At 40.1% G+C, this 140,230-nt stretch overlaps 9 protein-coding genes and 2 long non-coding RNA genes across 17 annotated transcripts in view; 4 read left to right on the top strand and 7 right to left on the bottom strand.

Moving 5' to 3' along the window:
- The window catches only part of cdh17 (cadherin 17, LI cadherin (liver-intestine)), an 18,563-nt gene extending 11,770 nt beyond the window's left edge, over positions 1 to 6,793 (bottom strand). The window contains exons 1-13 of the mRNA XM_015007119.2: positions 6,741 to 6,793; positions 6,288 to 6,383; positions 4,458 to 4,592; positions 4,229 to 4,364; positions 3,532 to 3,690; positions 3,063 to 3,215; positions 2,620 to 2,825; positions 2,399 to 2,530; positions 2,176 to 2,326; positions 1,521 to 1,730; positions 1,364 to 1,440; positions 1,097 to 1,285; positions 251 to 495 (exon numbers count right to left, since the gene is read on the bottom strand). Of these exons, the coding sequence (XP_014862605.2) occupies positions 251 to 495; positions 1,097 to 1,285; positions 1,364 to 1,440; positions 1,521 to 1,730; positions 2,176 to 2,326; positions 2,399 to 2,530; positions 2,620 to 2,825; positions 3,063 to 3,215; positions 3,532 to 3,690; positions 4,229 to 4,364; positions 4,458 to 4,592; positions 6,288 to 6,383; positions 6,741 to 6,788 (1,937 nt within the window). The 5' untranslated portion in view covers positions 6,789 to 6,793. The remainder of the gene's footprint in view (positions 1 to 250; positions 496 to 1,096; positions 1,286 to 1,363; positions 1,441 to 1,520; positions 1,731 to 2,175; positions 2,327 to 2,398; positions 2,531 to 2,619; positions 2,826 to 3,062; positions 3,216 to 3,531; positions 3,691 to 4,228; positions 4,365 to 4,457; positions 4,593 to 6,287; positions 6,384 to 6,740) is intronic.
- A 4,149-nt stretch (positions 6,794 to 10,942) lies between these two features.
- gem (GTP binding protein overexpressed in skeletal muscle) lies at positions 10,943 to 14,496 on the bottom strand. Its single transcript, XM_015007118.2, has 4 exons — positions 13,240 to 14,496; positions 13,046 to 13,122; positions 12,569 to 12,773; positions 10,943 to 11,703 (listed from the first exon to the last, which is right to left on the bottom strand). The coding sequence occupies exons 1-4, from the start codon at positions 13,592 to 13,594 to the stop codon at positions 11,420 to 11,422; spliced, it is 921 nt and encodes a 306-aa protein (XP_014862604.2). The 5' UTR covers positions 13,595 to 14,496; the 3' UTR covers positions 10,943 to 11,419.
- Positions 14,497 to 23,017: 8,521 nt separating this feature from the next.
- On the bottom strand, positions 23,018 to 39,239 carry rad54b (RAD54 homolog B). Of its 2 annotated transcripts, none has more exons than XM_015007114.2 (16): positions 38,849 to 39,239; positions 38,173 to 38,320; positions 37,889 to 38,069; positions 30,707 to 30,940; positions 29,958 to 30,257; positions 29,002 to 29,164; positions 28,107 to 28,332; positions 27,374 to 27,460; positions 26,994 to 27,114; positions 26,754 to 26,893; positions 26,359 to 26,649; positions 26,122 to 26,285; positions 25,132 to 25,393; positions 24,733 to 24,799; positions 24,437 to 24,634; positions 23,018 to 23,400 (listed from the first exon to the last, which is right to left on the bottom strand). In XM_015007114.2, exons 2-16 carry the CDS (start codon positions 38,317 to 38,319, stop codon positions 23,171 to 23,173), a joined length of 2,811 nt encoding a protein of 936 aa, XP_014862600.2. In that variant the 5' UTR covers position 38,320; positions 38,849 to 39,239; the 3' UTR covers positions 23,018 to 23,170. The 2 variants fall into 2 exon arrangements, with proteins under 2 accessions (XP_014862600.2, XP_014862599.2); XM_015007113.2 differs by having other exon boundaries at positions 30,707 to 30,943; positions 38,849 to 39,238.
- Positions 31,140 to 36,965, bottom strand: fsbp (fibrinogen silencer binding protein). Its single transcript, XM_015007115.2, has 2 exons — positions 34,516 to 36,965; positions 31,140 to 33,323 (listed from the first exon to the last, which is right to left on the bottom strand). Exons 1-2 carry the CDS (start codon positions 34,920 to 34,922, stop codon positions 32,768 to 32,770), a joined length of 963 nt encoding a protein of 320 aa, XP_014862601.1. The 5' UTR covers positions 34,923 to 36,965; the 3' UTR covers positions 31,140 to 32,767.
- A 34-nt stretch (positions 39,240 to 39,273) lies between the features above and the next one.
- On the top strand, positions 39,274 to 43,836 carry rnf41l (ring finger protein 41, like). Of its 2 annotated transcripts, XM_088013553.1 has the most exons (7): positions 39,274 to 40,004; positions 40,093 to 40,340; positions 40,439 to 40,676; positions 40,769 to 40,908; positions 42,094 to 42,256; positions 42,385 to 42,505; positions 42,740 to 43,836. In XM_088013553.1, exons 3-7 carry the CDS (start codon positions 40,471 to 40,473, stop codon positions 43,145 to 43,147), a joined length of 1,038 nt encoding a protein of 345 aa, XP_087869679.1. In that variant the 5' UTR covers positions 39,274 to 40,004; positions 40,093 to 40,340; positions 40,439 to 40,470; the 3' UTR covers positions 43,148 to 43,836. The 2 variants fall into 2 exon arrangements, with proteins under 2 accessions (XP_087869679.1, XP_087869678.1); XM_088013552.1 differs by having other exon boundaries at positions 40,093 to 40,676.
- On the bottom strand, positions 43,826 to 62,825 carry virma (vir like m6A methyltransferase associated). 2 transcript variants are annotated; one of them, XM_015007095.2, is made up of 27 exons: positions 62,709 to 62,825; positions 62,154 to 62,266; positions 60,548 to 60,634; positions 59,503 to 59,551; positions 59,260 to 59,422; positions 59,001 to 59,123; positions 57,321 to 57,560; positions 56,097 to 56,821; positions 55,545 to 55,682; positions 54,273 to 54,499; positions 53,267 to 53,794; positions 51,815 to 51,969; positions 51,651 to 51,733; positions 50,829 to 50,922; positions 50,323 to 50,711; positions 50,092 to 50,247; positions 49,782 to 50,017; positions 48,854 to 49,103; positions 48,550 to 48,767; positions 48,317 to 48,449; positions 47,450 to 47,590; positions 47,206 to 47,360; positions 47,000 to 47,096; positions 46,072 to 46,238; positions 45,642 to 45,991; positions 45,413 to 45,559; positions 43,826 to 44,726 (listed from the first exon to the last, which is right to left on the bottom strand). In XM_015007095.2, the coding sequence occupies exons 1-27, from the start codon at positions 62,823 to 62,825 to the stop codon at positions 44,509 to 44,511; spliced, it is 5,499 nt and encodes a 1,832-aa protein (XP_014862581.2). In that variant the 3' UTR covers positions 43,826 to 44,508. The 2 variants fall into 2 exon arrangements, with proteins under 2 accessions (XP_014862581.2, XP_014862582.2); XM_015007096.2 differs by having other exon boundaries at positions 57,351 to 57,560; positions 62,709 to 62,798.
- A 1,124-nt stretch (positions 62,826 to 63,949) lies between these two features.
- esrp1 (epithelial splicing regulatory protein 1) lies at positions 63,950 to 82,708 on the top strand. Of its 4 annotated transcripts, none has more exons than XM_015007107.2 (16): positions 63,952 to 64,320; positions 64,729 to 64,890; positions 65,021 to 65,137; positions 65,442 to 65,553; positions 67,047 to 67,181; positions 68,352 to 68,406; positions 68,515 to 68,625; positions 68,718 to 68,850; positions 68,962 to 69,004; positions 70,558 to 70,877; positions 71,571 to 71,795; positions 73,368 to 73,620; positions 75,147 to 75,345; positions 77,052 to 77,193; positions 78,029 to 78,118; positions 80,310 to 82,708. In XM_015007107.2, exons 1-16 carry the CDS (start codon positions 64,189 to 64,191, stop codon positions 80,442 to 80,444), a joined length of 2,364 nt encoding a protein of 787 aa, XP_014862593.2. In that variant the 5' UTR covers positions 63,952 to 64,188; the 3' UTR covers positions 80,445 to 82,708. The 4 variants fall into 4 exon arrangements, with proteins under 4 accessions (XP_014862596.2, XP_014862593.2, XP_014862597.2 ...); XM_015007111.2 differs by having other exon boundaries at positions 63,954 to 64,320; positions 78,029 to 78,151; positions 80,310 to 80,446; XM_015007108.2 differs by having other exon boundaries at positions 63,959 to 64,320; positions 73,368 to 73,608.
- Positions 82,709 to 85,065: 2,357 nt separating this feature from the next.
- Positions 85,066 to 112,045, bottom strand: epb41l4b (erythrocyte membrane protein band 4.1 like 4B). The gene is made up of 23 exons (XM_015007089.2): positions 111,742 to 112,045; positions 105,856 to 105,960; positions 105,731 to 105,773; positions 105,193 to 105,271; positions 104,952 to 104,996; positions 102,046 to 102,098; positions 101,356 to 101,476; positions 100,546 to 100,633; positions 99,443 to 99,531; positions 98,821 to 98,890; positions 98,574 to 98,743; positions 97,020 to 97,129; positions 95,548 to 95,581; positions 95,236 to 95,269; positions 94,150 to 94,274; positions 90,255 to 90,394; positions 89,253 to 89,374; positions 88,363 to 88,476; positions 88,220 to 88,275; positions 87,980 to 88,132; positions 87,753 to 87,873; positions 87,008 to 87,141; positions 85,066 to 85,902 (listed from the first exon to the last, which is right to left on the bottom strand). The coding sequence occupies exons 1-23, from the start codon at positions 111,988 to 111,990 to the stop codon at positions 85,839 to 85,841; spliced, it is 2,319 nt and encodes a 772-aa protein (XP_014862575.1). The 5' UTR covers positions 111,991 to 112,045; the 3' UTR covers positions 85,066 to 85,838.
- LOC148155038 (uncharacterized) lies at positions 88,230 to 90,492 on the top strand. Its single transcript, XR_015765599.1, has 3 exons — positions 88,230 to 88,513; positions 89,277 to 89,388; positions 90,278 to 90,492. It is a non-coding gene; the product is annotated as an uncharacterized LOC148155038 (long non-coding RNA).
- A 37-nt stretch (positions 112,046 to 112,082) lies between the features above and the next one.
- On the top strand, positions 112,083 to 114,490 carry LOC148155037 (uncharacterized). The gene is made up of 2 exons (XR_015765598.1): positions 112,083 to 112,718; positions 114,191 to 114,490. It is a non-coding gene; the product is annotated as an uncharacterized LOC148155037 (long non-coding RNA).
- Positions 113,759 to 137,904, bottom strand: ptpn3 (protein tyrosine phosphatase non-receptor type 3). The gene is made up of 27 exons (XM_088013798.1): positions 137,750 to 137,904; positions 137,029 to 137,081; positions 136,422 to 136,564; positions 131,120 to 131,254; positions 130,918 to 130,960; positions 130,731 to 130,812; positions 128,446 to 128,490; positions 128,254 to 128,306; positions 127,928 to 128,045; positions 127,755 to 127,842; positions 127,416 to 127,504; positions 127,278 to 127,341; positions 126,163 to 126,365; positions 125,953 to 126,078; positions 125,694 to 125,855; positions 124,261 to 124,354; positions 124,100 to 124,177; positions 123,960 to 124,016; positions 122,263 to 122,419; positions 121,996 to 122,174; positions 120,808 to 120,898; positions 120,599 to 120,660; positions 120,342 to 120,488; positions 118,736 to 118,864; positions 117,580 to 117,725; positions 117,356 to 117,491; positions 113,759 to 114,421 (listed from the first exon to the last, which is right to left on the bottom strand). The coding sequence occupies exons 3-27, from the start codon at positions 136,488 to 136,490 to the stop codon at positions 114,347 to 114,349; spliced, it is 2,628 nt and encodes an 875-aa protein (XP_087869924.1). The 5' UTR covers positions 136,491 to 136,564; positions 137,029 to 137,081; positions 137,750 to 137,904; the 3' UTR covers positions 113,759 to 114,346.
- Positions 137,905 to 140,230: the final 2,326 nt, after the last annotated feature.

Genomic DNA, 140,230 nt, shown 5'->3' with positions numbered 1-140,230 from the left:
TTGAGGTGAAGAAAATTTCAGAATTAAGTTAGAAAATAAAACAATGAATGATGTGTGTTTGTGAAATTGCCTCTTGAGACACAGTTTAGGGTAAAAAGAAACTATAAAAGCATCTCAAGATTAAAGCAACCTTTCCTTCCTGCATCTTGTGTTCCTCTTTAAACGTTCATCTCTTCTTTGATGGACTGCCGAAAATGAAACATTATGACATCTAAAGCAGTTTTGAGAGAAACAGCTGAGCCCTCTTTACCCGATCTCTTCCCCTTCTGGGTCTTGTGCGTTTACTTTCAACAGCACTGAACCCTTTGTGAAGTTTTCTGGTACGGCGACATCCACAGAGTCCATCGTGATCTCTGGGGCCTCGTCCACATTGTTGACGGTCACGGTCAGGGTGGTGGTGGATTTGCTGGTGTACTCCACACCACGTTTCAGCGGCTCTGTGTTACGAGCATCGATCTGGAGGTCAAAGGTGGAATGGGACTCGAAGTCCAGAGGCTATGGAGGCAGAAAACAAACTGCTTAGAGGGGCTGGATCAAACAGGTGGACATTGATTTTTAATTCACAATAAGTCATTTGTATTTCGACATTAAAAAAAACAATGCAGCAAAAACATTTGTTAATAAGTGTTCAACTATTTTGTGTTGTTTTGTTTCTCTTCTGCTTTTCTTCTGCTTTTTTGTTTTGTGTTTGTATTTCCTCTAATTCATGTTAAGCACTTTGAAAATGTGGTTTATAAATTAAATAAAATTACCTTTACCTTTACCTTACCATAGGGCCCCAAAGTGTCCTTAGCAACATAATTTTAGGAAGAAATACCAGAAAACAATTATTTTCCTGTCCTACCATCACAAACGTAAACAGATTTTTTGCTATACTCTACTGGGATCACATGTTTTGGTCAGATAAAGCTAAGATTGAGCTTTTTAGCAGCAAACAGTTCACACTGGGTTTGCCATGAAACAAATGGACATGAACACATGCACATGTACGATGGAGGATCCATGAGGCTGCGGGCCTCTTTATCCCCTCAAAGTTCTGCTAACCTTGCTGGAGAGCTTTGCTTTAAGATTCCTAATGAACCAAAAGACATTTCACCTTTGCAATGACGACATATCCGATTCCTTTGCCGTCAGATTCCACAGTGAAGACGTCTCCTTCGTTTCCGCTGGAGATCTCGAACCTGATGTAGGAGCTGCCCGTGTCGGGCTCGTCTGTGTCCGCGGCTGTGATGGTCAGCACCGTGACGCCCACCTCAGTGTCCTCCGGCAGACTGTGGTTCCCGTACTTCAGACAGAAAGCACCCTCAGTGAGAACATCATCCAAACAACTCCACGAAAACTAAACAATGATCGCTGCACTCACGTAGCTCTCCTCAAACACGGGCTCCTCCTTGTTAACGCCGATAACCTTGATGATCACCTTGCAGATGGTGCTGAAATCTGGGTGCAGGAATTCATTAAAAGATGAAACTCTTCTAAAGTTCACCTTAAGATGTGTTTGTAAACGGTCTGAGCGTTACCTGAGTCGCTGACTTTGACATCTAGGTTGTAAATATTCTGTTCTTTCCGCTGAAGCGAACGCACCGCCTGGATTCTTCCATTGGTTTGGTCAATAGAGAAGCTCTCAGGTGAGCTGGGTGGATCTTGTGAGCTGATGGTGTAAGTCAGTAAAGATCTTATAGTTCCTGGTTGGTCGTCGTCATGGGCCTTAATCTGTCCCACTTCACTGCCTGAAACAAAAAAAATAACAACAATCAGAGTAATTCAGAAACTTGGTGTTAAAGGGCTCCAAAGATGCTCCAAATTAGATATATTGACCAATTAAAGCTGCTTTATGTAACTTTTATATGTAAAAAGGGCTTTTACATATTTGTTAAAATCATCACTATGCCTTCAAACAATCTATGAAAAAAATCAAGCTCCTCTGCATTCTTCATATGGATCTGCTGTCATCTGAACAAATGCACCTCTCCATCACTACCGGTCAGAACCAGGAGGAGGGTCTTACCGCTGTCAATCACCCTTGAGTATGTACTAATACATACACAAGGGTGTGTGATATTCTAGTTTTAGTTTGAACATCACAAAAACTTGGCTGGAGCAATAGCGAGATGAATAAAATCTTTTGCAGCTGCCCCATTCTTGGTGTTTTGTTATGTAATAATCACAGCTTACCCATTGGCTCGTTCTCCTGGATCTCCATTTCAGTTTCCTCTTTTTCACACACAGGCTCGTTGTCATTCACGTCCGCCACCAGAACCTGAATCTCCATGGGTGGGTCCACCTCATTGTCATTGGCGTCTTTTGCAAATACAACTAAAATGTACTGAAACAAGAGCAGAGTGATGAATGATGGAGCTTTGTTGTTAAGGAGTATTTTCATGGCTGTGTTTTCTACCATGTCTTTGTCCTCTCTGTCCAGCTCTTCTGTCAGAAGTATTTCTCCATTTTCTTTAATCTGGAAAGGGAACCTGAGCTCTCGCTCCTTCTGCACTAACGAGTAGGCCGCATCAGGGACATTAGACTGGACCTGGATGCAGAAACAAAGCAGAGTATGAGAGTCAGGGTCTGCCTTTAGAGTTGAATTAGTGAGATCATTTTATATTTTTGTGTTCTGACCTTAGCAATAACACGAGGATAATCTCCTTTTAAGTTCTCCTCAATAGTTAACGGCCCAGGGTTGACCCACAGGTTGGGCTGCACAATAATGTAAACTCTGGCATATGCACTCAGGGCCGTCTCTTCAGCTCCTTCCAGGTCCTGAACACGGACGAACAGGACGTAGTCGGGATCCTTCAGAGGGTCCAAGTTACTCCTCTTCATCTCTAACCAGCAGGAAGAAAACTAAGATTAGAACCGCTGTATATCCAGGGTACAAAAACCCCCTCAAAACATTTAATTTGGTGATATTACTGTAACTTGTCTCCCTGACTGAGCTCAGATTAACACCCAATTATCCACATTTTGGTAAACTTGAACCAAAGTGTATCAAAGTAAAAGATGTTAGCAGATGATTTTTAGGCCCAGACTGATTCGAGCATCTGGGATTTCAGGGAACCAACCTTGTGTCGCTACGCAGCTGAAGAATGGATTTTGTTCATACGGGATTTTCTCTCCTGGACAGTAGTCGTCAAACTTTGTTTTCAGGGAATCGATGCTCCGCTCTTCTCCCCTGGAAAACTGGACTCCTGGTTTGGCCTTCAGCATTTCTTCTCCTGTTGAAAGAGACACTGATTAAATATTGATTAGCAATATTTAATCTGAGATGCTCAAATTTAAAACTGTACAGTTTCTGGCACATTTAAATTAGTAAGAGTCAAAATCACACGACAGATTCAGGAAATCTGCCTCCAATCAGCATTAATCTTGGCTGGACAGGATGATCTGTGTAATCTGGATTTACAATGCCGCTATTCTGATGGATTACAGGCAGAGAGGACAGATTACAGACTCTCCCACAGACGGTGAACCTTGCTCAGCTTTGCCCAGCCTCGGGTCTGTGCTCATGTGTGAGGGTGAATTTTATTTTACCCTCTTCAGTGGTGGAGATCTCTCCGGTTTCGGGGTCAATCTGGAACAGGAAGATGTTGTCATTGTTGGGGACCTGGCTGTCCAAGCTGTAGCGCAGACGAGCGTTCGGAGTCGTGGGGTCGTCCTGGTCGGTTGCAGACACTTGGACAAATGGGTCGTCTAAGGAGACAAACAGAACCAGAGTTATGCTTATTTTACAGAGAAACATCGACAAGAGTCATTTAAAACAGGCCCTGGATCAAAGGTGGGCCTACAAAAATGATCATAGATTCTTAAATAAATAAAGAACTGGTATGTTTGACTCCTTACTGGTTTCATAATCTCAAAATAAAACAAAATAAGTAAAAATAAGAGAGATTCACAGCTAAAGTGAGCAAATCTGTGGACAGGATAATTATTAGTCCTTAACTCCACAAATCTGGCCTTAATAAAAGACTGTAAAGAAGAAAATCAATGTTAAAGTAAATTTTCTTACGTTTAGAATTTGTATAATATTAGATATTTATGGATTACAATAGGCTTTATTTAGGCGAGTTGATCAATCTACTGAAGTAAAACAAAAGCCTGCATTTTAAGATATATAAAATTGTTGGTATATTTTGAAACGTATTAAATGTCTCAAATATGCATAAAAATAACAACTCTTCAACAGCAGAAGAAATTCAAGATCCTATGATGAAGACTGATGAAAATTCACCTGGTTTTCTCCTTTCCCGAATCGTAGCTGTGTAGCTTTCCGAATTGAACCGTGGAGGGTTGTTGTTTACATCCAAAACATTTATCTTCACAGTTATTGGGCCGGCCACTACATCCTCATCTCCCATTCCCTCCACCTGGATGTAAACACACACCATGCTGCTCATGAGCTGCGTCTCCACCACAAATCATGAGTTTTTAATGCTTGAATAAAAGACAGAGTTTATTACGGTGAACTCGTGGCGGGTCGTCTGAGACCAATCGAGAGGTTTGTCCAGGTAAAGCCAGCCGTCCTTGGACATTTTAAAGATGTCCGTGCCGTCTCCGTTCACGCTGAAACTAGTAACACCTTCAGGGACCTCAAACTAAACAGTGGAAAACGGGAAAGACAGGAGAACAAAGATTAGACTCAATACGAAGATATATTTCTCTCTTTGTTCTTAAATTTATAAAACGTACCACAGAGACCTGACAGAGTGACTTTTTCAGCTTATTCAAAAGGTTACAAGAAAACTTAAATTAATTTTATCACCAGCTGTAATTTTCCTCTCAGTTAAGGTCTTACACTTTCTGTGTTGGATTTGTGCTATTAGCTTGTGATTTTAGAGCTTTACAGTTTAGAAACGTTGGTTTCTTTTCGCTCCCCGTCACATTTTATTCACTACTTTTTATTACAGCGACAAATTAATCAAAAAAAACTTTCTAAACCTAACCTGTAATGTGAGTACGTTTATTTAGTGGGATAAAAATAAAAATCTATGTTAAAGGAAATAATTTTTTAAATAAAATCATCAGTGACACAATAAATGGTACAGTCAACAATTCAACAATAATCAGAGGTTATAGGAAAACCTTTCATTAATAATACACAACTTTCTTATTCTGGGGTATAATTATGAGGTGAAGCAGAGGCCCACTTCTCTTAGGAACACTTAAAAAATGGAAAAGATGTGTAAACATAACAGAAAGTTAAGGTAAATGTGTGCTGAATTTGGCAAGTCGGAAAATGACAATAAAAATAGCTATTTGGACAATTATCACAACAAACAGAGATGATAAATAACGTAAAAACAAATCTCTAAAGCTTCATGTTAGTCGTCTAAAACATTTTTACCATGGGTGCGATTAAATCTGTTTTCCCTGTAAAATCCATAATGGAGCAAAAAAATTACACTTTGGACATCTGAAAATCTATTTCTAACATGGAATACATTAAAAAACAGAAAAAACATGTTTGCTTTCACTTTCTAAGTTTATCACATGTCTTCTAAGAAGCAGGTTTAAGAAAAAAAAGCAAAAAAGCTCAACCCAAAGAGCTTCCACTGACAAAGTGCTTTGAATGCAGCATGTGTACAAGTTGAAAGTGGTTGGAGATAAATTGGGGAAGGACTAAATATAGAGGAAATAAAAAATACAAACATGGTGATCAGTAGAAAATGGGCATGACTCAATGCTAAGTTGGCCCTCAACTGCAAAAACAACCCAAATAGAGTTCATTCACCAGAATAACTCAAGGACTCCTGGTACTCTGGCTTCTCTTCATGTTGAAGAAACAAACTTGTAGAGAGATTTTTTTGCACATAGTCAGAAAAATTACTTAAGAAAGGATTTTGTTTCACTGGATTTGGCCGTTTTTCAGTGTAAAGAAGTCTTCATACAAATGCACATCACGCTTTGCAGATTTTGTTTGTCTGAATTAAAAAAACATGGATTGTTTTCCTTCCACTTCAAAATTATTTGCAGCTATCTCTGTGGGTCTGTCACACACTGTTCCACTGAAATACATCAAAGCTTGTAGTTAAGATGTGAAAAAGTTCAAGGGGTGTGAATACATTTCCAATGCATGTTGCTGTTTATCAATTAACCACATCTTTACGTGTCCTAACTACTTAAAAAGAAAAGCAATTTGAGACTTTTGTAAATAATAATTACAATAACAAAAACTCCCAGTTTCAGGATTTGGTATTTTGTCTTTTTTTTTTTCAAGTTTATTTAACTCCGGTTTCCTAGACGTTTTGGACGATCCAAACTTCCCTGATCTTTTCCCTCGTGTGTTTTACCTGATGCACCGGATAGGGCACTGGCGTTGCCTCCTTCACATCTAATGTAACGTCCACAAACGGGCCCTTCAGCTCCTCCAGGTCCATCCCTGCAGCCTGTCGAGGCATGAAGAGACGGGTCAATCATTCTCAAGTACAGCAGAGCTGAAAGTACAACTAAAAGTCACACAGAAGCGACGTTAATCTGGTCAAACATTGAGGGCAGTTATTTATTGAGCCAAAAATGCTTTCTACATTCCTGTTGAGCGCAGAAGAGCAAAGTCTGAAGACAAACTGCAGATTAAAGCTTCCTTTAAAGGCGTATCATCTCACAGAGAATAGCCGCGGTACATTAAAACGCTCCTCTGACGCTCCAGATGTAAGCACTAACACACATCATTAACAGCTTCATGGTTGAGATGAATATGTATCAAGGGCCGGCAGAGGCAGCAGTTGGCGGTGCTATGTACTCACAATGCTGAGCAGGAACGGGAGCAACAACAGATGCACCATGGGTGTCATTACCACAGGCTGCGAAGGAGGAGGAAGAGGAGGCGAGGTGGGAGAAGGGAGCAAGAAAAACAAAAGTGACAAAATCAGAACGGATTTCAAGCAACCAAAAGCATCTAATCTCTTTTACCTCGGCACCTTACCAGGTGTCTGCATGCTTGTTGTGTAAAAATGCTTTAATCTGTGTAAAATGGCTCACTTAAATCACTTATTTAAACTCAGAAACAAGCTACACATGACTTTAATACGAATGAATTTGCTGTTTTCAGCTCTGGGGATTTTATACCAAGGTTGCCAAAGTTCAGCATCTTCTACATGTTTATAGGAAACTTCATTATAGCTACTGATGGTTCATTTAAGGCCTGAAATCCAAGTCTAAGAGTCAAACCTTTTCGAATAAAGGGTTTCCATGACACAGGAGATAATCTGGGTTTATAATAAGAACACTTTGATTTAAATTACCTAGAGAAACTAAATGAATCAACTTTATAGGGACAAAATATTCTTAGGTGTAAACATGAGGTTTGTTGTGCTGCATCACGGGTCTTGCAGTTTTGTCTATTTCCTCATTCACAGCAACAAGTTACTGAGTGAATAAATACCATTGTATGCTTTTATATCTACAAATGTTGACAGAAGGAGGAGAGAAAAAGCATCTAAATGTATCATATTACTGCTATGCCTGGCCATATTTAAGCATTTAAGGTTACTTAAGACTCTGAAGAAACGCATTTTTATCTTCTATCTTCAGCACAATGAGTCACTGATTCACAAAGACATCGGCTACACCAAAAGGAAATTTGTCCTTGAGTCTGCACGTGTGCACACTCGGAGCTGAATGGGAGCTTTAAGTTCACAGAGACTCCACCTTCCTGGTGAATCAGCGACCTGCCCTGCAGGACAAACTGAAAGCCAGCTGGTTTTCTGTCCTGTAAATCAGATCCTGCAGGGTTGAACTGTGACAGGCCGTTTAAAGATCCCTGCAGGGTCATATTTTAATACTGCTTGAATGGCAACAATAAAGTTTAAATGTGTATATATATGGACCAGTGTGATCCATGTGGGATTCGTTTTATTAAAAACAACCCAGCCTGACATGAACTTTGGCAGATTTACAGCATAAAAGCTCAGTTGAGATCACATATTGTGGTAGATTACTGTTTGAATAAATGTAAACAGAAATACATATCACTACAGAAACACAAATAATAAGAAACCTGAAAAAAATTAAAACAATGTAATTACTAGAATGGTTTTTCTTTCATATGAATATGATGGTAAAGCCCCTGGTTTGGGACTTGCAGGCGAAGGAGTCGAGTGAAGTCGACCCATTTAGTGAAGGTGACATTGACTCTTGGCTGATGACCTTTTCTGATGACAACACACTTAGTATCAGCACAATCACCAGAGACTCCTAAGTTAAAAAAAACCTTGTTCTTTGAACATTGTTCTGCTATTGAACATCAGATTTAATAAAATAATCAGTCTGTTTATTGGTTCAATTTCACCTCACTGGTTACACCCTATCTATCTATCTATCTATCCATATATATATCTGGGTCAGTTTCATAAAAATCAAATAAGGAAGTGATTTGCTGTGAAGATTTAACTCTGAAACTGAAACTTAGAATGGCAGCACAATACAAGGATTTCAGATTATCTCTTAAACCTTCAGCACAATGACTAAACAGTCAAAATTCACCATTTATTATGATAAATACCACATTTTTATGCATTTAGTAGCACATATAAGAAGCAACCTCAAAAGCAAATCAGCAGGAGTTCATATATGCCAACACCTTGTTCTCGGCCTCGCCAAAGTCAAGTCAAGATCAGAGTAATCTGGCAATAATCTGAAAACGCTTGACAAATGTACCAAATAATCTACCAAAGTCAATTCGAGCAGCTCTGTTTCCCTCTATTTTACACCCTAAAGAAGTTCAGCTTCAGCAGGCCGAGCCCTGACACAGAGAGCGAGACAGAGGAGACAGAAGTGACTTACCTTACAGCGGCGACCAAGTGAGCCAAACCTCAGAGCGATCTGAACAGCTTCATCCCTCTGGTCAAACGTTAACCCGGGTGTTAACCATCGTGTTTTATTGGACCTAATGATTGTCTAATCAGCCTGCCTGTATACGCAGCCGGCCAATGAGGGGGGAGCTCACCTGCTTGACAGAGACAGGAAGAGCAGGACATACAGAAGACAAGCCCATTATCACCTGATATTAGCTGTGAGCTTCACAGTTTGACTCAAACACAGGAAGAGTTCTTCTTCTTTTTAATCAACGGGAAACAAAAGCAACCGATTCGCAGGCTAATCCTTTGAAGGATTAGCAATTTTTAATCATCACATAGTGTGATTGTGAACAAAAGTTTAAAACAGGACAAAACAATGTATGAAATACAGGAATTTCCTAAGCAGCTCAGAGATCTAACTTTCTAATTTCCCCTCAGACTTTGCCCTCTGGACCTCGGCCCTTTTTCTTGGGAGATTTTCCATTGGAGGCACAGCTGATAAGGAGCCGTGCGCTGAGACCAAGGGACGGACAGATTACTCAGACAGTCTGTTCCTTCATAAGACTCTAAGAAGTCATCTGCAAGGTGCAGAAGGTCACGGCACGCATGAAACTATTAGAAAGTTTGACCTCAAGCTCTCAACATCAGCTGCTTCCTGCGTACCGGAAGCATCAAATGTCAGAAACTTCCTGCAGCTGGGTGGAAATCTTTGTTTTTGTGTCTTGCAGCTCCAGTGGGAGGTTTGACTTTAATCATCATGGGAATGAAAGCTTCACTTTTTTCATCGCAACAGAAAGATTCATCTGAACTGTTGGTGGGATGAAATTTTAACAAAATTGTCTTTCTGCAAATTCACAGTAAGAAAATGACTGGACAATGTTGCTGCGGATTTTCTCAAGTCGTATTTACAGAAACTGTCAAAAATTTGGGGAAATACCCCGATAAATATTTGGTGAAATAGCCCACTTTTAGTTAGACTCATCTGAAAAAACTGACTCACCAAAGCGAATTATTTTAAAAATTAAGATATGTACTATCTTTAACAATGAAGCATCTATTAAAAAGTCTGGAAATATTGTTTTTTCATACTCTATTTTCTTTTTTATTTAACTTATCCAGACCTCAAATTACTTTCTTTTAAACCCAGCAAAACAAACACCTGAAGGCTTGATAAAAATGTGCAGCTACTCTTGCGAACGAATCATTTCTCCTCTGGAGTCATCTTCAGGGTCACACATGAAAACACTGAGCTGCTTGGAGAACTCAAGCTTAGACTCCATCACCTAAAACACGAGGCGAACCGTCAAGCACAGCAGTGGCAGCATCATGCTCTGACGCTTGAGAATCGAATAATGAAAAAAGGAATAAGCACTCGGCCTCAGCGGCTAAATAGTTCAACTTTGACACAGTCTTGCTTTACATGATGCTAAACACTCAAAATTTGATCTAGGACAGACGAAGCGGGCTCACATCAATTTACCAAAGCTCAAATCTAATGGGAATGATGCGGCCTCTGGTTAAAATCTGGAAACCGTTTTGCCAAGCAGAGAGGACGTAGTTATGCTGCATGAAGCCTGATCCCATCCTGAGCCGAGAGCTTTGCAAGCTAAGCTAAGAAAACGGTGCGGATCCACTGAATCAGGCTGTGAGCGAATCCCCTGTTTGATTGGCTCAATATTCAAACCGCAGTGTTGAAGGTTCAGCAGATGAAGCCATGAATTCAGATGGAAGTGACTCTGTTATGTAAAGGATTGGACTGCATGAACGCCAGCATGCTCACAGCCATCTGCTTGCTTTCCCTGAAATCCTCGTACGGATCGCACAGCAAATGCTGCCTTGGCAACAGACTTCCAATTATTTTCCACCTTTGAGACAAAGTTCAAGTTTAGAATCTGAGCTTGAAGTTCAGCGTCGCTCTGTGACCCGAATCCCGGCCGGTTGTTGAATTTTTTCCTTCCTTGAAATGACACGCAACGAGGGGACAGTTTCTGTTTCTCAGCCTTACCGCCACCGCCTGACTCATCCTTTATCAGCTCAGTTGTGTCGCGGTTAAATCCTACTAGTGTGAATCCTTTGTGTGCTAAAGATGAGTCATCCATTTTGATTTCTCATCAACGACGTTGAAAAGACACACAAAAGGCGGGCCCTGCTGCGCTTTCTTCCAAGCAGAAACGTCACTTTATTTCTTCAAACAGTGATTCAAAGTTGCAAAAGACAACACAGCATCAACTTGCTCTTACAGTTAGCGCATAAAACACTGCAGCATAAATAAAAACTAAACGTTTAAGTATCACACAGGTCTTAAAAAACACATGTAAGGGAATTTTTAGTGATTTACGCACTTGTAAATGAAAAAAGTAAGAAGAAAACAATAAAAATAACTTTGTTTTCTTAGTTTCTTCTAAATGTCCCATAACTTATGACATCACTGTGAAATGCAGTCCATTCAGACTGTCAACAGCTTGGCGCAGACCTCCACCTGAACGGAGGGCGGAAGGTGAACGCCAACTCCGAGCTCGTCGGGAGGCAGGAAATGTCCCCTCCAGCTCCGTCCACGGCTGCTTTTCTGCAGCCTTCAACCCGTCTCATCTGCTCAGGTGTTTCCCCCACCTGCATTCAGGTTTGGTCTACAGCACTGACAGATTGTGGCAGGACTTGGATTTGAGCCAGAACGCCATGCTGGGATTGTTCTTCGCCACCACCCTGTCGAGGAAACGCTTGGCCCTGACCGGAAGGCTCTCTCTGCGTTTGTCGCAGTGGATGCGCCTGCGGCGTCTGCTGTCGTCTTTGGAGTCTCGCCGCAGGCGCAGCTGTCTCACGATGCCGTAGAAAGCCTCCCAGACGTTGTGCTGCATGGCGGCCGAGGTCTCGATGAACTTGCAGTCAAACACTGCGGCGGAAGCGCGGGCCTCTGGAAAAAGAACAAAATGATTTGCTCAAAAAAAAAACCTTCAGATGTCTTTGAACTTGGAAAAACCACAACCACACAAATGTTGACGTGCTTTATGTGATGGATGAGCAAAAACCTTCAAGTGTAATAATTGCAACTCTGGATGAATGTTTGGCTCTGACCCAGTCTCCTGCCTTTTGGTGCCTTCAACATGTTTTCTGACAGATTTGCCCCATAATCAGCTCAACCAACTCACCACACATCACATCCGACAAGTAAAGAACGATCTGGTACGCACCTTTTCCCAAGAAGTTTTAACTCCACAGCTTGAGGGAAACGACAAAGGGACGCAACTTTGCTGTATGACATTAGGCCCTTTTATAGGCCCAAATGAATTGTATTAAAGTTTGGGGATTGTTACAAATATAATCAATACTCAAGTATATGAAAATTAAGAAATTATATTAATTATTTTGGGAACAACATAGAGATGCTGCTCTGGGGATGAATTAAACCTACCAGGCATCAATTAATGTATAGAACTATCTGTTATTACCCATTATATTGTAATTTGAATTGGTAGAATTATTTTTGTGGTGGTTTGGGTACCAAACTGTCTCCAGCCCAGGGGCCCCACATCCTTGTAAATCCGGCCCTGCACACAGGTCTCCTCATGGCTTTCTTACTTCCTTATCTTTCATTAAGGCCAGATTTGTAGAGTGAATGACTAATTGTCAACATTTGGAAATAATTTCCATTCACTTCACACTTATGTGCAATGTTTTGCCAGCCCATCACGTAAAATTAATTAAAAAATGCTTAGAAATGTGCGACAGATACAAAAAAATGTTCAAGAGTTAAGATCATTTCTCCAGTGTCTTCTTACCGCTTGTCGACACTTCTCTCCGCCTCACCAGGTCACACTTGTTCCCCACCAGGATTATGGGTGTGTGGCGGGCAGGACGAAAGCGACGTAGGGTTATCCGGAGCTCTGAAGCTCGCAGGAAGGATGCCCGGTCAGTGATGGAGTACAACAGCAGGTAGGCGTCGCCTATCTGCATGAAGCGCTCCTGGGTCCACTCATCACCTTTCTGCAAAGATTACAAAGAGTTGAAATCTGAAACACTGCAAGTCCATCTGATAGAGTCGCCTCTAGGCTATAATCAATGGAACATTGACCTACACGTATATTTCTGTTTTTGATGATGGAACTCAATAAATTGCAATATTTGTTCTCAAACTGGTAACTGTGTGATGTTTTTAAAGCACTTTGAACTGCCTTGTTGCTGATGTGTGCTGTACAAATAAACTTGACTGATGAAATAAAGTGCATCCAGGCTGAAATGTGGCCAACATTTCTCACCTCTGCATCCCAGGTATCCAACAGGAGTATAGTTGCAGCCTCTCCATCAACTTCAATTTCCCTCTCAGCCACTTCATCTGGAAATAAACATGAATTTTAAGTTTTATTCTAATAAAAAAGATACCCTATTAGTAATTCAATTATTAATATATTTTACAAGTTTGAATTGTTGTAGTAATTTAAACATGTCATACCTCCACACAGCTCGCAGTCGTCGCTGTCCATGCTGTCCGCTGCGCCGGCGAAGATGCTGGCGAACGCCGTCTTCCCGACGCCGCTGGCCCCCAGCAGCACCACCCTGTACGGGCTCCCGGGCTCCACCGAGCCCCCGGCGGAGTCAACGGAGATAACCGAGTCCGACGACGACCAGCTCCCGCGGCTTCCGTCCGACTCGCCAGCGGAACTGGCGCAGGACTTGGAGCGGGAGATGCACGCAGGGACCCGCGCGAGGAGGCCGTCCGGGAGGAGGTGGCTGCCCGGGTCGCAGATGCTCCAGCGGTGGAGCTCCGTCTGGAGGCGGAGGCTGTGCCGCCGCACACTGGAGAGCATGGTGGTGGTGGTTTAGGGTGAAGCGGTGAGACCTCTGAATGGTGTTTAAACTAATTTTTTCGGGGAAAACACACCCAAAAGTAAGTCTTTTTTTGAAGAAATCTGCTTTACTGGGTGTGACATTAGCAGTGTTTCTTCATCAGGTTTCTTTGGCCGAGGTGAAGTAAGTTGTGCATCGCCAAAGATTGGTAAATCCCGGAGCGACTTGTCCAGCTGGTGTGTCGTTTCTGTGTCCTCTGCCTCCTGTCTCGGTAATCTGCTGCTCTGTGCTCTGCTGGGGTTTCCCTGCAGGCTTTATATAGGGGGCGTACTGTTTTGATTCACGTCCACATGAGAGAGGCGCTTCATCTGTGTTAGCTTTCCTCCCCAAAAAGAGACTGAGGGATCTAAGCTTTCAACAATCCAGTTCTGCAAAGATTACAACTATTTCACGTTTAAAGATTATTCAAGTGTAAGCGCAGATTGGCGTGTTAAACTTTTTACTGTTAAAATTTACTTTTCTACATACAGATGGAACTTTTTTTTTTGTTTATTTGGCTGTTATACAATGTTAACAACTAAAAGGTAATACTAATGTATTAGATCACAACCTCTGCATCCACATCAGGAAAAATTAAGCTGTTACTTCACAGAGTCACTAAATTTCTACTTATGGAAATATCTCTACTTGGTCAGGTTTTAGATATGGAAACCATTTGGATGGAAAAAGAATAAAGGAGGGATGGAGGGATGATAAACAAGCAGAAAGATGAACAAAGAGATGGATTTTTGGATGTATGGATGGTTTGTTAGAGGGCCAAACACGGATAGATTGATGAACGATGGATGGACGGATGGATTGCTGGAATGATGGATGCATGAGTTAATACACAAACGGATGGATGGATACAAGGCAATATTGACTGGACGTATAAATTCACAGACATCATAACACTGTATGGTTTACTCACCATTAACTCTGATAAAACAATCAGCTCTATATTAAGAATGCAATTTCCATTTTGGGTTTACACCTTCTGAAATGTCAAATTTTATCAGATATAAGGCATAAATACAGGTCCTTCTCAAATAATTAGCATATTGTGATAAAGTTAATTATTTTCCATAATGTAATGATTAAAATTAAACTGTCATATATTTTAGATTCATTGCACACCAACTGAAACATTTCAGGTCTTTTATTGTTTTAATGCTGATGATTTTGGCATACAGCTCATGAAAACCCAAAATCCCTGTTTCAAAAAATTTGCATATTTCATCCGATCAATAAAAGAAATCTGTTTTAATACCAAAAAAGTCAACCTTCAAATATTTATGTTCAGTTATGCATTAAATACTTGGTCATGAATCCTTTTGCAGAAATGACTGCTTCAATGCAGCGTGGAGGCAATCAGCCTGTGGCACTGCTGAGGTGTTATGAAGGCCCAGGATGTTTCGATAGCGGCTTTAAGCTCATTCAGAGTGTTGGGTCTCTCAACTTTCTCTTCACAGTATCCCACAGATTCTCTATGGGGTTCAGGTCAGGAGAGTTGGCAGGCCAACTGAGCACAGTAATACCATGGTCAGTAATTCCAGTGGTTTTGGCACTGTGAGCAGGTGCCAGGTTGTGCTGAAAAATGAAATCTTCATCTCCATAAAGTTTTTCAGCAGATGAAAGCATGAAGTGCTCCAAAATCTCCTGATAAGCTGCTGCATTGACCTGCCCTTGATAAAACCCAGTGGACCAACACCAGCAGCTGACATGGCTCCTCAGACCATCACTGACTGTGGGTACTTGACACTGGACTTATGGCCTTTTGGCATTTCCTTCTCCCCAGTCTTCCTCCAGAGTCTGGCACCTTGATTTCCGAATGACATGCAAAATTTTCTTTCATCCGAAAAAAGTACTTTGGACCACTGAACAACAGTGGTCCAAAGTGCTGCTTCTCTGTAGCCCAGGTCAGGCGCTTCTGTCGCTGTTTCTGGTTCAAAAGTGGCTTGACCTTTGACCTGGTGAATGAGGGACCTGTAGCCTATTTCCTGCACACGCCTGTGCACGGTGGCTCTGGATGTTTCTACTCCAGACTCAGTCCACTGCTTCCACAGGTCCCCCAAGGTCTGGAATCGGCCCTACTCCACAATCTTCCTCAGGGTCCGGTCACCTCTTCTTGTTGTGCAGCGTTTTCTGCCACACTTTTTCCTGTTTGTTTATGGGAGGTTGCTAGAGGACTAGACCTTTTAAAGAGTTTTTAATTTCCTATTCTGACCCTGGAGAAACAATCTTTCATCTTTCTACATTACGACTGTATGCACAGCAGATTAGCAATGAAGCTTGATTTTATTTTATAAAAAAAAAACCTCTGTCGTCACAGGGTTGTGACTGTGTTAGTAGGCCACAGTTTCACTTGAATTATCACAAAAAAATGTGCTTTTACCACATTGTTACGACTGAAATCATACTATACAGATGATCGTGAAAAATGTTTTACTGGATGCCATGTACATTACAAAAATAAGCTGTAAATTAGTTCATTTTTTTTACACATATTGAGTCTTTCTCGCTTAAATACAGGCTGGCTATAGAAAGTTGTGCAGCACAAATTAAGTTATTTTCTCCACTGCTGTGATTTGTATGAATGTCCTTGTTAAGAGCAGAAAGGAGGCAGACAAAGAAAAGTCCTCGCGTTACTCATCTGTTCTCCTCTTTTCTGAAAAACAGTCGACATCTTGTCAAACACGGCTATTATAAATTGTCTCCTTTCTCTGCGTGATTGAATAAAAACGTCAAACAAACAAACAAAAAAAAAAACATTAGGCTGTTCTCTTCTAGTCGTTTCCTACACTTTGTTTACCCTGCAGACATTTTTGACAGCTACTGTGACAGAAAATGAAAGAATATTCTCCGAGCATCTGTGAGGCAGACAGAGGTGGGCAGTAAAACCGTGAGCTCTGTTCTGTGCAGCAGCTCAGCGGCCATCTGACCGCGGGCGGCACGTGTCGGGAAGAGGACGGCAAGCAGAGGATTACCTGACTTGGAGGGGAAAAATAAGTAAATAAAGCAAAGTGGATGAACAGATTATCGATCATTAAAAATTTGAGCACAAAAAAAATCCATGCGCTGAACAACTCAGAGATGTTAGAGAAGTAAATAAGTGTCTGAAATTAAGAGCAATAAAAATTTTATTTTCAGGATTTCCACTTGTTTTTGGAAGGGGAAACGTCAAGCATATTTTTTAGCAAGCCCACCATGTTGCTGTTAAGTAATTTTTCTAACTAAATTCACTCATTCACATGTAATGCAGCTAAGAATTATAAATGAAGCTGTCTTTACATTAAAATAATGCAATTATTTTGATTTGGATTAATTCACCAGCTTAAAAAAAAAAAGAAAATGAGCCCAGAGAATCTTAATATCTGAATCTCCTGCTGCTTTTTTAACAGATAAAACTAATGAACCTCAATTAGCCACTAATGCTGATATCTTCTGAAATGCTTGGAGCGCTTGTGCTGAGATAACTCTTAATACGTATCGGATCAGAAAGTGCACATCGCTGCTCTGATCTGCTGTAAAGTTCGACGTAGGAGTTCATGATCGCTGCTCAGCCTCCAACACCTGGCAGATAATTAACAGACGTTACAACACAAGAAACAACAAATTATTTGCAAATCCTACTTTTTCCTCAGCGTTCTCTGTACTCAAGCATAAAGCTGAGATATTTTACAATTTTGGAAAGTTCCTTTTCAGAATCAAGTGGTTTTTTTTTTAACAAATCTGCAGGAGAATTAACATTTAACACTTTTTAAAGGTTTTTTTCTTATTATTACTGAAATGCAATAATTATTATAATAGAATCAGAATATATGCAAACTCAACATCACAGATCAGCTCCCAGTTGAAGACGATTTTTCCGCCTGAGCTGCACCGGTTCCCCGGTGAGGAACGATAAGGCTCGATGGTGAAAGACATGAGGTGCGGCTCGAAACTGATAACAGAGTTTGATATCAAAGAATCAGGCTTCAAACACAGCAGCTCATTTATTATGTGGGGAACCATTCGCTGCAGCTTATCTTCGTTCGACACTATCTTTGCAGAGTGAACATTTAACTCAGATCTACCGGCTGTCACATTATTGGAACAACAATAAGCTGCGTTTGAATCAACCAGTCGGATCCTCGTTTTCAAAAACGCACGAGAAAAGCAGCAGAAATCTGTTGAAGGGGAGGGTTGTTACAGAAATTGTGGGATTATTATTATCTTTTTTCCCCCCCCCACTGTTGTTTTGCTGAGACTTATGGACGGGGCTGCGGCCTCGTCTGTGTGACCTGCTGCTGTGTATTACAGCTCTGATCTGATCTGCCTGACAGATGACCAGACTACATTAAAATCCCCGTTAAGTGCTGGAGGGGAACCAGGGGCGGCGGGAGGGAGGGAGGGAGGGCGGGACGCTCAGGCCAGCTGCAGACTGCAGGGGGATGTTCATGGACGCATGCTGAGAGAGAGCTGACCTCTTTCTTTCTACTCTTCCAGAAACGCACGAGGCCACAGTCACCACCACGAGCAAACAGCCTGGTCCTCACCTCTCTCTAAACTTTATACATTTAAATAGATGTAACTCACACATATAACGACCACACCAACGCTTTGTTTTAAAGTGTTACAGTTTGCTGATCTAGTAAAATTTAAAACTGGAAAAGAATTAAATGACTGAAGGCTAAACAGGGACATGAATATTTTGAAATCTGACTGAAACCTTCATAATGGTGATCATTTCTTGTTTCTCTTGGTTGGATTTAATTGTTGATTCTCTGTAATCTGTTAATCTATGTAACACTAAAGCTACGAAGAGATTATTTATTTGTAATAAACATGTAACGGTGAGCATGTGTAAAGCTTCAGCTTATACCTTTACGATCTGTACAACACTTATTAATTTTTCTTTTGAGTTATTTTGTGCGTCTGTGTGTTTTACATAGAATAAACTAAAAAAAAATGCTCGTCTTTTTAATTGTGACGTCATTTTCTTCATCCAGACTTAAAGGTGAATAAGTGCTTCATTGAAATTTGACTTTTCCTTCTGTCACACGACTGTGTTTCTCAGAACTGGTTAATTTATGATCAACCAATAGTCCGCCTCCTGCTGCCAAAGTTACAAACCTCTGGTTCAGTCTGAAGGCAGGTGCACTTCCTGATTAGTAAGGTCATGTTTTTGCCTCTAGTTTGACCCTAAAAGGCTATTTTTTCTACTTTTTTTCACATTGCTCTCTGTTCAGGTGCAAACTGTGGTGATTATTCAACCAAAACGTTTTTTTGTCTATATTGATCCAAAAATGGAAAATAATGCAATCAAAGCCTATATTTTTCTAAAATTAGCTGGAATACTTCCTTATTTTGCTGAAAATTATCTTTTCAAATCAAACCTCTAATGAATGTTATTCATTCATTTCACATTTCAGTAGCAGCACATCACAATATTTTCTCTCCTCTTGTTAGAAACAAGAAGAAACAGGATCGTCTAATTTAAGAACATTTAAGTTCTAAATGCTACTTTAACTTCAGATTTTATTACTTCTCTCTTCAAAGCTCTAAACTATCTAGGTTCAGATCGGCGGAGAAGAGCAAATAATTACTAAAGGGTGAGAGAAGGGTAATCAGTATCTATTGGATTCCAATTTCAATCACAGAGGACAGTCTGCTTTTATTACCAGGGTGAAATATTAGATATTAATCCCAGTGGACAGTCCAGGAAAAACTGGGTTCTCGGTCAACAATCTACAAATTATTCCCCATCAGCTGCAGTGCGTCTCGTTTAAAAGCCAGTTTATATTCACGCTGCCTGTTCCTAGATTAATAATCAGTACCAAGTACAACAGTGGTGTCCAATATTTTTTCTAATTATAGCAAAAACTATTTTTTCTTACTTTTACCTGCTAAAAAAAATAAAAATGAATACAAAATATTTTAAAGCACAGCAGTCAGATTTCTATAGATTTCTAGATTTAAAACAAAAATGGATCTGTCACGATAAATATGTGCTGGACGATAAATTGTCCCAGTAAAACGATAATATTGTTGTTTTGAGACAATTTTCATTTTGACAATGGAATTACAAATTAAAAGACCTCTCATCGACCAATAAACTTTCATTTTCATAAAAGAACATCCAAAATAAAACACAATGACCAAAGATAACATATAAAATAAAAATGTAAATTAAAATCACACAACAAAATTACCCTTCAAGAAACATTAATCATCAGAATGGAAACTATGGAGCCAATTTTAATTTATTATGCGATTACTTGCTTATTGCGACAGGCTTAGTTGCAGGTTTGCCAGATAAAAAAAAAAACAGCAAACCATATCCTAAATTTTTCATCATTTTTTTTGTCTTTTTAGCAACAAGTGAAGGATATACTCGCTTTATTTTGACAAGTTAAAAGACTGTGCCCAAGTCTGCATTTTAGTAAAACCGATAATTAATCCAATTAAATTTAAAGTAAAAACCTGGACGAACACATTTTAAGATTTTAATTGTCTGTATCTTTTTAGAATAACCTGGCATCAGTGAAAATTTCACCCCTCTTCACAGATCACACATGGAGTAAACTTCCAGTCTGTCTCCATCAGCGGCTGTGAGCCTCCCAGATGTAAGACATTCATTCGTTCACTCCATGCTGCCGCTCTATGATCCGTCGAGCTGCAGTCTGGATTACGGGGGGGATTGGCAGCACAACAACGCGGGGCTTTACACGGATACATGCACCCAGCAGAATATGACCTCTGTGCCCGTCAGGGACGCAGATGCAGATCAATATCCTGCTTCAGCGAGGGCCGATCATCTATCGGGCACGTGTCCGATAACAATGCCGCCCAAAAGCAGCCGTCCTCCGGCAGCAAGCGGCGTCTTGTGCTAGTAAAGCCGAGCAAGGCCAGCAGCTTAGAGGAAGTTGCTTGGCGATGGTTGCTAGGCCACCAAACATTTCTGTCTCAAGTAGATGTTTTGATCCGAAAGCCTTGAATTTGATCAATAAGAAACTTTTATTCAGATTTATATGGAAACTTGGAGAAAAACGTGAATCCTTTTGAGATTTCATGCGGCAGCAGAACGTGCTTCACATTTACACTTCTAACCGCTTTAATGACGAGACGTTTTAGATTTAAACCTCATTCATTTGAGCGCTGAGGGCTAACCATCACAGCTGAAATATAATCCATTTAAACAATTTTAATGATGAACTGAAACCACAAAGCCCTGAGACGCTAAAGCTAATTGTGAATGCAGTTCTTGAGTCTACGCTGACATTTTAAAATCTTTTCAACAGTTATTTTTTTTTATACGTTTTACACCACTTCTCTCAGTTTTGTTCACTACAAAAGCTACCACTTTAAAAATAAAATATAAAATAGTTTAAAAAAAAAAACATCATAACGTGCTTGTTTATTTATTTCTAATACATTAGTTTAGTTAACATGTCATTTTGCCATGTTTCTGTTTTTTCCCGTTATAGTTAAAGGTGTTTATTTCAGCTGTGTTTAATTTTAACAACTGTCAACTGCTCATTGGGAGGCATTTTCTCTGTAGTTTGTTTAGGTTTATTTATTGTATTTTATTTAATGTATAAGACCAGAAGCTGATTATTTGTCTTGATAGGATAAATACAGCGAGTGTGGCTGTTGTGAAGTCAACTCATTAGACTTGAGACGAACAAAAAAGCGTTACATTTATACATTTATGTGTGTTTAGAAACAAATTATTTGTCATCAGTTGGTAAATAATGCTAAATAGTTTCTTGCATAATGCTTTAGCAGGTCCAGAGGACCCCAAAGTGCTTTAAACTACATTTAGTCATTCACACATTGCTGGTGGGAAGCTACATTGTAGCCAGAGCTAGCATTGAAGCTAGACTGACAGAAGCGTAATGAGGGTTGTTATTTCACTATCAGTAAAATAATATCAGTATCGAAACATCAGTAAATGTCAGCTCCTAAATGATCCTGAATGATATTGGGGACAATTAGAGATGAGACAGGAAATCTGCCAGTTTTTCCCACGTTGGTTTAGTTCAGTGATCAGTATGTCAAATATAAATAAAAAAAAAACACCTTTTTATTTGTTCAATTTGACAAAATTAAAACCAAGAACTCCCATCAATTTATGGCTAATAAACAAAGATTAGATAAAGTTTAAGGACAGATACGTTGATGCATGAATGGGGATCATTTTTTAAGTCCTTAAGGTTTAGCATCTCTCATATTATTTATCGTAATAAATTGTCATAAGAATTTAGATTTATCGTTAAATTCCAATTAATGAAGCTTAAAACCCCATAAACAGTCCGTCTCCTCGCGATTGCTGGTTTTGCTATTTTCTTCATCGTTTGTTCAAGAGATTTGAATAAGCAGTTTAGTGATACAAATCACATTTCTGTAAGTGACTGGTGTCCTACAGAAACCCACTGCTGTTTGTAAGAGCAGTATTTGTGTTTGTTGGGCTATGATTGCTGTTTCATCTAGTCACAGCGATCCAGTTACCCAAAATAAAATAAAATAGTTATCTTTTATCTTCATCAGAATACCACGAAATATCGTAACAAAACGTTCAGGCCACTCCTAGAGCAGGCTTGTCAGACTTATTGCATATAATTGGTGAATCTCTGATAACAACCCTCATCTTTACTGCTTTTGCACAGGAAACAATAAAATGTAGTCATGTGTAACGTCAAAGTGACAGAGTAAATTTCTCGCCAGCTTGCCATAAAGAAGAAGAGAAAACATCAACAAGTCCCTAACAGGTCACACATAAAGTGTCATATCCATGAAGGAAAAGTGTAACATCCCAGAGACCCATTTATTATAAAACCTGTTGCCTAACTAAACACACACAGAGTCGACCGTCATGTAAACGATAACTAGCACCTTTGCATGGACACTTTTATTGTCTGGCAGGTAGTTCAATTTGCCATACCCCGATATACATAATGGTCCGCGTCTCCGGGGTGCGTGCACACACACCGACACACTGCGTGCTGTAACTCCCACGCAGCGTCTTTGTGTTGAAGGGCAAGAACAGAGCAGTGTTATCCAAAATAACAGACTGAACAGAATGCATGATGGCACACATTTAAAGCACAGCAGATTCACTCCACGCTAATGTGTGTGATCGTTGCATAACGAGGAGAAAAACAATTCAAGTGGAGTTCACTGCCCTTAGTTTCCAGATGACACACTTCAGAACTATAAACTAGCTCTCCATACCACCTGCAGATATGTAAACCATAAACCTCAGCAGAGACGCTGTAAATATTCCTCCAGATGGAGAGAAGGAAATGTTGCTTGCACCTTATCTCAAGACGTGATATAAAACTCGCCTTGCATACAAACCCTGCTGCAGACACACCCTTTTATTATTCTTTGTCCTAAGAAAGAAATGTTCTCTCATGAACTATTTTTATGGAATTTCATTTATTTTATAAATTATTACAGTCAGTTAAGGTCATTTAAGACACATTAGAAGTTTATAGAGTAAATATAAAACACTGCTTGGAAGCTGCAATACAGATGGATACAGTGTGTGTGTAAATGTGTGTGTGGGCAGGTCACTGTTCGCTGGGTGTGTGGGAGATGGTGGTCTGGAAGGCGAAGGTGATGTGGCTTCGTGCGTGATCGAGGTAAGGGTCTGAGAAGGTGTGTGTGTCACCGGAGAAGTGTCTCCACTGCATGAGCTCCGACATGCTGAGATGCTTCTGCGCCGCCCCCCTGCGGTCGCCCTGACGACCGAGCTGGCACGGCCTGTCGGGAACAAGCTCCGCCTCCTCCACCTCCACGTCTGAGAGATAAGTGAGAGAATGCGTTGAGAAAGCTGGGAGCCTATTCATACGCCTCGAACGATTCCACATTTTTGTTATAATCACAAAGTTAAAGGGGTTTCATTTGGACTCTTTGGTATAAACCAACACAATGTAGTAAAGGATGGGGAGTCAAGACTTTTTGCAGATAAAGATCTTAAAAGTGTGGCATGCATTTCGGTCTAAGTCTAAACTTTGACTGGGTCATTCTGACGTTCGAATATGCTGCAGGTTTGCAGACTCCCTCTGCAAACCTGCAGACAATGCTACAAAATGTTTACAGAAACATAAATATTAGGATGTTTTTTCCTAACTTTTAGTCACTATTCAATAATTCTTACTTTGCCTCACATGCTCTGACTTTAGTTGGTGATGAGCAGGGCGGCTGGACGGTTCTTTTGTCCATTTTCTTTTCAGAAACTTGTCCGTTTTCCATTCGCTACGCTAGCTCTAGGAGCCCAGCAACTTGAATTTGACTGGCAGACATTTAGAAAGATGAGCATGCCACATAGCATCTCAATAAATTAATATAACTTCTATTTTATAACAATGATTAGAAAACAGGTTAGATTTTGTGTTTAATTTTTTTTAAAATTATAATTAAAAACGTATTAAATTCAACTTTTTTTCTCATCTTCCCTCCAGCTTTCTGAGGCCTCTCTAGCGACATTATATTTTTTTATTTAAGAAAAAGACAGGCAGCTAAGCAAACCTAATACTGGAAATTTATGAAAAACCTATTTTTGTTTAAATATGAACTGATAGAATTGATCTTATAATAAATAAATATTTTATTTGCTTCTCTTTCTCTCATCAGTCACATATGTTAAACAGAATCTTCAGATCGTTTGAACAGCAAAATCGGTTTCTAGATTAAAAGCCACATTTTTTCCTTTCACCTCTTAATTACGAGCTACTCTGCATCAAATCTGAATGAAATGCTTGGAATTTCATAGCTGCGACATTAAAAGTTTAGGACTGTAACTGCTGTCATAAATGGCTTTAAGCTGGGCATACCGTTGGCCGAGCCATCCATGCTGCAGCTGCAGCTCAGCAGGTCATGGGTCAAACACGGCGTGTCCGTCAGGCTGAAAAGATCTCGCAGCTCGCTGGAAGAGAAGCTTGTGTGTTCGGCTGCTTTCCCCAAGTCAACCACCGTCCCCGACAGCCCCTGTTTGGACACCTGTCTCTGAAATATACGCTCCTCGATGGTGCCTGGGAGGAAATAAGACGGACTTGCATGTGAAACTTCACACCAGTGAGGATTTTGACAAATATTTCTGCCTGATTAGAGCCATTTTTATTTTCCTTGCCTGCAGTGAGGAGACGGTAAATGTGCACCGTCTTTTTCTGTCCATCTCTCCATACCCGAGCCATGGCCTACAGAGAGAAAAGTTACAGAGGATACAGAGCAGAGCGCCACCTGGTGGATATAAATATGCTTCACTGTTAACTGTGAATTATTGGTTCAGATCATCTCCTCGTTATTAAGAAATCCTGAAACTAAGATCACAAAACCAAGCAGACTAACAAGTGATTCACTAGCTACACACTCATGCATAAGAGAGAATTTAAATTAAGGTAAAAGTTTATCTGTGCTCTGACTTCGAAGGTGTTAGAAGCAAAGTGTATTTAAACCATACAAAACATTAAAATCAGAGTTAAACTGTTGGATTTTTTTTTTTCTTTGCGCATCTATGACTGAATCTCACCTGAATGTCGTTGGCGGGGTTCCAGTCGATGTCGTACAGCACCAGGTGCGACGCTCCGATCAGATTCAGCCCCACCCCGCCTGCTTTGGAGCTCAGCAGGAACAGGAAGCTCTGAGAGTAGGGGCTGTTGAAGGCGTCGACCAGCCGCTGCCTCTGGCTCGTGGGCGTCTGACCGTCGAGCCGGCAGAACGCGTAGCCGGAACGAGCGCACAGGTCCTGAAGCAAGTCCAAAGTCTGAGTGTAGTTTGACACCAGGACCACCCTGCAGGAACAAGCTGCTTCAGTAAACGGTGCAGATGTTCAGGTAACAGATAAACTACGGCTGGGCGATACGACCTAAAAATAAAATGGGGGGGGGGTTCTAACGGATTAGATTTTTCTCACTTTTCTCCCTTAAAAAAAATACAAATGATAGAAAAATATATTCAAAAAGTGGTTTTGTTTCAACCATTCCTTCTGCACTGTTGCACAACAGAGTATTAGGGCCAGGCTATGAGATATTTTATATTAGTCATAATATTATCAGAAAAAGATTAAATTTTAACAGAACATGTTAAAATTATTATATATATGTGAAAATAAATTGTTTTTAATGAGAAAATGCTTCTGTCATTTGCATCATTTCATGATCATGCATTAAAACATTGAGTGTTTCCTGATCTGTTAAACTTATGCAAAAGCATAACTCCACAAGATCCTCAACATTTCTCATTTTAATTTTTGGTTTGGTGAAGTGGCTCTCATAACATTACTACTTAATTTTATGACTTTTTTACTCAAATTATTTTGACTCTATTGTTGTACGACTTTATTCTTGTAATACTATGACCCTACACCAGTAATTTATAAAAACAGAAACTTGACTTTAATTCAAAGTAAAAAAAGAAAAAGAAAAAAAAGCTGTTAGGAAATGCTTGTCAAACCATTTGACATTTCTCTGAACCGTGGAAATTAATTTGTCGCCCAGCCAAAAGATAAACCTACACGCACCGGTCTGAAGGGCTGAGCTGTCTGATGGCACTCAGCAGGTCGGACAGAACTAAGAGTTTCCCAGAGTCAGCGGCGTCGAATCCTGCTGAACAATAGGATTCTGGGAAGAGATCTGCAAGTCCCTCGTACAAAGAGCTCTCCACAGATCCGCGCTCTGTTCTCTTCTGCAAGAACAGCAACACTATTCAGCCAAATTTCCTGACGCGAAACACACAGAGCTGAGAGTTGAAACGTAACCTTGACGGTGTCGTGGAGCAGGCCAGGATGGTTGCAGAGCTTCTTCAGCGCAGTGATGCAGGCCAGGTGTGCGCTGCCCTGTGTGAAGCCCTGCAGGCAGGCTCTGAAGATGCGGTGGCAGAGCAGGTGTTTGTACAGCTTCTGCTGCAGCGGCGACGGCGTGCAGAACAAGGTCCAGTCCAGACGAGGCGGCAAGTAGCGGTTGATGATCTCCTGCGTCCGACGCAGGATGAACATGCCGGTGAGACGAGAAAGTTCAGCAGCGCGCTCTTCCCCCAAAACTCTCTCGTCCTGCAGAGGCGGACAGAAGATGCAGCTTAAAGCTTTTCAAGATTTCAGAAACCTGCAGACCTGATGTGGTGACCGGTAAAGTCAGAAAGGACTTTCTGCATTACCTCAGAGCAGGACGGCTGTCTGGAGTGTAGAATTGGTTCTTCATAAACTTTTCTGTACGCAGTGGTCGAACCAAGAATTCCCGGGTTCACAAACTCTATGATGGCGTAGAACTCCTGCAGGTCGTTTTGGACTGGGGTCCCTTAAAAATGACAAAAAAAAAAAAAAAAAAAAAAAACATAATTCAGATCACTAACCCAGAAGTTTGTCTATTTATTAAGACGACTCAAGCAGGTGTGCACCTGTGAGTATGACTCTGCGATTACAGCTGAGGCTGCTGAGGGCGGAGGACGTTTTGATGCTGCTGTTCTTCAGTCTGTGACCCTCATCGCAAATTATGAGACCAAACTCCACTTTCTGGATCTGAAAAAATATAAAAGGTGAACCTCAGACAGCTGTCAGCATGTGAGAAAATATACAAATTAAATTAGAAAAACACGATCTGATCCTTCTTTGTGCTTAAAAGGCACCAGAAAGTTAACAATTAAAGAAAACCATTCCGACTTATTTCAGAGGGTTGCATTTCTGTTGTTTATGACGCAACAGAACCAACAAATTTGTTAAGGTTATGTGTTTATAGGACGCATGTTTAGCAGTGTGACATGAGATGAATGAACTGTACCGGCTCCAGGCAGCGCAGCAGCATCTCATAGCTGATCACCAGAACGCTGTGGAGAGGCGAGGATAAAAACTCTTCTATCCTGTGGTCCTGAAAAGAAAACATCACCGCTAAATGTTAGTGGTTTAGTCCATGAAACCAAGAACAAACAATTGATCATTACCGAGTAAATTCTATCAAATTCAGCTCAATCTGCTCTTCAATCCATTACCAAACGTGGAACTTTTTAAATCAAAGCTGTCATTCCAGCAGGATTTTATTATGTAAATGTATGGTGACATTTCTGCTTTTATTTAGCTTGTTCTGTGTGCCTTTCTTGTATTTACTTGTTGCTGTCTTTTATGTTCCTTCTGATGTAGTAAAGCCTTTTGGTTTTCTAAACTGTGGTTATGTAAAGTGCTATGTAAATAAATTATTGATTTGATTTGATTGATTGGAACTGATTGAAGCAGCACTTCTGGGTTGAATAAAAGGCAGAATAAAGTCTGTTTACTTTGTAATCCAGTATTACTGCCTTGAGAAACTTTCTTTTTATAAACATCTAGGTTTTTCTAGGAGAGCCAAGCAGTTTCTAAAACCATTTAATACATTTATATGGCACAGTGTGCACTTCAAATGTAAGAGAGTGAGCTCACATGTATGACAATATGGTCATATGAAAACTAATCAAAGTAAAGTATCATCGCAGTCACTTTGCTGTCGTGTTGTGTGAATTATGAAACTAAAGTAAATGCACCTGATCCACAGTGAAGACACTGATCCGTTCCCGGCCGAGCCATTTGGTGAACTCTGCTTTCCAGTTCTGCACGAGGCTGCCAGGAGTGACCACGAGGACACGCTTTGCGACTGGTTTCCCGCCGTAAGGTCCTTGCTTAAGCAACGTCCAGCAGAGCGCCACGCTCTGCAGCGTCTTCCCAAGGCCCATCTCATCCGCCAGGATGGCGCCGTGACGACCTGCAGCTCTGAAGCACATGACCGTTTTAAAGGTGACCTATCATGTTTCCTTGAGTAGGTCAGGACAGGTTAATGAGCGACTTGTATAAAAAGATTTTAGTCCAGTCAATTCTGCGTCTTTTGAGCTCCTTTAAGAACAAGCTCTTTCAGGGCCTTTTGTCACTTTAAGTCCACATAAACTGCTGCTGGTCACACACCCCAACTCAACGTTTACACTTTCACACCAAAATGGCTGCAAACAGATGCACAATTATACATCTTTGAAAAGCAGAAGTAGAGCCTGCTGCACAACCAACAAGGATTCAGCAAGTGGTTTTTGGATGGTAAGTCAACAACAAAACACTTGACTTTTCCAGTAGCCATTGTACAGCAGTAGAACCAGCTGACCGTGCTGGAGTTGCTAGGTGAGGGGCGGAGCTCCACAGGAAGTTGCTAAGTAACGGCACAGTGACTTAGCAATCTGAAGCTTTTTGAAACGGCTCGTTTCCTAGACACCAAAACATCATGAACTTATTGCCAAAAAACCAGCTGGGTGGGTTTTTAAACAACTAGAAGCAGTCAAAACCCAAAATGGAAACATAAAAAATGTGCAAAATATACATTTTGTAAAATAGGTCCCTTCTCCAGATTTCAGGAAGAGATTTCTTAGGTATTGACACGAGGAACATTACTCCTACCTCATGCCCATAACACACTCGTAGAGGAAGAGGATGCCCTCCCTCTGGTGGGGTCGCAGGTGCGTGGTCAGGTGTGGGTCAACGACGACGTCGACCACAGGAAAGCCTGACTTGTTATGAAGCCACTGGTGGTTGGAAGAGGGGCGAGGCATCACTAAGGCACCTATGAAAACAGGTTTTTAAAATGAGAACCCCACAGACTAAAGACCCCCATCATAACATTACACATCCGTCTAACATTTCAGAAGCACATGAAGAAAAACTTAAGTAAATAATAGTCCAAATGTGTAAAATGAGCCATTTTCAATTTGTATGTAGAGTGTACATATTGAGACAAATAGAAAAGAAGTTTCATGCAGAAAAAGTACTTCCAACTATTTTTAAAACATTTTTAAACTTTAAAACGGGTCATTTTGACCCACAACATAACAGGAGGGTTAACATCGAATTTGATCTCCACCATTTTGAACGAGTCAAAAACTTTCATAGCATTAGCATCTTCACTTTGAAATGCTAATGAACCACCTAAATATGCAACTGCAAAAAAAAAAAATAAAAACTGTTACACAAATGTAGAAATGACCAGACATTAATGGTGCTAAATCCCATGCCAGACTATGCAGACGCTCAGTCAACACTGATGAATAATTGTTGCTGATGCAGCAGCAAATCAATTATCTGATTAATTCAGTCGATAATTATATCAGCACTTTAATTCACAGACTGTGGGTCAAGCATTAAGCATGTTGGCGGAATGTAAAGCATAAAAATGCAAATACATCATCAATGTTCTACACAAATGTTTTAATCAGCAGGTCGCAACATAAATTATGAACATTATGAACATACTTCCTATCTGTGACAAGACATGGTGTCTCACAAAATTCCCTTACGATCTGTGGACCAACAAAACCATCTTTACGTGGCATTATGAAAGTTAAATTTGTCCTACATGCCTGGAGCTAGCGGGTCATGACGAGGTTTGCTGGTTTGCTCCGCTTGTGGTTTATTTTCTGGATGTCCTGCTCTGCCCAACATTGTTGGGGGGCAGAAAGGTTTGGGGTTGAAGCGGCGAGGAAGAGGCACAGCAGCCTTAGCGTGCAGCTCCTCTTGATCAGTTTGAACCTCCTGGAAACAACGACCTTTGGCAAAGTCCTCAGCAGAGACGATGCCCATCACCTCTATCTCCTTCCCTCCAATCATCAGCGTCTCTCCCTCAGACAGTGAGGCCAGCTCTGACACCTTGTAGCCACTACCTGTGACACAAACATCCTGAGAAGATCAAATCGTTTCCTGCAAAACTACATGATCGTGTTACAACACATGAAATCAATACTTCTATTTTACAGTTATGAAGCAGAAGTAAAACTTTACATCGACTGAATAATCCATTTTATTCATGGTTTTGACTGTGTGTGGATTTTAATGGTTTTTTTATTCATCGTTTTTGGCTGTTGGGCTATATTTTAGATGCTTAAAATTTCCAACAAAACAATTGTTACAGTCCTATGCGCATGTATATTTTTACAAGGAAACTTAGTTCCCATAAGATCCTGAAAGTAGTGAGAGGTATTTTTAAATAAGTAGTCTTCTGCTGTTAAATTCAAATGAACCACAAGTTTTTTTTGAACAATATATCAAATTACATCACACACTTTAATTTGCGTTCTCTCTACTGAATACAGTAAATGTTCTTAAGGCTCACCCTTTCCAATATCCTTCCCCTCCATGTCTTTGAGTACGACTGTTCGCCCTCTGGCAACCAGCACGGCGTCTCCCTCCCAGCGCTTGTGTTTCTTCTTGCTGGCTTTACACCAAACCACACTGAAGTATCGGACTCCGTCTGGGCCTGCGGCTCCAGAGACATGAGGTGAATCTGCAGGAGGCTGAGGGGTTTGAGGAGACGCGTGGGTCCACTGGAGGCCTCCATCTACTCCTCCTGCTAGAGAAAGAAAAAGCAAGAGGCTGGAAAATCCTTGGAGATGCAAACAAACAAGCCACCAATAGAGGGCGCATCAAGCCTTGACTTGGAGCAGTGATCCCCTGCTCTCAGCAGCAATTCATTAAAAACATGTTTTTGACGTTTTAGGAATAAAAATGTGTAGAAAATGTTTAAGAATAAAAGGAGAGACCGGCGATTTAATCAATGCGCTTTAATAGAAACCAGTGAACATGAGGACAAACTGGTAAACAAACATAACAGAACAACCAGCAACAAATTCACATTGAATAGGAACATATATACATGTATATATGCATAAAAAAATCCCTCTTCTTCCTTCATAAATAAGAGGGCCATCAACTCAGCCAGAGATTCCCCGACTGTCGCATATTTTTACCTCGCATCACTTCATCAGATCATAAGGCTTTTCAAAATGTTTTTGTATCACAATTATGATTTAGAAACATTTTTAGACATGTTCTTTTATGGTGACCTATTTTTTTTAAGCTGATATATAAAAACATCGTCCAGTTTTCCAAGAACCTAAAAAATAATCGCCTTTAATGTTTATTACTTCTTAATACCTCAAATGCCACAGAAAGGGGAGGGATTCATTTCAGACTGACAAGATTTGTCCAAACTGTCCAACTACTTACACTTACATTGCAACAGCAATCCTAATAATCTTGGTTAATAAAGAATATTAACGCTATCCTGACAAACCCACAGCTACCACCCAGTTGCAGATGAAGAAATTGTTTTTCACTTCGCACAATCACAGTGTCTTGTCGCCACTTCTATGAATAATGAAGACAACGTTCAACACCGATCAGCAGAAACGGTAACCGACTGCAGCGTATCCCCTAAAAACAGGAGGATAATCACATGCGGTCGGTACGGATGAGGCACTACGTTTCCAAAAGTAATTCAGATCCTAAAAATGCCGTCAAGCATGAATCGATTCATCAGAAGCACTTGTGTCACATCCACCATCACACACAAACGCACGCACGCACACATACACACACTCGCAGAGTCTTGCAAAGATGGTCAGAACCGGGAAACTTTTCCATATTTAGTGACGTCACATCCTCGAGCTTCAGTGTATTTTATTGTGATTTTAAGGGACAGATCAAAGTCTGCAAACTTTACAGCCTAAAGAGCCATTTTGGCGTCAGGACATCCGATTAAAACTCGTTTAGAGTCATTTTGAACTTTTTAGACAAATATCTACTTTAGGAAATTTCTTGTCAAATTACAGAACCAGGGTATTATTTACATTTTTAGGATTTAATAATAACTTAAACATAAAACAGGATTGATTTTTTTTAAATCACACATTCTAAACTAATGTTAAGAAAACAGATATAAAAACATATTACTGGTATTTTTATCAATGAAGGTCATTTTATAGCACAGTTCAGGAACAAGGCAGGTCAAAGTTCTTTACAGCACTTTTTGTCTTTGTGAAAATTTAGTGCAAATATTGCAGAAATTGTTTTTGAAAAAAGGCTAAAAACCTGCATTTGATATCAAATCTGCATTTAAAAATATTAACTGTCTGGTTCTTTGTAATTTTTAGTCAAAGTTGTTGTGGAAGAGCCACTTATGGCTCCAGAGCCAAGGTCACAGACTAACAAAAATTAAAAACTGAATAGACCGTTTTCATAAAGCGGAGTCAATATAAATATACAGTTGTAATTTTTTGAACTACTTTTTACGACATAAAGTCACAATACAATACACTGAAGTTTATGGAAGTGGGAAAAAGCTACAGGGATGTGAGCACATTTGCGACCCAGAGTATGTGCACGCTGCTTGTTGCTAGAGAGGAATAGGCAGTCCGTGTCTCAGTCGGGCAGCTTTTAGTTTCTCCACTTTGATTTTGGCTCTCAGCAGCTCCTCCTCCAGCTCCTGCTTCCTCTTCAGGCCCTCTCTCTTCTCCTCCAGGTACAGGGAAACCTTCCTGTGATTGGCCAACACCAGATCGTGCTCCTCCTTGGCAAGGTGCAGAGGACGAAACCTGTCCGCCTCGTGGCGAGGGTAGACGTCGTTTGGGTAGAATTCGTGGCTCAAGGGCAGCGGCGAGGCAGAGAGGGCGATGTTAACCGAGGAAGAAGCGGGAGACAAGGACGCCTGGTAATTGTGGGAGCTGGCCAAGTCCTGCTCCCCGTCTGGCTCTTGAAACCCGTCCAGCACTGGAACGGCGTGCGAGGTGACGACGGGGAGGTCTGGCGGTGGTTTCACGTCCTCTTCGGGGTCCAGGTTGTCCACCTCGGGCGCGATGCTTGGTACAGGTGCTGCATAATCCTGGAGTCCAGCCAGAGAGGAGCTGCTGCCAGGATGCTCAATGGGGGACGTGTGCTTGTTGTATATTAACCTGCGAACAGCAAAGAGGCGCAAACCAGTTTTAAAAGATGGTTAAAAAACTGTTTATGTTTATCTTTAGTATTAAATTCTGCTCAGAAGGATAATAAAGCATTTATATATTTAATTGCTATATGTTCTTTATTGCTACACTGGAAGTCTGATAAATGTCCATCAATGTCGCTGTGGGTTAAAGACATGATGTGTTTTTTAATTTGAGAGAATTTAACACATTTTACGAGAATATATACAAAGGATTTACAAAAAATGGCAATCTTGACTGATCAGTCACATTATCTTTTGCCTCTGTTACGTATATGTAGACTTGTTGTAATAAGCAATAAATTAAGTAATATCATGATACATTAAAACAAGTTCAATGATTTTCATTTGCATGATATATTGTTTTCCTCTTTCTACCACAGACTCTGTGACAAGTCTTCAGTTTGGTGCTTTAGTCTGAGCTATCTGGAGATTTTTTTATTTTTTAAAGCTAACTGTTTACAGAGAATTTATAATTCATGTAATTTGTCATTTCTGTTGTTTTGTTTGCTTATTTTGAATGTTTAAATAGTTTTCCAGTTCCAGTGTTAAATTTGAATTAGAAATTTAAGTTTATTGATCTTTGAGCATTTTGCTCTTGCATTGTTTTGCCATTAAAATTATATTACTTGAGAATCTGGAACAATTTATCATTTTGGATCATTTATTATCATGGCAGGCCCAGGTGTGTATATCTGATGTTTTCTGTGCTGACATAAAACATAAGAACTAATATTGGAGTAATTAAACCTAACTATGATTATTATGGAGTAACCCTAATTACTCAGAATTACTCCATAATCCTGAGTAATTTCTTGGATTGCTACTTTTTACATTTACTTGAGTAAAAACATGTTGAAATAGTGCTACTCTTACTTCTGCACAATGTTTGGACACTCTGCCCAGCTCTGCTCACAGGTGATGAAGTTTATTTTTAAATGACTGAGCGTTTCTCCAAATTGTAAAGCTAAGGATTTTTCCCATGTCACATGGGATCAAATAATAACGTTTCATGTTTTGCTAACGAAATCATTAACTGAGAAAATTATGGAACTAAAAAGCCAATTAGTTTTACTGTTTTAAAGTATTTTTTAATGGGTATGCCATCGTGATGGATGGGAGGATGAAGTGTTTGCAGGGCTCAGGTGTAAGCTGGACCGTACCTGCGCAGCGCCTGGTCCTTCTCGTGGATGGGCACGTGTTGGAACAAGTGAGGGATCATCTCCATAATCCTCCTGGTCGGCTCAGAGATGCTCCCTCTGTACTCGGGCTGGGCGTGTCTCCGCTGCATCACTTCCTGCTTGGCCGACTCCTTCAGCCTCTTGTAGAGGGTTCTGAGGCCCTGGGCGGTGCGGTGGGGTCTGTCCCCTCCCAGAGCGTTGTACTGCTCCGCCACCGTGTCCCAGCACTTGTTCTTGTCCACGATGACGGCGTGCTTGTTGGTGTGCTCCTCCAGGATGCGGATGTGAGGACGGACCAGCTTCAGCAGGTCCAGCTTCTCGGAGAGGGTGAAGTTGGAAGAGCGCGCTTTACCCACCATGCTGGACATGAACACAGTGTTGGAGGCCATCTTATGGCATAGCAGACTGAGGCGGACCAAACCAGGCCTAAAACTGCTCCCAATCTCAGAGTTGTGGCTCCCCACTCTGCTCTGCCGTCCTCTCTCTTGGTCCCCGGTCACACACTGGCCTAACACTCATTTATGCCTCATTTCCCTTCTCTTCTCCAGATCAGCCCTTCTTGGGCTTTGACTAAGAAGTGCATGGATTCACACTCTGGTCCTGGGTTCTCTCACGGCTATGTTGCACAATAAAAACTGGCCGTGCTGCACACAATAAGAATCAGGCTTAACTAGGCCAGCCTCATTTAGGCCCCCGCCTACCAGCGGAAGGCTTTGGACGAATTCCTCTCAGCTTAGGCTGACGTAGTTAAGCCGCTTAAGCCCAGCCCGACCTACTTACAGCTCGGTCTGTGTAAACCCCAAACCAAGCGCAGCAGCAGCAGCACAGCCACGCTGTCTGGACTGCTTTAAATAAAAATGACAGCAGCTGCGGCTTTCCACGGAGACATGGGGGACGTGTTTTTAAACGCAACATTGGAGGCTGCAGCGGGGTTAGGGCTCTGTTTTTCTAAAGAGAGGGGAGATTTGGAGTAGCGCTGGCTTAACTACAGGAGCGGGGGGAGGGGAGTGGGCCGACTGCGCATGCTCGAACAAGCCGCGCTTCTGTTCTGCTCAAAGCAGCCTCGCTCCGAAAACACACCAAAACTCACACTTGTTCCACGGATCAAAGCACGTGCTCGGAGCGCGTGTAACAGCCCGTGCTGACCTGGCGGAAGCGCGCGTGTCCGCGGCGTGTTTTTACGAGAGGAGATGCTGGAAACGGTCCTAATCTGACCGCTGTCCCCCCTCCCATCCATCCATCCATCCATCCACGGTGAAAAGCGCTTTTGTTGTGACTGCTGAGGGCATCCACGGTGAAACAGAAGCAAACAGGCAAAAATAAGGCAGAGCTTTGCGCTGGAGTCGTTAGTGTATGTGCAGCCAGATGCTACAAAAGCAATAAAATAAAATTAAAAAAAAAACGCAACAATATCCAACATTTAACAGCGTATGTGACCGGCATGTGAATGTGTAGATGTGCAGGCACAAATATTCTATTAAAGCTCCAAAGTTATATCCAATAACGCGGATAAACTTTTACTTCGTCACCTTCTTAAAAATAAAATAATGGCCAATGTTTTTATTTTTATTTATTTATTTGCAAAAAGTGATTTTGGCAATATATTTTTGGCAAAAAATGACAAAGGAAATTATTTCAGGAAGGTGGCCATGATTTTTCTATTTGTGCACAAAAATATTCATAGTTAATATTTTTTATTCAATATTTTTGAAAATGACGGCACTCGGCTGAACAATCTGCTCTATCAGATCATCTCTGTCTGAATCCAAGATGTCAGTAAAGTTTAATTTTAAAGGTTCAAAGGTCAGGCTTGTATAATAAACTGCATTTCCACTGCATTCATCAACATCATATTGTATATATTATTCTCTTCATTGAGAATGCAGTCATTTCTGAAAAGACTGTCCAGCATGTTGCTGCCAAAATGACATTGCAAGTTCTTTCATGAAATTCCAGCCTTGAATTATAATATGAATATTAGTTTTTTTTTATCAGTTTGTTGGATCAGAACCAACAGTCTCACAAAGAGTTTACAATTATTCATTTCAGAAACTGTGAAAATCATGTCTTTAAAGTACTAACACATAAATTCAATATGAAGTCATGACAGATTTTTGGATGGATTGATATTTTAGAAAATAGTAAAGGGAATCAAATCTAAAAAAAAGCAATATTTTTCCCACAATCCGTTTTCTTTTCACATACTTGTCCAGATCTGAAAAATACTTATGCAGACTCCATAGGAACTTTATAATCTACCACCTAGTAGGAACAACATTTATATGACAGATTTGCACCTTTTATGTAATAATAATAATTCATGTAAAGCACTTTGAATTGCCTTGTTGCTGAAAATGTGCTATATAAATAAAATTACCTTACCTTATCCTGCACCAATATGGATTTAATAACATGTAATATTAGTGATCAAATGTCCACACACAACATAGAGCGTTGTAACAGTGAACTTTCTACATCAGGGTTTATCATGTTGCCATTCTTCACTATGCAAAAGTGGGTGGGTAGAAAGGACCCAACTAAGGAGAGAAAAGGTAAAACACTTTCAAGCAGAAATGAAGACTGACATTTAGGTTGTTTTTTTTTTTAAAGGATTATTTTCCAAAAGAACCTTCTTTTTCAAGTGTTCCTGTCTAAATCTGTATTTGTTTGTTCTGCTCTTTTAGTTAGCCATTATTACCTGAGTAAAAACCTTTAAAAAACTCTGTTGTTTTGCTATCGCACACATTAATCACAGAGCTGTAATTTTAGCAGGTATTCATACCCCAGCTCTTTCTAGTTACCTCCTCCTGCTGCTCCTGGGGATTCTGGGGAACCCCACAGGCTGGAAAGAAGATAATCTCTCCAGAAAATCCTCTGTTGCCTCATTGCCTCCACCTGGTGGGTCAAATCTGAAACGCCATCCTAAATCAAGAGGGTATCTACCAGATATCCAAACTAATTTGCTGCACTCTGTTGCAAATGTGTAAATTCTAAATTTCCATACCTTTTTTCTTTGCACATAGTGAAACATGCTGGTGATATGAGGGCAGCAACCAATTACTTAAAATGTTTAGATCTGTCTCCTGGTGCAACTCTTAACGGCAGCTGGTCAGAAACAATTACAAATGTATAACTTTTTACCTGTATAAGCCTTTCTATTTCGAATCACTGCATTTAATTAAGCTTTCAAAGAGCATCTTCTTTTAGTTCAGTTTATTTTTGCAGTGTCAATTCCCTGCACACGTCATTCTAGGGCAATTTCCAAGCTAAATATGTTTCTGCTGTTTTCAACATACAAAAGAATTTTAAAAAATGAAGAAAACAAACAAAACCAGATCAATAAGAGTTTCCTCACCAGAAACATTCATGTCCTCTGCACAGACTTCATTTTTTGTCTCGTCCTCATTTTCTTTACTCTCTGTTGCAGTGAGAACACGGGCCAGCACTTTGGACAAACCTGAAGCAGCCTGACCTGTTTGACCCTGAACACTGCAGGTTGATTTATTCACAACCACTGCTGAAAGACTTCTCTGGACCTGCAAGATATGAATTAGAGAGCAAAAATACATAATGCACCAATATTTGAAAATGTGTTTTCCATCATAGCATCTCAGGAACAAAATGTTAGGACAAACTTACTTTATCCAGAGCATTTCCCAAGCCAAGCTTAGGGGCTAGAGGCTTTGATTCTGCTACAGGGCATGAAGCAGATCCTCCTAGTGGCACAAAGCGAGGTTTTTTCACAGCATTACCCAAAAGCTGACTGGGAGCTCCTGAGCGTCGCATCCTTCAAGCATAAACACAAAGACTGTAATATAGGCAAACTTACAAAATCATTACATGATCAAGTAGTTATCTAATTTTCTGTGCCTGCTCTTGTAAACTAAAACTAAATACACCTTAGTGTAATTTTGCAAGCGGAAGGCTGTGGGATGAATAATCTTATAGCTTTCACCACCTTTACCATGCTGTTAGTATTCAACTAATGCAGAACAGTCTGTTTATAATACATTTCATTCCACCAAGCTAACAACCTGAAACAAACATCTGATGGTGTTTAGCATTTCCCCATGATGTAACCGAGCTAACAGTTTTTTTTTTGTTTTTGTTTTTTTTACATATTCTGCAGTTTGTCTTAAATAAGTGCCATAACTCTCTTAACCCATCTATCAGGAGAAGGTAAAGGCGTCAACCTGTTTAATCGGCGCGACAGGTTAGTAAACTAGCCAAAAAGCTATAGAATAGCAGTTACTGAAAGAGTTAAAAGAGTTTAAACTCGGGCATAAAACAATCTTAGTCGACGCCTTGTACATACCTTGATGAGATTAAAGTTATATTACAGCATATAAAAGCCGAAACTCAACCAACTACAAGTTACAACTCTGGACTCGTTTCTGTTGTTTCTCCCGCTGAACAGCGGAAAGAATCTGATTGGTTTAACGCTTCCGGAAGGCGTGGCCAAAATGAAAAAGGTGTGTTTGGTTTTAACGTCACCACAGTGGCAGAGGCACACAAAGGTGGGGTCGGAACCCCGTTGACGGGGTTTTATGATTATCTTCTGTTTAAAACGATATTTTTAAATGCTTAATATGTTTAAAAGCTTTCGATTAGATCCGTGTTTACATCACACCACTATTTATTAGACTTCCGTGGGCAACAAAGTAAGTGTTTACATATAAATATGTGAATATTCTTTAGTTTTCTCCATCTGCGTATGTGTGTCTGTGGACTAGTGACGTACACAGGAATTATAACAAAGTTTTATTTGTTTATTTATTTATTGCTGGTGGTTCTTTCTGAACTTTAATTGCCTGAGGGACCAATGCTTAATTTAGAATAAAATTCACATCCAAATCCATAGACACATTTACTCAAAAGGCTTAATGGACAACTAGTTCCACTGTTGATTTTTGATTAGTTTCTTTCTTTCTTTCTTTCTTTTTTTTTTGCTCACTTTCTCATTATTTAGTGAAACCCTGCAATGAGCATTTATACATTTTGAATAATAATTATACAGTTGTTTATAAGGAAATTAACCTTTTACTGTAAAAGTAAACAGTCTGTTTAAGGACCACCACAATTAAGCCCAGTTCTGTAGCTGTTAACTATTTTCTATCATTGATAGATGCATTTTGTGTTCTCTCAAAACATCTAGGTTCTTTAAAACTTCAGATACATTTAAGTAAGAAACGGCTCATTTCACAGTTTTTGCTCTGTAGCTCTTTCTCTGCTTAGCCTAACCTATAAGAGGGGGGATGACCTCTGACCCCTGTCCTGGTGTGTTTTGTGTCATCTGATGTTGTGTGCTCTTTAATCCAATCAGGGAGGGAGAGAGTGTAATCCATGTTAATCCCACATCCAGAGACGGACAGAAAGAGAGAAACCTCGGGACGCGGCAGGTCATTAAAGAGAGACAGAACCGGCAATGATCTCTAATGGCTATGTCCCAACACGGCTTTAATTCTTAGGCAGTAAGTGAGACGTCCTGCATCCGTTTCTCTCTTCTTGACTGAGTTTTTCTGTTGCTGTAATTCTGCCTCATCTGATCTCATCTAACAGCTGTCTGGCCGTTGTCGGGGTTACCTCCCCGCAGAGACGCACGCTCACAAAAGGCAGGGGAGGGCTTTGCAGGAGAGGAGACCCTCACCTGGATCTGGATGGAGTGAAGAGAAGGGATGAAGGAGGAAAGCATGCAGCAACAAGAGAAGAGGGAAGGTTACCTGTGCAGGTGCATGTGAAGTCAAACACCAAAGAAGAGAAGAAGAAGAAGAAGGAAGAGTTGGATGAAGTTAAGATTAACCTTTCAGGTAGGATAATGTTTTAGTGAGAGGAGAAACATGAATGGATTTCCTTCCCAGCTTTTTTTTTTTCTTTTTTTCTTTTTTTGTTGTTGTTCTTGTTGCAGTGCATGACCTGTGTGACCTCTGAAGCTGCAGGATGGGCTTTGATCTGGAGAGGTTTGTGGGCTACGTCAACGACGGTCTGCTCTGCTGCGTGTGTCGAGACGTGCTAGAGCGCCCCCTCCAGGCGCCATGTGAACATGCTTACTGCAGCGCCTGCATCAGCAGCTGGCTGCTCCATCACCACTCCTGTCCTGAAGACAGGCTGCCCCTGGATGTGAGCAGTCTCAGACCGCTGTACAGGTGGGTCCCTGCAGCCCACCCATCACTCCAAATGACTCACTGCTTATAGGGGCGTGCATATCTGGGAGGTTCTGCTTGTTGTTTAATGGCAGGTACATGCGCAACGACCTGAACCGGCTGCAGATCCGCTGTGTGAACGCAGGGCAGGGGTGCGAGGTGGTCTGCTCCCTGGAGAGCCTCCACTCACATGAGGATGAGTGCGAGTTTGCCTTCATAGCCTGCTCCAACACAGGTAAGAAAAAACACTTCCTAGCTGAGGCCAGGCATATGTGAGGTGATTTTTTTTTTTCATTGTTTCAATTTATATCACCTACTGTAAAGTTAAGTGGTTATCGCCATGGAAGTGTAGGCAACAAAGGTAACGTGAAACCACAAGCTGAACAACAGGTGGCTCGTCTGTTGTCATGGCGCTGAACCCCCCCAGAGACCGCACACAAAATTTTTCTGGGATCTATATTTATTTGATAAGCCGTAATGCATATAAAATATGTACTTTTTAACCCATGTTGATGTCACTGTGAACATGTCATTGTCAGGTGGAGAGTACATTTGCTACCGATGTGGTAGGTACAGTGATAAAGTGTGAACATGCAGTGTGATTTATTTTTTTTTTTTTTTTGCAGTGCTATGAAAATTGCATCCGTTATTTCTTCTGCTGTCTAATTGCTATGGAGTTTGCAGATTTTAAAAATAACTAGGTGCTTATCACAAGCATTCTACTATTTAAGTGGTTGAAACTGAGAAATTTTGCATTAATCATTTTCTTCTACATCCAGTAAAGTGTTACTCCTGATCTTGTTACAAGATGTTAGAAGTTCTACCATATTTAGTTTGCATTCTTTTTTTGTCAACGCTCACCACGTTTCACAAATTGGCAAATCTTTCTTCAAAGTAGTGTTAAGTGGATCTCTGAAAGATGAAACATGTTTTGGTTGCTCTATTTCTTCTCATTTAAATTTTGCAAATGAACAAGTCTTGTTTTGAGCTTTAAAATATTTGCTTTATTCAAAATTTTAATCACTTATTCCCAACTTCACCATGAGGCTATAGTTTTAAAATTTGTTGATGTTATGTTGATAGTTTGATAAATTCACATGTTGATCATCTATTTGGCTCAAATGGGTCATTAAGAATCCAAAATAAAGGTATAAATGCCCATTATGAATATGTGCACTTAAGATCGAAACTGATCACACAAAAAAGGAAGCACATTTTTGATTTTCCAGTAAATATTACAAAATGATCATTAAATACAGATAAGTAAAGCAGAGATAGACTGACAAAGGGATCAATATTAGACAGCCTCACACTTTCTTCCAACTCTTGTCTGCAAACAAAACTCAACCCTTAAAAAGCAGCAAAACTTCTTCATGTAGCTGGGGATTTACCAGGGATTTCAGTGGCGTTCTCCTCTCAGGTTGCCCGGTGCAGGTGGAGAGGCGAGGGTTGGAGGCCCACCTGTCCGAATGCAACTTCCGCAGCAGAGAGTGTCCCAACGGCTGTGGTCACACTCTCCACTCCATCGATCAGTCGCAGCACAACTGTGTGGCAGAGCTGCGCTTGGAGGTGGACATGATGAGGTTTGTGTCCTCACCCCAGAACTTTCCCACATTTTGTCACATCACAACTATGCTTCAGCGCCCCTTCTGATCTTGTCACTTTGTTGTTGTTTTGTTTGTTTGTTTGTTTGTTTGTTTGTTTTTGGCAGGGCTGAGATGCTGTGCAAGGTGGAGGAGGTGAGACGAGAGATGGAGTCTCGGCTGGACTCCCAGAGGAGACACATGGTGCAGAAAGAGTCGCAGCTGAAGAGTGAAGTGGAGGAGCTCAAGGTGAAATACCGAAGTGCACAAGACTTAAGGATTCAAGTTATCGATTAATGAGTTAATCTAAAGTTGATTGATCTTATCGATATCGAATTGTTTGCATCCCTAACATTAACTAAAGTACATAGAGATTTCTCTCTTATTTCTCTAGAGGGTTCAGGTTGAAACAGTTCTTATTGAAGCAGTGATTTATTCACAGATGTGTCTGATGGGATGATTTTTTTATTTTTCGTCCTGCAGGGTCAGTTGTCCCGTGTGGTGTGCGACATGCGTGCCCTGCTGGGAGCAGAGCGTCTGAGGAGGCAGGAACTGGCAGAGGCAGAGCTGGAGAAGAGAGAGCTGCTGGAGCTCCTCAGAGACATCCAGCCAACCAGGAGTCAGCCTCCCGCCGAACAGGCAGGCGGGGATCATCAGCCTGCAGAAGACCAGCAGACATCCAGCTGGGAAGCTCACGCAGATCCACCTCGACACCAGCAGAGGGAGGCCTCGTTGCACGCCTCCTGCCTGTCTCTGCACTCAGCTCAGGCTCCCTGTGCTGCAGGCCCTCCCGCTTCACCTCAGCTTGGGGAAGGAGTCCGTAAGGGCGGCACCCGGAGTCTGACCCTGGACTGCATCAAGAAGAAGAGCCGCGAGGTGACAGTCATCTGAACCCACTGGAACTGACGATGGCTCCATCTGTAATTTATCTGTTTTTTATTTGCAAGTTCCAGCAGAAATCAAAATTACACTGCTTTTGTACTGTGCACTAGTTTTGATAAATTATTGGTTAAAATAACAAAACGATTTACTTTTGACATATCGTTACTTCGTCTTCATACCTCTATTCCTACAGGGACTGGAAGCGGAGCATCCATATTGGGACAATTTATTCAGTTTATTAATCATGAATCATGTTGAAATGTAAAGATTTGCTAAATAAAAGTTTCAAATGTGATGAATTAATCACATTACAGCAGATGTATGATTCGGTTTGAGTAAAACTACAATATTTGGATGATGTAGAAAATCATTGGCTAGTCATTTTAAGAAAACGATTATAAACTTATGGAACAATATTGAGAATGATTCATTGTTTTGGGCTTGGTTTATAAATTACCTAGGAATGTTCATTAGTATTTATTTAGCTGTACTATGAGAGTCATTTCAGGAAGGGAGTGAGCTTAATCCATGTTAATCCAACATCCAGACAGACATTTGAGTTTGTAGCCAATGCTTTTACGAGCATTTTGAGAGGAAATTAGTCAAATAAAGCTGAATGAAATGCAACCTACATGCGCATACCTGTTTGTATGTTTCAAGATCTCTTATGAAATAAAAGGAATACAATTATCTTCCCACTTTTATTGTCCAAAGCAGTTTATTCATCTTCAAATATCCATCAATTCATGATTTCTCTTTAGTCCACAATAATCTTGTATTCTCATATTTAGGGTTTAATTTGGCCATTTGCATACAAAAGCTTCCTTCCTGTCAGCTGCAATCGGAATCTTTGTTTTGTTTTTGTGCCAAAGCAGAATGGAAACAAACTTTTTGCCAGATTTCTGTTGACTAACAAATGAGGATTTTAAAAATGACTTATAATTTAAATGAAACAATTGTGTTTGATCTATATTTCTTGTAGAAAAATGAAACAGAGTAACATCCATGATTTTTGTTTTATATTGAAATCCAAAAAGGATGGATTTCAATACAATCTTTTCATCTTTGATTTCTAATTCTCCTTCAGTGTTAAGTCATTTTTATCTCTTTGTTTTTCACATTACAAGCTTGAACTGGATGAAATTACGAATAAGTGCTTCTGAACATTTAACTTTGTTCAGTCTCAGCCAGTTTTTATTTTTAATAAAACACAGATTCAGTCACTGCCAACTTTATTCAGTAACAAAACAAAAAACATCTCAACGAAGTCGTGACACCATAGCCAAGACGTTTCCATGGAGACGGCAAACATGAGTCCTGATTGGTCCGTTTGTAGCCCATGAGAGGCTGAAGTCACTGCCCAGGTGGATTTACCTGGTGAAAGAGCGCACATGTCTCCCCCTCCCACCTCCACTGCCTCCCGCGCCACTGAACTTGCTCCCCTGAGACCCCCGTCCTCCTCCTCCTCCTCCTCCTCCTCCACCTCCTCCTCCTGCGGCGCCGGCGCCTCCCCCTGCACCGAGCCACGACAGTCCCGTACCTCCCCGGCCCCGCGGGGCTCGATCCCGAATGGTCAGCCGATAAGCACCTGTAGGGCGAAACATAAAAAAACAACAAATGGGTCTTAGAGCAATGCGGTGAATGAGCGCTACTGACGTGAAACTTAAGGAGCTTCACCAGAGTTTATATTTCAAAGCAAACATTTTGCCTCCCAAAGCGGACGCCGTTTGAACCATGAACATGAGTACGTTTATCTTCCCCGTTTTTTTGTATGGCCGCCATTTTTAATTCCTGTATCAAGTTCAACTTGATAAAGATGACTAGCGGCGCCCTCTTCTGGATGGCGGTCAAACTACAACACTGAAATGTCAATTAATCGAATGGAACTAATTTTAATCTTATAAACTCCTTATTGAATGACTTTACAAACATATCAGTCTGTTGGTGTGGGTTCCCTAATTAAGATATGCATGTGTTACTTTTTAACTTTGGTCAAATAAATAATGAAATGAATTAAAACTTTAATTTTTTTTAATTTCATTCACGCATTAAATATAAATAGTTCATGTGACAACTAAACAAAATCATGAAAGAAAAAGAGCAGAAGGAAGTATAAACTTATAATATCTCCCTCCTAAACCTATTTTAGAAGTATAGTATTTCAGTTTGTTAAACCTACACAACAAATGAGTTTTACTGTTAAAAATAACTTCTTAATTGTGTTTTAATTAGCTAAGATGCTTGTGTAGGAATGTGTTTTTGCAGTGAACGTACTCGCAGGCAGCTGTCGGGAGGGCAGAGGTCCTCGGGCGAAGTTGCTCTGGCCTCCGCGGGGTTCACTGTAGGTTCCTCTGTGGGTCACAGCAGGAACCTGGCCGCTCCATGACGACCCCCGGCCTCCCTCTCTCCGAGCGTAGTTACCTGCAGCACCAGAAACGGGCGTTCGTTACCCTCTACTGTTTCAGCTAAAGAAGTTCGGAGTTCAAACAGATAAACACGTCACCTGATAGCAGAACACCTTTAGGCTGCGGTGGGGTGAAAAAGCGAGTTTGGCTGTGAAAAGCCGCTCTGCCTCTGTTGCCAGTAAACAGCCCTCTGGTGGGGGGCTTGGGAGCGCTTTTTGGCAGACGTTTGGGAGGCAGAATCCCAAGTGGGTTAGCAATGTCTTTAAACTCCGCTGCCACAAAGTCGTCCACATGCATACTGGGAGGGCGGGAAGTGTTCTGTTTGCGCAGCCGGAAGATATCATGGGGCCGGGCGACGTTCTGACCAAACCCTCCTCGGCCTCCACGGCCGCGCGGCGCCGGCAGGATGTGGGCTCTTTTAGCAGGTTCGATGTAGTCGGATTTACCGCTGCAGAGAGAAAGCGTTGATTTAAAACTTTCTGTAAAGTTACCCAATCAACCACTCCTGGAGCTACGCCGGCGCTGCACCTGGATGTGATGAACGTCTCGTGTTTGTGTTTGCCCAGTCGGAAACCTTTGGCGACCTTCGTGTGACCGGGAGAGGACGGCTCAGAGAGGAAGGAGCGCTCCAGCTCGGCCTTCAGGTCCAGCTCCGGACAGCACTCCTGAGCCAACCCCACCAGATCCACCTTCACCTGAAGCAAGGTTCAGAAACAAAACCAGATGGGAGACGTGTTTCTGTCACTTAAGATTAAAAAGAAAAACTGCACAAAAAAATAAATATACATGCTGAATTCTTTAATAATTATGTCCCTGAGAGAGTACAGTCACCTAAATACTTGTGCAAAATTGTTGCAATGGCTGATATTAGTCGGATTAATCCATTATTGAAATAATCATCAATTCAGTAATTGATTACTCGCTAACTAGAGAACATAGACTCAAAGAGGCCAATTGCTGAAAACCCCCCCAACAGTTATTAAGCCAAAACTTTACAAAATATTCATACATTTTTGTCTGTAAACATGTCTTAGTCAAAATTCCTCAAGTGGTATAGTTTCAGCTTCACCGGGTTCAAATTCACTAAAGAAAGGCTGTTATTGCATTTAAGGAAATATAACATTTATTTTTTTATTCAGGAAAGGAACCAAATTATTTGTTTATTTGGTCAACAATGCATTTTTAGTATTGTATAAAAAAGGCTTAAATGAAAAATCTGGAAAATATGTCAATTTTTTTTTAAATCTAATTATCAGAATAATTGATTCCTAAAATAATTGTTAGTTACAGTCCTAATTGTTTCTCATCAATAAAAAAAGAGGAATGTAACAAAATATTAAGCAGAATAAGGAGAAAAAACCTTAAAAATCCACCATTGGTTCACATGTTAGATTTGAATCATTTGAACCAATGATTCAAATCTAACCTTCAAATCTTGAACCAATTTCAAACTCACCATGTCCAGATCTGTTTCTATGTCATCAGTTTGGAAAGGAGAGAACCAGAGAGCTTTGAGCTGCTCATCCAGAGCTTCTGACAGAATAAACACCGTCCTGCAGGGGAAATCAAACCATAGCACCTTTACTGCTAAGCAAGATTATTTTCTTAATCATTCTGTGAGCCAGTTTTTTCATGCTTACGAACACAGTTCAAGAGACCGACCTGTGGTTGAACTGGGCTGCCAGCGTTTCGGGTGCGGGCAGAACGGGTTCGGTTTCTGACGGCGGAGGACTTTCTGTGGCCGTCTCCAGCGTCTGCTTCAGGACGATCACGTTCTCCATCATGGTTTCCAGAGAATCGTCTTCTTTACATAATTTCTGAACACAAACGAGCAAGAAAGCTTGCACATCAAGTCCAGGCCGAGCTTTATAAAGACACGCCTGCACAGTGGCAGCATCACGCGTACCGTGATTAGCTTCTCTAAGGCCGTTAGTGGATGCGACTCTGAGTCTTCAAACTGCAGCAGAGATTTCATCTCTGAGCTCGACAGCAAGCGTGGAGCAACGCAGGCAGGCTCCTCACTGGAGCCCTGGCCTTCCTCTGCACACTGGAAACAAATTGAAGTTCACAATTCAGACTGATTACTGCAAATATGTCTGAATTTCAAGATGTTTTGTTTTGTTTCTTCTCCCCTAAAATAATTTGTTTTTAATAGGAAAGTTAAGTCACCAAAGCATCAACAGCCTGTAAAAATCAGCAGATACAGAGAACGCCTTGTTTGTAGCATTAAGTGCACTTCAATAAAGCAACGAATCAATTAATTGCATGATAAATTAAAAATATTTCCATTCCGATTACTATTTTCTTAAGCACAATTCTGCTTAGTGAGGCATCACAATTGATTTTATTTATGGTTTTGGTTCAAAGTGTTTTTTATTTCTGTTTTATGTATTGATTTGCTTGCTTTGCTTATTTATTTTTGGATATTTGAAATATTATCTAATTTATAACACTGGAAAATGTCTTGTTATGAGTGAAATAATCTGCCAGTGGAACCATTATTATTTTTTCAACAATATTAAGAATTTTTTTTTAATTCAAAACAATGACAGTTACTTGTAACTTCGTTGTTTTTTTTTTGTCTTTTTTTTTAACGTAGAACAATATTTGCATGATACTTTGTAAGATTTTATGTTTTTGCAGTGTACGACATTCGGTTACCAGATGATTCACTTGAGTGACTTAATGTCTGCTCTAGAAAAATCAGCTCTTTGTACCCAGAGTGGTTACATTTTCATCACTGGTCTCATTCTGTCATTTAAGGTGAATTTACCGTTGTTTCCGTGTTTAGGATTTGCCTCAGAAAGTCAAGCAGAGCTGAAATCAGATCCGTCGAGTCCTTGTTGAAGGAAACCACCAGCCTTTTCAGCAGCGAACACACCTCTGAACCATGTTTCCTCAAAGTGCTGAAGGGAATTAAGGGAGAAAACATGAATCTAAGACGATGCCAAAGCCTGAAGAATGGACTAAACGTGGAAAAAACCAGAGGAAAACTTTGACATTTACACTTTGAGGTGGTAGATTCCGTAGTCGTGCTCTGTGAGGAAAGTCAACGTCCTGATGCAGGTGAGGAGCAGAGGGATGCTGGCCTCTTTATTCCCTAAAACCTCTAACAGGGAATTACACACCGAGGACATCATGTCTCGGCCTGGAAGTGCATTAGCCAGCTGCTCAGCCTCCGACACGCAGCCCTCACCAGGTGGCGGCACCACCAGAGAAATGTCCTGGTAAAAACAACAAGCGATGGACATTTGAAGGGAGTTTAACTTAAAGAAAACTATGTCTTTTTCTCCAGAGGAGCTCCTCCTACCTGGTCACACAGTGACTGCAGTATTGTCCCCACTAACACACTGCACTGCTGCTGTTGCAGCGAGTGACCAGCTGGGGGCACCAGCAGAGACAGAAGCAGAGGAAACAGGTCCGCCACCTGCTCGTCTCCAGAGACGGAGCCGGACAGCAGGTGAAGGGTGGAGCTCTTGCAAGCCCTCTGGGACACCAGAGCGTCCAGCAGCGAAAGCAGACGCAGGACTTGACCCCAGCAAACACTTTTCCCCTCGGCGCTGTAGGTAGTAAATCGCAGGTATTGACATACGTTTACAGTATTAATCAAAAACATCTCTGGAGGCCCAGCGAAACATTGAAAATGTCTTAAACCTTTTCACTACGTCACATTTCTGTCCTAGATTAACACAAACTAGAGCGTAATTGGGAAGTAGAAGGAAAACAGTGCAATGTTTTCAAAAGATTTTTCAAATAGAAATCTGAAAAGTGTGGCTTGAATTTGTATTCAGCTCCTCCCAAGTCAAAACTCTGTAGTTTTTGCTGCAATTACAGCTGCAAGTATGTTGAAGTATTTCCTCACCTACAGACAAAACACTAATTTAACAAAAACAAATCCTCCAACTTAAATAACATTACTTAAAGCATAAAAACTGGGCAGATTAAATATCAGCCACTTTCAAAACCTTGAAAACATCCAATTGGAACTGAAGTATTTTTAAGGATTTCATGAACCCCCAAATGGGTGACTTCTACTTCTGAATGGAACTGGTTACACCGGATTTTCATCGAAGTTCCTCCGAGCAACTGAGGCTGAATACAAATACATGCCACACTTTTCAGATAACAATTTGGGAAGACTTTTGAAAAAAAAAACACCTCACTCCTTCCACTTTACATTTACATCTTACTTGGTCTTTATCTAAAACGAACGTAAGCCGAACATAAACGTCACTCACGGCTGCAGCTCCTCGGACAGCAGCTCCAACACCGTCTTCATGACCAGCGTTGTGGTGGGCGAGGACAGGTCAGCCAGCTGGACGCACACCCTCCTCAGCATGGTCAGGAGAGGCGGGCAGCTGGTGGAGCACACACACCTCAGTACCTCCGACAGGACCTTCCACTGGACACGGATGTGCATGCTCCACAGCTTCCTGGTGTTTAAGGCGATTGCAACGTCTTGGACTGATAACGCCTGTGGAGGGAGACATGGGGACGTCAGCAGGCGTGTGATGAAAGCAGCGGGCGACGAAGAGGTCAGCGAGTCACCTGAGTGCTCTGCATCGGCAGAGGAAGAGGCAGGAGTTCGGACAGCAGCGTCAGGCCGGAGAACAAACCTTCAGGAGCTTTCAAAAGGGAATTCAAGACTTCCTTGAGCATCAGAGACCAGGTGTTGCTGGCCAGAGTCTCCTCTGTGTGAGTGACCTGCAGACACGAACGCTCGTCTCAACAAACTGACCGACAGGAGCTTCTCGCTTCCTGTGCGAATCCCGCGCTCACCTCTTCGCTGACGCCCTGCGTGAAGGTGAGCAGCACGTCCACAATGAGCGCCTGCACTCTCGTCTCCTCCCCGTCCAGGCGCCCAGACGCCGGAATGGAGCACACCATCATGTGTAGCGTCACCAGAACGTTGGCCACGCGCGTGTCTCTGAACTGGAAGGCCCCGCCGCGGAGCAGCTCCGTCAGCATGGTGCGCAGCAGCCTGAGCGTGCTGATGCACACGCTCAGGATCATGCAGCGCTGCGGCGTCGGACCCATGTGGCCGTGAACGCGCCACGGCTGCAGCAGCACGCCGCACAGCTTCTGGAGGACGCGCACGCACGTGTCCAGACCCTCGCCGGAGAACAGCTGGACGCCGGCGAGGCTCCACTTCAGATCCCTCTGCTGACCTGCAGGACGGAGGCGACAAGTGAGGTCACTCTGCTGACAAACGACACGGACGAAACATAAAAGTAGATTAACCTGCATGCGACCTTTACTCCTTTAAAACATTCCTAGTTTTCTACCTTCAACAGCAGGAGGCGGACAGGCGATGTGATAGAGAACTCTCAGAGCGGTGACCAGCCCGGTTCCCTCGGCGTTCAACACATTTTCCACATTCTGACATCAAACAAACGGGATATTTATGAGAATTCACACTTCTTTAGCCAATATGCATTTTCTGAATCGTTTCATTCAGTTATTGCAAATGAAAGAGTAAACTAACAAAAACTGTTCCGGTTTGACATAAGCGAGTTAATGATTGTGCAACAGTTCTGTCTTTAGGTGCATTGGATTTTATTTGGGAGTGTCAGAAAAAATGTTGTCTGCATATATAAATGGTTCCCACACTTTTAGATTTTATTTGCAGAAAAATAAAAAAAATTAAAAAATTGAAAATCATGTTTTTCTTTGTCTTCAAATATATAGTTTTGCTCTACTTTGTATTTTTTTTCAGCCACATAAAATCCCAACTAAATGCACTGCAATCTGAAAACAGATGTCTTGTTTGAATGCTTTCACTGCAAAAACACAAAATCTTACTAATTTTGTATTTTTGGTCAAGTTTCTAGTGTAAATATCTTAGCATATTTGAAACAAGACAAACTTACAAATAACTTTCCAGCAAGATACTGGACTTGTTTTAAGTCAGTAATTCCTTAATGATGATTAAATGAGGTACTGGAAGATTATTTGACTTTCAACAAGACATTTTCCCGATTTTGTAAGTGAAATTATGTACTTTTACACTTTGTGGCAAGATAAACCACAACATAAAAATCTTTCAAAACAAATCAAAACAACAAAAACATCTTCAGTTAAAGTTGCACTGATGTGAAAACCTTTACCTGCTTGATGTAGTTGATGAGAGTCGGAATGCTGCTGATCTCAAAGCGAAGTTTCTCCAGAGGCTCCAACCACTTACTAAGCTCTACAGAACATAAAAACGCAGATAATCAGATACTAAAAACCTTCTCTAACACTAGATTACTGTAACTGTGGTGATATTTACCCTGCAGCTTGGCATTCGTGTCATCCGCCTTGGCGACGGTGAGCAGCGGAGCAGCATACTGCTCCATCATCCGCAGCTCATTGGACGTCTGCACCAACATTAACACCAACATGCAAGCATAGTTGTACGTCACCGCTTTGCGAGATTTGGCCTCACTAAAAGGAAAAAAAGACAAAAAAAAGTTAAACCTAAAAGGACTCAAAGGAGCAAGGAAAAAGTAAAGCAGAGATGCACCAATCAGGCTGGTTTCTTTACAGTCTGACCCCAGGATTCCAATTGTGACCCATTTTGAGTTTTGCTTTTCTGAGAACTCAAACACAGAAACGGTGCTGCAGGGTTTTTTTTTTTGTTGTTTTTTTTTTGTTGACATCTTATTTTCAAATCCAATAAAACACAAAGGTATTACAACATCACCCTGATTTATGTCTTAACTTTCGTTTTATTTGTTTGTTAAACACAAATAATCACATCAGAGTGGATGATGTTGGTTGATGTGTTTAAGGCCAAAATCTGAGAGAGTTTTAATATTTAATATATTTAACAAAATCGCGTATTGCAGTATTTGATCAGCTGTAGAGATGAAACGGTTATTTGGATTAATTATGATTGATGACTGAAATAATTGTCAACTAAGTTAGTAATGAAATAATCCTTAGCTGTAGTATACAGACTTAAAAAAAATGTAATGTACTGAAAACAACACAGACAGGGCAGTAATTAATTCAAAATTGAACCAAAAGGATGTATATTTTGCACTTAAAATTTTAGAAAACCTCATTTGTCTGCAAATATGTTCTAACCAGAACTATTCGAGAGTCCAGTTTTGACTGCACACATCTTATTACACTTGAAATAAGACAAACTGGGTTAAAAGTGACTTTTCTGCAAGATATAAAAGCTTGTTTAAAGTAAATAATTCCTTAACATTGATGAAAAAGTTATTGTTGTATTGCCAGACAAGTTAACTTATAATGTGGGAAGAACGTCTTGTTATAAGTTAAATAATCTGCCAACAGAACAAGAACTTTTTCATCAATGTTAAGGAATTATTTCCTTAAAAGAAGTTTCCATATCTTACTAAAAAAGTTACTTGTCAGGTAGTTTTGTCTTATTTCAAGTTTGCTAGCAACGAGACAAAAATACTTGTTAAGGTTTTGTTATTTTATTATCTAAAAAAATGCTTATTTGAATTTTTCAAATATCTAAAACACACACAGAATTCCTACAATATTTTCTACAAAAATTGTAGAAAATAAGCTCCAGTGGCTAAATGAAAGATCTGCAAGATGTACCAATTAACTGATGAATCGTCAGAATAACTGATTAATCGATTACTGAAATAATCATCAGTTGCAGCCCTAATCAGCTGGTCACTGATCTGAGTCTAATTAAGGATGACCTGGTGGATCCTGACGCCTGATTGGTGCCTCTCTGAGGCGAACGCAGCCATACCCCTGCGCCTCCTTGCTGTGGTGCTGCAGCAGGGTGACCAGGCAGGACAGGTTGCTCTCCAGGCTCAGAACATGAGCCACGGCGCTGCGGCCCGTCTGCGTGAACGTCATCAGGTACAGCGCGTGGAGCGTGGCCAGGACCTCAGAGTTGTCCCCTTCCTCCAGGCCCGCCCCTCCTTCGCCCCCTGCAGCCACGTGGCTCATGAGTTCGGACACGCCCTGCAGCGCGTGGAGAGCCTGCATCAGCCACACGCAAAACCCTTCTTCGCCGAAGCCCGGCCCCGTGAGGGCCCCCTCCCCTGCCGCCGGCGGGCTCTCGTCACCCTCAGACTCTGCAACAGACGCCAGCAGACGCAGCAGGAGATTTGTGGGCGCGGCCTGGGCCAGGAGGTAGAGCAGACCGGGCTGCGTGAGCGACAGGAAACGGAGGAGCTCTTTGATGGCCTGAGTGACCCCGACGTGTCCGGCTGCAGCGGCCGCTGACAGAACCACGATCGTGCTCTCCAGGAAATGACACGCGTGCATGTACCTGAAGACGATGCAAATAAATATCACAGATTACCCAAAGATCATCTTGAAGCTAACCTCAGAGTTTATGCACATTTCCCCTGGTAGAATTAAAGCACTTTTCAAGGTAAGTTCTCAACTTCTCCAGCATCACTCTTTGGACATAAAAACAATGCAAATGAACTAAAAATGTTTATGTTCATTATTATATTATATATAAATTGTTACTGTTATTAATAACAATCATTAATAACAGTACATTCTACAGCAATGACAACATAAAAACTAAAATATAACAAGATTTTATGTTTTCAAATGTCCCTCTCACACAAACACCTTCATACGCCTGACTGCTTCAACAACAAAACAGCAATTTAACAACAAAAAAAGTTGTTTAACAAATAAAATATAAAAAACAGATCAATAAGTCATTGAGCCATTAGGAATTATAAATATTTATCATATTGAAACAATCCAATTTTGGCAGCTGGTGTCTGTACCTGTACAGGGTCGGGTAAGGGTTGTCCCTCTCTGGCGGTCCAGTTATCCTGGCCGTAGTTGGGAACGCTTTCCCAGGGGGCTGCACCATGCAGTGAGGGGCCGTCTCCAGCAGGTGATGAAGCTCTTCCAAAACCCCAGCAAGCCTTTCGAGCTCTGCCTCGCTAACGGGGGCGGAGCTCAGTGATGGCTCCTCCTCCATGGGACTCTCAGCATCCTCAATTTCCTCCTGAGGTTCAGAGTCAGTTATATGCGATCAATTTTAACCAAATTCTGACGTTTTAGGTTCAGAATTTGTGGTTATGAGTTTAATCTGATTAGCATCGCTACAGTCTACATGACGACTCTAAAATAACACGGGTGTCTTTAAACCAAAGATGGGAAGGTCTACATATAGTGTAGTTGAACCATGAAAACAATTATTGCAAAGTGTAAAAAAAACCCTAGAGAAATTGCATTTCTGATGTGAATTTCTTGTGTGAATGATTTAAGCTGAAGGGAACAAAAAATCCTCACTTGGTTTAATTGCAAAAATGCTAAAATTGTTCAAACTTTACTAGAAACTTGGCAAAGAAACTAAAATCTGGACAAAAACATGCTTGTTAGAAGAGAAGAAAAAAATCTGATCATGGACGACGTCTAAGCTAATAAAAGATTAAATAAAGGACCAACGCTTGATGAACTTTGAAAACAAACTGAATCTTAAATAAAACTGATGAAACTGTGAAAGAAAACATGAACTACAAATATTTTCAGTGAATCTTGAGCCGAGCACGCTGATCTTTTTTCTGTTTAAAATATTATTGTAGTTATTATGAACTTTGACTCCACCTACTGGCGGACCAGGGGTACTACAGCATTTCTGGTGATAATTCCACCAAAGGAAAAAATATCTATAAGTATCGAAGCTGGGGCCAAAAACTGCGATTTAGAAAAAAAAGCAAAATATATGGAAAGATTTAGTTTTAAAATAAGTTCAATATTTAAAAAAAATAAATATATATATATATATATATATATATATATATATATATATATATATATATATATATATATATATATACACAGAATTATTCCCACTAGTGATTTCCTGACAAAGATGAACAGCTACCACATATTACACTCTTTATATTACACAACTTCTTTAATAATTGACTTTTCCATATCGATTCAGCTGGAAGCATAAAGACACATTTAAAGGACAAATTCATTTCTACATGTCCACGAAGTTCAAATCTGTTTCTCTCAGACTGGGACAGAGTGTGTGCCGTCACCTGCTGTGGTTCGCTCCACGCTGCGGCTGCATGTTGGAGGCTGACAAGCACCTCGTACATGTGGCTCTTCTGTAAAATGGCGTTTCCTGCATTTATCACCCGGACGGTTTCTTCACGCAGGAACAGCTGCACCAGACGCTGCGAAGCAAGCAAATCAACATTAACATCAAAAACACATTTTGTTCCAGAATCAGAAATTTAAACATGTCATCAGCAATTTCTGAAAAGGGTTTGTATATTTTACCCACAAACATTTTAAGGTGAGACAAAGCAATACAGATAAACTAAAAAAAGGCAACTCCAATCAATTATTATATAATTTATTACTATTCTTAATATCTTGTGATGTGTCTACAGCGGGGACAAGTCAATTAAAATAAAACTAAATGTCATGTTTTTAAATGTTTCTCTCATACACACCTTATACACCTGACTTGGAAATTTGTAAAGAAAAATGTTGCACTTTTAGCTTTTACTTATCCATGTGTTCATCAGTAACAAAGAAAAATGGTTTCAAAAAGTCAGAGAAGCTACTTTAGAGACCACGCTAACCTGATAGCCGCTCTTCTCTGAATTGCCAGCCTGCAGGAACGCCTCGACTCCTGCGGGGGCGCTGATGAGAGCGTCCAGAGCTCTGAGGATGCTGAGCTTCAGGGTGGAGGAGACGTGGTCAGCATGCAGCAGTTCCAGCAGCACGTTCAGGGCGCCTTCGCGCAGCAGCTCCGCCAGGCCCTGCGGACACTCGGCCAGGCAGGACGCCAGCTTTGCGCCGGCTTTTAATTGTCTGAGGTTCAGCGCGATTGGCTGCGTGAGCGCGATCTCCATGCTCAGAGCCTGGAGAGTCCACAGGACTAAAACACGGACAGGCTCCTCGGCTTCTCCTTGTTTGATTAGATGAGCTAAACCTTTGTTGAGGAGTCCAGGAGCTTCCTCCAGAGCGGTGACCCATCGAGCGTCTCTGTCCTCACCGCTACCGGCCAGCAGCTCCTTTAGTTGAGCGATGGCCTCGGCCTCCTCTCCGCCAGCCGCTCCTTCTGTCCCACCGGCATCTCTGGGCTCCTCTACGCTGGTTTTCTCCAGCTGGGTGTCGAAGCGAGTCTTGTAAGGCGGCGTGAAGTAGACGAGCGGTTTGAGTTCTCGTTCGTATGGATCGTACTGGACGGGAGGGACAGAGGCGAGGTCTTCGGGCGTGTAGTCGATGTCGAAGGTGGGCAGCTTGAAGCTACCATTGTCCAAGTCATCTTCATCACTGGAAATCTGCTCATAGCCGTCATCACCTGGGCAAAAAGACGGGCAAAAAGTTTAGCAATAATCTATTAAACGTTTGTATAAACATGAGCGCGGTCAACAAAAAACGGCTTGGCCCCTCTATCAAACACAGCTGCATACGCTCACGAAGCTACTTCCTGATGGCAGCATCTCCCCAGCATGCAGGGTTAGTTTCGGCATGCATGATGCGACTGAAGCACATGCGCAGCCCCGACTGAGAGGAAGCATCAGGAAAACTTCCATGCGGCCGCAACTCAAGGTCAACCTACAAGCCTTCCCGAAAGGAGCTCGACGCTCCATCCAGCGGTTGCAGATGGACGCAGCATGCCTGAGCAAACAGTCAAGTTGTTGCTCAGTCCCAAACGGAACCTTTCCCCGCAGAGCCACCGCCGCCGCCGAAGCGGCGTCTGACAAAACGGACGCAGAGCCCAAAGGCTGGCAGAGCGGGGTTCCGGGTGTCCATTTGGGAGGGTGGATTATCCCACTCCCACGCAAGAACTCCCCTACCTTCCTCCATCTCCTCCTCCTCGTCCTCACCCTCATCCTCCTCCTCTTCTTCCTCCTCCTCTGGGACGCTCCCCTCGGTCCGTGCTTCTTCCTCCTCCTGCTCCTCCTCCTCCTCCTCTTCCCCTTCCTCCTCTTGTTCGGCGTCGGAGAAAGGCTCGTCGGCGGGCAGCGAACGCTCAGGCGACACGGGTTCTAGGTAGTCGTCACGGCCCTGGCTCGTTTCGTCTTTGACCACGCCCACTGAAAAACAGACGGCACAAAATATAGTTTGGCTAAAGCCAAGGATGCAAAAAAAATAATCAACTTACGATGAATAGTTGATTAATGTAGGGGTGCACCGATTGCAGTTTTCTGGCCGATGGCTGATTACCGATCATCTTTTAAATAGCCTAACTTACCGATTCCGATTTTGGCAAATACCATTTTTTTGTCTGAAATGTTGCTCAGTATATCAAGAAAGTTGCTGAGTGGCAACAATTAACTATTCTTAACTGTAAATGTGCAGACATGACCTGGTCGGCCGGTTAATCAGTCAAACTTTTCTCATGGGAGAAAAGAAAAGCACAGTGGTTGATTTTTAGACCTTTGCCGAGGTTGATAACATCGGTGGATAAGATCGGCTTCACATGTAAAAATTGGCTGATCACCGATCTCCCAAAATTAAGGAAATCGGTACAGATAAATCGGTGCACCCCCAGATAAATGGCTTATTAAATTAAAATTAGTGTTGCAGTTTGGCCACCATCCACAAGACGGCGCCACTGGTCATCCATAAAAAGAGCCAGTTGATACAGAAATAAAGATGGCGGTCTGAATGAGAAAGAGAAACGATCCAAACAGAGTCCAGTGTTTGATGCAAAATGCACTTTAAGCAGTTCTGTTTGACATATAAATGCAGAATATTATGAAAAATGTAGGCCTTTATGTTATGGAAAGACAATCAGCGAGTCTGACAGAAGAGAAAACTCAGGTTCTTAAGAAAATGGCCACTTATCAATTGATCGTTAGTTGCTCGATGAGATCAATCAACTTCAGATTAACTGATAACTTGCTTCCCTAGCTAAAACACGTAACTGTGCCATCATATTTATGTCAAAAACCCTCATAAATATGTGCCATCATATTTATGTCAAAAACATACTAAGCAATCACAGCAACACATATATTAATCAACAAAATATGTAGTTCTGATCATAGCCAGATTCCCCTTTATTTTTAGGCTCATGAACGCAGCATGACAAGCAGTAAAACACACCCTCCTCTTCCTCTTCTTCTTTTCCTATTAGCCAAATTGTGACTGTCACTGGATTTGAGCTGAAAAATCTGATCAGTCAGAAAAATTACACCCCAACTTAATTACATCCAATAAAAAGAGCGAGCATCATTCCAGATGAGTAGAGGGAGTGTTTTTCTGTTCACCATGCTGCGTTCAAGGACAGCAAATAAACAGTTTTAATAAATATGCTGTTGTGGTTGTTTAACCAGCTCCTCTGGTTTTTAGCAGGAATGTTTAGCAGGAGTATTAATCCAATAATTATTGTGCAATTGTACTAATGTGATAAAATGCAAAAAAAGCTTCAACGAAAGCAATAAGGTGTATATTTTTATAATAAACTTCTGCAAAAGTATTCATTTGTATACTTTAAATGAACATGTATAAAACAGCAGCTCAGATCTGACCTGCCATTGGGACTTGCTGCTCCTCCTCATCGTCATCTGGGGGTGGAGGTCCAGGCGGAGTACGAGGCCCCCGGGGTGCTGGTCTGGGCGGGCTGCCGTTATACTGGTCATCTTTTTCCCATTCTTTAAAAACAAAAACATAAACACAGAAACATTTAGCATGCGAAAAAAAAAAATACAAGTCTATGAGAACAGAAATATAAATTCTTTCATGAAACAGATGCAAAGACCAGACTAGTTGGAGGCTTAGAGGCTCCACCTTGTTTGATAATCCGCTTGAGCCCAGTTGGCTGTTGCGGGGGAGGCGGCGGCGGTGGAGGAGGCGAACCGTGGTCGTGTCCGTGAGGACGCTCGGCGGTGCCGTAGACCGCCAAGGTCAGGCTGGTGTACCATCCACGAAGCACCAGCCCGTCTGTGTTCACCTGCATGCAGAGCATCAAATCATTATTCACAAATCAACCACAGAGAAGAGAAATCATGTGGTTCATAACTGATCTGTCACCTTTCCGCTGGGCCTAAAGACTATGGACTTGTTTTCATCATATTCCAAACTGTGGATAAAACCAGAAACATGAATGATTAAAACAAAATGACGAAAAGAAAACACAGAAACACATTTTAATTTGCCTAATTGATAATACACCTCTGCCAACAAAAGGGAAAAAAACATACCGACTTCATACAGAAAGCTCAGGTAAATGCTAAAGAGGGTTATATAAATCACCTCAGTCAGACAGACTGGAGCAGGGAAACATTTTTAACTGGCACCTTTAAAGACCAGAGCCGAAGAGCTTTACCTTTAGGGAGATTTTTGTGTAAACAGTATGAAATCATGGTAATTTCACTCAAGGTTGTCATATCATGACACCTAACACACTTCCTGAGAAGTGAAGAAAAGAAGAGATAGTTTTTGGACGAACTGATGACAACAGAACTACATTCCGAGAAGAAAAATCTTGTATGTGAATATAACGATAATGTGAAGTATGAGCAGCTAACTGAGTCACAGTCCAAGAAATGTTGATTTAAAAACATCCCAGTTGTATCTGCTCAAGATACCGAGGCAATATTTCTACAGTAGTCATCGAGGTTAGTCAAACCTGTCCTGCTGACGTTCCCAGGACATATAATAACGCGGGCGTGTCTCAGTAAGCCTCACAAAAAGGCAACGCTACATGAATGTTTACGCTCCGGAGCCGCTGTGCGCACCTTGGTTATTACGCGGCCAGAATAAAACGGCGAGACAAAAAAACATTCCTTTTCACCTCTCGCTTCAATGAGACCATCACATTTTTGTGTCACTTTCAGACACAGTGTAGGTGGGGTTGGGTTTCTGGACGGACCGGTTAGCCAACGGAGCAAACAAAGATGCAGCACTAAGAATGGCTGAACAACAGTCCTAAGAAAACCAGTCCCACACGCTGCGGTGACTGGTTCTACAGGTGGGACAGACTCTTCCATCTAAAGCGATCGGGAAATGCAGATAATGAGTCCGAGACGGTTTAAGATGACAAAATGAGAGAAGGGAGAGTGGAAATAATCCTAACCTGCCCAGCCTGTGGAAGGTGGGGCTGTTGGGTTTGGTGACATTGTTGAAGAACAGCTCCAACTGAAAAGCATGAGGAGACGTCTCCCTGCAAATACAGTAACCACACAGTTAGGACCTCTGAACTTATTGCCCTGACAGCTAACGCTAATCCTTAAACATCCTGACATTTTACTTAATGGCTTATCTGTTTTTATTACTATAGACTACAGACATAAATCATGTACAGTAACATTTTCACTGAGAGCCTCTGTAATCAGAACTGTGACATAATAATAATAACAACAATAATAATGGAGGAAGTTGGGTTGCGGTCTGAGAGAGGAATTCAAATGATTATAAAAATAAAAAATGATGGGGTGCAATTTATGGCAAAGGTACTGGCCAAAATAGAAAATCTCCAAAACTACTTTCTGAAAATATCAAGAAAAACAAGTGGCTACATATATCCATACCAGAGTTTAACTAAAAGCTGACAAACCCCATTTGTTAAAGTTTCCACATTCTTAAGAACGTAGTCATTACATTTGGTTATAAAAGATCACAAACAGCTCAACATTCCTACCAGAAATCAGCACCAACTCACATGTTCTCTTGCATACAAACACACCCCAAACATGTCAATTATCTTCAAACTTTCCCACAGTGAATATTTAATAGTGAAGCTACATCTGCAGTGGGCCGGCGGCCTACTCACAACCCTTTAACGTTTTCACATTTTGTAATTTAATACAGCAGAAAGCTACATTAGGACCTTTAGGATTCTCATTTCACACATCTGCATATGTACATATGTTCATGTCCTTATGCTATACATCTCTTGTGCCATGTCTCTTCCAACTTTTCATATATAGAGACCGAAAGTTTTACCAGTTCTTCTCTGCAATGTCTGGACTTTGACTGAACCATTTTAAAGTGAATCTGCTTTGATCTGAACCGACTGTTGCAGCTCTGACTTTATGCTGAGGGTCCTCCTGCTAAAAGCTGAGCCTCAATTTCAAGGCTTTCACAGTCTCAAATGCATTTCCCTCCAGGATTGCATCTTATGTAGCTTCATCTATATTTCTATCAACTTTAACCAAACGTCTCAGTTTCTGATTGGAAAAAGAATCTCCACGGCATTATACTGCCAACTTCATGTAGAGGTTTGCAGGTTGCCCTCTTAAAACCGGACTTGACCTAGCTTTATTCCTGAGCTGGCCAGAGTGCTGATCCTGTTTTTTCACTGCTGTTCTAAAATAAACCTCTGAGGCATTTATAGCACAACTGGATTTATACTCAGATTAAATTAAACAAAGGTGAGCTATTATTGGCAGCAAGAGGACCTTAAAAGGCAAGTGGTTGAATGCAAATGCATGACACACTTCACAGACTTTTATTTGAAAGACTTTAAAAGACAATTTTTTTATTATTTTTCTTCAAGTTCAGTTATTCATCTCATAAAATCCTATTGAAATACATGAACATTTTTGGTTGCAAACTGAAAAAGGGAAAACGTTAGACGAATACTTCTGCAAGGTACTGTATATCTGATTAGACCATACACATTTAAAACAGGAAACAAGTAATTGTTCAGCCGGTGGCTATTGTGAAGGAGCAGCTCTTACCCAAATGCTCTGTTGTCAGGTAAGTTACTGTGAGCTTTGATCCCTGGAGGAATCACCCGAACCTCTGTGATCAAAACCCCGCAGGGAAACCGCACTACATCCACGTTGGTTAGCTGCAGAACACAGGACAGCAGTCATCCACTGCATCACAAAAACCAGACATCTAATGCATCATCTAGTGTTAACACGATTAGCTCTTTATTGTACTGTAGCATTAGCATGTTAGGTAACCAGCAAACAAACTACAGGCTATATGGACGAAAAATAAATGTACTACCTGAAGTTAAAAGACTATTTTGTTCATGTTACATATAAGGAAAGTGTTGACACAACAGTTTATTAGATATTTTGAGAATCGCGACTTAAAAGCAGCCACTGCGACCGGTAGATGTGCAAAAACACACAACTGCTAATGTTAGCCAAGTTAGCATCGTTAGCTTCAAACTTGAGCACCATTCCACAAAAAGTCCTAAATGAGACCGATATGAGTTTTGCATGCGTGCTTTTCTGGAGGAAATACAGAGGACGAAACTGAGATGCAAAGGTCAGAATTACCTCAGCGCTTTGATGCTTAAATGTATCGAGAAAAAGAAGCTCCGTTGAGGTGTCCCCCGCCATGGCTTCCTCACTTTGGGAGGGGAGAAGAAAAACTTCCGGTGCAAGTAAATACATCCGGTGCAAATCAACAAACAACGACTCAAAACAAACAAAAACTGTAATTAATTAACTATCGAATGTAACTAAATGTAAAATATAAATAAATAAGCCAAATTATTATTATTATTATTATTATTATTATTATTATTATTATTATTATTATTATTATTATTATTATTATTATTATTATTATTATTATTATTATTATATTAATAACAATACTACTACTACTACTAATAATAATAATAATAATAATAATAATAATTTCTATTATTATTATTTATTTATTTATTTTTAATAATAATAATAATAATAATAATCCTCAGCATTATTATGATAATAAATAATGATTAATGTTATATATTATTTATATATAATAATTAATGGTACCCCTAGTAGTAGTATAATAGTAGTATTGCTACTCTAAAATAATATTTCTCACCAGTAATAACAACAACAAGAACAACAACAACAACAACAACAATAATAATAATAATAATAATAATAATAATAATAATAATAATAATAATAATAATAATAATAATAATAGTAAAATTATTGTTGCTGCTGTTGTTATCAATAGTACTTCTGCTTAGAAATGTATATTCTCCTTCTTATTATTATCATTGGTATTATAATTAGCAGTAGTTGCAGAATTAAGTTTACATATCTCAAATGACTGAGGAGAGATTTTATTTGGGGCAAGGGAGTTTATCTCATCATAAGATTCTTATTTTTACCTTCTTATTCGGTGTATTTTGACATTAATTTGTTGTGGCTTTTATGCCTTTTCTGTTTCTTCCTTTTTGTCTCTCTGTGGATGTTTCACAGATAAAATACATTTTCATGGAAATACTTTGTTGTTTAAATTCTCTAATATTGTTATTATAAAATAGAAATAACTGTCTTTTTCGTGATTTCTTTTCTTTCTTTTTTTTTAGAAGTGATATAAATAATTTTGCTGTTGCTACTGATACAAAAAGCCAATTTTCCCCTTTAGGCCGCAGAACTTGAGGGCTGGATTATAGTGTAGAGAATGACAGGAACACATTTCAGCCCTCCGCTCTCTGCCACGTCCTAATCTCTCCTGCACCTGAAAGTAGGCGGGGGCACCAGGTATGCAGTCACGTGGTCACACAGGTAAGAATCGCTACAAAAGCGTTGAACGTTCAGCCATTACTCCGCGATGGTGACTGCGGCAGGTTCTAGGAGGGATCAAACTTTCTGGATTTACCAAGCTCACCTTTGCGCTCAGGTGTCAAAGTAAAAGTCGCTCCTATTCCTCTTTCGCGTTTCAACCTCATCTCACCCTTCGTGCTGTCCTTCGGCTCAGTGTAGTATTACCTTAGGTTTTTATTTTAGGGTCGTGTTCGTTCAGATGACGGCGCAGGTAGACTACCTGGTGGTGGTTTTCACCGCCACATCTGGAGCGAGCGGAGAGCTGCTGGGTTCTGACGAGAAGGACCTGGTCCAGTTGGTCTGGCAGCTGGTCAATGTGAACACCAAAACGGTAAAAAACAAACAAAAAAAAACGCCTTCTTACTCTTTAGCTATGGCTGTGGTTCAAGGAGGAAATCTAGTGAGTAGAATGGACAGGGAAACTATTAACTAAAACTACACCATGTTAAGAGTTGGAACGACTTTTTAATAAAATGTCTGTGTTGTTCTTTTCTTTAAACGTCTGTTTGATTTACATATATAGAAGCAAAGACACTTTTGTGGTAATATGTCAGGATGTTAAACATCTATTATGCTTAAGGTCATAAACTAAACGGCTCCTGCTCATGAGAGTTTTAATATCTACTTTTGATGTAATAAAAGAGCACAGTCATTTAGATGGGCGCTATTATTCCATGCCGTATTGGTTCCTCGGTAAGCTACTGTTTCAGGACTGACTTGTTTTCTGTCTCTGAACCAGTTGGGCAGGGTGAATGAGATCCTCATTAGGCCTGACCTCTCAGACTCCACAGAGGAAAAATCAGACGAAGATGTGGTGGTTGAGGGTAAGGAGGAGGATGAGTCTTCCTCCGGAGCAGACTGCATGTACACTGCAACAAGCCTTGACAGTGGTTTAAATATGGTAAAGATGTCCTTTGAGTCTTCAACGTCAACTATCTTCTGGCCTGAAATCTTGGTGATAATCAAGTTTTCGTCCAGTAAGTGCCTCATGCTTTTTTTTTTTTTCCTCTTTTCTCTATCTTATATTTTAGTTCAATCTGCAGCTGACAAATGAGGTGAACAGTGCGGGCGCGGGCACGTCGTTGTGTTTGTGTACAGACGGGCAGCTCCATATCCGTCAAGTGATTCACCCAGAAGCCGCCAGCAAGGTGAGCAAAATGGGTTGGGCTGAACGCCTCCCTGCTGCAGGAACCTCCAGCGTCGCTCTCAGCCGAATTACTCTGAACCTGTCCAATGACACACGCCCCTTGAACATACCGTGCTACACCTGTGCACAGGCAGAGAGGCCGGCTGCATTCTCCCACATCTGTTACACAAATAAGAGTAGCAAGGAAGGCGGTGTGTGCCATGCTGGCTTGAGCAAACATGAATGTGATGAATGTAATAAAGCAGCAGCTGCTAATGGGCTGCTTGTTCACATCCTTTTCTCTGAATGTTCTCCCCTCTTACTAGAACATCCCGGTCCCAGACTGTTTCTACTCTTTCTTTGACCTGCGGAAAGAGTTCAAGAACCACTTCGCCACCTCTGACCTCAAGGCTTTGAACGCACACGTCATGGCTGAGTGTATCCTTTGTTGACATGTTTAATATGGAGTCATAAAAATGTCTGGTGTGATTGATTTTAAATCACACCTAAATGTTTTAAAAGAAAAAAAACAAACGTTAACAACAAAGATCACAGGAGCTAGATTTCCTATATGTAGGGGGAAAAAAACTATCTGAATCACTGCGACCCTATGTGAAAATATAAAATATAAATCTTACGCTGCATGTGACTGATCACATTTTTACGCTTCGTTTGTTAGCCACACCCAGACCTGACGACTGCTAAGGTTGTAGAATCAAGAAAGCGGCAAAGCATGACCGGTCTGACGGCATAAAGTGGGTCAAAAGGTCTCAAAAAGCTAACCATCAGGCCCCGATCTAAAGAGTGTCCAAACCGGATGGCTGCTGTTGAAGTCGTACAGCGTTGAGAGAGTTACAACATCTTTAAGGCTTCAGTGAACATCAATAGGAGCCATTATCCACAAAGAGACAAAATATGGAACGGTTGCCAGAAGTGACTGGCTGACAAAACTGCCTCATAAGTCCCTACAGTTTTCCAGGAGATCACAAAAAAATCTAAATAAAAGCGATACACTGCAGGCCTCAGATACGTCTATTAGGATCAGTGTTAATGATTCAATAATAACAATGAGACTAAAACCAAGACCAAAGCTATCGCTGGTTATAAATGACACAAAGACTTTTATCACATTCGGCAAAAATAATCCCCAAGACATTTGAAAAAATATTCTGATGAGACGAGAGTGGAACCTTTTTTCTCAGGTGTGAGTCTGGTGTGAAGTTAGCGCAGCGTTTCAGAAAGTACAGATTGGACTAAACAATTAAGTTACATTCTGAAGTGATGGAGATGCTGTGGCGTGACCTCAAAGAGGATATCCAGGCGCCAAACCGTCTCCAATTTGAGTGGTTTTAAAATATTTCGGCAACTGAAAGTGGGCTAAAATTTTTTCACAAAATCATAATTGCCATTTTTCATTATTACGTGGTATTATTTTTCCACATAGGCTAAAAATAATAACCTGTGTTATTTTTTATTTTTTTCCTAAGGGAATTCAGCATTTGAAAACTGCATTTCATATTTCCTCAGGTTCTTTTTGATATTAACATCTGTTTGATCTGAAAGTAACAAAAAAGTCCCAGGTGAAATCTGAGAGGGTGCAGATGATTTTCATTGCGCTGTTAAGTGTTTTTTATTTCTTCGTTCTGGTTTAATCTGGTGTGAACATCTTACACTCAGTAATAACTCATTACAGGTTTAAAGCCAGGGTGTTGGCTGCAGAGTAAGAGGTTTTGAAATGCAAATAAGGAAAGAATGGAGCACTTTGCTAAGCCCTAAGAGAAAGAGTGTGTGTTTAGCCAGTAGGCTAACTTCACACACCCAGTGGTACAGAAAACCTGACAAGTCACCCATCCAGACGCGCTCCTTTCCATTTTTCATTAAACACACCTGTCTGTCTAGATAAGTACTTTCCTTAACTGGATCCTCTTCAGCTCTTAGCCTACCTGTCGATGTGTCCTCCATGTGGGATCCCTCAGCCAATCAGGATCCTCTGCCTGCAGAAGTAGCCGTGCAGCAGGTCCGGCTTATGACCAGCATTGTTCTCTCTCTGCTCTCTGAGCCATACTGTGAGTATCTCACACATGAGGCTAAGAGAAAACTGTACTGTCAACGAGACAGATTTGCTATTATTGTAGTAGGAGAAGAGAGCTACTGCTGCTAACTACGGTATCCAGTAACTTCAACTTTGGTGGATTTTATGTGATGGATGAACACAAAGTAGCACATGCTTGTAACGTAGAAATACATGGTACATAATGCCCTTTTCAGAATCCGCCCAGAAAAATTATACACGAGTTAAAATGTTTTAGAAAAGAAAAATCTGAAAAGTGTGGTCTGGACTTTGACTGGGCCATGCCAGCAGGTGAATATAGAGCAAACTATGTTCTGTAGATGTTCAGGGTCGTAGTTCTTCTATCAAATCTGAAGTCTTCTGCAGCCTCTGACATGTTTCCTCAGTATTTGGCTCCATCTACCTTCTCAACAGCTTTGCCCAGATTCCCTGTTGCTTCTGAAGAAAACCATTTCCACACCACATTGCTGCCACCACCACATGTCACATGCGACGTGCCCAGCATGATATACACTTTGGGTTTTCCTCCCCACATTATGTTTTGCATGTACTCTATTAAGTTAAACTTTGGTCTCATCTGACCAGGGTGCCTTCGCCTACATGTTTACTGCGTCTGTGCAAAACTGCAACATATTCTCTCAAAAACTGCTGTTTTTCTTGTTGCTGTTCTTCCATGAAGGTCAGATTTGTTGTAATGATGGATTGAACGGAGCTCTGTGGATAATATTTTATAGCACTATCCATGTAAAATTTTCTCCCTGACCTTTCTTATGTGTTCCCTGATCTTCATTATGTTTCTTCACTAATGTGCTCTGGCAAATCTGTGAGTCCTTCATGGAGCAGCTGCATTTATGTTGAGATTAAAGTACAAAACCAAGGACTCTATTTATTAACAAAGGGACATTTTGTAAGAATTTGAATTGGTTAATCTAACTCATAAAATCCAATTAAGTGAATTCAAGTTTTTAAACAGGACAGAATGTGGAAAAACTCACTTTTGTGAGGCGCCGTATCCTCAAAATGTGAAGGTCCAATCCATGTTTAAGTGTAAACAAACAAAATAAAAGATTAAAGTGGGTGATTTTAAAATAGAAAGCAAGAAAAGCACAAGCTGCACCATCACCATACTGACAGTGATTGATCATTCTTTGCTTTTTCATTCCAGGTCACAGTTTTTCCAACCCAGAGAGAATAAATGAGAGATTTGAAAGTGGCACTTGGTAAGTGAATTATTTTTTGTTTATAAGCTTTCTAACATTAAAATCAACCCAGGCTGTTTCCTACCAGGTTTTCCCTGAGACTGTATTTGTATGTATGCGTGTCTGCAGCAGTAAGATGGAGAAAGTGTGCGACAACACGGTGATCAGAGCCAGAGGGTTGCCATGGCAGTCTTCTGACCAGGACATCGCTCGGTTCTTTAAAGGCCTCAACATTGCCAAGTATGTTGAAGAGGAAATGGAGTGCAGCCATGCAAGCTTTTATTTAGGATAATCTTTCACTGCTTATGTATGTTCAATGTTGTATTTTACAGAGGGGGGGCCGCTCTGTGTCTCAACGCTCAGGGGAGGAGGAATGGAGAAGCACTTGTTCGTTTTGTAAGTGAAGAGCACAGAGACTTGGCCTTGCAGAGGCACAAGCACCATATGGGCAACAGATACATTGAGGTAACGGGTCTGCAGGCACCGCTTGAAAACCCCTTATTCTGTCATGATACAACGATTTTACACTTTCATCTGAAGCCACTAAACAGACAACATGTTCGTTTTTAACGACAGGTTTACAAGGCAACGGGAGAAGACTTCCTGAAGATAGCAGGAGGTGAGACACTCATGAATTCATATAATGTATATTTTCTCAATTCTCAGAAGGATGATATGTATCGAGAACAAAAAGCGCCACAAGTGAATAAATACATAATTCCCTGAATAAATATTTATGGACAGGATAGTTGAAAACACAAACATTAAATGCATGAAGTTATAGCAATTTAAAAGGTTGAGTACTTCATAAAATACAAAATAAATAAAAATAAATGGATAAATTATTACATAAAATTAAAATATCCTATTTGCTGAAATTATATGTTATTATTTTAGTATTTATTTAGTTATTGGGAATGTATGTTTTTTGAATTTACAGATTTTTTCAAATGCTGACGCATCCTTTTTATTTATTTAAGATATTTAATAGTGTGTAATTAAATATATTTAATTATATATATAAATTTGTATTTGATAAATAATTTTTTCGTAGTATAGTGGCACAATTAACACTTGGTGGTGAATAAAAAATAAAATAATTTAATCCATTTAGAAAAAATATATGAATGCATTTTAGTGAGTAAAGTAAATATTTTAAGGAACAATTTAATATATTCACCATGCACACTTTTCCAGTTTAATTAATTTGGTACCTTGCACTGATCAAACAGTTTTCCATGCATAATATTTTTCATGCAGATCAATTAGAAACAGATGAGAATGAGCTTCATCTATTAACAAAAGGTCTTTTTTAAAATAATAGTTCCACCTTTGTTTTATTGCTGTTGTTGTTTTGGGCGCCACTTTGGAATATCTGTCTGCTTCTTTAATTATTACAGCAACATAATAAACTTTAATTGTGACAGCAACACAATCAATCTTATTCATTTTTGTTTTAGTTTTTGGTTCCCATGCAGCCACCCTTCTGGCTGCACCTCTGCAAAGAGGAAATAATATTTTTGAAAAAAATTGCACCATTTGTTTGCTATATTTAAATATGATATTGCATTCCTGAATTTTTCTATTCACGTCGCAATAAAAGACTGGATTAGTTGAAGTCCTGATGACATTTGGTGGTGCTGCTGCTTCTGCAGATTCCTGAATGTAATAGTTGTCATAATTCAAATTTTAGAAAAACATAAAGGTGAAATTATGCCCACATTTTAAAATGTCATGCACTTTGGTAAACTGTAGCCCATTAATTAATGTTTCCATTAGGTGTGTTTTGTTCCATTTATTTTAGAGAAAACTTATAATTTGCAGATTGAATTGTCAGCTATGACTCAGCTGTGGCATTTAGTTATTAATGTTGATAACATCTTTTACGAAAGCAACAGAATGGACCTCACAATAAAATCCTAGAAGAAATTTAGAATAATGAAGACGATAAAGTCAAGTTTAACGTGCTCCTGGTTTGACTTCCACAAAAATGCATTTTAATTCCCGACCTCGTGTTGTTTCTGCGTCTTTCACTTTTTCTCTCAGCACTTTTTCCTGTCCAGCAACTGATGAATTTAAGCCACAAAACTTTTAAGAAAAACTCGCACTGCGGTCCATAAAGGAGAACATAATGTGTTGTGAGTTTGGCTAAATCTTCTTGTGCCACATCAGGTACCTCAAACGAGGTGGCAATGTTCCTGTCCCGTGAGGACCAGATCATAGTGAGGATGCGAGGGCTCCCCTTCAACGCCACGCACGACGACGTCCTCAGATTTTTCTTACCAGAGGACGGCTCTAAAGAGACGTGTCCCATCAGCGGCGGGAAGGATGGCATCCTCTTCGTCCGCTACCCGGACGGACGGCCGACGGGAGACGCTTTCGTGTTATTTGCCTGTGAGGAGCACGCTCAGTGCGCTCTGAAGAAACACAAGGAGCTCCTGGGGAAGAGATACATCGAGCTGTTCAAAAGCACGGCAGCGGAGGTGCAGCAGGTATGTCGGGGTGTGACCAAGTTTTGATTCTCCTAGCAGTTTAACAGAGTGGCGGGTCTTGGTTGCCTTGTTGAGTCAGTGGAAGGTTTGAGAAAAATACAGGAAAAATAAGACGTTACATGCATATTAGACTTGTATTGTCTAATGTATTTTTAAAGGTGCAGAAGATAACTTTTATAAAAGTTATTATTCTTGCATATTAGTTAAAACTGTCTCCAAGTCATGACAACATGAGACAGATAATCTGAAGAGATCGATCTCGTCCCTGTCATTCCTTTTCTGCATCCTGCACTGCCTCACTCTGTCTCATCAGGTTCTAATGTTCAATTTCCTATCTCTCATGACTTCTGCACCTACAGCCCAGATCTATGCAGAGACCTTTCCTGTTGTATATGAGCCTGTGGGGCCTTTATCTGTCTTCTCCAGAAATGCAAACATGCTGGTGTCCTGTTGGCTGCAGGCCAGCTCCTGTTTGACAGCGCGACATATTTAAACACAGCATTGCCTCGGCTTTCTTTGCCTCCTCAGTTCTGCCGCGTAGGTGTTTCATTGTTGGGTTTGAACTGATAACACCGGGTCTGAGTTGTCATTTGACTGTTTTATCTAAAAGCATCTCAGGTAAACAAGGAAATCCTAATCCAGACTGAACACTTCAAGTTGAGTAGCTCATGTCAAACCTTGTGTGTACTTCAGGTGTTGAACCGGTACTCCTCCGCCCCGCTGATTCCCGTTGCCCCGGCCCCCCTGGTGTCAGTGCTGCCCGCGGTTTCTCTCCTGCCTCCTCCTGGCGGTGTGAGGGACTGCCTGAGGCTGAGGGGACTACCGTACACGGCCACCATCGAGGATATCCTCACCTTCCTGGGCGAGTTTACGCAAGATGTCAGACAACACGGTGTGCACATGGTGCTCAACCAGCAGGTACATGCAGCAGCCACCTCGACACACCCTGCACTCGCACACTTTCTGGCACAAATTTACAAAATTATACATTCAACATAAACTTTATTGTCACTGCGTCACTGTTTCTTTTGAGATGACGGTTTGTTTCTGTCTCTCAAAAGTGTCTGTCTCTCCAAATAATAAGCAATTAAGTAGAATATGTAGTTTTAAAAGATTAATGTAAAACACAATAATAAATTTGAACTGCAAGGTGTTTCAGAAGTGCAAACCGTCCATATTGAGCCATGCAAATGTTCTTCCCAGCACACATATCTTTATCTCTCTAATTTCAATTTAATGCATCATTTTGCATTTTAGAGCATCAATTTTAAGAAATACTTGGTAGCAATGAAGGTAAATAAAATGTGATGACCATTGTCTAAGATGAAGTTTTGCATTAATGATCCCCTTGTGTTCAGCCTATGCTGATCTTTTTCAATGTCCTTTTAACAAAAATATGTTAAAGTTCAAGCTAGTGGAAATCCATGGAGTCAACATGGACATAAAGTTTCTCCATCCGTTTCTTTCATCTACCGTCAAAATGTAGTCGAGTTTTGAAAAAGTGAAGAACTTGAAGATGAATGTGAAGTTTCACATTAATTTAATAAATATGTCTTGAAAATATGAGTTTCATTAAAACTGATGGTCTCTTTTAAGTTCAGATTTATGCTTTCATTCAAAAGCCACGCCCACTTAAATCATTCATCATAATTTTTGAGGCGTTGTCTGATTGCCTGAGGCTGCAGGTGATGTGAAAATACTCTCAGTCTTTGCAAAATGATCCCCTCAACACTGTCGGTTCTCCCTGCTGCAGATCAGAGTCCAGATCCTGTTTGTAGTCTGAGACATAAATTTAATCTGCTACAACGTCTGAGGTTAGCCATACTACCCTTAGCTGTAACTTTTGTGTAAGTAGTGTTCCCAGTTTTAGAAATTATTTTTCTTTTTTATGTTTGGTTTCATCTCTAGGTAAGAGATGTACATTTCTAGGCCTTTCAGGCTTAAGACTACACTGAGATTTTACTTGTTTTACATTTTTGTTTTTACATAAATAACAGTGCCAGGTTTTCTTTATCCTGAATTAAAAAGGGCTTTTTTAAATTTGCAACTAAATAAACAGGATTTTGTGGATCATTAAGTGAATCTGAAGTTTGTGTGCCACTGTACTGAATAGTGTGTGTGTACTGTGATCCAGAGTGTGTAATTCACAGTGTTCAGCTGCATCTGGACCATGAATGTTACTGCTGCTCTGCATCTTTGATACTTTGATACAACAGCCCAGCTGGGAATGAATTTTAAATTCACTCTGAGTGGCCTCAAGTGGGCAAATAATTATTAGCCAAATTACTTGGAAAGTAGGTCGAGCGTCAGTTTCACTTTCAGTTTCAGGTTTCTGGCATGCCGAGGTGAGTGAGCTATCATCAGTAGAGTCTTTATCGGATCATTTCTATGATTTCTGTCCCTCTGTTTTGACTAACCAATGAAGTATCAAGGGTGCCTTTTGATGTGACACATTTCCTGACATATTTCCTGTCTCCTCTGTTTTTGCAGAGCCGTCCGTCAGGCGACTGCTTCATCCAGATGACCTCAGCAGAGCGGGCACTGCAGGCCTCGCAGCGGCTCCACAAACAGGTGATGTCCAGCCAGCGCGGGGCGAACAGCCGCTACGTGGAAGTGTTTCCCTGCAGCACTGACGAGATGGGCCTGGTGCTGATGGGAGGCTCGCTCTCACACACGCACACACACACACACAACCGGAGCAGGAGTGGGACAGGGCTCAGCCCGCCGCCATGTAAGTCCAGACGTAAGTGCTGCTGGGAGCTGGGGGTGCTTCGGGACTGCAGGGTAGGTGGGCTCCTGCCGGGGTGGCAGAGTTGCTGGTTTTTCCTCCAATCTAGATCTGTGGGAGGATGTGGGAAGGATGCATACTCTGAGTGTGTGTGTGTGTGCGGGGGTGTGTGTGTGTGTGTGTGTGTGTGTGTGTGTGTGTGTGTGTGTGTGTGTGTCAACGTGAGACTGAGTCTTCTTGTTTTAATTTAGTATGATCACTACACCCATTTGCATGTAATGATGATACTGTTTTTAATACATTCCTTCCCTTTTCACTCTGATTGGATACTGTAGTGTAATTTTCCATCGGCATGTTTGTTACTCGTTTCTGACTCCTTTACTTTACCACTGCTGAACTGATTCACAAAGATCTGAGAGGCTCCGAAAAGTGTAAGCAGAGCAATTCCTGAACAAGCTCAGAATACGGCAACGCGGCTTACAGTTTTCGGACCCCGTCAGATCATTAGTGGTGGTCCTGGGATTTAGCCTCAACAGACAAGCACACGTTAGGTGTGTGTGTGTGTGCGCCTCATGTGCTTGTCCAATCAGGATCTGTGCGAGGGGTGAGCAGAGCTGCTGCGTAGATGTGCTTTGGTCTCAGTGTCTGTTCACAATTAAAACTGGTTTGGCAGCTGATGAATGTCTGATTTATGTTGCAAATGATTATATCAGTGGAAGCAGTATTACATGCTTTAGTTGGAATGAGTTCAGCTTATTCTGAGATGCGTTTTTTGTAGATGTTTCTGTAAATAAGAAAATATTTAGTGTAATTAGATTATATACATTTACACAGTGTGATATATTCCAAATATTTCTTATGTTCATTTTGATTATTGTTATTTTTAGCTAGCGATAATACTTTTTTTTTTTTTCAGAAATTGTTAATATTACATTAAAAGACGTATAAGGCCAAAGTAATCATATTTCCACATGGAGGATAAGCCACACAAATATAATTTCTAAGTAAGCTGGCTGTTGGCAGAACGATGAAACAAAGCATCTAAATGGAAAGTTAAGTGGAAGGAAAAAGTCTGATAGATTAATGTCCCATAAGAAACAGGGCTAACTAAAGCCTTTTGAGGTTTATAAAGCATTCAAAAGGTTCAGAGGTTAAAAAAAATTAACTTCTGAATTTTATTTTAAATATTGGAATATGTACATCTAAAATAGCTTTTTAAGACATGCTAATTTTAATAGCTTCTTTCTGCCGGGATTGTTCAGTGTTGGTCTATGAGGAATTAGGAAAAGAGTAAAAGAGTCTGATTTCTAATCAGTCAGCTAAATTGTAATGTAATAAAAATATATTTTTGAAGGTTTAAACTGTGATTTCTTTAAATATTTTACATTACACAGAAAAATGCATGAATCACATGCACAATAAAGACATCAGTGGTTATTGGATGAGCTCCTCTCTCAACATCACCACCATGACTCCCCCTTCCTCCAGGGTTTGACGGATTTTATATTTCTGTTTCTGTCCTTGTCCTTCCATTATTTTAGGTTTATCTCCTCCATCGTACTCTTTCACTCCAGTTCAACAAATCCTCCCCACGGACGCTGCTGCTGCAGCTGCAGCCGCTGCTGCCCTTTACCCTCCCATGGGGCATATGTTGCTAGCTCCTCGCCCCCTGCACCCCGGACATCCTTACTACCCCGCATCAGCTCAGCTGTACATGAACTACAATGCTTACTACCCCAGGTAAAAAAAACACTTAGAGGTTCAAAATAAACAAAAACATCGCTAAATCTTGGAAACAATTGTTTGTGGTCATAATTTTCAGCCATATTCCTTCAAAATGTGTGTATATATATGAACAGAATATATTATTTTATTACTGTAAGCTGCTTCTGAGTTCATGAACAGGGTAGGCAAACATAAACCTTGGCTTGTATCAAGGTTTATGGTTTTGGGTTTCTAAAGTGGCATTTTGTTTTTGTTTTCTGTGTGTAATGTTGGAAATTTACCAAACTAAAGTGAAACTGAACTGAAAATGCAGTCAAATTTATGAAATAAATAGGGCACCTTATTAAATATTCACATATTGATGTCAAATATTTTTTTATTTATCTCTTGAAAAGAAAGTGATTTAAATATAGTTAAACCCCACAAATTAAACTTTAATTTACTAATTAACAAAAAATATCAACGTGTGTTTTCTACCTGAGGCAAAAGTTCTTCTTGTCCCGATCCAGCAGCTTCTGAGGAAAGTTTGCTTCACTCTGTGCAATACCGAAACATTTTTATGTTATCTATCTCTCTAGTGAACACCAGTCCAGAAGTTTTTGTCTTTTTCAATATTCTCAAACTTCAGTCTGGTCTTCATGCTTTTTGTCTGGAAAAGGAACCATTTCTAAAACCTCCCAGTTGTTAAGTCACATTTCATAGCCACTACGCTGTTACCTAGCAACCCCCTGTGGAGCTCCGCCCATCACCTAGTAACTGAAGAGGAGCTCCAGGACGTTTGATCAGCTGGTTTTACCGCTTTACGCACTGTACAATGGCTGCTGGAAAAGACATGTGCTTTGTTGTTGATTTACTGTCTAGAAACTCCTTCCTAGAGTTTCTTGTACAACATAGTTGGTTGTACAAAAGGCCCTACTTCTGCTTTTCAAAGATGTGTGGTATAATTGCGCATCTCATTGGGGTGTAAATGTTGAGTTGGGGGCGTGGCCAGCAGCAGCTCATTTGAATTTAAAGTGACAAGACGCCCTAAAACAATCTCATTCTGAAAGGAGCTCAAAATGGACAGAAGTGACTAGACAAAAATTGTAGTGAATATGTATAGCCCAGAAGGAAGCATAAATGGTCTTTTAATAATTTCATGAAAATTTGACTGAAAATGTATCTTTTTCAGTTTTTTATGTGTTTATATTACTTAAACCTTTCACTATTGTTATTAAGTATAGAAATGTGTTGGAAAAGCATCTGTTTTTCCCTATGACTGAATGGGAAAAACTATCACTGCACCTCATCTGGTCACAGTTAATCTGGACGACAGATGAAGCTAAATGCAGAGCGATCGCGTATCAGAGACTTTAGACTGGAGCGGCGCTCATGTTGTTAGATCTGCTCTAGTCAGAAATAGCTCTAGAAATAAAAGATGTTAATTGCAGAGAAATGTGAACATTTAGTCTGGGGTTGAAATGTTTCTTGTCAAGGAGAAAGACTGGGCCAAGGGTGGTTAATAACTGCAGACTGTGTTATCAGGGAGCTTGGTAAACATGAGGTGACCTCTGTTTCTGCCTGGACGGTCATTATGAAAACATTTAAAGACAACACCCACAGTCCCTCCCAGTTTTATGCTTTTCTTCCCGCTGCTTAGTTAGTGTGTGTTTTAGTTTCTGAGAATAAGCAGTTTTTTTTCTCTTTTTTATAAGATTAATTTCACTTTTTCATTTTCCCAGTCCTCCTGGCTCCCCTACAACTCTGGGTTTCTACCCAGCCCATTCCTCCATGTCTTCCCCCGGAGGGTTGGTGCGGATGCCCGGCCTGCCCTACAATGGCAGCGGCGTTAAAGACCTCATCAACGCTGTGCAGGGATATCAGGTAAGAACCAGCTCCCTGAAAGCCTCACATTCATTCACATTGCACATTTATATATATATGCATATAATCGCTACCTTCAGTGTTCACACACCTACCTGTAGGCACCAAGTGTTTTATTCAAATCTTCTGGTGTTATGGGTGTGGACTGTTAGGCATCCAGTGCGGTTGCCTAGAGGCTATCAAACTAGTTTATCCTGTCTCCTCTCCCTGCTCTGTCACACATGCACTGCTGCTTGCTTTGACTTGAACTGAAGTGAGTCAAGTTGTTGTTTAAAGCAGGAGCAGAGTCAAGAAACTTGTGGGGAAAGATATAAAAGAATAATTGTATCATTTAGTGCAGGGATGTTGCAAAGGTAGAGTGGGTGAACTGCTTGACGCTAAAAAGAAAATAAACCTCAGAATACCATCCATCCCGTCACTTGATTGACATACAGGTCAGATGGTAATGTTTCCTTTAGCTGTTTGCCAGCAGCCATTGTAATAAAGAAGAAGAAGTAGAGAATTTTTTCTGATGCTTACGTCGCTGTGCATCAAAACTATCTAGGCAGCGAGTTACATCCAATTTTTAACCTCGCTTTTTTTCTTAATCGTCAGAAAGGGAATAAAAATGTTTGGAGGATAAAACTTATCACTTTCATATGGAAATGAACCTATATAGTCTTCACAATATACTTATGAATTAATAAATGTTTTACGTTTTTGTAGCAGGTTTATCACTGTTAGCATCCCTGATTTAGAGTTCAAACTAGACATTTTTCCTGCTTAATTTTAGACCCTTGTTGAGTTGAATGGCTAAATGTGTCTATGTTATACCCCTCCTCCCATCATGTCGCAGTATGCTCCAGAGGATGCTCTCATCCACGCTCACGCGGCCGTGCACTCTCACGACCCGGCTAGGACGTTGCTTACGCAGCCCAAAGAATGGGTGTGTATTTAAGGTGTCTGAGGCAGGTGGCAGGTAAGGATTGGCTGAGGGCTTAGTTAGGGGGAATTACTTTAGACTCAGCCTTTAGAGATGGCTTGACTTTTCACTAAGGGTTTCTGGGCTCAACACGACAACACTGGAGGATTTGTAGGAGATTTCTTGGATTTTATTTAACCTTTTTGGATGGTTTTAATATTTCCTCTTTGTTTAATATTGAGTGGTGTGTTTCTGTCCTACTGAATGTGTGTGTTTTTTTTTGTTGTTTTTTTTTACTCAGTGCAGGGATAGTAAAACGAGAGAACTGACTGTTCACTTACACCCCCTCTCAACACTGGAACACGAAGCTTTATGCAACAAAACCAAAGCCGTCAACGGATGAAGTGTGTTTGTCTGGAGAAAAGCTCGTTATTATCTCATCTCATTTTAAATCTGCTACAATTTCACACAGAGGAGTTCAAACAAATATTTCTCAACCAATATGCTGTGTGTTGGGTGTTGTGAATCAGCACTGAGTGAATGGTTGAGTCAGGAGCTCTCAGCAGCTCAGCCGTGATTCACACCTACACTCTCATTAAAAACACCTTGGAAGCCTTAGAACAAAAATCTGATCTCTCAGTTGGAAATAATGGCGCGCTGAGCTATTAGCATAATGATGGCGCATTTTCATGTGGAAATGACTCACGGAGACTCTGAGCTCCAGGAAGGTTTATTGGAGAAATCTGAGCTTTTTTTTTTACATTATAAGAAGAGACAGCCCAAGAATGAGGGGGCTATTAGGCTATTTAACACTGGAGAATTGCCCCGTAGAATGATGCACGTCCTCCTGTGAGTGGCAAGTGCAGAAGAGCTTTAGTAATTATTTATTACATCCCACAAAATATGTTCGTTTTATTATTAGCTCTGTGATTACAGAGACCAAAAAAACGGCAATAAATTCTAAGAATAATCACCGTTATGAAACACGGCGTACTTGAAGTGCACAAACCTCAACATCAGTATTTTTATTTTAAATATCTGAAGTGCTGCCAAACTGGTGGCGTGACATTTCCTGTTTTATCCACAGTTTTCCACTTCAAGCTGTTGCTAGGAAACCGCAAGTTACTCGACAAGCTGTTGCTAGGTAACCAAAGAGTCAGTTAGTTGATGCCACCAGTCTGGTTTAGCTGGCTGTGAGAGTTTGAGCTGCCTTTCCTCTGCCTTCATCTCCCAGAATGCAGTGCGGATCTGAATCAGAGTTCAGTTAATATTCTACATATTGGATATTCTATCAGAATATTTTATCTTTTGATATTGATCATGTGTCTATCCCAGATTACCATGTAAAACGCAGCCTCATCCCTCCACACAGGACACAGCTTTGGTCTAAAACCCTTTGAACACACACAATCTGCATTGTATTTGCATGTATTGCAATAAAAATGCGCCACAGCAACAATTCTGGTAGCCATTTTGGCATAAAGCTGGATCTACTCTTGTTTGTGTTCGACGCCTGTGTTTTATGGTCCAGCCAAACAATTAAATCAACGTTACATCACCAAACATATTTGGCTTAATTCTCACAAAAGCAACTTCAAGTTATTTAATAAACAAATGGCAGTGTATATGAAAGTTTATGTCTCTAACTTACTCATTGAGTCTGAATTCAATTCAATACAAACTCTGATTTCAAATGATTGCGTTTAAACGCAGCCAAAGGAAACCGCTTATTTAGATTCACTTTCAGGAATTATTAAAATAGGGAAATCATTGTATTGTTCTCAAACTATGAAGATTCAAATGCAAGTGTGATATTCAGGAAATATATTTCACAGTAATGACAAACGTAGCCATAGATCTGAAGTTCCCACATCTTTGTAACAAAACTAAGCCGCCTTAAGCAGCCGCTTAGTTTGCTTATGCCTTGGACTGGCTTTGATTGGCAGTTAGTATAAACTGAATTAAGTCTAATCCTCTGCACTCTAAAGTCTGACCTGCATATCAACGCCGAGGGTTTAATGAACAGTCAGTTGACGGCGTAGTAGCGCTCTAGGCTAATGATGTGGCCCTCAGGCAGTTGAGGAGGTGGCGGGTAACATCTGGCTCTGGTGGAAGGGCTTCTTTTTTTTTTTTTATACTTTTGTTACTTTTTTTTTCTCTAACTCTTATTTATCTTTCTGCGTCCCATTTTCTCCCCCTCCTGCCCTCCTTCCAGGGTCCTGTGGAGTCTGTTTCTCTGCTGAACAGCAGCCTCATGGGTCAGACCGGCGCAGGAGAAACTCCTCTTATGTCCCTTCCTCTCATCACAAAACCCGGGGGCCACCAGTACCTGGATCTGACCCTGCTGTAGCCTCGCACAAAGTCATGCGTATGAGACAATGACTTGTTAGATTGTCTGTTTTTTTTTTTAATAGTCTTAGAAATCTTATTTATATTATTAGGTTCAAAAATTAATGTATTTTATACCAAATTTACTGCAGCCTTAGCCAAAATTAGCATTTTTTATATATATATTGCACATTATCTGTACGTTTAAAAGCTTTATAGAGACTTTTTTAAACCTGTTAAGTTACTGTAATCATTTTACTTGCCAGCCAAACTAGAGGAGTAATAATCTAGTAGCAACTGAGCTCAATCTTTTCTCCAAGCTTTTCTGTGAAGAGTGAAAGTGGCTGTGTGAAAGAGATGTGAATGTGAACATTATGCATGAATATTGTGTTTATATGCATATGGAGACAAGTATGCAGTGATTGTATTGGAAGCTGTAGTGCATGAAGAAGTACTGTAGTAAAACTTAAGATGTTTACATAACGCTAAATACCAATGCACTGCTAACGATTAGAAATGTAAAGAGAAATAAAAATGCAGTATCTTCTGACGGCAAACGTTTGCTAAGGGTGGTTCAGATCCACTAAACAACAAAAGTGCCAGATTAACGGTGGGATTTTCAGATAACGATTGAAGTGAAGCTTGCAAAACAAAATCAAACAAACCCGGACGGCTCTCTGGTTGCAGCATCCAGGAAACCTGCGAGTTTAAATGCGAGACATGCAAATACAGATCCATCTCAATAAATATGAATATTATTTAAAAGGTCATTTTTATCAGCAGTTTTGTTCAAAACTTTAACAACGTATGGATTCATTGTAAAAAGTAACATTTTTAAGTGCTTAAAGCCAATGAAAACACAAAATGCTTTTACAAAAAGTACAGAAATATTTTTATGTCCTGCAGTTGATAGTTTTCCATCAGTAGCTGAGAGCCTCCACAAAGCGGATTAGCCACAAACAATCACTGCCAACAAGAGGTCTTGTATCAAGGCTTCTTAAGTTAAAGCTAAGTGGAAGAAAAAAGTGTGGTAAAAAGGGGTACACAACCAACAGAGCCAACTTTCCCTCTTTTTGAAAATTATGAAGAAAAATTAATTAAAGAGATTTTGGTGGGATTCACAATTCATGGGCGAAACGCAGAAACATGCAGGATGCGGACGACAGCTGCCACATTCATTGTGTTTAGCCTGATTTGTCAGGAACATGTTACCTGGGAGGAGGAGAAACGAGCAAGTTATTTTCCTTAAATGAAAGGTGAAGAAGCTGATTGTTCATTCAAAATGAAGGAAAGCTTAGTGGAGGGAAAAACTGAGATGGACAAGCAAGCGGAGTGACATTTCTCTATTTAAAACTTTGTTATATTTGGTCTAAATTTTGGGTTGTCATTAAGCCATCGTCAAATTGATCAGAAAAAGACACTTGAAATATGAAGTACGAGTTTCACCGTTTGACTGAAGTCACTGAATTTAATTTCCATTGGCGTTTTGTTTTATTGAGATGCACCTGTATTGTTCTTACTCACTTCAGCAGAGTTCAATCTTCTGGACAACACATCCTATCCTGTTTCTGGACACTGTAGCATCACTGTGGTTTATTTTGTTTCATGGACATCCGAACCTTTAATTTATGCAGAAATTATTCTATCTTGTTAAAACTCAAAACACCAGTGTCTTTATTAAATCTGCCATTGTTTTACCCACAACACATCCTCCCTGTTAGAGATCTGGACCAACAACATTGTGAGTGTATCTGACTCCAGCATCAGACTCACAGAAATGTGACGTCTCTCCTCCTTTTCACTGTTTCTATTTTTGTAGGTTAATGCCAAACATTGCTTTAGCCTCTTGGTTTCTGCTCCTTCAACATTTGATTCTGAGCGCTTTAACCCCAAAGTTTGCTTTCCTCCAGATTAACTGGCTCAAACGAATGAATCTCAGGAGTTCAAGGAGGTCCCTGTTCGATTTCATTACCTCTTGTTCTTATGATCCAACGTGTCTCGTCTTTTCTCCGCCATCTGCAGTGACGCTGTGGAATATGATTGAAAAAAACCTGTTCCCCGTTCTCTCTTTTTAAATCGTTTGTATATTTTTTAGAAACATTGCTGAACGAAGGACATGTTTGACATGTGTCTTATAAGTTTTGTCATGTGTGCCATGCAGAGTTAATGTTTAGAATCAATATTTTCTGTATACAATGTGTCCAAAAGCAGGAAGTCCTGCTGCAGACAAGCTGACAAAAAAACAAAAACAACAAACAAACAAAACAATAAACATAATGTTGTGAATTTTCCAGCCTCCTTCTGCTTGATTTGAGCTGTTCTGTGTTTAAAGTGGAGGAGCAAAAACACTCAGATGGAGCCGTTCGGTGACAGAATGTGACTCAAGGCGAAACTGTGGGAACTCCCTCACACTGTCCTCAGTGATTATCTCTGAGTTTACACACACACACACACACACACACACACGCACACACACACACACACACACACACACACACACCCCCCCACACACACACACACACACACACACACACACCCACACACACACACACACAGAGGCTTCAGCCAAAACAAAAAAAGGCCATTGTCACTTAGACACACTGAACACATTGTAGTGAGAGGATGGTCTTTCTTCCTCTGGGTGGAAAGGTGGAGAATGGAGAGATCAGGAAGTGAGAAGAGAGAAGGAAGACGGAGGAAAACAAGATCTCAGACCCCCTCAGGGCAGATTTGGTATTGTGTAATTTAATCCCGGGTGCCCCACCCTGCCTGATCCCTTTAAAAAAAAAACACACACACACACACATTACTACTCAGAGAACAGCAGCACGTCTAAACTACCTTTACAATATTATATCTGCAACAAACTTCAAACTATCTGCTTTTAAAAGATCAACTTTCAATATTTCTATCAGCAGATAGTCGGACTGAGAAACATGTAAACTACGAGACACTAATCAGAGCTCAGGTTTCACACAATGTAATTTACTTTTAAGTCAATCACATTTTTTTACTACTAGTTTAAGTCCTCAGTAAGGATTAATAGTTAATTTATGCTAATTTATTTATAGTTTCTATTGACTATATGTGGCTCAAGATTGATTTTGATTTTGATGCACTGCAAAAAAAAAGTTGGTTTTCAAGAGAAATGTGACAGTATGTTTCTAGTTACTTCTATAAACAATCTTGAAGCCATTCTAACTTTATGGTGTATTCACAGACCTTTAACTTTTACAAACTTTGACGCATTAAATCCACCAACTTCAATTAATTTAATTGGGATTTTATGTTACAGTGTGCCTTTGTATTCAGTGGCCTTTTAATTTGTAAATTTGCTGCAACCAGTTGCCGTCAGAAGCAACCAAGTTAGTAAATAGACTCCAGATGTGTGTATTTCGGAATAGGTAATATCTCATAGGTTTGTTAGAGAATATTAGTGAATAAAAAGCATCTGGAAAGCAAAAAAAAAAGCAGACAGGTCAGAGAGAGGGAGAGTATTAATCACAGAAGCAGATAAGAGGTCACCTGACTTTAATATGACTTTGACTAACTATGGAGGAGCTGCAGAGATTCATACCTCAGGTTTAAGTAACGACTTGAATCTGCTTCTTTCTTTTTTTATTTATTTTGTCAGACTTTTAGAGGTGACCTGGTTGATGGTGTCCAGATCAATATCTGCTGCACAACCAAACTGTACTTGAGTTTAAATCCAGTCGAGAGCTATTATGCTGCAACCTTTGGATGTATGTAATCAATTAATCAGGGTTCCATCAACTATGGCAAGTCGGCCAGATTCTGAAAAAGAGAAGCGCCTCTGAACCATCATAAAACTCCCATGGTTTTTCTGTTTCTGGGTTATTTAAATCTGCATTTCCTCAGATTATGTTCTGGGCTTTTTTAACACCACCTGCTTGAGTTTGAAGCATCTTTGGAGTGATATTTGTTGCCATGTTTTCTTGACTTTGTAACTCTTGTTAATATCTTGTCTTCTCTTTTTTTAAAACATTGTGGCACAATGTGTTGCTTCTGCAGTTTTTAAATCTAATTTATGTTGTCAAACCGGTTCTGTCTAAGAGATTTATTTATTCCATAGGTCAGGCAGGGTGTGGATAACGAAACTGTACCAGTGCATGTGGTTAATCCAGGTTAATAATTTAAGCAGGGCTATTATGTTTATTTATTTACACTGGGCTTTTATGGTTCAGTCTGTTAAAGTTTATTCAATGATCTGAAGGCACTGAGGTATGACAAAAACAACAAAAGCAGGAAATCTGTAAGAAAGGGAATACATGTTTTTGCAGAGCTGTAAGTAGTTCACTTCAGATCCAAACACAGGTACAATTACCTGGATGACTCATCCTACTTGCACCTGAGCGGCGAAGCGGCAGATAAATCAGTTTTTTCTCCTTTAACATAACATTCCCTCGCTGGGAGGGTGAGAGCTACACAAAAACGAAGGCCCAGGCATGCAGGGTGAGGCTGACCTGAATTCCCATGTCAGAGCAGAGGCCAGAGACGTTGAATCAAAGGTTATCAAACTGATGATGGGAATATGTCAGGATCCGGCCGACGGCAGCCGTTCAACACAAGGCAGCAAACAATCCACTGAATTGCTCTGACAAATCAGACTGGAAACAAAGTAGTGGAGCGACAAGGTTATCTTTATTTCCAAGAACATGCTCTCTTAGATCAGATTTGCATTTGAGCTGCGATGGAAATTGCATGTAAAAAAATAGGAGTGAGTCCTCTTCCTTCTGAAAACAAGAAAAACAGGAGCAGAGTGGCAGCGACGCGCCGGATTTGTCTCCTTCTAGTGGGCAGTCTGCGAACGCTGCTGCACATTTTCAACATCTGAGTCACTTTAAACACATTCTCTTCAATAGCTTCTAACCATAAATACTGCAAATGTTTTAGCATGTAAAAATGGATATTTCACTATTTCACATAATAAATACAGTACAGAAGTAAGCATTTACAGACCCTCCTTCTGTCATAAGCACGATAATTGCAATGTCTATTTACAGTGGGAATAGCCTGATTTGAACGTGGCTTCACTTTAACAGTACTTGTATGAGGAGATCAGTGCTTTGACAATTGTTTAAAGCTTTAGCGCGAGCTCAGAGATGGTTAAATAAACATAAAAACCTAGACATAACCCCAAAACAAACAATATAATCACAGAAAGAAGAAAAAATAAATAAATGTCTCATGCAGGCAGCACCAGCAGATGTGTAGTTTGTCCATTTATAGTTCAATAGATATAACCAAAACATCGTTCTAAAACAGTTAAGCAAATATAACAATTTACAGTTATGCAAATATATTTTAAAATCTGTTACATTTTCTTGCAAATGTACAAATGGCGACTAATGTCTGACAACTTTGAGGTTTGTTGGTAAAAAAAAGAAAAACTGTCTCAAAGTTCTGTCATCAGCAGGGCTCTCAGGATCTTCTCTCGGTCCAGTTTAATTTCCTCTCCGCTACAGACACACAAACACAAGAAATTAACATTACAGGACGTAATAAACATTGTTGGAAATAAAGCCCGTTTCGATTTTTGTGGGTTTTACAACAGAAAGTGTCCAAGTTTAGGATCAAGAAACAAGAAATATATGCATAATTTATGATTAAATGTAGTTAAAGAGCATAAAAGCGAGTGTGACACCAGGAGGATAGCATAAGATTCAGCCACGTTCACATGCGACGGGACGTTTTACTAAACGGGCATAAAACTTGAAAGCATATAGGAGAGAAAGTGATGACACTTACACCTAAGTATGACCAAAGAAAGCAAAAAAATAATCAATGTTTCAGATCATAAGACCAATTTTAATAGAAGGCAAATATAACCTGAGTAAATACAAAAGAAGTTCTTAAATTATTTCATTTATTAGGAGGAAAAACCCAGGAACTGTTTGTGCAACGCTTGGCCAAAATGGCTGCCATCACCAGTTTTACAGTAACCAGCGATGAGTTGCCATGGAGGAATTTCGATCCCCAGTATAATTTTATGCCACAAAGTTTCAGTCAGATAAACCTGGTATTTAACCATATCCAAAACTTTGAATAATCTTGTTTTTTATTTTGAAGCCATTCAGAGATCTATTTGCTGGAGGGTTTTGGATCATTATGCTGCTGCAGAAATATTTATGAAGTCCCCCAAAAAAAGACTTTCATTTAACAACCAAAAACCAGCCAAAGTTTTTGATCCCTTTTCTCCAAAACAACTTGGTTACTTTATTTGCTTAATCAAAAATAATTATTGCTTGGTTTATTGTGAGTACTTTTGAGTTTAAAGACTGATAGATTTCCACGAACTTTAAACAAACAAACAAAAAAAAACTTGGCTAACTCATGATTTAGCAATATAATTGGCTTAGATAACTTATTGTTGCTATTTTGTATTTACTAGGGTTACTTTTGATTATTTTTGATGATCTGAAAGACTTAAATATGAAAGAGAACATTAATGAGGGGCAAGCGCTTGTTCAAAACAATGGACATTTAACAAAAGGCATGAAAATGGCTGCAGGTCTTACTTGTGCACTGTACTGGTTTAACGCTGCTGAGGTGCAGTTGTGTTACCTGTTGTTATGGGCAGTGAGGTAAGGGGCCAGGTGGGGCATGGAGCTACGGTAGTAAGAAGGGGAAAGATGAGGGGAAGGCGAAGGAGAGGTACAACACGGACTACCCAGCTCCAGTGCTGGCATATTATCCACCTGGAATACACATCAATGTATGCACAGGTACAAACGTTCATCTGTTCACTCAAATACAGTCAGACAGAGAGTCATCCCCCATAGCAGCGAAAGGATTCTTTTTACGTTTTTAAAGCTGCATTATATGTAACTTTTATGTTTTTTACTTATTTGTTGAAATTATCATGATGGTATAAGACAAATAATCTGTGAAAATTTCAACCTCTTCCCAGTGCTCCCAGTACTAACTACAGAAATACACCACTCAGTCAGAAACAACCAATCAGAGCCAGGAGGAGAATCTTGGCGCTGTCAATCACTCTTGTGCTCCATGCTAAAGCTAGTTACCAATGACAGCGGATAAATTACTTTTCTCAAACTGTGACTTGTTTCTCCCTATTAGCACATTGAGCAGCATTGATTGACAGCGCTAAGACCCGCCTCCTGGCTCTGATTGGTTGTTGTTGGTGGAATAGCATCTCAGGGAGGATGAGATTGATCTTTTCACAGATTTTCTGTCTCATACTGTCACGACACGGTGATAGTTTTAACAAATGTAAAAAACATTTTTTTTTGTAAACGTCACATACTGCAGCTCTAAGGGGTCCGTACGCTGTTATACGCTGAGTTACCTGCGGGTAGATAGATGGTTGAATCTGTTTGTCCAGGGAACTGCTGGACCCTGACTTTCCTGCGCTCTGGGAGGAAATGGCTGCAAGCGCTTCAGGGAGATTATCTTCGTCTTCGTGGTTGCTGTTGAGGATCAGACAGGATGATTTACATGCATTAAAGAGAGGAGTTTTTGCTTCAAGTACCATTCATCTGAGAAAACGTTGCTAGCTGGGTGAAGTTTGCTCACAAGCTGAACTGTCGGACCAGACGTTTCCTCCGGTTGGAGCTCGGGTTGCCCTTGGCCTGCAGCTTCTCTGGGGTTAAACTACGATCCTGCCTGCGGGGCGTCTTCTCAGCTGTCACGCTGGAAGCTGCTGAGTCTTGGGATGAACTCTGATACCTGGAGAGCAGTGCGATGGGACAGGAAATTAAATCACAACCTGCAGAACGACGTGCAAACACAGGAAGCAATGGGCAAGACCCCAACCTGTCACTGCTGGTGTCATTTGAGCTTCTCCCTCTGGGTGTCAGTGGAGCATCCTTCTTCATTGTGCATGAGAGAAGAAGTAATACGCTGAGTTACGCTGCCAAAGTTGAGGCTAGATGTTTAATCTGTGTTAGATCTGATACCCTGAAAGCTGCCTCCATCTGGGCTTTGAGGATGTTGCATTTGAGATGATCTGGGAGCATCACTGGGGAAGCAGGAGGGTGCAGAGACTTTTCCGAGAGTTGTTTCTCTTCTCCCTGCCAGCAGAAGGAGAAACATGAGGAGTCCTCAGAGGTAACAAGCAGAACTGGAGCAAATACTCCAAAAATGCAAAATATTACCAAGTATTTATCTGTGTTTCCAGAGTAAATATCTTATTACAGTTGAAATAAGGCAAAACTGACTTAAAAGTAACTTTACAGCAAAATATAAAATATAGGAGCTTCTTTTAAGTCAATAATTACTTCACTTAAGACATGAGAAAAACATCTTTTCAGAAGTGAAATGATTTGTTTGTGGAACTACAGGGTGGGCCATGAGTTTTCATACATAGGAGAATGTAAAATGTATATTTATTTTATATTTCAGATACCCAAGAAGATACGTTTGACAAAAGATCAAAGAAATTAAATTATACTGATGGCTGGATCTGGAAGCAGTCGCACGGTTGCACGAAACTTTAACAGAAAAACATGGAACGGGCGTCACACACACGACACGGCGGCAAAACTTATTTGCAAGTTTCAGAAAACTGGAAACGTTGCAGATCAACCACGGAGTGGTCCCTGCAGCGATTACACAGAGTCCCACAAAAATAAAAACAGTTGTCCAATATATTTTTTCTATGTATGGAAACTTGTGGCCCACCCTGTATTATTTTTTCACCGGTATTAAGAAGCTCCTATATCTTACTGAAAAGTTACTTGTGAGTTAATTGTGTGTTATTTGAGATATTTGCATTAAAAACTAAACAAAACATTTGGTCAGATTTTGTGCTTTTGCACTGCGTTGTGTGAAAATGTGTCTTGCTCACCTTGTTGTCGATGTTTATGTGCAGCGAAGGCCAGGGAGGAGAATCACTGTCCGTCTCCAGAGCTTTGAGCAGTGACTGAGAGATGTCCATCCCATCTGCAGGGCAGGGCGGAGCTCGGCGTTCTGAAACATACAAGGTTTGCTTGGAACCTGGCAGTACACATTTACTGACTTAAACAGCACTGTTAAATATATTTCAAGAAACAAAGCCAAAGATTTTAATCATCTCATTGCATTTGCACAAAAGAGCTTAGTCGTCGAGTCTCCAGCATTTTTTTTCTTCGTGCACTCAATAGGTGAAGATAAAACCTTAAATGGGCAATATTTTCTTTATTTCATAAACGTTTCATTCAATAGGAGTTTATTCCTATTTAAAACAGAACACAGTGAGTGAATGTGCATCTCAGTCTCCTGCAAAGTGTTCATTACAACCATGAACTTCAATGTAATTTATTGAGATGCTGTGTGACTGACCAACAAAAATCAGCTCAAATCAGTGAGGAAAAATGATTATTTATATGATTAATAAATTAATAAAACATGTATTTGGTGCCTTTTACTTTCCTAAATAGAATCTAATGTTTTCACCTGCCTTCTGAGTGGCCTAGTCAAAGTCCTCAGACCTAAATCCAATTGAGATTTTGCAGCATGATTTGACAATAATCCAGTCTAGTTACAACTATTTTGCAAAGAATAGCCGTCACAATATTCTCATTAAATCTGGAAGAGACAAACAGCAACCAACTATTTACAAGTACCTTCTTGCTTATGTACTACTCTGTATTGATGTATCAAATAAAATGATTAAAATATATAAACATTAAAGTTAGTAACTCAGCAAAAACTCATACATACATGAAATAAATACATTTTTAATCCATTACATGAACAGAAATATGCATGTAGAGTAACATGTTGAAAAGCAGCACTTATAAAAACCAACAAAGCCAACATCAAGCCGAGTCTTTTGACAGATTTATCTTTACAGGCGGAGGGTACTCACTGTTCTTGGTGTGTGTGTGGCAGAGTGTGTCTTGGCTGTGTGTGTGGCGGCGGTGACGATGGTGGGTCTTGCCAGAATACGAATTTTCATTCTCTGATGAGCTGTACTGATGGTCTGAAGCAGAACTGCTCAGTGGGAAGCTGAGGATGACACACGCAGTCACAACTCCCTAAACAACAAGCCTCCTGATCACTTTAATCTGGAAAAGTGGAAATAAATCTTCATCGTTTTGACCGCAGTCATTCTCATGTCTTTGTTCAGTGGCTTTAGAGCAACATTTCCAATAAAGCAGATAAAAAATAAAAAAAAAACAATTATGCTACGTGGCTAAACCATGACACAGTGGTGAACAGTAATAATCCAAAAAAATATATACGTGAGGTTATTTAAAGATGCTAAATTGCCTAAAGTTGGGAGCCATCACAACCCTGCACAAAAATGGACAAATTCACATTAAACAAATGTTATGATGCTTCATTATACACAGTTTTGAGGCTACACAAAAATATTAAATTTGCTTCCAATTATCTAGACCACGTGTCAAACTCAAGGCAGCTTTTTATGTGGCCCTCTAAATCATAGACTAAACACTAAGTGTGCATCAATATAATGTTATCAATCAAATCAGTGCAGTTTTTATCTGTTTACTGCAAAATTATATCAATTAGTCCCTCCAGTTTCTTGAGAATTATTGTTGAAATTCACACATCAATAAATTCCCGTATTATTGTATTATTATTGTATTTCTTATACAATAATACATAATTACTAGTTATTGCAGATTTTTTTTCAAAAATTGTCAAAAACTTTCTTATTTGTAGTAAACAGCTGCCTCACCTTTAATTGATGTCAGATTATAGTCCATAATTTAAACAGTGACTAAAAACGTCGCATTTACCGTCGTAAATAAGCGCAACTATTGCAAAAATGTCCAAATTAGTACCACAAACTCTTTGCTTTTCATTGCAAAAAATAAAAAATAAAAAAATAACATAAAATCACAAAAAGAATCACAAAATCCTGCAGGGACTGAAAAGATGATCAATAATATAATTTAGTTTTAAGAATTCATTGATATTGTAACAGTTTGTGAACAGGTTTTATTAATAAATTGTGGCACAACTGGCCCTTTAAGAGCATTCATGATCTTTATTTGGCCCAAAACGAAAATGAACTTGACACTCCTGGTCCAGACTTTCCTGGGATCTTCTAAAAACCTGTCAGTCAAAGACAAGTTTTCAAAAAAACACAAAATATATTGATGAAGATCATTTTTAGAAATTGAAAGTAAGTCTGGCTATTTGGAAGCTAAATGTAAAAAAAAAGGGATGTGGACTATCAGTAGTCCTGCATATAAAATGTAAGTATAACAACATATGTTTCAATAAAACTTCTATTTTCCCCACTTTATCAACATATGATCCTGTTGTAACATCCATGTTGTGTTTCTAGCTTTTACTACATAAAGAAATATATATAATATTCAATTTAGATCAGTTCAAACATTTTGACATTATGCTATTTCGTACGTTTTTATGCGAAGCTGTTGTCCATAACATAAAGCACCAAACAAAGGGTCTTTGTTAACTTGTTATAACTTGTTTATTTGTCTTAGAAGCAATATGGCAACATTCCTAAAGGTCAAAGGTGATTCAAGTAAACATGAAGGAAAAAACAACAACAAAGAAACAAACACAAACAAACAAACAAACAGCACAACACTTATTGTAAACATTCGGTTGATTTCACAAATCCATGACCTGAAGTAACATTAATATAATGTTTATTTAAACATTGTATGTTTAAATAAACATATAATGTTTATTTAAGTTCTCATATGCAGAGGCCCACTTCTATTTCACACGATACATTCAGCAGCTCAACCTCTAAAGCAGCAAATACTACAGGCTCCCTTTCACCTGCTCCCAATTACCTCCACTCATCACTGACATCATTTTACTTCTGATTAATTTAGGCAATTATAAATAGCTGTCACAATTTTTTATAAGACTAGGAACAAAAGACAGTGATTAAAGCATATTTAATATTCTGAAGTAAACATGCCAGAGACTAAAACCTTGATTGGAAGTAAGGTATTTACACACACTGCAATAAAAACACCCCAATCTAAGCTACGTTCAAGTGAAAAATCTGGTCTCTCCTCTACTGTATCTTTAAATAAATGGACAGAGACACAAGTTGAAAGGTTATTCTGAGTCAGAAAGTCAAAATAAACGATTTGAAATCAGTTGGAGGCCGTTATATCTAACGGCTCTGATACCTTTGGATGTACTTTATCCCTGCTAACCATTAAAAGTATTTTAAAATCAGCCACAAACTGTTAGTTAAGTGTTTTGACTGTATATTCCCATTTACCGTTTTTCTACAGACATTAAAGATGAGCTATCTGAGTAAAATTAAATTCACGCAAAAAGCACACAGCGTCAGCACGAAGTTTACATGAACGCATGGACATAAATTATTGTTTATGACTTTGTTTTAAACTGTTATTTTTTCAGGGTGAAATTATTTTACATTAAATATCTTTAATGTTAAAAAAAATAAATAATTGGTTTAGACAAAGTTTATTTTACATGGATTTTTTTTTCCTGATCCACACAGGGCTAACGTTAGCGGCTACAGCTAAGGCTGTATTCATACTCTTTTTAATAATCGGTGGACATGTTTTTAATTAACTTTACGGTAGTCAAACTCACTTTATAATTGCTGACCAGTTTTGAATGTTTTACTGATTTTTAGACGGTGTATCCAAACACCTCCTTGCCATCACCCTAATCTTTAGCTCCTCCGCAGATTCGTCCAATTAAATTTAAGGCTTTGTCTGGACGACTTCAAAATATTAATATTCCTTGCAGTCGGAAAATTTATTTTGGTAAAATTAAAAACTTACTTTACACCTGCCAGGAGAGGTATGAATAATTTTAGGGTCAGCTGCAGTCGTTTCTTTTTATTAGCATGAAATGATTAGTTTGCCACAATTAGTCGAACTAACCACTCATCAGATCCAAAGATTTCAGGAATCTTTAAATGTGAGATGTAGATTTACACAAGCTGAAGTTTTTCGGAGCAAATAAAACTCACAGAATCCAAGATCATCAGCTTGAACTATTTAACAATTAACCACACATTAGTGGGGGTGTTATTTCTAAATGATTGGAGCTTTCCTGCAACCATTTCACCCGGGAAGAACAATGTTTCAAATAAGTCCGTAAAGACTGAATGAGTGTATGTAAACTTCTGACCTAAACTGCGTCTAAAATGTCTTCAGTGAGTGAATGTTTACGTTGCATTATGAGCATCAGAACGAGTCAAATACAGGTGTTGCAAAACGATTAATGATGTTGACAAGTCAGAAATATCGGCAGGAAAAACGACAAGAACTAAAATCCCTGAACAAGTTCTGGTCCATTTCACCTAGCACGATACTTTGGCCTCTATTCTGCCCTCCTCGGGTGTTTAAAACCCCACAGTTGTGCAATAAGGATCTTTATGGCACACAGTGGCAGAAAGACGTCGACACTGGAGTTGGAGTGACAGATGAAGACGGGACTGGTGATGAAAATGAAGATGGAATCAAGGTCATCAGCAGAGCTTCCTTCCTTTGGGGCGACAGTCTGTGTCTGAAACCGACTCCGGGGTTTGAGAAAGGTCAAAGGGCAGTCATGACCTTGTCCCTGTGAACCACACTGAGGGATCCTTTGAGGACATAGCCGGTTCTTTCAGGGGCAGGAGGTTGACTGTACAATGGACTCGCAGCCTCAAAGGAAGGCCTGAGCACAACAGATGGTGGAGACCACGATCAAGACAAGTGGAGGCGTGTGAATGACATGGAAAACAAATACGATGGAGCAACGGTGCATGCAGTTTGACTTACCTGTGTGGCGGCGTGTGACCGGAGGGCTGCAGGTAAACCGGGGGCGTGAGAGCCGGGTGGGGCGGATGCCAAGGCTCGTGACTGATAGGAATGTTGTGTTGGTACTGAAGAGGGTCATGGAGAAGCTGAAATTAAAGATCTCTGTAAGCCAGGCTGGTTGCTGATGCATTTCTGTGTCTGTGTGTGAGATCAGCTGCATTCCCATTAACCACAAAGTTGAGCAAACTGAATTTATGAAAATAAATTTACTTAATAGAAATGTGATGTGATGGTTTGTTTTGCGTTTTTCTTTCGGACAATGTACAGCTACCTCCACCAGAGCTCTCGCAGCTTCGCACAGTTCATAAAAAGCTGTGTGTCATTCTAAAGTGTTGAAAAGCTCTTCTGTAAAATCACCAACTACAATTTCCACAAAATGCCGCATATGTAGCCTCTCAAAAGTATAAAGGGAGTGTCGATCCAATGCCCAAATAAGACACCAATGTCCCCTCCGATGGCTGGTAGATGACGAGCTCTAGCGCCATGGCTAAATTAGAATATAACTCATTTCACTAACATGTTTTTTAATGATTTATTGTGAACAAGGTTATTCATATGTGGTTTTATTTTAACCCTTCCAGACCGAACGGAGCAGCGACGATCCAGCCAAATTTGTAGTACCGTAATTCTGCCACACTATGCGCTATCTGAAAAAACCCAACGGTTTCTGAATAGGGAGACATTGCGCCGATATCCAGCAAATATCGGTTTATTACAGTAATTTCACCCCCGCCGTAGCAAAAAGTGAAATTAATCAAAGGATAACTCTTTTAATGGACAGTAAATTGCGAAAATAACTTGCTAGATATTGAAAGTTCCAGTTGTTATGGATAAATGGACAAATATATTTAATCACAGGACATTTAAAGAACTGCGTACAATTAAAATAAGCAAAAATATCCAAGTGAAGATTTAAAACTTAACCACCGAAGGGTTAATTTTCTTATTTAATGGAAAAACAGCAATTGCAAGATTGTGTTTTGGAAGAAGATTTGTTTACATTTGTAATGGAAACGCAGCTAATGAATTTTGTCTACAGTCACTCACCGCATGTGGACTGGGATTGGGGCTGGCTTGTGAGCTGGAAAAGAATGTCAACAATTAGTGGAACTAAATAATACATTTAAAGTGAACCAAAAAAAAACAACTACAATTTCAATGTTTGGAATGGAGAACAAAAACAGTGATAAAAATGGGAGTAAATGCCTCCACATCTTTGATTCCTTTTACACAAGTGTCTAATCTTTGGTGCTTTTGTTAAGATTGACCAGGCATTTATGTGGGTTAAGGTCAAGAGTGACTGATAAGACAGTGACGTGATTTGTGCACTGCATATGTGTGCTTTTCAGTGAGTTTTACCTGATATGTAGAGGCTTTGCAGGGGAAATAGCAACTGAAAAAGAAATATAGCATGTATAAGAAATATAAACATATTAAGGAAAAAGCAGAAATTAAGGTTTGTTATTTAGTCTTTATATCCATGTTCTTGTTTTTGGAGTCAGTTCAGCCTCTTGAGTCTGATCAGTCACAGGTGTTCAGGGTGATGATGCAGTGTTGATTTTCTGCCAGGTATGCAGACCAAAAAGTTTCATTTTTCTCACTTTCTGTGTCCCCAACATGGCTTGTTACTTTAAATGTTACTTTCTTTCAAAAGTGGCTTTCTCTCCCGCAGAAACGCCAGATTTGTGGAATGTATGAGTCACAGTTGCTACGTTGACAGATCTCTGCAGCTCCTCCAGAGTTACCATGGCCTTCTTTTCATTATCGGATGACATATTGAACAGCTCAATTGATCAGATCAACCTGTTATAGGGCCTCTTGTCACTTTAAATCCAAATAAGCTGCTGGCCATGCCCCCCAACTCAACGTTTACACTTTCACGAGAAAATGGCCGCAAACATATTCACAATTATTAAACCGTACATCTTTGAAACAAAGCAACAAGAATGCAGCAAGTTGTTTAAGAATGGTAACAACCACTTTTTTTTTCCCCAGCAGCCATTGTACAGCTAATACAGTGGTAAAACCAGCTGATCCAACATGCTGGAGTTTCCCTTGGAACTCCAAGTTGCTAGGTGACGAGCTGGGGTTGCTAGGTAACAGCGTAGTCAGTGGCCATTGATTGCGACTTGAAGTTCAGGAGGTTTTTTTGAAACGGCACATTTTCCAGACACCAAAACACTTTAACTTATTGTCAAAAAACGTGTAGGTGTTTTCTTTTATTTTTTTTATGTACTTGGGCTGTTTCTAGAAGCAGCTAAAACCCAAATGGAAGCACAAAAACATGCAAAATGTGAATTTTGTGTAATAAGTCCACTTTAATAAAATGTACAGAAGTTTGTGGTTGTATGACATCAGTTACGATTAGTAAATCTAAATCTCTCAGATGTTTGGATGCTGATATATGTAGTTATGAATGAGCTCACCAGCATATAAGTGATTATTATTTTAGGCTTTTGGGCTTGTTAGGCCACCGCAGCTCACAGAAGGTGGGAATTATGGGGGCGTTAAGAGCACAGAGAAGAAAGACGATAATAACCTATAGCCTTGAATTTTGCAGCACTTTATGTAAAATAGATTGGCGCTGTACTTAAATCTGCTGAACCTGTCATAGCAAAATATAATATTAGTCATTCTTAAAGAGAAAGCCTTGAAGAGACCCCGCTGCCTCCCAGGCTGGAGCTTTTTTCCTTCTCTCAGGGCTCTCTATGCTGCAGATTTCAGCCATTTAGACAAAATGGTGTGTGACCTTTTTGATAACGCATGAGGGTGCAGAGGACAAAACAGGTGCGGTTAGTCATCCATGTTTCCTATGTGCTGATAAGGCTCACCTTTGCCCAGTGACTGTGTGCGGGAGGGGTATCGTTTGCTCGGCCTCCTCTCAAACGTGCTGGCTCTCCTCAGTCTGCCTCCATGAGTGGCCTGATACTCCGTCTTTCCACTGAGACAAGCACAAAGACAAGTTTAGAAGATGAAAATGGTAATTACCAATTTGTATTACTGATTTCTGTGGAAGTACTTTAAAACATCTGACTGGAGTTCAGCAACAGGATCCTAAAAGCATTAGCATGTGACTCCAGATATCCTTAGTGGAGACTGATGGGTAAAGCTACATTTTTTTATAAGAGCGGATGCCCACAGAAACAGTCATCACTGCAGCTGTTACAAAAGAGGATAGAAACAAAAACAAGTCTGAAACAATTTCAATATGCTTCCCATTTACTAAGAAAACTAGCATTACAGCCAAGCTAAATAGTACACGAAGTTAGAAAAATATGGATTTTAAAACATCACTGTGGAATTGTTTTAAAGGTTGTGGGGCTTTTTATGTGCTGATTATTTCTTTTCTACAATGTGGCACCTTTTAAACAGACAAATATTGTTTAGTAGTTAGCTGTAGTTAGCTACAGAGAGCTTTGTGCTAATATTACCAATGGCTAAACAAAATCAACAGCACATTTCTTTATAAATGAAGATGCTAATAAAATGCTGTTCACTGAAGTCGTGTTACAGGTGACATAAACAAAATTAGCACAGCAGAATCTGTAATTATTGGTCCTGTTTATGTTAGCATTAGCACCTCTGTCCAGCTAAATGCTACTGGGAGTTAGTTTATTCTCAACTGAGCCATGTCTGCAAATACATGTACAAACTGTTTCTTTATCCTTAAATATTTTAACTTATGTATCCATGCTGTTAGTGCTTAAAACCTCAACTCATATTCCTCATTTGTGTACATAATCTTGGCCAATAATGCTGTTTTTGATTCTGCTATAATAAAAATGTAGGTAACCCCTGGTAAAGTGATTATCCCGTGTGCCTGAATAAATATGAGCATTTCTTTGGCTTTGTGAATTAAATATGGCTCAAGTCAAAGTAAGGCAAACATAGCTCCAGAAAAAACAAAGTAGAAGAGGAATTTATTTCCTCTTAGACCAGTTTAGGAGGATACAAAAGAGTCAGAAGGTGACCCAGGTGTGCCTATTAGCTCTCGTAGCGCAGTATTCAAGTGCTTGTTTGCACTTCCACCATCTGTAACATTAGTATTTGTGCACAAACCACAACAGAGCGCTATCACGCTGCTTTGATCTGCCCGCTCCAACAAATGACAGGAAGTGCCCTTCAAGTGTGAGAATTTGTCTGGTAATAATCACAAGAAAACAAACAATTCAAGGAGAACGTCTCAGTTGCCATAGGAACAGATGCACGTAACCATAGCTACTCGGTAACCATAGATACACAGGATCTGTTTAATGTGACACGTAATTTCCCCCATATGCCGGCAGCAAGTGTTGACCACAACAACCCCGGCGGGCCTGAGCGCGTTGTCCGGCCGCGGGACGGCTCCGCCGGGAGGAACCGCCGGGAGCGAATCTGTGCTCTACCTGAATCTGAAGCGGGAGCCGAGGCGGGTGAAGTCGCTGCGGCTCGCCTTGCCGGCGGTCGGCTGACGCAGGCGGAAGAAGGCATGGCTCTCCACCGCGCACTTCCACAGGTGTTTGCAGCTCTTGGAGCTGGCCAGCTGGAACACGAAGGTGTGCTCCTGTTCGCGACCCTTCAGGGAAAAGGTTACTTTAGTCGTCTTCTTTTTATTTAAACTGGTTTGTTTTAGGAGTAGTAAAGGAGACCAACTTGATCATCGTCCTCCACCACCATCAACGTCAGGCCACTCTTTTTGAAATCCAGCCTGGTGATTTTGGGCCTATGTGTGCAGATAAAAGCAAAAGTGAACACTCATTTAAATCCACTTATATTATCTAATTCATTATCAATTATACTTGACAGTTCAACTCACAAACACTAATAATCAGTTATATGAAGACCCAATTTTTAATGCTTATTTGCTTTCACTGACAATCACTGAGAGTCAAGTCAAAAGTCTTTCTCCTGTATTTTTGGATTTAGTTATCAAACTTGAAGTAAAGTTTGACTTTATTTCCATTTGAAGGAAATTCATTTCAATGACAACAAGAAGAACTCAGCCAAATGAATGCTTTTGTCTTTACATAAATTACACAACAGATTTCAAAAATAGCTCATTTTTCTTTAAGTAACTTTATCTCCACATAGTTTCAGCTCCAGTTTACCAAACTAGTCGGTGTATTGAAACAGAGTTAGTGCGGATAATGTGATGAAGCCTGATTGCTTCACTACAGCTGTAAACTTTGTTAAAAAGTGTTTGATGCTGCAGGTATTGTACATAATGCCTTTTTATTGTTATTTGAACCATAAAACGCTGTGTGTGTGTGCTTACCAAAAGAAAAGCCCAATTTTGTTGGAGCCTTCAAAAACTAAGATGCCAGTCGGGGTGAGACCTAGTGCATATTCTCCTCCATCTCTGCCCTGAAGAAACAAAACTGAACACATTTAGTTCCTTATCTCCACAATGATGTGAAGGTAATAATTTGGTTCCAGTCAAAGGTTTACATTCAATTATATTTATTATTTTTGACACGTTTATGATTAATCTGAACCATGCTTGTACGAGGATGCAATAAGACAACAAACATCCTCAACATTTTTTAAAACCAAGAACTTGATGCACAACTTTCCGCTGACATTACGCTAATGGAAATGCCTTCCATAAGTTTAATCCTTTTGAAAATGGGAAATGGGTGGGCAGTGCTTAAAGGCAGAGTATTTTCCAGGAAGCCAACTAATTTAATTAAACTTTTTTACTTTCTACCAAGAGAGTCAAACATGCAACAAGTCCTACACTGCAAAAACACAAAACCTTATCTTGTAATTTCTTTCTAGACTCTAGAGAAAATATCTTAGTACACTTGAAGTGAGATAAAACTAACTTACAAGTAACTTTTCAGCAAGATATAGGAGCTTGTTTTAAGTCAGTAATTCCTTAATATTGGTGAAAAAGTACTGGCAGATTATTTAATTTATTACAAGACATTTTTCCCATGTTATAGTGGAAAAATCTGCCAATGGAACAAGTATTTTTTGTCAATATTAAGGAATTATTTACCTGAAATAACCTTTTATATCTTGTCAAAAACTTAATTATGAGTTAGTTTTGTCTCATTTCAAGTGTAATAAAATATTTTCACAACTTCTTGGTAATATTTTTTGTTTTTGAAGTATAAAAACAAGCGGATTGCTTCGGATTGCTGATGTTATTAGTATTGGTGTGTCCGTTTATTTGAAGATTTGGGTGTATTTTTGGCCTTATTTGAATTACATAATAATAAACAAAAAATTGTGCACCTAATTCTTGTTTTTAACATAAATTTCAGTTTTTTCTTGCATTATACAACACCAGGGAGAAAGAAAACAGCTGCATGACGAGTGTATGTAAACTTTTGACTGGAACTGTACCTGTGGAGGTGAAGTAAACTCACACACCTTGACAAAGTGCATATCTACGCCATAAAGTTCCAGCCACTTGCATTTGTTGAGAAAAGAAATCTCTGCTTGAGACGGGCTCTGTCCCCTGAATGAAAAAACACAAGATTAGTTTTCACAGTAAAAATAATACAGTCACAGTCCCAATGCGCTCTCAAAAAGAAATGTATCAGGTACGCAGTCTGTAACTTTCCGTTTTGATCTCACTCTAAGCATAGCCTGCCCCTCGTTTGTGGCTGGATTGACCCTGTGAGCCACAGCATACAGCATATATATGCAATCTAATCTGAAAGGGGAGCAATCAGAGCAGAGCTGGGTTAAACACTCCGTAGAATCAATCAAGACCCTTCAGAGATTAATCCCATAATCCTTTACACAGACCAGTGATAGAGAGGCCGAAGCAGAGGGAGCAAGCAAAGAGGGATGGTGAAATTGGAAACCTTCGGATGTGAAAATAATTTTTAAAAAAAAGCTGGTGTTGACAGGTGGCAGCAGAATAACTTCCTTTTCTGCTCCAGATTCTGCTCCGCTTGTTAGAACCTCACAGGAGAGAAGCAAGCCTGGGTCAAGTTGCCGGTGGCTGGACGCCCTGCAGTAAGCTGCTTTGACACAGCACAAGGTTTTGGCGACCAGTTAGCCTGGGCACTGCCTTCCTGTGCAACTCCACTCGGAAAAAAATATCTAATTTACAGCAATCTGGACTTTCTCCCTTTGACTCAGATTATCTCCAGTAGATTTTTGACCCGGCCAATCAGCGAACAGTTTTAGAACAAGGAAAAACAATTAGCTGCTTCGTTTCTTCATCCCCACCTGAGATCCAGCCACCTGCTGAAGATGTCCGCCTCCATGGCCTCGCTCTGCTTGGGAGTGAAACGAAACTCCGACACCAGCTCCGGGGAGTGCTCCAAGGGGTCGCAGTCGCCCAGCTCACCTGTGAGTGGACGAACAAAAAACATAAGCATCTCCCAAAGATCTGGTCATTTCAAGTTAAATCGCTCATCTTCTACAAATGGGAACATGAGTTAAAAAGCAATAAAACTGCTGCCCTTCTTCTACCTCACGCCATTTTTTATTCTTCTGCAAAAATTACATTGCAGCAACTTCCTGCAAGCTGGATAACAGTAAATTAGATTGTCTTTGTAAACAAAATAATTACTTTTTGAGATGGCTAAGCTGCTCTGAATTTATCACTCTTGATGCTCCTTGTCGGTGCATCTGAGGAAATCTTTGTAAAACAAGATTAGAGGAAATCTGCAGAGGGACAACATCAATAATGCAAGAAAGCTGTTTAAAATCATAAATTGAGCCTTTTTTTTAGCAGATATTACTCCAAACATGAATGCCCAGGAGAGGATTTTACAGTATAATCAACAATTAAAATAAAAAATAAAAAAACCCCTGTGAGTGACTTAGGAGGTGTTGAAATGAATTTAATAAATATTAGAAATGGACATTTGGGACGAGAAGCTAAATTTGCACATTTGGAACAACCTTACTTACTTTGTAAACAATATGCCGCCAGCTCCACTGACACATCATACGGACATTTTAATCTGAAATTAAAGGAAAAATGCACAAATTAAAACAAATGCACAGCCCCTGCTGATATTGACAATATGGCTCTCTCCCCAGAGTGGCAGCATGGCTCACGTCGCCTACATAGGGGAAGTTTCTAATGAGGAAATTTTGAGAAAAACTTTAGCTCAGAGGTGTCAAACCACTTTTTATTTCAGGCCACGTCAAGATCATAAATGTGGCAAAATATATAATTAAAGCTACCCATTAAACTGTTAAAGTATGAATAAATACAACATTTGACTTTTTTCACATTAATGTAATTTGGCAGAACACAGATAAAAACTGCTTTGAGTTGGATGATAAATTAATATTTAGACCAAAACTGTTTTCTTGAAGGCTATATTTATGTGTCAAATAGTTATGGTGGTCAGATTTGGACCCTGGACCTTGAGTTTGACACATAGGGTTATATTCATGTCCGTTATGTAATCATTAAAATATTCGTTGTACTTATCAGTGCACCAGTTGAAGCTGGATTGATTTTGATATGATGTCTGAGAAACTTTTAATCTGTTTATTAAAAACAAACAAAAAAATAATGGTGGAGAGGATTTCTTCTGTACGTATTGGTGGGTGTTGGGGGCCCAGAACGAGGGGTTTGCCCAGGACGCCATTCAAGCAAGAACCAGCACTGCCCCGGAGTGATGTCATGTGCTGGAGAGACATAAAGTGGCTGGATGCCCTACACAGTGCGAGTGTGTCAAGGAGGAGAGGAGCAACCCTTTTCCTAAAATAAGCAGCCCTCTGCTGTTCTTGATCTTGAGCTTTTATAATGGAGCTGGACTCTGGGGACGAGTGGCCCAGATAGGAGCACTGACACACTGAAGTGAGTGTTTGCACAGTCAGGTCGGGCTTGTGTGTGTGTGTGTGTGTGTGTGTGTGTGTGTGTGTGTGAAACAGATGTTGGTGTTCTGACTCCACCACTACTGAGAAAACTGTAGTGGAGATGACCTGTGGGCTAGAGGTGGGACATCCCCGCAGTGGGGAGGGAAGTAGCTCAAAGTGACTTATGAGGACGTTGGCTTTCAGCTGTTTCAGGCTTTATGCTTAGCTAACCGAATTATCAAATTAAGAAACAAAAGTAGCAAATCAGAATATGCAAAAATATAGCACATAGTACATTTTAGATGTAACCACACCCCTTGAACGTTTTCACATTTTGCTTTGCTACAAACTTCAACTCCAACTTCAGTGAATGTAATTTGAATTTTATGAGCTACACCAACGCAAAGTATCAAAGGACTGTTGTAATGTGAAGGGAAAACGTTTCAAGTTTTTCTTATAAAGTAAAAATCAAAAACGTGTGGCATGCATACATATTCCAACACATCAACCCCTCTATTCTGACACCCGTAAAATACGTTTCAAGGAAATAAATTGTCGTTAGAATTTTCTCAATAGTGAATGAAGTCAATCTATGTGTAATTTATGTATCCAAATAATATTGTCCAAGTGGGATCCGTTTTCATCCACACTAAGCATTGTTTTAAACATGCCAGACCCACAGGGGGCAACGTAGAGCAAAGCTGAAACCTATGTCAGCCAATCAGATTGCTTCAAAACAACCATGACTTCCTGTTAGAAATTAAACATGGCACCAGGAGGTACATTTGTCTTGACAGGTATATAGTTTGAACTACTTTTAAGTAGCGTTTTAGAATATAAAGTTAATAAAACACAAGTCCAAATTGGAAATCATGTCAAAGCAAGTATATGGATATGTTGTCGCATTATTGGTCGTAGACTGTAATGCACAGGACCCTAAATCTCTGTTTTCCAGTTTACACAAATACGGAGTTTTTATAGATAATCGTTTGTAGTGATTTTATATGGAGTTTTCATGTGGATGAAAGACTAAAACGCATAAAAAATACATTCATTTTCTCTGATAATGACTACGACTACATTTGGACTAATCACAGTGAAGATCCAGCTGTTCTGTGAAGACCTCAGAGGTTTGTTCATCATGAAGACCAACGAACACATCACACAGATTATTAGAGAACTGGGTTAGTTCAAAGCAGGATTAGGTTATTAAACTCTCCCCAATAAGATGTTTGGGTAGATGACACCAAGATTTGACTTTTTGACCTACATGCAAGCTAAACAGGTCAATAGTGGCAGAAAACCTGCTAGAAGCTGAGTCACTACAAAGTACTGACTCAGAAGTGCTGAATACAAATGAACACACACCTTTCAGATTATTAAGGATAAAAAAATTCATTCTACTTCACAGTGTTCCTAATGAATCTCCCACAAACAATAAAATCCTTATGGCTTATGCACCTTCCTGCCCCTTTTTCCTTCCACTAAACTTTCCATTGATATGCTCCCATGCAGCACGATGTGAACAGTCAGCTTCTTAAGCAGTGACACTTTGTGCCTCTGCTGAATAATTATCAAGTCAGCAGTCGTCACTATTAATGTGTCGGCAATAATTTAACATTTCTGTATCAAAAACCCTTTTTATGTGTTCTATGTAATGAGAAACCGCATTTGGGTTATTATTAGATGTAATGAAAAGCAGCAGTAATAAACACTAGATATGTGTATATTGTAGATCAGATTCACTTTTTGGCTTGAATTACTGAAATAAATTCATTTTTATTTTATATTCTAATTTACAGAGCTGCGCTTCTATTGTGTTTATGGCATAAAAACAATCAGCTGTGGCTGCTCTATTTCAGCCAGTATTATTCACCTCAATGCAAGGATTTATTAGGATTTACTTTAGTTGTTGGCGCTTTAAAAATCAAAGCTCACAGTTCTAAATAATGCATCACGGATCTTTATTCTTCTTCTTCTCGGTGTTGGAAAAAGAAACTTACTTGCCAGACAAAATGTCCTGTCGAAGCTGCAGCACAAAAAGATACCTGTTGGTGCAAAAAGAAGATGAATCAATCGAGTTTTTTTTCCCCTCCACTCTGACACATAATTTGCTTTAACAAGTCTCTGTCCATTTGGCCCTGATTTGTATCTACCCACAGCAGCAAACTAATTAGCCCTACATCCTCTTTGGACCTCTACGGCTGGCTCCGGAGAGCTCCGTCAGTGCGTGTGAATTTTTACCGTGTGAATTCCTCTCGCAGGTTATTTGGCTCCGAAGAGTAAAATTTCACTCTGAAGAAGAGTCGGTAAGGCGGTCCTTCTAGAAGAAATAAAGAGAGACGGGGAAAAGGGCAGAGACAGATGAAGCAGTGATTCATGCAACATTAATCTAATCGAATTGAATCGTCTTGTACTTTATCTCATCATTTAATCTCATCCTTCCTCTTAAGTCTTCCCATCTCGTCCATCCATCACCGTCCCAAGACCAGATCTCTGTACTCCCTCTCTTTTCTCTGCAGCCTTACTTTTATTCCTGCCACCATTTTTATGTTAACAACCATCAGATTGTGTCAGGGTGCAGACCCGCCCTCCTCCACCCCATTTATTCCCCCCCACACCTCCTCTCGTTAGGAGCCAGAGAGCAAACAAGGTACGGCTTCCAAATGCATGCGCTAATCAGCGAGTCAACATTAGATAATGCTCCACCTGCTCCCCACTCAGCGCGCTGCACATTTTCCAGCACAAACCAGATCGACGTTCAGAGCCACTGACAACTTACCGGGGATCTGTTTCTTCAGAAGCTTGGACATGTCCAGCCAGTGCTGGTGGGGGAAGGAAAGGAGGTGAGAGTGAGTCACATCAGCACGCGCTCCCCACTAATCGAGAGGAAAGCTCGTTACTCACCGAAACTTGATCTGTGTCCATGAACTGCAGTCCGAAGTAATCCATCTCGACCAGATCTATGTGGTACATGATCTGATCAAAAAGGTCCTGGCCTTTGGATTTGCTCTGCAGCAGGAGAATAAAGGAACTGAATTAGTGTCTTTGAGGGTTCCTTTGAAGGAGCCAGACTTTGTGTTGTCTTTAAAGAGATTTTGATGTGCAGCTTTTTGATCTTTCTTTAGACTTTAACTCATTTTCTGCTCAGTGCCTGACCATTTCCAAATCAGGCGAATGTTTTGTTGTGTTTGTGTCTACACACACAAACAATCCTAGGAGACTTTATTGCCGGCAATCTGGACAAAATGAAATGCATTGTGTTCATGTTTAGGTGAATAATTAAAAAGAAACTAAGCTAACAATGTTTAACAGGCAGGAGTTGCACTTTATTGCCCACAGGTGGTAAAACCTGGCACACAGTAGATGATCAACAGGGACGACACATATCTCAAGTCAGAACTTTGCTGTGCTTCTTCTATTATTTCTCATGTTTCCTGTTTTTTTTTTCCACATCAAATTACATTTTATTCTGACTCAAAATGTAATTTTGAGTTTGACTCAGTAAAATGACTCAAAAGTTTTGAGTTATCTGCCCATTTTGCCCCAGTTTTCAGATACAAATGTAAAAGTTTACCAGGGATGTATGAGAAATATTTCAACTGTGGTTTGACTTTAAATATGGAACCTGAAAAAAACCCCACAGAGTCTGGTAGGAAGCAAGGAAGAAACAGAGACAGCATAGATAATGGACGGAGATAGATACAAGAACACTAAATAAAATGTTGAATATTTCTCTCTTATATTGCTTCTCCCATAAATCCAAACTTTTCATGTGGAAATAGATGAAAAAGAAACTCCAGAAGAACTACTGATCAACAACGCAAAGCAGCTGGTTTCTTTGTGGCAGCGTACAAAGACATTAGGGTTGAAATAAAGCTTTTGCACAGCGGACTCGATCTCCTCTGATGAATGAGCTCCGTCTTTTATTAAACCGAGTGCAAACATCCAGCTGGTAACGGCAGGAATTACCCATGAATCCACCTTTTGTCGGCTTGAGAGTGAAAGCTGATGTGAGGGTGTGCTCTGATGGGACGGGCAACTCCCCGGAGGGAGAGGCCCGCATTCATGCAGCTTTTGTCATAAAACACGACCAAGGATATGGACGAAGCACAAACTGCAGCAATTCCTCCTGAACTTTATGGGAGCAGTTTACAGGCAGATGAGCCTCATCGGCCCACATTAAAGCCTGACCCGAGAATGGCCCACATAAAACTCCCAGGGTGTGTAAAACATGACAGCCTTGTACTTTCAGTGTTGATAACGGGTCCAAACTTCTTGGCAGCAGGTGTATGAATGAGTGAGAAAACACAAATACTGAAGGCAGCATGCAGTGTGTATTACAAAAGCATTCACAATCCTTGAACTTTTCCACATTTTGTCCAATAACAACCACACGCCGCTGGATTTTGATTTTATCTGATACACCAAGAGCAGGGTGTACCTTAATCGTAAAGAAACTATTTTACAAACAAAAACTTGTGGCTTTCATAAATCAACCCCTTTCGCGTGAATACCCCAAATAAAATCCACTCAGCCTCAGCCTGTACGTAATGTGGTTTCAGTATTAAAGCCTCGACACGAAGGAGACAGTTTAGAGATAAAGTTGGGGGGATGTTTAATTGAGCAAAGTGTTTATTTCTTCCAACTCTTTTTCAAACAGAAAAGTAGCAATAAGCTAATTATTTTGTTCTTGGTTTATGTATGCACATGTTTTTTCTTGTCCTTGTACTGATTCCTTGTTTTCTTGTTTCTAAAACCCTGTTTGAAATAAACAAATAACTCAATAAATAAAAATAAACGTCAGATGATAAAACAATAACTCAAGCATTGAACATCTGACGTAGCTCTGAACATAGAAAGAGATGAAACCACTGCAAACCAAACAAGAGATGAACGTCAACCTCAACAGCTGCTCCTAAAAGCTTTTGATAAAAACTGGTATGGAGCTAAATAGTGCTTTTAAATCTAGAGGTTAATTCAGTAGGTTTTCTAACACATATTAATTTATCACTAATGATATACTCAGATCTGCATTCATTACTGAAAAATGCAAAGCAATGGTTTTATGAACTCTCTGTAGGATCGTAGTTTGATTGGCTGGCTTGGCTTCAGTAAGATGTGAATAATTAATTATTGGACATGTAATTAATTATCATACTGGTATTTTATTATTATCAACCTACAGAGGGAATACATGTGGAAATTTGGATTTTTGCTGTAACTTGGCACCATGAATCTCTTCTTTCAAAAGGTTAATGAATTATTGCACATTGTCTTTGTATATAATAAATAAACATCCAGGAGGAATCAACCAAGTTATTCCTTTATTATGAGTCCATAAACAATATGCTCTTTTTCAAAAATATGGAACATCCATAAACTGTTTCCTTCCTCTGTAAAAGTTTGATCATTTTCCTTGTAGTAAAATCCAAATATCTAAATCACAAAATATACATTGAATGTATGACACTTAATAAGCTTTGTTTTTCAAAATTATCTATTTGTTATGGTTCTGAGGAAAAAAATTACTCTTGAGAAATAAGGTGAAAAGTTTTGTGTTGCGCAGAGAAGCAGCCAACAGGCCTGCGGTGACTCTGGAGGAGCTGAAAAGAGACGCAACCCAGGTGGGAAAATCTGTTGACATAATTATTAGTCATAAAAATCTACAAGTTGGAAAACTGACAAAGAGAAAACCATTGTTGGAAGAAGACAATAAGTAGTCCCTGTTAATGTTTTCTGCATATTGAAGAAGGTGCTCTAAAAGCAACATGCTTATGCAGAGCAGGAAACCTAATACACTATCCACATGAGGAAACACAGAGGTGGTAGCATCATGATATGGGGTCAGCTTTTCTTAAAGGGGACAGGCAAGGTGCTTAATGCTGATTGTTGGAGCTAAATAATCCTAAAACAAAACCTGCTAGCACCAGCAAAACACAAGGGTTTCCTACAATTCTCAACATGTGGAGTTACAGTGGAATGATTTAGACTAGACTATGGTGGTAGAATGGTCTAGTCAAAGTTCACGTCTAAATACAACAGAAAATCTTCAGTAAGATGTGATATTTGGTTTCCACCATCCAGTCTGACTGAGTTTGGCAAAAAAGAGTCTTTAAATGGATGTTTATCAAAGCGATAAATCAACTAACTGCATGACAAATTAAGAAGAGAGCAATAATTTCCATTTGCTTGTTCATGTAGTTAGCCGCCATTTTGAAAAATGCTAGTTTGCACTTTTCTATTTCACAAAAGTCCTAAGTGGCAGTTTTGCCTGTTTCCCCAGTCTGAGCCTAATAATTAATATGTTTTGAAGGACAATTTTGTTTTATTGAGAGTTCATAATCCATTTCACTTATTCCTTCGGTTATTGTGTTTATTTAATTGCGATATTTAAAGTCTCTTGCAGTTCCAGTGTTAAACGTTCATTGGAAATGAAAGTCTATTGATTTGTGATAGGATGTCCTTGCATTATTATGCCATGATTATTACATCAGTTGAAATGGTGTCAAAACACTGAGATTTCTGGGTCAATTTATCACCCAGCAAAACTAGTTATCACAACAAGCTTGCTCTTACCAGTCCGTTTCTTCCACTACATGAACATGCACCTCTTTGTGCTGATGTAAAAACTAAACAGTAATGAAATTTGTGGTTGTAACAAAGTTTAAGCGGTATGAATGATTTCACTAGGTGCTTTTACAAGAATACTTTTTCCTGTTTTCCTTCACACTGCTAAGCTTTAAAAAGGCTTCAGCTGGAAACGGCGCACCTGTATCTGTTCCCCGAGGGAGAACAGGAGCACATGAACAAACCTGTTCCAAAACACCTGTGACTAAGCCTCCACCTTGACGAGCCACGTTTCACTTCGAACGGCAATAGTTCAGGAGAAGCTGCCGTGGCTTTGCTTTGTTACCATAACCTCGCTGCAGCAGGACAGCAGGATAAAAAAACTCCTCAGTGTACCGGCTGCGTGTTTTTCACAGGTGACGCACGCAACAGCTTCGGTGACACACACACACAACCTTTAAAATAATAATAATAAAAAAAAGGAAAAAGCATCTAATGAGGAGTCACTTACGCACACATGCCCACACACACTTCGCTCATCATCCCACCTACCCACCATCCCTCTACACACGCTCGTATTTGTGGCACAGAGTCCCCAATTGTGGTAAATCAGATCAGGGAGTCAGGGAATACAGGCAGACTGAGGAGAGAGACGGGAGGGAGAGGGAGGGGGAACACGCACGAGAAACAGGGTGGGAAGGAGGGAGGAGGAGGAGAGCGATGATGAGCGAAGGGAGATGGGCCACAGAGGGAGTGTAAAAGGAGATTATGAGAGGAGAGAAGCTAGAACGGAGATTGCTCGAGGAAGATCAGATGCAAGGATGCGGAAGAAAAAAAAGGTGGAAGGAGAAGCTGCAAAAGAGCAAACAGCAGGGGAGACACTTCTAGCTGCCTTAGTTAGACTTCCCTGCAGCCAGACAGAACGAGATGCGTTAAAGTGTCTCATCAGAGCACCGCCTGAAGCCAACTGTACTGTAAGCATTAGGAACTTCAGCAACGTTGGACAGATTTAAGTGAAAAACACAACAAAACATCCAAAAGTTGAGTCTAAATTGAGCCGTTTGTTTGCTCTACAGTTCAAATATGATAGGAAAAGCTACAAACAGGAAGTTTGCTCTATAAATCCACCAATCAGAATTTAGTGGCCAATGGCCAATCTCTGATTTTTGTCAAGCTTAAACAGATTTATTCAGATTTTTAGCCAATTCCATTTTCACTTTAAGAAGACATGAAAACAGCACTTACATATTTTTTTAGCCTTCCTGCCATAGGCAATCATTAATTATTCAAAGTAGAAGTAGAGGTGACATATCCATAAGGACAGTCGCTGCAAATAAGCAATTTACTAATATTTTCATTTAAAAATTTGATTTTTTTTTCAGCATCCCATGTTAGCAATTAGCACATTTATTCTGGCTAGCATTACAAAAACACTGGCTACTGTGTATATTTTGAAAGAACAAAAAGGCTGCCAACATTTTCCAAACCATCATATCTCATGACAAATGAAAAACTTAAGAGGGTAAAATTATAACATCTTTCTTTACATTTTTATCTTTTGTACAACCTGCTTAAGTATTGCTCTCTCTCGCTATGTCACAGCCTTAATTAACCACAGGCATCTGTGTATATCTGGACATGCGCTTGATATTAGTTTCCTGTCAAACAACCTCTAATATTTACATTTTTAGAAGAACAGATATTTTGGGAAAAATAAAACATGTGGTCCATGTTTTAAAGTAGAAGGTGGTGCTAATGCACCTTAAGTTGTTTGCTAACCGCAATAAAAATTGAAGGAGGAGGAAGTCCATGAGAGGGCGAGTGGTTGGTGTTCAATCTTAGAGTGAACAAACAATATGACATCGCAAAGTACAACTTTCTTGTGTTGTTTTTATATTTAAGGCTCTGGAGTTGTGAAGATAATTAATTATCTGCTCTGGAGTAGCAGATAATTAAAGTGGGTCATATTTAAGGTTTGTTTAGGAATGGCACCCTTACTGACATCACATGATTTATTGGTAGCTTGTGCTCAAAGTTAATGAATCTCTGTTTACTGTCTAATAAATTAATCAAAATTATTTTAAGCCTAACTTTCTCCATGTAATAAAAAAAAACAATAATCCATTAAGGAGACCATCAAGAAGACCTTAAAGGACCCTAAAGTGTCCCCGGACCCCACGTTGACACACACTGATCGAGCTTTGCCTCTCGGTAAACACTCACAGGTAAATCCACGCTGACATCCGTGCCGTCCAGCAGCAGGACGCGGCAGGTGATGGTGCTCCTCGCCGTTCCCCCCGCCGGGATGTGGACCGTGGCTCCCCCGCTGACCACGGCAGGAGCGTGGACGACCTGCTGCTGGTGGGGCAGCAGCAGGGGGTTCCCTGTCACCCCTCCTCCATCCCGCTCGTCCCTCTCTATCGTCTGGAAGCGGGAGCGGCGGCTGAACGTCCGGCGCAGAAAGCCCATCATCTTCCTGATCCAGAGGGCGACTGGGTCCGTGGTGTGTCCGTGAAATCTGCCCCTCGCAGCGGCCGCTGCGGTCCGCCTCCTTCCCCACGTCCTCCCCGGGGCGAAGAGTCACTTAGCAGGCTTGGAGGAGACTTCAGGGCTGCCGATCAGCAGTAGGGGGACTCCAGCCGCATACTAATAAAACTGAACCAGATTAAACCAACCAGTTGATTTCCACTCGCTGGGTCCGGAGTGAACGGCTCGGCTCCTCTTCCTCCTCTTTCTCCTCCTCCTCCTCCTTCTCTTCACCCCCGTCCTGTCCTGTCCGTCCACCTGCCTCCTCCTCGCTGTTGCGCACCGACTCTAAAATCCTGGAGAAATCCCGTCCGAGGCTCCGCAGCGGGGACCCTGAGACACACACCGGAGCAGACAGGAGGAGGAGGACGACGGGGAAGCCTCCACACCTCTGGACCAAACCGAACTGACGGCTGCAGCGTCCTTTCCCCACCGCTGAACCGAAACTACCGGTTTACCTCACAGGTAAAAGTCAACCAGCGAAACTGGACAAACAGCATGATCTGCGCCTGCGTAAAAACACCGCGCAGAACAAACTTATTTTCCTCCCGACGGGCCGACCCAAGAGAACCAAACAACCAGCGCCACCTGTCTGCCAGGGACCCCACCTGGACGTCAGGGGCCCGACCGAGAGGCCCCCAACCTCAGGAAGGAGCATTTTTAACATTATGATGGTATGTGAGGATTATTATATATATTTTTTGCATTTTTCTCATCTGTGGCTGCATATCTTTGAAAATACAGACGGAAAATAAAACGAGCAAGAATAAGTATATTCAAGTATGGAGGTTCAAAAGTGCCACAAATCGTAAAAAAAAAGTCCGTCTTTAATTGAAAATGGAACCACATAAATAGATAATGGATCGAATTCAAGTCAGTAATACATTTGTAAAAGATCTAAATATAAAAAATAACACAAGTGAAACTGCATTTAATAAGATAAAATGTTTAACTTTAAATAAAAAATATTTTAATGTGAGATATTTTTCTTTAATTTTTCTTGACATGTTAATATTTTTCAGCAGTTTTTTATTTTAGCAAAAGGTTAGCATTAAGTTACTATTTTTTGTTGATAAGCAGTATATTCAAATTTCCTTAATAATTTAGAAGAGCAGTAATTATATAAAGGTTAGTCCTACAACTTGTCTTATATTTATAACTCAGGGACGTAAAACAGATGTCAAAAATCATGAAGTTTTCTTTTCAAGATGTTTCATTAAAACATAAACAAATAAAAGCGACCTATAAACCTGCATGAGTTTCTACAGGTATTTTGAGTTTCTACAAGTATTTTGAGTTTCTACAGGTATTTTGAGTTTCTACAGGTATTTTTCACAATCTGGAAATGATCTAATCTCAGGAGTGAGAGATTATTTACAATCTATTCATTTACTGACTCATTGGTCAGGATTATGAATTTTTACACTGCAGACTAAAATATGACCATAGCAAGATTGTATTATAACAGACAAACTCTTAAGTATGTATAATTAATCCAAACTGGTACGATTATTATGCAGCTACAAGGACACTGCAGTTCTAAAACTAGCATTTCATTTCGTAATAGCTTCTTTTAATCTAATATCTGATCACATCTCGATACTTTGAGCTTATTTATGATGCATTCACTGTCATAATGCCGCATAAGGACACCACCACGCTTTGGTCAGAGCTCCCATTTTCCAAATGGAGGAAATGACGAAGCAGAACCATCTGTATAAATCATTGAGTTTATTTAGAGTTTGAATAATTTAAAACGTGATGAACAGTAAATCTGGTGATCCTCTGGCAGTCAAGAAACAGCTCTGCTCCCTCCTTGACCCGATACCTGCTGCAGCCATCTGAAGTCGGTGCTGCTCCTCATCTCAGGAGTCGGAGATAAACTACACATCACAACCGTCTGACTCGGCCTCTGCCGCCCTTGATGGACTCATTGATTGGGAAGCTTCGGTCTAAGGCACATGTAGCTTAACAAGTCGAAGTGTCGCTCCTGAGAGGCCTCTTGAACAGAAATTAGCAGCTCACGTCAGTCCTACATCGGTCTCTATGGAGACCACAGCCTCTATAAGCTTAATGTACCTTTTAGCATAAACTAAGGCCAACTAGGTTTAATATTCGTACTCTCCGTTTCTCCCTCTCCTCGCAGACAGCTGTGCTCTGAAGCTTGTTACACTCTCATTATCCAGTGCGTGTTCCAGCGCTATAAGCCTGGCGGAGTTTAATCTGCTGGATCTCTGCAGAAGTCCCTCCTGTTAACAGAGGCAGAGCAGCGAGTCTGGTTTGGTCCCGCCGTCGAATCGGATTACGGTGCTTTGGATTTCTCCTCTTTCTCTTTGTAGACGCGAAGAATGGCTTCACACACGAACTGGAACTGACACTAAACAGGAAGAAATGGCATAATATGAGAAATTGGAAGAATGGTCAATAAATCTCACGAAATGTCGTATGATCATTGATTTTTTAGGGTTTTTTTGCTTCACATAAGTCTAAAAACTTGGTGTATTTCCAAACCTTCACAAAAAAACTTATTTTTTTTTAAGTTGATGTGTGTGAAAATACCTAAATGTGCTAAAAAGGAATTAATAATGAAATGGAAAAAAAAGACCAAAACGGGTCTTTAACAAATGTAATGTCAACTTGTCCAACTGTTTAATAACATCAGAAAAAGTGGATCTGAAACTCATTACATCTAAATATTCATATCCATCTTTTGATGGATGTTTGGATATTTAACTTGGCACAACATCAGGGGATCTACAAACATCCCCTGATATTTTGTGCATTTCAAAAACTCCTCTATAAAAAGTTTTAAAAAGTTACAACCTGATAATGTTCTCAGACGCAGTTCTGCAGCCCTGTGATGGTTTTACTGCCCAATTGTTACATCCTGAATTAAGTGCATTTAAATCACATTTTCTAGCAATACTGATTATGTCTTGACATAAGGGAAAAAGAAAATAGACCCTGTGCGACAACATGAAGTATAGGGTACAAGATTTTAAAAGCAACACGTCATATTCTGACCTTAAGATATCAAAGAACACATTAGAAACAAAATCTATAATATTTCTGTCTGGAAAAAGGTTACAAAGTCATTTCGGAGGCTTTCAGGCTCCAGAGAACTACAGTGAAACAAAACATTGAACAGGAGTGAATCTTCCCAGGACTGACCAGCTTATAACTTCAGAGAATTGTTGAAAAAAACAACAAAAAAAAAAAGATAATTTTTATGGACGTAAATCAATCCTAAAACCCTCCACCCAGCATATGTTGTATTTTAAATACATGGGTATGAAATGTCAGCATTGGTGTCGTTTCAATGTGCATCGGTGGAGGAGGGAACTAAACTGGAGCTATCTTCAAAAAACAAAGTTTATTTCCTAGAATCACAAATGTAAATAGGTTCCAACCTCCACTGGTACTTTTATAGGATGGAATTAAAGTTAAGAAACACTCCAGGTGTGGTTATAGTCAAACACTGTGGAGGATCTGTGATGCTGCGGGCCTGTTTGTTGTTTAAACACCCTGAGCATTTTGTAAGAGGGCACAAAATCCTGAGCTCTTTGAAATGCCATAATATTTTAAATTAAGAAGCTGGTGCACGTTGGGTCTGAGTTTATTTTGCCACCACCGCCTGTAAAGGTGGAAAAACAAATTCTGAAAATCTCGCCATTAGAGACTCGCAGGAATATTTTAGTGGGATATTATGAAACTGGCAAAAAGGCACATATCTATCTTTTTTCTTTTTTTAATGGGTTCCAAAAATTAAGTATGGCATGTTTTCACTCTTAATATAAACAGAGATAAATGTCCTCTGACTGTGCATGTTTTTATTACGGATACACAAAAACGTGAGGGAGAACCTGAGGAAGTCTTCATCAGCACATCAGAGAATGGAGATGTGTGGGTCTTTTTCAAAATATGGGTGATGGTGGTAGCTGCCGAGCCAAAAGGAACAAGCTGCAATTTTCCCAGCATGAGTAACACTCTGCTGTCCCTCACTGAGGTGCTACAGAGCCTGGCTTCCTGCCTCCAACACTCGACTAAAGCCTCTCATCATCACCATAGCAGTCTGGGAATTAATGAGAGTCAGGGACAAGCAGGATTTTTTATTTATTTCTTTTACCTCCGTTTCTTTGAAAAGTGCTGAAGGTGTTTTTCAGAAAAACCTTGAGCGTGCAACTAAATTCTCACTCTTCCAGGAGCTCTTTACTAAACCACAAAGACGAGGGTTTTTTTCCCAAAGAAATCGAGATCTCAGCAGAAGTAGAAAGAAAATGTGATGAAATTCATTTTTACTCTCACTATTCCTGTTACATTGGTGTTTTAACTGACTCAAAAGTTAAAATAATTATTTTCTAACTCATAATAAACTGAAAGCAATGAAAGAAAAAAAGTTTTGCAAAAATGATAGGCATTTGCTTAAAATGTGTTCATACACTTTGACCTTTTTAATCTTAATCTTGCAACCACCATCGTCAATACTTTTTGTTTTTTTGTGACAAACCAACACAGAGAAGTGAATAACTGGGAAGGGAATAAGGGGATATCTGGCTTTAACTTTAATCTGAAAAGTGTGGCATGCATTTGTTTTCACCCAGAATAATTATTATGAATAACTAAGAATATTAATGGTCAAGATTAAATAATTTTGAGGTGTTAGAATGGTCCAATCAAAGTCCAAGCCTAAATCCAGAATCTGAGTTGAAAACCGATATTCAGATTTGCATGAAATTACAATTAAAATCCCAATATTCTAATCAAAAAGAGCTGCATGGTTGCAATATTTGGAGGGCTAATGCATGCATCAATTTTGCAATATTCAACAATAAAATCAGAATTGTGAAGAATTAGAGAAATTAAAGACTTCCAGCTTTAGTTGTGTTGAAATGTGGCTCTACTAATAAAATGCAGTTACTCAAGAGAGCTGAACAAAAATGCAGGCCACACATTTCAGATTTTTAGTAGAGGAAATCTTTACCTTCCACATCTCAATTATGTTCTACTTTTGTTGGTGTGTCACATAAAATTCACTAAAGGTTGTGGCTGCAACAAGACAAAGTGTGGAAGAGCTCAAGGGGTGGCAATAGATTTACAAGGAAGTGTATTAAAATAAAACCTGGATTACTGTGAGGGTATTTTTAATACGAGTTGATGAGTTTGACACTCCCTATAAATAAACACTGCATTAAAAAGCAGCAGGAAACAAGACAGCTTGGGGTGATCATCACACAGCATAATAGAGAAATTAATGAGCCATGGAGTAACAGTGTCGTTTAACAAGCGAGTCTTTTGTTTTTAATCTCAGTACCGTGGTCTGAACCATCATGGCTCGCTGGTCTCTTAGTGTTTTCACAATGTCCAGCGGGAAAACCGGCCGACCCGCGTCTATGAGACTCAGCGCCGTCTCCATGGTGATGAGGACACCTGTCCGCCCAATCCCAGCACTGAGAAGATGATTTAAAGCAAAACGTTGGGTTCAGTTCACAGGAGCCAAAGGAGAAAGTCTGACTAAACCGCAGCCTCATGCGTTACCTGCAGTGTACCATCAGCGGCTCTGTGGCTTTCCTCCTCTCCCTCACCGAGCTGATGAAGAGCAGGAAGTCCGAGGGGTCATCGGGTACGCCGTGGTCCGGCCACGCGACGTACTGTAGGTGTGTGACTGAAAACTCTTCAGCTAACTTTTACAAACAAAAACACAAATAAAAGACAATTAGAGTAATGCGTGACAATAATCTTGCATGATGAATGTGTAACCTTTGGAAAATGTCACCCTGGTGAGGCGGAAAAAGTCCAGGTCAACAACCACGTGATCAGTAAGTCAGATTAGGCAGCAATGTAAACAGAGGATAGAGGGAAAGACCGCAGCGAAAAACAAAGGAAGACTGGGAAGGAAAACGGCTGACTTTGGTGTTTTTAATAGGCATGTGGCCTGCGATTTCATGCGGGGATTAATTCGCCCTGCCAGAGGAGCAGATGGACCCACACAGCGGTATCTGTGTATGCATGTGTGCGCGCGTTCATATTTCATGCCTCCTTGGGTGTAATCTGTTTATTTACCTGTTCGGCATGGAGGCTGATGTGGAAGCTAGCACTTTTAATCTGATCATCTACCCTGATACAATCAGACAGACAGCGTTCCCACAAAAAGACCTGCCCGATTTCACCCACAAGCAGGCAGAGGGGTGGAAAATTAGGTGGACACGGTTACAACGCACAGGATCACCCGCACACAGACAAAAACACCCACACGGAAACGACAGCGTGCCAGGAGAGGCCGCAGCCCGCAGCGAGCTCCGTTATGTGACATATGGAGTGAACATGCTACACGTTGCTGCAACATACCAAGAGGAAATGTGCATGGACATGAAGGCAGGTGTGCAACCAGGGCTGCAGCTGAAAACTGTTTCATTGATTATCCATACAAACAAAAGCATCAAAGGAAAGAAAAAAAAAAAAAAAAAAAAAACTCATCCAAATTGCTCTCACTCAGCGCTGGCACTTCATTGATTATTTGTCAGAAAATGTTCAGTTTATAATTTGACCTATAAACTGAAAAACGTTGCTCTCTACATCATAATTTCCCTACAGGCAAACAGGGTTTAAGATATTCCACCTGAACGAATCAAGACGTTTACAAACCCTCAGGAAGGAGCGCAGCCGCTTATCTCAGCTCTATCATCAGGTTTACCTTTTTGTGCCTCAGAGTGAACTGCCTCGTCACGTACGCCAGGTTGCACTCCTCTGAGTGACACTTCACCGACAAGTGGCCGTAATCCTTCACCTCCGGCGGATGCGGCCAGTACTGGTGGCACTTTGTCTGCAACACGTATGACATCACCGACGTTACTGCGTTAGTCCTGGCATGAGCAGCCAAAATAAATTTACTCAAGTAAGAGTAGTACTACTTCATTATATTTTTACTTTTAAGTAAAAAGTGTGTGCATCTGAGAAATTGCTCAAGTGAGAGTAAGAAGGGTATTCAAGTATCAATAACTGATCAAAAATCTGTCATTTAATATTTAATAATTACACCAGACAGACCAAAATGTGAAGTTATGAGGAAATTTTGGTATTTAAAGGATGAAAATAAAAATAACATAAATAACAATTACAAAATAATAATAATAATAATAATAATAATAATAATAATAATAATAATAATAATATCAGGCAAAATATTTTATTTCCTTAATTTCTTTCAATATAAAACTTATGAAACTTTAAAGCAGGGGAAAATAAGTCACGTTTTGCACATTTTTATTCTTCCATTTGAGTCTCAATTGCTTCTAAAAACAAAGCCCAAGCTTTTAAAAATAAACACTTATTGCCATTTTTGTGGAAATAAGCCAATGTTTATTGCCATTTTGAAAACCTCCTGATTGTTAGACCACGCTGCGCTGTCACCTAGCAACCCTACCCGAGCTCAGCACATCACCTAGCAACCCAAGTGGAGCTCCAGCACGTTTTGTCAGCTGGTTTTTGGTTAAAACAAACTTGTTTTTTCTTTAAATGAAGTTACTCAGAGTGCGTAAAGCATCCAGATATTTTACTCAGCTAAGACTAGCCAAACTTCAGAACAAAATTATTCAAGTAAAAGTGAAAAGTACAGTACAGAAAAAATACTCCTAAAAGTAAATTATTGCCAAAAAGTTACTCAAGTAAATGTAACTGAGTAAATGTAACCAGTTACTGTCCAACTCTGGACATGAGTAACAGGAAACAGTTTGCTGCTGCAGCAGCTGCGCTCCACTCTAAGGAAATCAAGCTCATATTCAGAAAGCCTGCTCTGATCCACAGGGCGGCCAGCAGACAAAAGCAATTCATCAGCGGCAACAGGTGGAGAGCTTAGCGTCGATGCATATGTACGTAGGCGTATGCAGTGAGGGGAAACTCCTGGACACTTGACGAGATCCAGACACAATGATCGATTAATGAGAACATCTGGTTTCCAAGCAACAAGAAAGCTGAGACAGAGGCACGCTCTTGTTCCTCCTCTGCGTCGGATTATTTATCTCATCGGCATCTGGCTCGCGCTCGCGTTCAGCCATTCTTTTACGGTGTGAAACCCTGTAATTACTCACAACTGAGCCATCGGATCATTGCTGTGTGCAAACATCGCCACTGAACCCCCTCTAATCACTGTAATCAAAATTAAACCTGACACAGCATGTAATAATTTGCCAGTTGTGCTGCACTAATTGCTATGTTAACGTGTTGCTGATATTCAGTTGCGTAATTTTAAGACGTTTCTGCAAAACGGTGGCTTATAAAAACAAAAACAAAGCACGTTGTACCCGTCCCCTCTCTGTTAGAGTCGTAAGCATGATGATGGTGTGCGTCTGCTGCTCCCATACAGTTTGCCAAAAGTGAGTACAGGTCTGCGGAAGTGGACCTTGAGCAGCAATGTAACGTAAACACACTCCAGACTCATTGGGTGCCACCTAAGAGACACACACAGACACACAAACACCCACACACAAGATGAACAGGATGAGTTTACACTAAAAGAGACACAGAGGATGGGAGGCAGTTTCAGGTGAGCGATGTTCACCGTGATGTGGCTGGCGTTGATGTAGTCTTCCTTCCCCAGCAGCACCACTCGGGTGTCGTCGTCTGAAAGCAGAGAAGGGCAGCAGCTGGTGAGGTTTCAGAACAGAGCTGTCAAAATTACATTTCTCAAAGCCTAACATGCAGGATCCGGGCACAGCAGGGGGACGAGCGAAAGCAAACAGGCACGCAGATGCAGCAAGGAGCACTTACAAGGCAAAACGTCTCGGTAGCGGTTCTTTTCCTGGTTCTCGGGTTGCCGTGCACAGCTTAGGGACAGACCAGGCTTCCTCTTGTATAAATTCTAGGAATTACAAGCATGCAAACGCACGCAAACATGCATGTAAATACACACAGAAACATACACACACAGGAATTAGAAAAATTCAAGGTCATCGCTGCTTTTATGAACAGGATCCAGCTGAAGATTAGGGCCAACATCTGTCCTAAAAGCAGCATTTTAAACGTAGAGATGCTCAGAGAAATCAGCTGATTTTAGGTTTGATTGGCCCTGGCATGCCTGAGATGTTCAAAATGAAGTCAGATTAAGCCCAGAGATGCAAGGAGCGATCTAAAAAGAAGCTTTTGTACGACGTATCAAGACTGTAGACATGATGGCTGAGAGAGAGAGAGAGAGCCTCTCATCAGATAACAAGAAGGCTGATAAGAGTAAAGTTCTCTCTTTTTAGTTCTTTTGAGAAAGGAACATAAGCTGCATTTAGAAATTCACTTTTTGAACCTTTTCTTAACTTCGATTTGTGTCTAAAGTTATTTAAAATAAAACACCCAGGCATTTTTTGGCAATAGGTTAATGATTTTTGGTGTGTGGAAAATTCTTAAGTCACAACTGAAGGGCTCTGTACCGTAACCTAGCAACCCCAGTCAAGCTCAGCCTGTCACCTAGCAACCCAAGAAGCTCCAGCACATTTGTTCAGCTGATTTTACTGTTGCATGTGCTGTACAAGATCTGCTGCTGTTGTTGAATTAATATTCAGAAACCACTTGCTGCATTCTTGTTGGTTGTGCAGGAAGCTCTGCTTTTGCTTTTCAAAGATGTATGGCACACAGTTGTGGGTAAGTTTGCAGCCACTTTCATGTGTTAGTGTAAACGTTGAGTTGTGGGACATGTCCAGCAGCAGCTTATTTGGATTTAAAGTGACAAGATGCCCTTAAAGTAGCTCAAATAGGCAGACCTGACCAGACTGAGATGATTTAAGAATGATTTTGTGCAAAAAATGTGATCACCATGTTTTGTAGCCCATAGACATATCCTAACATGTTCAAGGAAGAATAATAGGTCTTAATATGTAAGAATATAAGGGATGAGATGTAGATCTTAGCCACAACAAATGGAACCAGTGCATCTCTACTGAAAACACTTCTACATGTCAAACAAAATACCTCAAAATGGAAGGACAGCGTGCCAGACTGTATCCCTCTCTCCAGCTGCTTCATGGACTCCTCCAACGTGGTGACCCGCTCCAGCTGACCCGGTGACTGAGGCTTGTTCTCCTGTGGTGGGATGGTGAGCGAGAGGGCGGCGAATGACAGCTGCAGCTGAGGCATGACCCGGCCCGAACCTGGATCACGAGGACAGTCCAAGGCTGTGAGCAGCAGTCATTTGCATTTCTCCTTCCGCCTCAGCACTTTCCTCTCACGGGTACACACCTTTACGTCTTATGAGCAGAGCCAGCTGCCTGGAGTGAGACTCTCGGCTGGCTCGGATGTACATGACCACCTGGTCGTGTGTGTGTTCGGAAATGTCCCGACCGTTGATGAGCAGGACCAGGTCGCCCTCCTGCAGTCTGGGTTCAGATCGACCAGCCTATAAGAAACAACGGACAAGCTTTAAATTAAATTTAAGGTAGCAGACAAGAAATTATTAGTGACTTTAGAAGCATAGTTTACCTCCAAAAGAACAAATAAGCTTATTTTTTTAAGTTAATTGTCCTAGTTTTCATTTAAAGGATAATCTCATATTAAGAAAAATCAACAGTCATCAATTCCCATCAAATAAATTTAACTTTTTTTGCTCTTGACGTTTTTTAAGCTGACCATAGTTCTAGGATTTTTGTTTCATGAGTAACTTTCTGTTTACCTGGGCTAGAACTATGACCTGACACAAGGCAATTTCTCTTAGCCACTCTTCAAAATGGGCAAGAAAAGAAAACATGCCATTGAAATACAGGTTTTGGGTCACAGGACCATATTAACAACCATTCGATGTCATACACAGTGGGAAAAACAAGTACTTAATATGCTGCCCAGGATTTCTAAATATCATGTTCACTTTTTCCAAAACGCTGGTTTAAAAACCAACTGTGAGCTTGTCTTTCTGAAAATGGTTTTGGTGAAATTAAATTCAGAGCCAAGTGTTTTAATGTTTTACATTAAATATGTTACTTTTTACAACAGAAAAAGTGGAAGTTTATGCTAATAATAAGCTGTCCAAACTCTGAACTCTGAGCCAGAACCGCACAGCATTCTGGGGGATGTAGTCAGAGAAAACACTTAAGCCGCTCAACATCTCTCGGCCAGTTGAAAGAAAGGATGGTGGCGTTAACCAACGAACTCACTCACTCTTTGGTTACCTAGCAACAACTTTCTGGGCAACTTGTGGTTACCTAGCAACAACCTGTAGAGTAACTGACGCAGCAGCAGTTTAAGGTTTGGCCTCTGTGTATCAAACCTGCTTAACAATAAATAACGGTGTGGAGTAAAAACTGTGGATAAAACAGGAAAAGTCACACCATGAGCTTGAAAGTAGTGCAGAGACATAAAACAAAACCAAAAAAAATCAATAATAATCAATATCAACTCTTATGAAACATTTAATTCTACAAAATATTTTCTGTGTATGGACAAACATTTTAGACAAGCTAAAGAAAGGGCAACATTGTTTCACCCCCGCAGCGCCGTTGTTTTTGTCTTCTATCACTTTCACACACAAAGTTGTTGTTCAGCGTTTTGCTGATTGTAGAGCCAAACATTAACACTACAGAATGTGAGAGAGCTCTTTGGTTTCTTAGACATAATCCAGGATTATTCTTTGACCTTGCAGCAAATTGCACAGAAGTGATCTTTGCTGGCCGGAGACTCCTCAGGAGAGCAACAATGGCCTTGAATTCCCTCCAGTTGGACACAATTTATCTGAGTGAGATGTGGTTTGAGTCTGAATGGTTTTATAACTTTTTCCAATCCATACGAAGGGGAAACTTTAAAGACTTTCCAAAAGAATCTCTTGTTTTGCGGTATTTTTGCAAAAATATGCATAATACAACTGAAAATAAAAACCATATGCTACCATTTCTCCACTGTTTTTGTAACAAAGCTTGAAAAACATAATTATTCCGGAATGTTCTTACCGGGGAGTCCGGTTTAACGTGAGATATGGACAGAGGCATCTTCTGATCCACTCCACCCTGAGAGGAGTTCAACAATTTCATCAGAGGAACAAATAATCATAAAAATGTATATGCAGCATGCAAGGAAGACAGAGACGTACTTTCACATTAAAGCCAAATTTCCCCTCGTGGTCTGGAGTGATGCATATCAGCATCAGGTCGCCGTCACCAAGAGCGTCCTGCACGAAGAACTTGTCATGAATGTGCAGGGAGTGAAGGGAAAACTCAGAAATCAGAAAGTGCTGAGGTGAAAAAGAAAAACCTTATTGTTGTGGAACGGGCTGTCTTCTTCCCCGATGCTGTCTTCAGCTTGCAACAAACCCTCACCAGATCCTTGACTGTTAGGACCAGAAAAGCTGGAAGACATAAAATATTAAAAATGACTCTGCGGCTACATGGTTCATTACAGGTCAGCTGATTTTAACTTCAGTCCTCTGGAAAAAAAACAACAACAACAAAAAAAACACTCCTATCCCCCTGAACAATTTCTTATGTTTCAGTCACAAGCCTTGATGTATTTTATTGTTACTTTATGTTAATGATAAAAAATAAAACATGGTTTTCAAATATTTCACCCATAAAATCTGAAGAAAAATGGTGAACGGTTACTGCTGCTAGTCTTTAGGGGTCTGTCTTTACTTTTTTTTTTTTTTTTTACAAAATAACCCGAGATCAGTCAGATTGAGCGCATTTGTGAATGGCAATATCTCTATTTTTCTACAGATTCTCGACAGAATTTCGCCTGGACTTTGACTAGGCCGTTAGAAACACATGATTTTAGCTATTTGGAATAGGCATGTACGTTCACAGAAAGCATTAAAAATATATAAACATCAAGACTAAAAACATACTGTACAGTAAAGACTAGAACATAAAATACTGCACAGTTATCAGAAATGGTGAACTCCAATCCAAGGAACTAAGCAGGATTTATATGTTTTTTAAAAATTACAAAATAAGTTTGTGTCTCTGTCTGACCAGCTTCACTGCCTCTGCGGAACAAAAGCATCTCCACAGCATGATGCTGCCAGCACCATGTTTCTCAGTGGGGATGGTGAGTTCAGGGTGCAGTTTTTCCATTAGTCAAGTTTTGTATGTAAGATCTGATCTGACTATAGCAACTTCTTTAGCATTTCTGCTGCATTCCTTGGTTTTCATGATGCCGTTTGTTCATTAATGTTCTCTAAAGGTTGGCATTTTCAGAGGAAGGCTGTGTAATATTGATATAAATATTAAATGACGTTTACTAATTAAGTGAATTCTGTAGTGATTGGTCGCTTTGACCAATTTATTTAGCAGTACTGATCAACAGAAGAGTGAAAACAAATGTAAATCTGCCTTTTCTAATATTTTCATTTAGAAATGAATAGAAACCGACCGATTTCCTTCATTTTGGGGAAGCCAGTCTTATCCATGGATCTTATCGACCTCAGCAACCATATCATGTCTGCACATTTGCAAAAAGCAACAATCACCTCATTGTTTCCAGCTCAGCAACTTTCTTGCCACATTCAGCAACATTTCAGACAAACAAAAATTGCTATCAGAGAGAATCGGAATCGGCTGGACAGGCTTTTTAAAGATTGGTGATCGGCAATCGGTGCATCCTTAGAAACATCCCTAGCTTGTGGAGTCTAAGACATAAAATCCCAACAAAGACGTGAACACAGGAACATGGGCTCCTGCGGTACTGACCGATGAGGCGATGCGTCTCCTTCGCTGTCCTTGCTGCTGCCCACAGAGGCCCTGTACGTGTAGAAGACGTCCTCCCCCTCTGACATGTCTTTCAGGTCCGTGCTGAGCTCCACCGATGACGGACGAGGCTTTCTGATCTCATGGCGAACTCGGGGACTTCTCCTGCCGCACCAACACATCGGATGTGTAGCTTGAGCCTTTTTTTGTTTATTTTTATTTTAGAGAAAATCTCCGCTGCAGTTAGTAGCAGCAGTTTTACCAGTTGGGGGTTGATGGCGGCGATCTGGAGGGCAGACTCTTGGTCTCGAGATGCTCTGACGAAATAGACCTCTGCAGAACCGGGTTCCACACCATCCCCCCTACAACCCTCTGGCACACCGGACCTCTGTCACGACAGAGTCGAATGTTCAGAAAGCAGCAGATTTCAAGGGCAAAACAAGCGAATATGTGGGATGCATCGAAAGCTCACTCCTCAGTTTTACTGTTGCTCAGGCCCAGGTGCTGCGTTATGAGCTGCTTGTAGCCCTTAACCGTGCTGTTGTTGTATTTGGGGCTCCTGGCAGTCCGGCTGGAGGAGAAGAAGGAGTGGTGATCCACACAGGACCGCCATAAGTTCTTACACGTCTTGGGGCAGGGCAGGTTTAGAGACACCTCACAGTCTTGGGTTTCCCCCTGCAACTCAAAGAGTTAAGGGTCTTTTCACATCGTCTCTGTTTTGCAACAGAAGATAAGTTTGCTGCAAATAAAAGACAACATGGTTCAACATGTTTTTCATGTTAAGACATCATATTCTCTGAGAAGAAGACACTCTGAGAGACTGATGGAGAGACAAAAGAATAACGGATTTGGGTTGAATCAATTAATCATAATTAATCGATTATTGAAATAATTGTGAACTAATTTAGCAATCGATTAACAGTTAACTGGAGTTTACAGACTCAAAAAAAGGACATTTGCTTAAAAAATAATATATTCAAAGCACAAGCAGTACAAAAGTAAATAAACATTTTGGATTCAAGATATAATATATCCAAGCCCAAACTCCTCAAGTGTCACAGTGTTAACTTCACTTGGTTCAAATGCAAAGGAATGTTATGTTGTTGCATTTTAAGCAATTAAATGTTTATTTCATGTTTAACAAAAGAGCTTATGTGATGAAATGAAAAATCAGTAAAATGTGCCACTTTTGTATCCGGTTAATCATCAGAATAATCAATTACTAAAATATTTGTTAGCTGCAGCCCTCTACTGAACAAATGGACAAATGAATGAATAAATGGATGGATAAATGGATGGATAAATGGACAAAAAGATGGATGTCTGGTGGACAGGCAGATCTCTATGCCTACATGTTGGGGAATAAAGTCTGTAAATATAAATATTTGTCAATTTTTGTAATTTTTCAAACTTATTCAGACCTGAAATAAGTCAGAACTTTTCACAAACTGTGCAGGAACCACAAACTGCATTTTTGTCCATTTTCCACACATGAACAATGGATTTTTAAACACACAGAAACAACTACGTTCACTCTGATCGTATCTTTGAACCAGCAGAAACGTTTTCACGAAGCCAGAGACTCACATGTTTACGTTTCAGGTGTACAACGAAGCGTCTCCTCTTATAAGATATCTTGATGATGTTCCCCCTGCATGAAAAGCGTCAGATTTACTGGAAGGAAATGCAAAAACAAGCTGAATGTTGAGCGGCGGAGTTACTCACCAGGGGAAGAAACTGGAGCAAATCATATTGCAGAACATTGCAACACCACTGGAGGCCAAACCCACCATTAGAGGCGTATTGTTGGAGTCCTGAGAGACAGAAGGATGGGTCATATTGAGATTAAAAATTGCTTTAGCTTCAGTTTTTAATTGTTGTCAAATAATTCAAGGAGTTTTCATTTATGTGCCAAAGTTCTTGGACGATAAACCAAAAGCTTTTGTTTAATTGGTGGAGCTTTGGCGATGAATCAAACAGGAAAACCCTCCTCTTATTTATTAACGTAAGAAAACAAGAAGGTGTGCTTACTAAGCCACGGCATAATTAAAGTAACAACATTACCGTGGCAGCATGCAGCTCCACTCCGTACAGCTCCAGCGTCCGTGCAGTGTTGAGAAAACACAGCTCCGCCTCGCTCTGCTTAAGCCCCCTAGGAACACACACGCAGACACATACCACAACAGGAATTGTGCAACAAACCTGCTGTTCTTTTCAACTACAGGCACTAAACTCACTTGTGCTGCGGATGCAGGTCTTCCACTTTAGACACAAAGTCTTCGTCCTGTTCGGGAATGAAGTGGCATTTCGAGAGGTACCCCGGCTGTCTGGACGGACAGTGATCCCCCATCTCCGCTGCAGGTGATGGAAACAAACACTGAGCATCCCACAGGGAGACATAAAACCCCGCCTGCACACACCTGTGTATCCCAACGTCTCGCTAGTGAAAGAAAGCTGCTAAATAAAAGCACTGAGAGCAGCTTCCCAGGAGTAATTACTCAAGCAGCTATCATTGCCTCATTAATCATCTCATTTTCTCTTTTAGAGGAGAGACGGGACTCACACTGCACAGCATAAGAAGCCAGCACTACAGCTGCACTCAGCGGGCACTGCAACCTGCAATCAGACACCGTGATTACACATCGCACGCTCCACAGCTAAACAAATACTGAGCGCCGAGGAGGAGGAGGGTGAGGAGGAGGAGGGGGAAAAAGAGAGGAGGAGGAGGTGCTCGATGTGAAGCGGGACAACTGACCGTCCTTCCCTGATGTCGCTCCTGATCTGGAGGAAGTACAGGTGCCTGCAGGGGCGACAAAAGAGGAACTTTATCAACCCACGCCTGTTTTCCATACTCTGAAAAAGCGACTCTTTCACATGCTGGTGTTTGTTAGACACAACGGCAGCTCAGGCTTCAGAGGACACAACCACACCGAAACGTTTAGACAAGTATTGACAGAAAGCGAGGGATGTTTTCTGCAGTCTTTTAATATCTCCAGGGAGAAATGGTTTGTGGCTCTGATAAAACGCCTCAATTATAACAAGAATTTCAATGGAAGTAGTTTCTCAACAAAACAATCAGGGTGCTCTGAAAGGAAACACATTTTAGTTTTCCAACAGAATGAAAACATACCAAAAGTGAAAATAAAGTTTCAGCATCCTTATTCTCCAGTTTGATGTTTATTTTCCCCATTGCAGACACTCGGACAGAAGGTAATGAAACCAGTGAGTGCACTATAACCTGCTACCTGGTTAACTACCAGCTGCAAACTGGAATACCAAACTAGTTCATGTTTGCAACAACATTTAATCATCTAAGTCTGATCTTCATTCAGCAGAGGAGACAGCAGCGCCTCTGGCAGGAACAGAGGCAGACAAGTCATTAATTTATGATTTAACTTACAGGGTAGTATTCTAAAACATGAGTAAAAACCTCCAACCTTTACTACATTCATGCTACTACTTTGGAGGCAGAGAACAGAGATAAACAGGAGACCTGGTCTGGATTATTATCTGGTGCTTTACAGTCACAACTTCTGATATATTCACAGAGGCTACAATCTGAAATGAACATTAAAACATACAAATATCAAGGAAATTTGTAAATACAAATGCACAAATCAGAGAGATTGTGGCTGATTTCTGATCTTCCACTCTGTAAAGGTTTGACCTGCTGATACTAACTGGTTCCTGTTACCTTTAACAATAAATAAGACAATTATTTTCCTCATTTCTGTATGAACTGAATAAACAAATAATTTTACAGTAAAACTCAAAAACTATTTTCTTAATTAGAGTTTGTTTCCATATCACTCCAATAATCAAAGTAGAATAAAACCTCTAGATTATAGAAACCCAGTTTTTCATCCTTACTGTAATTTCATTCGTTTAAATGAGTCTCCAGAAAACTATCCCGATTCCTGGAAAAGATTCCTGAATTGGAAATGTGCCATAAGTGGTTAAAATGGTAAAATATGACCTCAAATGTTCATTCATTTCTCTTAATTTAAAAGTGGCACATTATTTTATTTCTACTTTATGCCATCGCCCTTGGGATCCAAGCATTTTAATTAAAATTCATCAAACGCCCTGATTAGCTTCTTAGTTTGCACAGTTTTGGCACGACATCAAATGATGCAGCTGTCCAACCGTCAGAGGATAAAAACTGATGCTCACAAAGACAAACAAAATGCTTCAGGATATAAAAAGCCAAAAACAGAAGTTGAGACATAAATCAGGAACCTAGTAAAAAGAAAAAGTGTGAAACAATGAAGCTGGAAAAGCTCAAAGGAAAAAGCTAAACCTGTTAAAAAAAAAAGCAGCATATATAGGCTTCATAAAGAAACCTTTACTGTATAATCTCAAACAAATCAGAAAGCAAAACCTGCTGCAGGCTTTTCCAACGAAACCCTTTAAACTGAAGCATGACATAGAAATAAAAGTGTGCAAATATGTTTTTTTTTTTAAATGTCTGAACTTCATAAACCCACAATAAGAGAGTTTTTCAGTAACGCCTCAGGCTGGTGTAAGAGCTGGAGGCAAAGGGAACAATTCACTAAAATAAGAAAGAGTGAGTTCAGCTAAACAAATTTAGGAGGAAAACGACACACCCTGCATGGAAAAACACCAAAACGAGAATGGATGGCGACTCTAAAACATCTGATCTGACAGAAATTTAAATCTTGTTCTGGAAGAATGGACAAAATTTAGGAAAAGCCTTCCGTCATACCAGTTTGGATCCTTATTTTACTGTTTTTACACTTTAAAATTTTAAGAAATGTTCGACTTTTAAAAGGAAACATTCATACTTATTTGACTATTCATAGTAACAAAAACCTGAAGAGTCATTGCTTAAGCACAGCTGACAAGGTTAATTTGCTAAATACTGAAGCTTCGGCAATGTCAACAATTATTCAATCAGTTATATTTATGAGCAGCTTAGAGGTTTCCCATCAAGATGTGAACAAAACAGTTTGATTGTTATAAAATGTTAACAGTTCACATTGACATGGAGCTGGATTATCATGATAGAGAAGTACTGACCTGGTCTGCTCATGCTGCAGAGAGTTGGGATCAGAGATGAAGAACCGCACTCTGAAGTTCAGATAAAAGGGGGAGGCAAGACCTGCAGAAACAACCAAATTGCTTAAAAACAGGCCTGTATCTATATTTAACCACAACTACAACCCAGTTTTCTGCTGAACTCAGAAATTTCACCAACAAATGATACCTTTTATCTGCTTCTTGAAGGGCTTCTCTGGCTCCAACCATCGCTGCAAAAAGAAAAGCGTTCATCAGCCCTAATAGCCATCTGAGGCTATAACAAATAACATTTATGTAAACACGCCCCACGGTTATCATCGACTGCAACCGGCCGGAGAAACACATTACAAACTTAGAGCAAATGTGCGGCAGATGAAGTGTGAGCTCACGGGAGAGAGCGTGTTGGCTGCGATGGAGGCGATGGCGGTGCTCGACTCTCTGATCTGAAGACTGAAGAGCTGCTTCTCCTGCAGGCCCAGGTGGTTGAATACCAGGTCCAACAGAACCAAGCCTTCATCCTGCTTCTGAAAGATGGAAGCAGCAAACTGGCATCAAAAGTCAGCCAGACTTCCTGGTTGCTCATTTTTTGCACGCTAATAAAACGTCAGACTGGAGTTCTGCAGGTTCTTGACAAAAACGTGGGAGTTTTCTGCCAAGAAGGAGCTTATATACAAACTTCAAACTTTTCACGTTTTGTATCATTAAAAAAAACAAAATTTAATTAATTTACTGGGATTTTATGTGACAGACCAACAAAAAGTGGTGCATAAATTTAAAATGGTTTCAAGTATTTTAATTAAGATCTGAAATCTGTGGTATTTGTATTTATCTGAGTTAATACTTGTTAATACTTGTAGAAGCATCTTTCTCTGCAAGTACAGCTGCAGGTCTTTTGGTGTAAATCTCTACAAACTCTACACATCTGGAGGTTGAACTGTTTGCCCATTATTTGATACAAAACATCTCAACATCAGCCCAATTTGATAAAGTCAATGTAAACATTGGGCCTTTTAACTTTGACTAGACCATTCTAACACGGCCACTGTAGCTCTGGCTGTAAGTCTGAGGTTGTTGTCCTGCTGAAAGGTGAAAAAAGACTCTTTTTGAGCCTCTAAAAAGGTTTTGTTCTTGGCCAGTTTTCTTTTCTACTTCTTGTTGTTTGATCACTTAAAAAACCCAAAAAATGAAAATTAGAAGTTATATGGACTGTGAATACTTTTTGAAAGGCACTTTATTCCTCCAAATTATTATTTTTTTACCCCGCCACCTCCAGGCATACATAGAAAAATAATTTTTATTTCATTTCTCATAGGAAACTCTTGGGGAATACACTTCAATACATCTTAAGGATGTGACGTGTATTCTGAGAAACAAGATTTTGTTTTTAAAAGTAAAATTTTAGGAAACCACATTAAAGTTTAAACTTTAGTTTATAGGCGAAGGTCCAATCTGGTTCACAGGCTAGTTTTACCTCATGTGTAGTCACAATTCTGGTTAATTTCTTATGTTTAGTAGGTAAAGCGAATAAAATAGAAAGATTTAAACAGCTTGGCTAGAAAAAAAAGGAAGAAAATACTTATAAATGGTGAGGCACTGGCACTAAAAATGGAGTAAATAAAGCAGTCCAGAGAAAAACCTCTGAAGACCTTCAGAAAGCAGGAAAGTCTGGCTTCTGGGGAGAAAACATGAAGAAGTGAGGAAAGACTCAAGATGCTTGCACGGTTGTGCAAACTGCACTGTTGCTGCTCAGTGATCTGAAGCTGCTCCCTGTTAACACCTCTCTGAGGCCCCACAGCCTGAAAACCCTTCTGGTTTAAGCATCAAGCTTTTCCCTCAGAAAAAAACGAGTTATCCGACTTGTGACTGCATACAGGAAGCTTAAAGTTGGGTTTAAGTTAAGAGGAGGTTCAGGTTTAGAGCAAATAATTTGAGATGGAAATGATACGTGAAGCAGGATCTGCTTTTTATTTCTGACAAGCTCCCGAGTTTTTGATCAGCAACCTTTACTATTCAGAGTATTTTCCACCTGCTACATAACATTCACCAACAGCTCCTTTGTTTTGCTTTCCTTATTTGAAAGAAATCAGGAAATTTGAATAAAACATGATTTATTGATGAGTTTCTCAGTCTGACCTTGGTTTTATGTTGATTGAAAGAAACTGTTTGAATATTTTATGCTTCTTGCGAAAGAAATGCTGCTTTTCTGTTCATGTTGATGATGTGTAAATAAAAGAATCAAATGAGTTTATACTTTTCTCTACCTCCTGTATGAATGTGAATGTGTTTGAAATAAACGAAAGGTGCCCAAAATGTAGAATATTTATTTACTTTGGCATTGAGCTAAGCAACTTTAATTTCATTTCTGTTGTTAAGGTTTTAGAAAAAAAGGAAAATGAAGGGACACGCCAGCCCTTAATTTGCTAATTAATGACCAAAAATGAAGACTCTCACCTCTGCTGTCACATTCTGCATCTCTGCTGGACGATTTTCTTTTAATCAATTGGCACTTAAAAGAACTCAAGTTTATTCATCTTGAATTTATCTTAATTTTTTATCCAAACTCTTTGTACTGAACCATGTAGTGAGATTTACAGGGATCTCATGCAGCATAAACAGACAGGGAAGTTGAATTAAGACTGAACTAATATAAATTGACACAATTATTACATTTGGAGAATAAAAGGAAGTAAGTAGATGACACACATCCAGGCTGAAATCTGATTTCCAAATGGCCATAAGGAGCAAATTGCTTTACTGTAATAGCTGTTTCATTCATCGCTCTGAGAGATAACCCACAGCTCATCTACATCCTCCTCTTGTCTTTCCTCAGACTCTCTGTTACAGGAAGAAGACTCTCATGTCAGGGTGACCTTGTTCAATATAAAATACAGCAAACACAATATTCTGACTGCAGAAAACACAACAGAGTCGCGTTTATATAGTAACAGAACCTCCTGCATCCTGTTTTCTTTACGAAAAGGAACAAAATATGAAGATTTAGGTCCTTCTCACACTTCATAACCATATTATAAGTAAGTACTCTAAGTGGGCAGCTATGTTTCCAGTGTGATGCATTTACTCTCTGACAACTATATATTTATCACAACAAATATCATTATGACTGCATGCTTTCCTAGTACTGTGCACCCCTGCAAAGCTTGCTCTTGTAGTTACCACTTCATTAGTTGCACATGTTCATCTGCTTAGTCACACAAATAATGAATCAGTCATGGCAGCAGCTCAGTGCATTTAGACTTGGTGCTGAACGTCAGAACAGGATCGAAAGGGGATTTAAGTGCTGGTGCCAGAAGATCTGGTCTGTGTTTTTCAGAAACTGCTCGGCTACTGGGATTTTCAGGGCCAACCATTACTGCACATGTGTCAAACTAAAGGTCCGGGGGCCAAATCTGGCACGCCGTAGCTTTTAATATGGCCCTCCTGACTCCAAATTACATCAATAAGTCAATTCAGTTTATCACAAATCTGCAGAATTCACACAAAATCAACAAAACCCCACAATTTTCTGATTTTACTGACATTTTTTTTCTCAAAATTGGCCAAAAGCTTTGGGTTTAAGTGACTGCTAGCTCAGCCTTACTTGATGTCAAGTTATATCTGTGACTGATTCAGCGATTAATAAAAAGTCTCATTTAATATCTATTAGCGCAAATATCGTAAAAATTTCATACAAATATTTATATATTATCACCACAAAATCTGTGATTTTGATTGCAACCCCCACCCCCCCAAAAAAACACAAAAAACAATCACAAAGTCCTTGATGGACTGATCAGTGTGAAAAGATGTTCAATATTACACTTATTGAATGCTGAAACAGCTATTTGTTGATATTTTATAAACTTAATGAGTTTAATCAATATATTCTGGAACAACCGGCCCTTTAAGAACATTCATATTTTTGATTTTGCCCAAAATGAAAATGAGTTTGACACCAACGATCTACTGGGTTTACAGAAAATTATCCAGAGGTCAGAGAAGAAAGAGGAGCCTGGCTGGAGACGGCAGAAATTCAACTGATCACTTATTAAAATCAAGGTATGAGGAACATCGTCTCCTGAAGTCAAAGCCTGAAGCAGCAGCGCTCCACACCAGGTGCCATTTCTTTTAGCTAATAAGAGGAAACTCGGGCTGAAATTCAAGCAGAATCTCCACAATTGTACAATAATAAACTGAAATAATGTCGAGTTTCAACTTCAGTTGCAAAGTTCAGATGGTAAGGTAAGATTTTAGCTGAAGAAACATGAACGTGTAGCTCCATTCTGCATGGTCTCAAGGATGCAGGCTCAGGATAATGGTCATTATTTAAACACTGCAGGCTGCCTCAGTGATGTTTCTGACCATATCAGGCCCTTTATGATCACAGTGTACACATCTTCTAATGCAACATGTCGTAAACCTCAGCTTGTCTCAAATACGCCGTTCGCAATAAGCAATAAACCAATTTGTAACATGATAAATACAATAAGCTCAATCATTTGCATGATTGTTTTTGTCTCGTGTCTTTCTACCAAAAACTGAACGACAAAAAGCTTCTGTCTGGCGCATCAGTCTAAGCCAGCTAGTGTTGTTGATAGAGACTTTATAATTCATTTTATTCGTTGTTTCAGGCGTTTTGTTTATTTATTTTGAATATTAACAACATCTTCCAGTTCCAGTGTTAAAGTTAATAACGTTTATTGATCTTCGAGAGGGTATTTATTCTTGCATTATTACGCCATTACTATCATATTACTTTAAATGGCCTCAGAACAAGAATATTCTTGTTTATCGCAATAACTTCTGGGACAATTTATCATCCAGCAAATCTAATCTCAAACAACTTCTCAGAGCAAGACAATGAGTTTGCTGTACTCACTACATCGCCTTTAGGATGTTGTGGAACGAAGAATTTGAAAATGGATGTGAAGACGATCAATCTGTGGTAATTGCATGATGCTCTTGTGTCAATATGGACCAAAACTGCTTCAGCAATATTCCTGACACCCTGATGAATCGGTACCACAAAGGAAAAACACAGCAAAGAACGAATCCCAGTAGGATCTACTGTACCTAATAAAGTGGCCGGCTAGAGTAGATAAGGATGATGGAAAGAGGTTGTCTTAAAGAGGCAATGCTGCAAATACTGCAAATTAGATATGGCTCTAAAGTACGGGTGGGCATTTAATGAATCATTTATCATGAAAAAATTATCACAGTAAGAATTTAGATTTATTGTTTCCTTGATTAGTTCCAATTAATGATGTTTAAAAAGCCAACTTTTCTCTACTGTGTGTTCCACAAGAGCATCAATCAATATAAAATTTGAAACATGTTTAAATGTGGTAACTGTGTGATTTTGTGTTTGTCAATGCTTCATAGCCATACGGTTACCCAAAGAAGTAATACATGTTTTTTTAACCATCATTTTTATCATTATCACAACTTCACCCTTAAGCATTGCGATAAAAATCAAAGTCCATGTCGCCCACCCCTACTCTAAAGTGTGATAAGCATCTGCAAGCTGCAGGAGAGGAGTGTGTCCTTCAAACAGGGGGAAGTGGTGGACTATTAGAGGAAAAAAACTAATTTAAAAAAAAGCAGAGAAGAAGAGTGTGCCAGCGTGGCTGATCAGAGCCCGGTGTAACCCGACATCAACGGAGGAATCAGCACGCGTTTCCACGTGTTACGTACGCTGACTCTGAAGGTCTCGATGGTGCCGTCCAGCAGCTGAACGAGGCAGAGCAGGTCCGGCTTTGGCATGTCTGTTACCACGGTAACCCCTGCCTCCCTCTCAAGACAAACACGCCGCCCTCGCCTCGCCACCGAGAGGGGACCTGGACACACACACACACACACACACACACACACACACACACACACACACATACACACACATGACCACAAGAGAGTGTCAGATGTTTCCAAGCTGCTGCCCTTCCAATGAAAGCGCCTCCCTAGGGATGACACTGCACTGTGAGTAATACACGCTGCTGGATGCAGCATCAGCCTGGAGTGAGTAATGCACTGTGAATGCAAAGGAGTGACTGACTGTGTGTAATCTCTTATTATTTGGCCTGGGCCTGAACATGTCTCTCTCTCTCTCCATCTCTCTCTCTCTGCCTTTCGAAAGCAGCTGAATGATAAGAATGTTAAACATTTTCAGATTTGAACACGCCCCATCACTACCAGCAGCAGCAGCAGCAGCAGCAGCTCTGCTGGGAGCAAGGACGCACATAATAAACACGTTCACTACAAACGCATGCCCTGAAGTCTGAGCCCTGAATGCATATGCTCGTACATGTGTCCTGTCTTGAATTTCCAGGTGGGTTGATCTGGCTCCCAGCACACTTTCTGAAAGAAACACACACACACACACACACACACACACACAAGGTCTGGGTTAATGTTTGAACACAGTGACACACACTGAATATATTAAAACTGAGCTGGTCCCAGTCGGGTGGCTTGTTTTCCACAATAACCCGCTCGCAGGCGGCCAGCTAATGAATTTACAAGTACATTATGAAGGAAGTTGGTTATTATGGGGAGATTAGGATCTCACTGGCTGCTTTGCATCTAGTTATGAGGAGGTGAAGATTGTCCAAATTTAACAAACAAATCTTCCAGCTTTAGTTTATTAACAAAAAAAAAACATTTAACTTCCTCTGAAGTAGTTAAACGCGTAAAACCACTTTGTAAGAATAAAATCCTGAGCTTGGGCTGTTTTATTTTACATGTCAGCCAGTAAACAGGGTGGATCTGAGAGTTTCAGGCCCATATTTCAGTTTCCAGATAATGAACTGTGCTGTAACCTCGCTGTACTTTGAGCCACAGCGCGAACAAGGAACCTGTTAACAACCCCGACTCCCCTACAGCTACACCCAGACGGCCAGGAAAGCTCCGCCGACAAACTTTCCTCCAACCACGGCGGGGCTCGCTACAACAGCTCCGGCCAAGTTCACGTTTCTTCTGGGAAAAGAAAGAAAATGCGATAAGACAGTCGAGTTAAGCGGTACTACCTCGGCGGTGTGGCGTCAGAGAGCGGGGTTATATCCTTCAGAGTGTCCGCTGCGAGGAGCTCGGGACGGGGCGCGTCGGAAAGGCCAGGTAGAGTTAGGTAAATATCCGGGACAAGTTTCACATCCCTGGCTGCGGTGACTCCGCGCGGCCCCGCCCCTAAGCCGAGCGCGCTCCCGGTGCGCGACACCTCCAGAGAGCGCGCGACCGAGAAACGCTTAGAAAGTACAGCCTGTGTAGAGAAACGTCTAAGACGCATTTTTCCTTTTTCATACATAAATTTGATCTTTCACAAGAGTGTATTTTACGTCTTATATGCATTTACTTCGCATGCATTTCATCTCGTTCACAGATGTTTTATGTCTTATATACTACCTTCAAATGCATTGTACCTCTCATATAAACAAGTACATTTTGTGCATTTTCTCCCCTTTTTTGTTAAACAGGTTTCCTGGTGCATGTTTTTAATTTTTATTGTGCATTATTTTATCTTAATATTTATGTTTTTGGTTTTCTATGCAGCGTTAGTGATGGCTTTGCCTGTGTAAGGGGCTTAATAAATATTCCTCTTCATGGATCTTGTTTCAAGAAGCTTTTAGATTGACTGAACTCATCTCATTTAGTGGTTTTAACCTAAATCTAAAAAGTTCTTGAGGTCAATTGTATGATGCTTGTGTTTTTTTATATAGCTTGGCATTTTATTTTAACAATTTATTTTGTTTGTATTTGTTACTGCCTCTTGAAAAAGAGGTAGATTGCATAATCACGCTACATGAACACCTTACATATATAATTGATAAATACATTTTGGCACTAATGGAGCCCCTTATAAGTTTCCATAATGTGTGTATGAATGTATGTGCGTTAAAAGTTTATGTCTATGCTCCAGAAAAATTGGCATCCTGTAATAGATTATTCATGTATTTGTACGTGAGAGAATCAATTATGGCTTAATGACCCCTGATAAAATCCATTAAGCTGATTAAATGCTGTTCAGTGTTATTTTGTAGAATATCACAGCAGTGCCTTGTGAAAAAAGTCTTCACACTTGAAAACTAACAAAGAGTTCACTTATGTGTAATTTAAAAAACTTTAAGATGAGTATAAGAGATAAAATACTGCTTTTTATGTTTTATTCACAACATGGCAGTATCATCCTGTGAAGATTATTTCCTGCAGCAGGAACATGGAAATTGGGTGATATTTTATTCAGTAGATGCCTTCATGAGAAAAAAAAATCACACTCAGATAAATAGTAAATATTATCAAGTGCAGCAAACAATCAAGAAGAGATACAGGTACATAATGTAAATGCAAAATATGTATTGGATGATACAATATTAGTCTAAGATGATAAAAATGTTCTGACCCTGCCACAAACTGCTGACATATTGTCTTTTTTATCCACCTGAACTTTAAAGTATTTAATTGAATTAAAGAATGTTAAAAGGAAAACTTGTACTCTCCTAAAACGGTCAGAAATTAACTTCAATAATGAAGCTACAATTTAACCTTCTTTAATTTATTACCTTATAAAAAGGGAAACTGTTAAACGGTGAACAAAAGCATTAAATAAAAATAAATTGCTAAATCAGATTAAATTGAAACGATAGACAGCTCTCAAGCTTCCTGTGGGCTACCTGCTGTCGCCCTCTACAGGATACTGGAAGTATTACTGAAGTTTCGTGCATGTTCAGAATCAAAATCAATTTTATTTACTGTCTGAAAATACTTTGTAACATAATAATAATAATAATAATAATAATAATAATAATAATAATAATAATAACCTCAAATTCCACAGAATAAGACCAAAACAAGAATAAAGAAATGATAAAACTCAGAGACAAAAAACGAAATCAAAAGTACACCTGTGTGAATTTCAGATAAAATGTATTTTTATGTTCTCTTGTAAATCTATGAATTGTTAATAAATTAAAAAATTATTTTTCAGTTTTGACTTTTAGTGTAATATTTTTCTCAAAATTGAGCCCGACTTATTTTTTTAAACTTGATTAAAAATGAAGTTTTGTTTCCCAGTGTTTCTTAACATCAACAATGTCTGACTGTAATCAAAACACATGACAAACTCAATGTGCAAGAAACCCCTCAATAAATCCATGGGGAAAAGCTGGAGGACTAATTTTTGTCTTGTCATAACACACATTAACAGGCAGCAAAATTCATATTTAATACTGAAATTAGCTCTAATTATGAGCTTTGTCTTACTTGGTGTTGTGTTGTAAGTCACTTTCAAACTACAAAAACTCCTACTTAGACTGCTAACAATAAATTAATCAAGTGTATCTCATTAACATTTCTTGCAGTTGTCTCTCTAAGTCGTCTAGAAGCAGCAGGATCGCACTGAGAGTCATGGAAATGTTCTTTTCCATCACGGCTGTTCCTCCAGCGTTAGTGCAACACATTATAAATACGGTTTTCAGCAGAGGTGAGAACACTTTCCTGCAGTCTTAAATGTCAGA

Source organism: Poecilia mexicana, unplaced genomic scaffold (genome assembly GCF_051168715.1).
Source record: "Poecilia mexicana isolate PSO_F unplaced genomic scaffold, ASM5116871v1 scaffold_16, whole genome shotgun sequence".
Classification (NCBI taxonomy): Eukaryota; Metazoa; Chordata; class Actinopteri; order Cyprinodontiformes; family Poeciliidae; genus Poecilia; species Poecilia mexicana.
The sequence above is the reverse complement of the archived record's forward strand: the minus strand, read 5'-3'. Positions and strand labels throughout refer to the sequence as shown.

Excerpts from the sequence above, each read along its gene's own strand:
- gem (XM_015007118.2), bottom strand. The coding sequence starts at position 13,594 with ATGCTCTCCAGTGTGCGGCGGCACAGCCTCCGCCTCCAGACGGAGCTC. Across the intron at positions 12,774-13,045 it reads TGGATACCTGGGATGCAGAG|AAAGGTGATGAGTGGACCCA; the intron begins GTGAGAAATGTT and ends TAATCTTTGCAG. Across the intron at positions 11,704-12,568 it reads GAGAGAAGTGTCGACAAGCG|AGGCCCGCGCTTCCGCCGCA; the intron begins GTAAGAAGACAC and ends TTCTTTTTCCAG.
- fsbp (XM_015007115.2), bottom strand. The coding sequence starts at position 34,922 with ATGGCCTCCAACACTGTGTTCATGTCCAGCATGGTGGGTAAAGCGCGC. Across the intron at positions 33,324-34,515 it reads AAGGACCAGGCGCTGCGCAG|GTTAATATACAACAAGCACA; the intron begins GTACGGTCCAGC and ends TGCTGTTCGCAG.
- rad54b (XM_015007113.2), bottom strand. The coding sequence starts at position 38,319 with ATGCGACGCTCAGGAGCTCCCAGTCAGCTTTTGGGTAATGCTGTGAAA. Across the intron at positions 38,070-38,172 it reads TGGGAAATGCTCTGGATAAA|GTCCAGAGAAGTCTTTCAGC; the intron begins GTAAGTTTGTCC and ends CATATCTTGCAG. Across the intron at positions 30,258-30,706 it reads GGGGAAGGATATTGGAAAGG|GTAGTGGCTACAAGGTGTCA; the intron begins GTGAGCCTTAAG and ends TTTGTGTCACAG.
- rnf41l (XM_088013553.1), top strand. The coding sequence starts at position 40,471 with ATGGGCTTTGATCTGGAGAGGTTTGTGGGCTACGTCAACGACGGTCTG. Across the intron at positions 40,677-40,768 it reads AGTCTCAGACCGCTGTACAG|GTACATGCGCAACGACCTGA; the intron begins GTGGGTCCCTGC and ends GTTTAATGGCAG. Across the intron at positions 42,506-42,739 it reads GTGAAGTGGAGGAGCTCAAG|GGTCAGTTGTCCCGTGTGGT; the intron begins GTGAAATACCGA and ends TTCGTCCTGCAG.
- virma (XM_015007095.2), bottom strand. The coding sequence starts at position 62,825 with ATGTATTTACTTGCACCGGAAGTTTTTCTTCTCCCCTCCCAAAGTGAG. Across the intron at positions 50,712-50,828 it reads TCCGCCTCCTGCTGTTGAAG|GTCAGCAGAGGGATCTGAAG; the intron begins GTAGAAAACTAG and ends TCCGTCCTGCAG. Across the intron at positions 45,560-45,641 it reads TAAAGGTGTTCTGCTATCAG|GTAACTACGCTCGGAGAGAG; the intron begins GTGACGTGTTTA and ends CTGGTGCTGCAG.
- esrp1 (XM_015007107.2), top strand. The coding sequence starts at position 64,189 with ATGACGGCGCAGGTAGACTACCTGGTGGTGGTTTTCACCGCCACATCT. Across the intron at positions 64,321-64,728 it reads TCAATGTGAACACCAAAACG|TTGGGCAGGGTGAATGAGAT; the intron begins GTAAAAAACAAA and ends TCTCTGAACCAG. Across the intron at positions 71,796-73,367 it reads ACATGGTGCTCAACCAGCAG|AGCCGTCCGTCAGGCGACTG; the intron begins GTACATGCAGCA and ends CTGTTTTTGCAG.
- epb41l4b (XM_015007089.2), bottom strand. The coding sequence starts at position 111,990 with ATGATGGGCTTTCTGCGCCGGACGTTCAGCCGCCGCTCCCGCTTCCAG. Across the intron at positions 95,270-95,547 it reads GCAAAGCCTCTACATATCAG|CTCACAAGCCAGCCCCAATC; the intron begins GTAAAACTCACT and ends ATTCTTTTCCAG. Across the intron at positions 88,276-88,362 it reads AGATGGAGGCAGCTTTCAGG|AAGGATGCTCCACTGACACC; the intron begins GTATCAGATCTA and ends TGCACAATGAAG.
- ptpn3 (XM_088013798.1), bottom strand. The coding sequence starts at position 136,490 with ATGCCAAAGCCGGACCTGCTCTGCCTCGTTCAGCTGCTGGACGGCACC. Across the intron at positions 120,661-120,807 it reads CTACCGAGACGTTTTGCCTT|ACGACGACACCCGAGTGGTG; the intron begins GTAAGTGCTCCT and ends CTCTGCTTTCAG. Across the intron at positions 114,422-117,355 it reads CCATGATGGTTCAGACCACG|TGTCAGTTCCAGTTCGTGTG; the intron begins GTACTGAGATTA and ends CTTCCTGTTTAG.